We start from the raw sequence: 144,179 nt of genomic DNA on the forward strand, positions 1-144,179 counted from the left end.
TTATTTTAGAAAGAATTTCCATGCTTAGTTTAGTTAAGATTTACAACCATTGCTCTCTCCAACACATTAATGATGATCAGAAACAAGCATTTGTAGCACTAAAGATAACCATTTTACTTTTCATGTTGGTGTTGGATAAGTTTGTCATCTTGTCTCATGTTGCATCTGTACTCTTCACAGATTTGGGATTTCAAATGCACAGTCATTATTTCTTATTTATCGAGACTTTCTGCCTTTCAGGCATTGGAATTTCATATATTTGCCAGCTCTCAGAGATTTAATTTTCCCTCTAATCATTCTACAGTTGTCTTAAAATCCATGGCTCCTGGCCTCTGGGTATCAACATCTCCGAAGACATGGCCTGGGCCCAACATATTAATGCAATTACTGAGAAAGCACAACAACAGCTTTATTTCAGGAGTTTAAGGACACTTGTTATGTCATCAGAGTCTGGAATTTTTTGAAAAAACAGGTGTACTATGGAGAGCATTCAAACTGGTTGCATCACCATCTCATACGCAGGGACCACTCATGGGATCAGAAAACACTGCAGAAAGTTGGAAACACAGTCAGCTCCATCGCAGGCAATAGACTCCCCAACATCGAGGTTATCTTCAAAATTCGATGCCTCAAGAAGGTGGCATCCATCATTGAAGCCTCCCATCATGCAGGACATACCCTCTTCTCATTGCTACCATCAAGGTGGTGGTACAGGTCCTGAAGACACAAACTCAGATATTTCAGGAACAACTTCTTTCCCTCCACCATCAGATAGCTGAACGGACCATGAACCCATGAACACTACCTCACTTTTTTTGCTCTCTTTCTACACTTAATTTAATTTTATATATTTCATTGTAATGTGTTTTTTTATAATTATGTAATGCACTGTACCGCTACCACAAAACAACAAACTTCACAACATATGCTGGTGATAGTAAACTTGATTCTGATTCCAGGCACTTTTTACAAAGTACATATAAACTCAGTGTGGGCACGTGGCCAAGTGGTTAAGGCATTCGATCTGAAGGTCGTGAGTTCGAGCCCCAGTCAAGACCGCCTGTTGTGTCCTTGAGCAAGGCACTTAATCTGCGGCGACACTGGTGCCAAGCTGTATGGGTCCTAATGCCCTTCCCTTGGACAACATCGGTGTCATGGAGAGGGGAGACTTGCAGCATGGGCAACTGCTGGTCTTCCATACAACCTTGCCCAGGCCTGCACCCTGGAGAGTGAAGACTTTCCAGGCGCAGATCCATGGTCTTGCAAGACTAACAGATGCCTTAAATACACTCAGTGTATTTAAAATGTACACCTGCTCATTAATAAAAATATCTAATCAGCCAATCATGTGGCAGCAGCTCAATGCATAAAAGTATGCAGACATGGTCATCAGTTTCAGTTGTCAGACCAAACATCAGAATGGGGGAGAAATATGATCCAAGTGACTTTGACTGTAGAATAATTGTTGGTGCCAGACCTGGTGGTTTAAGCATCTCAGAAACTACTGATGTCCTGTGATTTTCACGCAAAAATCTCTAGTGTTTACAGAGAATGGTGTGAAAAATGATTCTAAAAACACAGCGAGCAGTTCTATGGGTGAAAATGTCTTATTAATTAGAGACCAGAGAATATCCAGACTGGTTCAAGGCAACAGTAACTCAAATAACCACACATTACAACAATGTGAGCCTGTTGGGGTCATCTACTGTACCCAGTGCTCCCAGTCTGGCCTCCTGTAAACCAGTGAGACCTGACATAGATTGGGAGACTGCTTCGCTAAGCACCAACTGGCTCCATCTGCCAGAAAAAGCAAGGTCTCCGGGTTACCACTCATTCCAATATGTCAGTCCATGGCCTTCTCTACTGCTATGAAGAGGCCACACTCAGACTGGAGGGGCAACACCTTATATTCCATCTGGGTAATCTCCAACCTGATGGCATGAACATCAATTTCTTGAACTTCCGGTAAACGTTCTCTTTTTTCCCCCCACCCTCCCCACCATTCCCATTTCCCTCTCACCTCATCTCTTTACCTGCCCATCATCTCCCTCTGGTGCTCCATCCCCTTCCTTTTCTTCCATGGTCTTCTACCCTCTCGTATCAGTATTCCCCCCTTCTCCAGCCCTTTATCTCCTTTGCCGATCAACTTCCCAGTTCTTTACTTCACCCCTCCTCCTCTTCTAGTTTCACCTATTACCTTGTACTTACTCCTCCTGTACCCCCCCAACCTTCTTGACCCAATCATCTTTTCTCCCCCAGTCCCGATGAAGGATCTCAGCCCAAAATGTCAACTGTTTACTCTTTTCCATAGATGCCGCTGCCTGGGCTTGCTGAGTTCCTCCAGCATTCTGTGTTGCTTTGGATTTCCAGCATCTGCAGATTTTCTCATTTCTATTATAGCAGCGGTGTACAGAAGAACATCTCTGACTGCGCAACACATCGAACCTTGAAGTGGAAGAGCTACAGCAGCAGAAATCCACAATCGGTTTCCACTCCTGTACCTAATAAGTGATCACTCAATGTCAAGTATGTACTTTGATCATTTTTACTTATGACTTTATTATTTTACACACCATTTCACTTTCCCTTCAGCCATCTCTTTACTGAAGAAAACAACTCCAGCTCTGGGAAGATTCTTGTATCTTTTCCGCACACTTTCAAACACAGTATGACAACCAGAACTGTACACAGTACTGGAGCTGTGGTCCTTTATGGAAATCAAACCTAGCTATGTTTATATGGACTACATCTCTGGTGATAAAGAGAAAAAAGATCTTTGCCTTGATCATCATCTCTGGTCCCAACTGTTTTCAGGGATTCATGGATATGCACACCATAGTCTCTCTCTTCTCCGATGCTTCTCAGATTTGAAAAGCCTGTACATGGGAAAAATTATAGGGAATACCTGTTTCATAGCATTAAATTCCAAGGAACATATACCTGCAAGAAATTTAAAATTAACTTATTCAGAAACTTGAACAAACTGTAGTTATCAAAATATTTATTATGCATATTGCTGCATCTCAGACAAGTTCTTTGATGAGTGTTTACTGTAGAGACTATTAGAGTAGTACATACTTCAAATTGCTTTGGTGATCTTTACAATTGTTCTAAAATATTAAAAATACTGTAGTCAATCTCTTCTTAAATAATCAAGAGATTTATCTAGAATGATAAATATATCAACTAGAATAACTACCAAATAGCTCAGGACTCACATGTGGGATCTCAGAAGTTTCAGTTTAGTAACCTTGAACAGGAAAGACCTCTACATTCTGACAACCATACTCTTTTTCTCCTCTTTTATGCTCAATTAATTTCTGGGTAGAGGCAAAGGCTTGATACAGAGCAAAGAATCCTTTGATTTAAGATTGAAAGTGTTCCCAGAACTAGCAACAATGCATATTATAGCTAATACAGTGACTATTCCATTTAAACCAAAGAGTAATAATGCTTTACAAATAAATACTTCTGCTTTGAAACAAAAGTATTTACTGTTTTTTTGAAAATCAGATAAACTTTCTTATTAACACACTTTGTGCACAAATGCTGTAAATTTAACACCCTTTTGTAGCATGTAGATTGAGCAATACAAATTTAGAAAGACCCAAACTTGAGAAAACCATCTAATTGTTTTAGAAATACCCTCCGGAGGCATAGAGTAGGAAAAAGGACAGTCTAGGCAGTACCTTTGTTTTATTCTTCACAGACAGGGTCTGATTACAACTTGAGTGTGCAAATACATCATGCTAAGATTTCCAAGCTATAAACATTTGCTTTGGATAATGCAGTTTGGCATCCACTGTAAGATACTGTGCTATATTCCTTTTTCCCTTATGCAGCTAATTTAAACGACAAACAACTTAATTGCTGGATGACCTCAATTTACAAAAGTACATTTTAACTGTTAAAACAGCTAAAACGAATTAAAATTTGACACAATTTTAAAAGCACACTGTTGATTTTTGTTCTCTTCAATCCCTATCACAGACACTGGACAAATCTGATTTCCTTCTACCCAGTGACACATCACCAATAACTCTGACTAATTCACCCTAACTTGCCACAGGGCAAATCATTTGTTAAACCTCATTACCACCTGTTGAATAAACTCAGCATTGAGTTGAATCAGAATTATATTCTCTTTTCCAACCGCTAAGTGACAAAAATTCAAATAATTAAGTCACTATTTTCATGTGAAAATATTTAAACTGATGTCTAATGCTCATTTAACTGAACCAGCACAAGCATCAGTGAAAGTGATTGCTAAACTAATCAATTCATGACAGGCTTATTCAAACATGGTTTGAATCTGCCAAGAGCTTTTTCTCCCCCTTTTATATTTATAAACTGATTGTTTTTCATAGTGTAAGCAATTTATAAACAGTTGAGAGAAGGATCTGGAAATCTACCAACAGGTGAGGCACTAGTTTTTAAACCAAGTGTGACAAAAGATCATTGGTGTAAACATCAACTACGTTTTTTTCTTTCCAGTAATCTCTACTGCCTTATATGCTGAACATTTCCAGAATTTTCTCTAAACATTTCAGATTTCCAGCATTCGCAGTACTTTTCTTTTTCTAAAAGCACCACTTAGAGCATTTAAAATAATTCCTTTTCACTATCAGAACAGATACAAACAGTACCAAAAGGCAAATCAGGATAATGTATAATTTTTAAAGAAAACTCTTGACAATTTACAAACATTCAGTGTTCTTATATCTGGCTATTTTTCTTCTGCATGGATTCTCTGCTGGACCGTTCAATTTCACCCAGTCCATTCCTGGGTGAACTCAAGTGTGCAAAGTTTCCATGGTGCAATGGAATTTCTTTATATTTTATCAGAGTACAATGAACATGTCAAAGGACCTTTAAAAGAATAAGCTATTGAACTGGATACCAACATGCCACGACAAAAAGGATCAGTCCCCTAACCTCCTGCCTCTCCCTACAATGATCTATTAAAACCCAGAAAAACCATGCTGATTACCATGATGTGCACTACTGACCAATGATTGTAAGACTTGCTCTGATGGGTCCAGTAATCACTACCTGCCTTTCAAATATTACTTCTTGGCCACCATAAGAAGGCACTTCAGAAACATGGTTCATATCATTCAATATGTGAGCATACAACAAATGAAATTTTAAAAAAACGGAATGCAGAATGACAGCCAAGATGACAAATATTTAAATGAACAGGGATAGTCTGAACTGTGGGAACACATCTGTTAAATTGGATGCAGGATAATACAACATTGTTCATCACACAACAGAACACCAACTCAGCTTCAATTCCGTAACAGTCAAGATGAAATAAGACACTTTAGGTCTAATCACAAAATGGTTGTTCCATATATAGCAGATGATGTTAATTATTTCACCGTTCCTCGACTCGAGACCTTCTACTGATGCAAGTGAATAATACCACATTCAAGTTTGCTGCACGCTGGTGGTGTTTCAAATCCAGTGACGAACCAGCAGTTAAATCTGTTCCCAGATCCAATAACCAGGAGTTTAGACCTACGTGATTCAGGCATCTTTACATTGCTGCAAAATCAATCTGTACGTAAAGCTGCCTTACGCCTGCCTGCCAACAAAAAAGAAAGTTTATTCATCCATTAAAGTAGGAATGCACTGTTTCCTCTCCAACACCAATTCAGTATCATAAAATTCTCAACTGTCCTTCAATTAAATGGGAAGAATGATATTTAATATATGAATGGCTTTCCACATTATTACTTCAAAAATTACTGCAACATCATTCTGCACACTTGAATTTGCTGATTGCTAAAAGTGGCAAAGACAAGTTGTACCTGTATATATATCAAACGAACAAAGTCACAAATTCAGCTTCTAATGCACAAAACTGGGTGGTCCAGTAGCATAGTAGTCAGCACAATGCTTTTAAGTACAGGTAACCAAGGTTCAATTCCCGCCTCTTCCTGTAAAGAGTTGTACATTCTCCCTGTGACTGCGTGGGTTACTCCAGGTGCTCCAATTTCCTCCCACAGTGTACGGTTGGTAGGTTAATTGGTCATTGTAAACTGTCCCATGATTAAGCTAGGATTAAAATTTGGGGATTGCTGGGCGATTCAAAGAACCAGAAGGGCCTATTCCGAACTATATCTCAATAAATAAGAACTTCTGTCTGACAAGCGAGGTCAGGAGGCTGGAACCACTTTCTCCATTAGAAAGTAACTTCAGAACCCAGGAAAGGGGGAATCAAATCACCCAGAACATATTCCATATTAGGGAAAAATACAACACACGAGAAACACAGGGGCACAGCTGTTTGTGGTTGCTGTCTCTTTTCTCCAGGGACTCAAGTTGAACAGTATACGATATGTTGGTGTGGAATTTGCAGGTCCTCTACATGTTCCAATTTCCTCCCACATCCCAAACCTGTGTGGTGGGTAAACTGACTACAATAAATTATCCCTTAGCCATAGGTAAATAGCAAAAAGGGAGCTGACAGACATACATGACAGTAAATCAAACAAAGAGTGGGGAGGATGGGACTAATGAGATTATGCCTTTGAGAACTGACACGTCTTTAGCCAGCCAAAGGTCTCCTGTGAAACAAAAACATTTAATTATGTTCCCATGCTTTTCTATTGGTGCTGATCAGGTTATTAAGATGTAGCTTGGAAAACTGAACTCATGCGTTGATAAGTTATATTTGTGCTCAAACATGCAAAACACCGAAGACTCTACATTGAGTGGAGAATGCTTAAAGGCAGGGCAAGGTAGGAATATTGGCAGTGCACTTGCTGCAGAGCAGGAGGTCCTATATAATGAAGTGCACTGAATTATTCTTTGAGGAAATTACAAGATCAGTCATTCTACAAGATAATTCATAAAAGGCTACCAAGTAATACAGCAACATGAAAAATTGGTGAGCAGAGTTTAGTTCAATAACAAGTTATATTTCCATTGCTGGGTATGTCCAAGCATCAGAATAAGATCCTGAGTTTGACGGGGCTTAAGTGGGGGTGGAGTGTAGTGGGGTAAAGTGTATGCTAAGTAGGTCATGACTAAACGCTTCTAAGTAATAAATCCATTAGGTTTTCTCATTAATTGAGGTGATAGACTGATCATGTGTAGCAGTATTATACTAGAATGGGATGTGGCGGGCTTCACACCACCTGTTATCTTTGAAATGCAAACAATGAGTGACAAAACTAAAAAAAATAAACAACCACTAACATTCTTGCAATGGACACAAAGCAGAATAATGAAAAACTGCAAGAGGAAGGCAGAAACAGACAACAGCATCAGACTGAAGAGAAGCAGGCAATTATTTCTATCCCCATTGTTATACATTGTGCCCATTTAGACAACCCTTAAACTCAACAGTTGCTAAGCACCATACCTCTATTAAAGACTGCAAAATAACAGAACAAGCAAGAGGATTTTGTTTTGTAGTAAACACTAAAGTAAAATAGATGGGTCCTAGGTAGTAAGATGCTAAGTCTGAAATAATAATGGTGTTACGTTGATTTACATAATGATACATTATTAGAGCATCAAATTCAAACAGGTTCATTCTCAGCTTCTAATTTTATTGGATACAGAATATCCCACTACAGGCAAAACTCTTTCATATTTATAACTTACAAGCTGACATGCATAAATAACAGACTCTTGCTTATAGATGCTTGCAAGAAGCATTTCCTAAATACGTAAAATTACCTTCATTTTTGTGCTTTCTAGGAAGCTGCTCTTAAAAGGTCAATGGCAACTTTGTATTTATATAAAAGGAATATTACCAACAAAAATAATAAATGTTCTCTTGATATACCTGAGTGAAAATGTTGTGTGTTTGGCTCAAAATCCATCGTGCATCTGCATCAGGAGCTACCAGAAGCTTCATTGTTCCAATGTAAACTTCACTACATAAAGTCCAGAAGTGGGGATCAATTATACTATATACACCTTGCAAGTGTTGAACCTAAAAAAAAATAGAACATTTTAGTGTTTCACTGAACTAGATGTACTGAGGATTTTTCTAAGACTTAATAATACAAAATTAATTGTACGCACCCGCTGGTAGCACTGAGGCAATATGTGATCCAAAGAAGGAGGTGTACGTTGCATTAAAATCCCAATGGATTGCCTTAAAAGTGGAACAACGCTGCCAGGGAAAGAGAACATAATTAGAAGCTTTTCCCTTCTGTACACTACCTTGATTCTAGAAATGCTGTTTTTAACTTACACAATACACTTTTTAATACAGATTGATACTGTCCACATCAGCACTATACTATCTTGCAGTAGGTACTGATTCATATCTATTGTTTTAGATGAAGCTGAATGAATACTTTTGATTCCAAGCAAAGCAATGCTTCTTCACCATAGGACGGTATCAGTTTGCTGGCTACAAGACATATGAAAGGACTACAAAGCTTTTGCTTAAATTATATATCAATACTAAGTAATGCAAGGTCACAAACGTCCTACAGAAAGTCATTATTTTCTGAACAATTAATACTCCCTCAGAAATACCTATAAAGTAGATATGAGTGAAAGTACTAAGATTTTATACGGGGTGTGACTTGCTAGATCACTCAAATGACGGTACATGTTAGAGCTGTATGTACAGTTTACCACACAGATAACAGATTTGCTTGTCTGAAATTCGCACCTTTTCTGCAAAATATAAGTGTTTTAAGTTGAGAAAAGCAACTTTGCACTTGTTTTCGACTGAAAAACTATTAAGGGATCCCAATTAGCTATAGTTTGGGCAACAGTAACTTCTGCCATATCTGGACAACAAAATTACTTTTGTATTCAAGATAATGAAACAATTTTTTTTAGAAGGAACATGTAATCCCTTAATGGTTAGAAAACAGTAAAATGAAGCAATATTTATACAAGAAAACAATTTAAAAGGTTCAGGTAACCAATAATAATCACTTTCGTTATTGGAAATAAACCACATTCCTCTACTGTGCAGAATGAATGTCCTTGCCACATTAAAAAAAATTAAATCCTTAAAACCTACTTAATGTTCACTTTGTGAAAATGAATTAAACTTTGCTGTGCCACAATTAAACCCTGCCTAATAATTTAATATTGAAAGTATTCCCTCATTTATTTCACTCTGGTAATTATAATTAAATTACCTTTCTTACACTTTTAGTTTGCTGTAGCCCACTTAACAAGTGAAACTAAGGAACTCAGCTCACTTTAAATTAAAATAACCCCATGTGTTTTGAATATATTTTTTCCTGGTTGTAGTCTTGGAGGCACCCCAGTGATTGGCATAGACTGTATTCTCTTAATACCTGCAACAGGCTAATTGCTACTATGGCTTTATTAAATACTCAATGAAAAATGTCCCCATTGATCACAGACAAACTTAAATTTTGCAGTATTACAGTGGTGAAAGTGTACTGAAGAGTTCATCCTGCCAACATTCATATGTAAATTACAATCCTGTGTTTTGGAATAGAATTTTATTTCTCACATCCATCTCACAATGAGGGAGTAAAAATTTTTTATGTTGCATCTCCATCGCTCCATTGCCCAAACACTAAGATTGTATAAATAATTGTTTTGTACACATGTATGTACAGTGAAATACAATGTACAATCAGATCAATGTGTATTGATCAATCTGATGGCCTGGTGAAAGCTGTCCTGTAGCCTGTTGGCCCTGTCTTTAATGCTGTGGTACCGTTTGCCAGACGGAAGCAGCTGAAACAGTTTGTGGTTGGGGTGGCTGGAGTTCCTGATTTTCCTCTGGGCCCTTTTTACACACCTGCTGTTGTAAATTTCAGAGATACGCCTGGCTTCATGAGTATGAATGATATATTGAAATGGAGCAAGTGTAAATACAATTGTCAATGGTGATGATGTCAGCCTGGCAGAAAATACCAAGATCAATTTCATTGTCCAGCAATGAGTTTTTAGGATTTTGGAGTAGTATTGGTGAAAACTCTCCAATATTTTGTAATGCTGGCTCAAGTAATCCATACCTCAAAACCATATGGCAAGGTGAGGATCACAGATCAGGAGACCGTGACCAACTATTATACTCTTAATCTTCAAAAAACCGTGCAAGTGCATTGGTGATTTCTGTTACTGAATTCTGTATTCACTAAGAGGTAGGCTCCCAAGATATTGAAAGTGATGTTTTCTGGACCCAGTTGATGAAATTTATTGTTGGGATGTGGTGTTATGTAAAGGGTATTTAGGCTGGCAGAGGACCTTTGCCTTATAGAAACTTAGTATGAAGCCTGTTCATTCAGCGGGTTTAATGAACGAGTTAATGATAACTTGGAGCGTAGCCTCAGGGTTCACTTACATCATTACCATCCGTCTCCTGTACCTAATAAAATGCCTACTGAGTGTACATACATTCAGTCAAAAATATAGGGAGAGAAAACAAACCACAGAATTATCATGAAGCCACACTATAATGTTCTTCAGGGAAGGAAATCTGTCATACTTATCTAGTTTGAATTAATTTTCAATCTAGAATGGATTAGTTAAAGCCGTAGAGCACAGAAAAGGGCCCTTCAGCTCACCCTGTCCATGTCAACTATTATGTGCATCTATACTAACCTCACTTGCTTGCATTAATTCTATATTCCATATGCCTTAAATTTTTTTATCTGGCCTCTGAAACGCAAGTCACTCAGTTCCACAACAAAAAGAGTTAAGAATAATTACTGTTTCAATTACCCAAAAGGCAAAATCATTGAATTTACTTCTTTTAAACTGCAATACCCATAGAAAGCGAGAAGAAACATTTTTTTTTCAAATCATGAATACTAGGCGTTGTCTAACCAATAAACCACAAAAGGGAAGTGCTGTGAAACATAACACTTAAAACTTCAACAAGCAGACTCAAGGCAATCAAGTCAAAATGCAAAATATACAACAGCTATTTTCTTATAATTTCAATTTAAGTCTTTTGGAATGTACCTTGCCTTTTTTTTTCCAAAACTTGCTCCTTCAAAACCTAGAGTACATCAGCTGAAATAAAACATCTTCACCCAGAAACTAGCAGTTAATTAAAATCATTTTTACAAAGTAATGTATAAACAATATCATTATGAAACTTGTAACCAAACTTCTTACAAATTACGTCAACTCATCGTAAAATAATCTGATACTCCCTTACACTACCCAATTATTTGATCACATCTAGGAAAATAGACATCGCTGGATGCTTCACAGCCTGATCGGCAAACAGAATAAAGACAACTGACAAGGATAGCTGTATAAAGGCTTGATCTGAGAGCTAGATATTATTAAGTGGTTCTGAGATAGAGATGACAAGGATTTAGAGATGCCAGCCTACAGCCTTATCCATTTACAAAGCACTTTGGTTTTATCATTGCCAAATTTTCAACAATTAACAGACTGATTGATGGTCACCATGGACCAGGCAAATAAATAATGGGATTACGAGAGTGCGGTTACTAACCACATTGCTCTCCAAAGTCTTTCCATCATTTGCAAGACACAGGGTGTTTACCTGGTGCAGCAATCAGCTGCACTTGAGAAATTAGACAGCATCCAGGCCAAAGCATCTGCCAACATTCAGTCCTTCCACTTCAGCTGCCCTGTGCTAATGGGCTTTTGACATCCACAAAATGCAATGCGGTAACTTGCCAGGGCTTTTTTTCACTGCATCCCACTCCCCCAAATATGGAACTCAGGAGAATCAAAGACAGCTGGTGCTTAATAAATCTAATTCTTGCAATTGTGCACCATGTTGTAAATACCTAGACTTAGAAATATGTTACTATTCCTTCACTGCTGTCGAGTCAAGATCCCTGAACTTCTTACAACAATATTAACACCAACAAAATCAAGACTACTAATCATAAAAGGACCATGAGAGTATTTTCTCTACAAGGATAGTTGGTAGCTCAAGACGGCAACTTATAATCACCTTTGAATATAAATTGGAACAGAAATTCTAGACTTAGCAGCTACATCCACATCCTGTGTATGAACAATATGAAAACCTCAAAAGACACAACCATAAAGTGACTATGGCTTATAAAAGCACATCAGTTAAATTGCGTAGAATGCCATCTTTTGTATCAGGATCATTAGATTATATAAATTGTAAAGTTGTAGGAATAATCATAATTTATACTTTTGGGTGAATTTTGCACATCAGAAATGATATATTTTTCAGAGATCAGAAATACTAATGAAAAATATACCATCCTTATACTTCATGTACTGCCAGAATGAATTACCCAAAGATGTTATATTTAAGCCACACTACCTTGACTAACGTACACCTCCTGGAGTCAAGATTATTGACCTGTAATAAATACAGCTAACTTGCTTTGTGTGCATTGGAGTGTTATTCCCTTAGATGCCCACCTTCTTCAGTTTTACTAGGCACCTTCCTGTCAAATTCAGTCAAATGGTGCCTGCTGTCAAGGCAGGCAATCTGGTCTCACCTGTAATTCAGTTCTTAAGTCAATGTTTAGACTACAACTTCAGTGTTATGTAGAAATGAGTGGCTTAGATGTAATCTGAAGATGACAGTAAAATACAGGTTATAAATAGGCACCGTTTGACTGCACCTGTACTGACATCTTCCAGGATTGAGCAAGTAAGTGGCTGCTTTGTGAGTAGCCACACTGATTTTTTTCCCTGTTTTGTGGATTATATATCTGGGCCATTTTCCACATGTGAGAAATGTACCAAAGCAGCTTATCTACATTCAGAGCTAATTCAAGTGAAAATTTTCAGTATTAGAGCAAGAATATGATTGGTAACATAGTCTTTATCAGGAAACTGCTCTCAGCAGTTTCTTGATAAACAAATCAAACTGACTGTTCTTGGGATTCTCCAACACAAGAAACAGGTGATGATCACTCAGCACTTCCCCTTTAAGGTGGCTTCATCCTTGCCTTAAGGTGGCTTCATCCTTGCCTTAAGCATTCACACTCAGGGCACTGATCAGTTGTGAATGGTCCTACATACATTCCCATCATTCTTTAATTTACAATTAATATGGCAGCACTGCAGTTTAAGATTGTGAAATTGCTTAGCTCTGTCCTTTTCCTGTTTTTGCTCTTTCACACATAAAATCACATGTATCTCCTTCCAATTAGGTGGACCACTAGGAGTGGGAATGGAACACGTCTTTACTTGCATCACAGCCCCCCCCCCCATTCTCCACAGGGATTGCTCTCTCTAGGTTTCCATTGTCTTGTCCATTGATCCTGCCCCACTACTCTCCTTCTTGGCACTTATCCCTGCAAGTGGAAGTGCTACACCTGCCCATTTAACTCCTCCCTCACCTCCATTCCGGGCCCCAAACAATCCTCCCAGGTGAGGTAATACTTCACCTGCGAGTCTGTTGGGGTTGCCTACTGTATCCAGTGCTCCTAATTGGACCCCCCTCTACATTGTTGAGACCCGACAAAAATTGGGGGACCACTCTGTTGAGTACCTTCACTCCATCCGCAACAAGCAGGATTTCCTGGTGGCCAACCTTTTTAATTCCAATCCCCATTCCCGTTCTGATATGTCGGTACTTGGCCTCCTATACTGCCACAATGAGGGCACTCTCAGGTTGGAGGATCAACACCTCATATTCCATCTGGCTAGCCTCTAACCTGATAGCACAAACATTGATTTCTCTAATTTATGATAATTTTCTGCCTTCTCCCTTTCCACCATTCCCCACTCTGGCATCCTTCTTACCTCTACTCTTCTCATTTGCCTATCACCTCCCCCAGTGCCCCCCTCCTTCCCTTTCTCCCATGATCCACTCCCTATCAGGTTCCTTCTTCTACTATCACCACCCAGCTTCTCATTTCATTCCCTCCTCCCCCCACCCACCTAGCTTCACCTATCACCTTCTAGCTTGTACTCCCTTCTCTCCCCACACCTCATTCTGGTTACTTGCCCCTTCCTGAAACCAGAAACGCTGACGTTCTTATGGATGCTGACTGAGCTGCTGAGTTCCTCCAGCATTTTATGGGTGTTCCAACCACATATTACAGTTTTGCCAGGCTGGCATCTCATGATTGGTTTGCATGCTACTGATTCTGTTGCTCCAAAATGTTCACATTATTAACCCATTTTATAAATTAATTGATCTAAACTCACTGGGTTTGAGATACAAGAGAGTGGAGATGCTGGAATCTGGAGGGAAAAAAAAGGAAAAGAAACTGCTGCTGAAATTCAGCAGGTCAAACAACATCTGTGGAGGTAACCTTATACTGAATGGTTCAGGTCAAGACCCTTCATCTAGGGGATGATAGTCACTATAAGGAGAGAGGAAGGGATGACAGGCAAGTTGGTAAATAATAGTTGGAACCGGGCTAGGTGGAAGATAACGAACTGGTTGTTCGGGAAGAGAAGAGTTTAGAGTTAGGCTGGTGGGTGATTGGTAGAAACACAAGGGGAAATAAATGGACAGATAAACCCAGCTGGGGGGAGGAGGGAAGGGGAAAGGAGAGGGTAAAGACAATGACTGGAAGGTGACAGGTGAAATCAGATGATGTGCAGATGGAACTAGATGGGGGATTGAATGCAAAAGGTAGACCAAGAAAGAAACCTAGGTGAATGGGTGTGTGAGTGAGAGGCAGATGGAACCAAGTAGTAGGGTGGGTTGGGAGGAAGGGGTGCAAAAGGCAGAATGAGAACATGGGTGGAGCAATAGGAGTGGAACTGGAACAAAGGCAAAGTGATTTATGAACTATAAATTTTCTAGTTTCATAGCACTGGGTTGTAGACTGCCATTAGGTTGCAGAAAAATCACATTACATTAATTGGCTAGCCAACAACCCAAAGGTATGAACATTGAACTTGCCAAGTTCAGGAAATCCACAATGTGTGTGCTTTGCCCACCCTTAGCAGTCATCCTAGGTTCTCTTTCTCTCTCCTTTTCAAGCTTTTACTCCTCTTCCCCCCCCCACCCAACCCCAGTTATCTAGATTCATTACCCTGTTCCACACAGTCTATCTGTCTATCATCCACACACACAACCAACTTCATTTTTTCTCAGCTTAGCTTTCTCATCAGGCTAAACCTGCTGACCACATCTCTCATATCCAGTTTCACTTAGGACCTGCCAGCTTCTGTCTCTATCTTTCACTGCCCTCTCCCACTTGGTTTCAACTACCCAGTTTATTCCTAACCTGATTCCACCCATCAATTTCTGAACATCCCCTCCCCTGCTCCACCTGCCTATGCCAACATAACCTATCAGCCCTCCTCTCACCCTTCCCTCTCATTCATTTACTCTGCCATTCTCAGGGTCGTGAACCAAAATGTCAACCATCTGTTTCCTTGGATATAGCCTGACCTGCTGATTTCCTCCTGCAGTTTGTATTTGACATCAGCTCTTTGATGAGGAATATTGGCATCCATTCTTTACATTGTCAAGGCACCAACTTCTATAAAGTGAACTTGAATTAAATATAGAAAAGAGCAAGTTTACCAACACCACCATTGCAATCCACTTCACATGATGATGAACATCAGGTCACCAGATGGACACATGTCCAACAGGTTTCTTCTCAAGCACCATGTGCCCTCTTGTAAACAACATGACAGAACATTGGTCAACTTCCCCAGACACGCATACAGCTTAAAATGCTACAGGGGAACTATAAGTTTCATTACAAATCAGGAACAAAGCAAGATGTGAAACTGCCTAACATTTAGAACAATTACAGATGTATAACAAAAGTAGAAACGGAAGTTTCCAAGTATTTTAATTCTGAATTAATATTTATTTTTCACTTTTGAATTATTTCATAAAACCAAGACTGCTCAAATATTATAAATTTTGAATACTGTACACACAAAGATTAGATATTGCATACAACAGAAAATCTGTAAATGCTGGAAATCCAAGCATCACACACTGAATGCTGAAGAAACTCAGCAGGTGAAGGGTCTCTGCCCGAAACGTCGACTGTACTTTTTCTCCCCATAGATGCTGCCTGGCCTGCTGAGTTCCTCCAGCATTCTGTGTGTGTTGATTAGATATTACATTACATTTCGTAATATTAAAAACAGGCAAGCCCAAAGAAACATTAAAGGGCAAGGGAAGACATATTTCAAGTTGAGAATGTGCCACATCAGTTCTTCACAGCTCAGCAAAATCATTCAAATTAATGAATTATAGTTATTTGATCCAATTAGTAAACAATGAGACAAGAGATATTCAAAAGCTTAGTAAATGAGGAGAGTTTTAAGGTGGATCTTTCAAGAAGGAACTGAAGAGACAGAGGAGGTGAGGAAGGAAACCGCACAGCACAGGGTGTACAGAACTGAAGATACTGCCGCAATTGTGGGATGAAGGGAAGATGGGAGTATGGCAGTATAAGAGTTCAGAGCAGAACAGCCTAAACACAAGTAACTATGAGATATTACAAAAAGAGCAAGAAATAAAATAAAAGCTGAATTTAAACAAACTCTACACATCCTAAAAGATACAACAAACAAGCCTGAAGCCACTTACTGTTCAGCCAGTTACCATTGCAATGTAAGGAAACATGGCAGCTGATAAAGTCCCACTAACAATAATGAAACACGTGATAAAAGGTGTGGGTACTAGGAGTTAATATAAGTCATTGAGAACAGGGCTGGTTAACAAGTTGGACCTGACGTATGATGGTAAACACAACTTATGAAAAGATGTTTATAGGTTAGTGGTTATTTTAAGTATCAGTGCATTGCAACCCAGAGATATCTGACACTTTGCAGATGCAATGCATCCCAGCTCCGACTGGAAGAAGAATTTATCTGAAAGTTGAATACAAGATGTTGAGTTTACATACCTAGTCGGCACACGCATGATTCAATGTGTATTTTATATACATCAAGAGAATAAAAGTAACAATTTTCACCTTAGAAACTGGAGGCTCTTGTCCTAACTGCAATAAATACAGGTACAAGGATTCATCAAATTTGAGCTTTCACAAGACTGAAATGGAGACTGTGAAAAGATATTCTCTATTTGATTATTATAACAAAAATAAAGTTTAGATGAAAATGTCTTGACAAACTATCAATTTTGTTCACATTACTAGGCACAAAACACTTAATATCTTTAATTAATTGGAAATGGCTGTGAAGAATTACAAGTAGTAATTAAACAAAATGCCAAAAATTGGCAAAATGTTAAATAAAATTAGCAAGTGCAAGACAATATTCCAACAATTTATAAAAATGCACAAATCTGAATAAAGCTCATCATAAAATCTAATGTTTGAAATACACAAAATATCTGACTGTAATTTAAAGCTTATTTGGTGGTAAGCTGATGATTTTGACTAACCCTCAAGAGAAGAGGATTAAAGTTCAATTTATCTTTGCAAGTTAAATATCTGTAACTAGTTTAAAAAAATCAGATATTTCAGTTATTAATCCTGATACAGTACAGCGTTTTTGTAGTGAAAAGTAAAGCATTTCAAAGAAAAATGACTACGACTATGCAGTAACAATGAAATAATAGTCACGGATACCAACAATGGTCATTTTGTCCCTATCTGATTTTTACATTAATCCAATCTCCCATTACTGTTTCTATCCCTGTTTTTCTCTTCAGTCAAAAGTTTCTATACTGCCTTGTTCTAAAATTGAAACTCTTTAAATCCAGCACAGCTTATGTAATTTACAGGAAAACTCCATACATTACATCGTAATAGCCTGAGCACAAAGAACAGGGAAGGACATGGAAGACAGCTGGAAGGATGTACAACTCTGCATGTGTTACAGCTGGAAGTCATTTATCTTTTCAACGCATCCTTCTGAACTCAAGGACTGGCTTGGGGCACACATGCCAAAAATTGCAGCTGTAAGTAGGGAAAGACAACAGATTTGGCCAGTCTTCTTCTGAACAGAATAATTACTAGGGGAAAATATTTTTGATTTTAAATAAGCAATCTTCTAAACTTGTATTTATAAATTTTGAGAAAAATTGTAGGGAATAAAAGTTGTCATTAAGCCTTGGTCATGAACTGAATAATCCTTTTGCTTGAGAGGTCCAGAGGGGAGGAGGCAACATCTGAATTATTACTTTCGTTGGTTTGACATTCACATCATAAATTTTACCTGAAGAAAAAGTATTCTTTGTGAGTGCGGGCAAGGGTGGAGAAGGGATAGAAGACTAAGAGCTTTACAATAAAACATTGATAATCCATTATTTCATTTTCTGGAAATTCATAGATTTGGCATCTGGCTCACTTGACTTGGTTACCTGTGTACCATCAAGCCCCATCAGGGCCCTGCCTCCTGTGCTGTCTCTAAACTCAGTGGGCCCCTTTTCCCACACTCCCACTAAACTGATCGAGTTCACTGGAACATTTTTCATATCATAATCATAGTACACTACAGCACAGAAACAGGTCCTTTGGCCCATTATCCATGCCAAACTATTAATCGGCCTAGCCCTGTCAACCTGTACCCAAGACCATAACCCTCCACACCACTACCATCCATGTACCTATCCAAATTTCTCCTTAAATGTTTAAATTGAAACCAAATCCACTACGTCCACTGGCAGCTTGTTCCACACTCTTCAATACCCTGAGTGAAGAAGATGCCCCTCATGTTCCCCTTAAATAGCTCACCTTTCACCTTAACCCACGACTTCCAGTTCTAGTCTTACCCAACCTGTGGAAAAAAACCACTTGCAGTAACTAGTGCTGTTCCTCAGGGGTATTTCACATTGTTTGTCAATGATTTAGATAACACAATTGATGGCTTTGTGGCAAAGTTTGCAGATGATACAAAGATACGTGGAGGGGTAGGTAGTGTTGAGGAAGCAATGCAATTGACTCGGACAAATTGGAAGAATAGGCAAAAAATGGCAGATGTAATACAGTGTTGAGGAATGTATGATAATGCATTTTGGTAAAAGGGAAAAAGTGCAGACCATTATCTAAATGGGGAGAAAATTCAAACATTAGAGGTGCAAAGGCTCTTGGGAGTCCTCATGCATGACTTCCAGAAGGCTAATTTACAGGTTGAGTCTGTGGTAAAGAAGGCAAATGCAATGTTGTCATTCATTTCAAGGGGAATAGAATATAAAAACAAGGAGGTAATGCTGAGGCTTTATAAGACACTAGTCAAGCCACACTGGGACACTGTCAACAGTTTTGGGCCCCACATCTCAGAAAGGGTGTGTTGTCATTGGAGAGTGTTCAGAGGGGTTTCATGAGGATGATTCCAGGAATGAAGGGGTTAACAAATGAGGAGCCTTTGGCAGTTTCGGGCCTGTACTCACCGGAATTTAGAAGAATGTGGGGGGGGGGGGGGATCTCATTGAAATCTACTGAATATTGAAATTGAGGGGCGACCCTTTAGAACAGTTTTTTTAGACAAGGAGTAGTGAATCTGTGGAATGCTCTGCCAGACAACAGTGGAGGCCAAAACTGTTCAAGCGAAAATTGATAGTTTCCTGTTTGGTCAGGGCATCAAAGGTTATGGCGAGAAGGCAGATGTATGGGGTTAAGTGGGATCCAGGATCAGCCACGATGGAAAGGCAGAGCAGACTCAATGGGCTGAATGGTCCGATTCTGCTGCTATGTCTTATTTACCCTATCGATACCCCTCATAATTTTATCTCTATCAAATCTCTCCTCATTCCTCTACGCTCTAGGGAATAAAGTCCTAAGCTATTCAACCTTTTCCTATAACTCAGGTCCTCAAGTCCTGGTAACATCCTTGTAAATTTTCTCTGAACTACTTCAATCTTATTGCTACCTTTTCTATAGCTAGGTGACCAGAACTAAAGACAATACTCCAAATTAGGCCTTACCAACATCTTATATAACTTCAACATAACAAATCAACTCCCGTACTCGATACTTTGATTTATGAAGGCCAATGTGCCAAAAGTTCTCTATTTACCTGTGACGCCAATTTCAAGGAATTATTAAGCTGGATTCGCAGATCCCTCTGTTCTACCACTCTCATCAGTGCTCCACTGCACACTGCAAGTCTTACCCTGGTTTGTCCTCCCAAAGTGTAACATCTCACACTTTTCTACATTAAATTCCATCTGCCATTTTTCAGTCCACTTTTCCAGCTGGTCCAGATCCCGCTGCAAGCTTTGATTACCTTCCTCACTGTCAACTACGCCCCCAATTTTGGTGTAATTCGCAAATTTCCTGATCCAGTTTACAACATTTCATCCAGATCATTGATATAGATGACAAGCAACAACAGACCCAATACCAATCCCTGAAGCACAACAGGCCTCCAGTCAGAAAGGCAACCATCTACTTCCACTCTGGGGCTTTTCCCGCGAAGCCAATGTCTAATCCAATTTATTACTTCATCCAGAATATCAAACGACTGAACCTTCTTGACCAAACTGCCAAGCGGGACCTTGTCAATGGTCTTGCTAAAGACTACATAAACAACATCTACTTTTCTCATCTTTATGAACTTTTCTGGTAACTTCCTCAAAAAACTCTGACTGGTTAGGCATGACCTACCACATACAAAGCCATGTTGACTATCCTTAATCAATCCCCATATATCCAAATCTGATCCCTTAGAGCGGCTTCCAATAACTTACCTACTACTGATGTCAGCCTTACTGTACAATAATTTCCTGGCTTTCTTTTAGAGCCTTTCTTAAACAACAGTACATTAACTATTCTCCAATCCTCCAGCATCTCATCTGTTGCTAAGGATGTTTTAAATCTCCCTCCTAGCACACCTGCAATTTCTGCACTAGCTTTCCACAAGGTCTGAGGGAAACATACCTTGTCAGGCCCTGGGGATTTATCCACCTTAATTTGCCTCCAGACAGCAAACATCTCCTCCTCAGTGATCTGTATACAGTCCATACCTCACTGCTATTTTGCTTCACTTCTCGGTCTGTCTGCAAGAAAATACAGTTGCAAAAAATTCATTTAAGACTCCCCCATCTCTTTTGGCTCCACGAGTAGATGATCATTCAGATCTTCAAGAGAACCAACTTTGTCCCTTGCAATCCGTTTGCTCTTAGTATATTTGTAGAAACCCCTGGGATTCTCTTTCACATTGTCGGCTAGAGCAACCACATGCTTTCTTTTAGCCCTCCTGATTTCCTTCTTAAGTGTTCTCTTACATTTCTTACACTCAAGTACCTCATTTGTTCCTTCCTGCCTTTGCCTGCTATGTACCCCCTTCTTCCTAACCAGGGCCTTAATATCGCTTGAAAACCAAGGTTCCCTAAACCTGTTATCCTTGCCTTTTATTTTGACAGCAACATACAAACTCTGTACTCTCAAAATTTCACCTTTGAAGGCTTTCCACACATCAAGCATACCTTTGCCTGAAAACACTCTGCCCTAATCTAAACTTGCCAGATCCCTTTTGATACCATTAAAATTTGCCTCTGTCCAACTTGGAATCTCAATTCGAGGACCAGACCTATTCTTCGCCATAGTTATATTGAAACTAATGGCATTATGGTCATTAGATGCAAAGTGTTCCCTTGCACAAACTTTGGTCACCTGCCCTGTCTCATTCTCGAACAGTAGATCGAGTACAGGTTTCCCCCGTCATCCGAAGGTAGAGCGTTCCTATGAAACGGTTCGTAAGCCGGAAAGTCGTAAAGCGAAGAAGCAATTAGCATTTATTTACATGGGAAAAATTTGTGAGCATTCGCAGACCCAAAAATAACCTGCCAAGTAACACATAAAACCAAAAATGACAGTAACATATAGTAAAAGCAGGAATGATATGATAAATACATAGCCTATATAAAGTAGAAATACTTCTCTACAATCATTGCCTGCACTGTTCTCCGTAGTGAAAAATCTCACGCAAGCGCTCTTGGCAAAAACACGGCGCAAGCGTTCTCCAGTAACCTTTAAGCTATGAAGCTGCCAAATCATATCAAATAACACATAAAAATACACAGCCTATATAAATTAGAAATAATGTATAGTGTAGTATCACTTACGGGAATCAGGAAGACATCGAGCACACTGATGATGGTGTGTTAGGCTGAGTCGGACTTTGGGGTGGCGCAGTGGCCCCCACCTTCTGGGCCGCCGACCGATACTGATCCGCGAAGAATGCAGTGGTAGCCAGGACGAACCCACCACATCTTTAAGAAAAAAGCCGAAATAAACAAGCTAATTAGGGGCCGCCCGGCATGTAAATGTCGGTCCAGATCAGAGGCGACGCAATCGGCAATCCCTTCTGATCTGGGCCGACACCTAATTAATTAGCTTGTTTACTTTGGTTTTTGTTCTTAAAGATGCACTGGGTGTGTCCCGGCTACCACTGCATTCTCCGCGAATCAGTTATCTGTCCGCAGCCCTGAGGTTGGGGTGGTGGGACACTGGGGTGTCATCTCATTGATCAGGGCAGGCAGGTCAGATTTTTCTATCTCTGCCTGCCTTGATGTCGAAGGTCGAGGTTTGTCGTCTGCTGAAGGCTTGCTTGACTGCTAGCCTCGCGCATTTTTCTCTCATACAGTTCTTTGTAAGCACTCAAACCAACTTGCAAATATGCCCTAAACCGACGTACCCTTTCAAAATTAAAATCGTACTTTTCTGCAATCATTGCAGCAAAAATCTCACGCAGTTGCTTCACGTTCTGCTCCTGGACGACTTCACTTTCGGTCTGTTCACTACTACATTCGGTTTTGATTGTTATCCTTTCCTCTTCCAATTGCATCAGCTCTTCATCTATCAGTTCTTGGTCATGGGATGCCAGAACCTCTTCAACATCACTGGGAACACCTAAAAAAAAGAATTCTAACTACTGGAGGAATTCAATGGTTCAGGCAACATTTGCGGAGAGGAAATTGGGCAGTCAACACTTTGGTTTGAGATAGGGTCAGTCCAGATGAAGGGTCTTAACCCGAAATGCCAAATGTCCATTTTCACTCCACAGATGTTGCCTGACCACCAACTTTGTTGAGCTTCTTGTTGCTGTTCCAGATTCCAACATTTGTAGTGTTTTGTGCCTCTATGTTGGAGTACAAACAGGAGTAACATCCAATAGTTCAGATGATAGCTTAGAGGTTAACTTACCGCTATCAAGCACCAGTGACCTGGGTTCAATTCCATTGTTATTTGTAAAGAGTTTGTACAGTCCCCCTGTGACTAGTTCCATTTCCTCCAGGTGTCCTGGTTCACACCCACATTCTAAAGATCTACAAGTCAGTAAGTTAAGACCATTAAGATACAGGAAGAGAATTAGGCCATTTGGCTCATTGAGTGACATGGGCATAATTGGGCAGCCACAGGCTCATTGGGTCAGAAGGGCCTGTTACTGTGTGGGTCTCTAAATAAATAAAACCGGCCTGTCCAACACCATTGAAGATGATACATTGTTGGGTTTTATTGCATTTGATCAGTCAAATTCACAGAGATATACAGCACGGAGACAGATCCTTTGGACCACTGAGATAACACTAATAACCACTTATACATTAATCCTATTCTATTAACTCGCTCCCGATTCTACCATTCACCTACACAAGAGCAATTTGCATGATCAATTAGTCTACCAAACCACTTCTTAAGGATATTGGAAGAAACTGATGCACCAAGACGCAAACTACACAATCACAGGGAGAACGTGTCAATTTCACACAGACAACACTCGAGGTCAGTCATTGGCTCTGTAGACTACTAGCTGCACCTCAGTGCCACTACAAGTTCATATTATAAACAGAAACACATTAAAACTTTCAATATTTTTCTAATTTTAAAAAAAAGACAGTAAAGCTAAATGAGACCCAAAAGCTGCAATGAAAAGATAAAGGGGAAAAAAATTTTCACCGAATTATCCAATATCCGAGAGACAAAGTATACAGTAACAAAATGTATTTCTCCAAAATACGAGAGTACATCAATTTCAATCCCAATGCTGCCCTACTGAAATTGTAGTGGAATACAACCTTCTGCATTAACTTATTTCTTAGATTTCTGCAAATCAGTCTTCCTGAATGAAAAAATCATGTTGTAGAATTTGGCTTTTCCAAATTAGAAGAAATCAATTTATACAGTTCTAACACAGAGGCAGGTCACGCTGATACCAATAACCCTTGTTATGCAATATACAGTACACTTAAATAATAAACAAAATTCAAAATTTATGTCAAGGGAAAATAAAACTGAAACATTTCTGAAATCCAGTTCAGTTTGTTCAAATCGTGCATACATGCCTGTCCTTTCACTTCCCCAGCATGGCCCAAGATTTTTTATGGCAATTAACTACTTTTAAGTGCAGTTACTAGTCGATCTCCTTCTGTACAAGGACCCTCAGATAACAAATGAAAAATTAATAATAAGTCTATTTGATGGATAACCTTTGGATGGGGCATTATGTATTACCGACCAAGTTTTATGTGATCTTATGCAGCCACTCCACATCACAGGTGAGTCCTGAATTTAATCTTAACCAAACACACTGGAGCTGCAGCACATTAGTGCTGTACTGCAGGATCAACACAATGCTTAAATCAGGAGGATGAGATTCAATCCCACAATCATCCAATTAAACGAATATTGCACCACCCTCACTCATCTTCATCATTATAATCATTATAGTTGGGAAACGAACAAAACTAAAAGTATTGCAGGAACAGAACCTATGCTAAATACAGCCCAGTGAAAGGATGCAGTGTTAATAGATCTGAAATTTGCAAAACAAAAAAGGCAACACAGATATAAAATTAAATTGAATAGAGCTGCTACGAGGTTTTTTGACTTTTTGATTCTTTATCCTTCAGCTATGATCAACCCACAGTAGTAATAATAATTTTTGCTGGTCATAGAACTACTCTGCTGGCCTTAATTCATTTTTCTTTCTTTTTCAATCTTTTTATTAATTTCAAAATATAGAAACAAAACATAGCAATAATACAAATAGTAGGAGATATATTGTTACACTTAAAAAAAGTAATTGTAAAATCAAATAGTGTAAATTAACAAAGCTCCCAATCATGTAGAACTGACAACGGATAATACAAGTCAAAAAAAACTGAAAAAAAATCATAAAAGAAAAAAAAACCCCATCCCCAAAGAAAAACAAAATTAATCAACTAAACTAAAAGACTTGGGCAAAACTAACAAGTTAAAAATGGAAAAGAAGAAAACCTTAGTGTTGACGACTCCATTCCCCTCCAACAACAGTACAGAGAGATAAAACAAGTTTGGAAATGATCAAATTACATCAAATGAAAATGCTGAATGAATGGCCTCCAAGTTTTTTCAAATCTAATGAAAGGGTCATAAACTGCGCTTCTAATTTTCTCCAAATTCAAACACACCATAGTTTGTGAAAACCAATGAAATACCTTAGGAGGGTTAATCTCTTTCCAATTCAACAAAATGGACCTTCTAGCCATTAAAGTAAGAAATGCAATCATCCTTCGTGATGAAGAGGTTAAATTATTTAAGTCTATCATTGGTAGTCCAAAGATAGCAGTAATTTCCTCATATATTTGGCAGAATAAAAATCCTAGGTTAGGTAACAGGTATCTACAGAAATCTAAAAAGGAGGGGGGGGCTCGCCCTCCCGAATTTTAGATTCTATTACTGGGCAATTAATATTCGATATTTAAAATTTTGGTTACAAGATTTGGACGCATCTTTAAACCCTCATTGGGTAAATCTTGAATCTAATTCATTACAAGGGTTTTCCTTGGGTTCGGTTTTAGGAACTTTACTTTCTTTTACTTCTTTTAAATCATATAAACAAATGAACAACTCAATAGTTAAGCATACTTTACGTATATGGTTTCAATTCCGAAGATTTTTTGGGTTTAATCAATTTATTCTAGCAAGTCCCATTATATCAAATTTTCTTTTTCAACCTTCCACGATGGATCAAGCTTACTTTGATTGGAAAACCAAAGGTATAACATCTTTTCGCGATTTATTTTTGGATAATTGTTTTATGTCTTTTGATCAACTCTCTAATAAATATAACTTACCCATATCTCACTTTTTTAGATATCTACAGATTAGAAACATTTTAATTACTGTCTCTCCTAATTTTCCACACCCATATCCAATGGACACTTTGGAAAAAATCTTAGATTTACATCTCTCTCAGAAAAGTGTAGTAGCAATTATATATAATATAATTATGAATTTATGTCCTGATGCTTCTAATAAAATTAAAGCTGACTGGGAAAGAGAACTTGAGATTAATATACTGACTGAAAAATGGGAAAAAATTCTTCAGTTGGTGAATTCATCCTCTGTATGTGCTAAGCATAGGTTGATACAGTTTAAAGTAGTGCACAGGGCTTGTATGTCCAAAGATAAACTATCGCGTTATTACTCTCATATTAATCCAATATGTGACAGATGCCATTCTGAGATTGCCTCTTTAACCCACATGTTTTGGTCATGTCCCTTGTTGGAGAAATATTGGAAAGCTATTTTTGATATTATTTCAACGGTCCTAAATATAGACTTACAACCTTAATTCATTTTTAATGTAAAATAAAATACAAAAATTTTGTGGAAGATTTTATAACAGTTATATGTACATAAATATGACAAAAATGAACTACAATATTCAAGGTAAATCAAGAAACTAAACTGGATAAAGTATTTAACTGGCTAGAGAAAGAGCACGTAAGAAAGTGCTATCAATGGTTAAAAACGTAAGCAGGTGACCTGAAAAATTATGTAGGAAGATTTGTTCATTCTGGCATTAATCTGGAAGGACTGGTGGTTATCCTTCAGCATCCACCAGTAATGGTAGCAGATTTCAGCCATTGGAATAATGCACCAAATGTTAGAGGAATAGGAAGAACTTGTTAAGGTACAAGAAATAAGTAATTCAGATATTTGGGAATGCTGGAAGGAGGAGCCCACCGTGACACCATCAGCAAATAGTTTAGAGGTTTGGTAGTAACATAAAATCTGCTGGAAGAACTCAGTGGGTCAAGCAGCAGTTGTGGGAGGAAAGAAATTGTCAGTGTTTTGGGCCAAAACCCTGCATCAGGATAGTGCAGGTTTGATAGTGGGGTGTCTTGAAACCCAGTGGCAAGTCTCTGAACTAATCTGGAAGCACTGAAATGCTAAAGCAACATGGTGCAGCAGAATTAGGGAGGTTCCTCACATTAAGAGTGGTTAAAGATGCCAATAAAGAGAAAGCAGTGCCTAGCAAATGGGTACTAGGCAAAGTCTGGAAAACAAAAATGAAGTGGAGCCAGAACTTGAAACTATCTCCCTTTTCTCTTAGTAGCCCAGGTGTATCATTACCTTTCCTTTACGCTGCAAACCAAATAGTAACTTGAAAAGTGTTGGTGTAGAGAGCTGACAGTGTAAATGTTTGTTACCATGTGAAGTAATGGGCCTTTGATAGCAGCTGGCAACACTAAGGGAAAAAGTAAATTACTATTTACTTTTAATGTGCTTTCCAAATATCCTTGTACAAAATGTATTTATCAACTTCATTGCCAAACTAAATAAAAATAACTAAGGTCAGTTGGGAGGTGGGGTGGAAGAGATAGTGAGCAACACAGCTAGAAAAGGCTGAGTGACTAAAGAGGAAGGGCTGCATAGCTAGTAGACATGAAATCACTTTAGGAAGCCTAATACCTACAAAAATGTTGAATGTTAGAAAGAACAATGAAACTGAGCAGCATTCACCCACTGTAGGAAACTGGCCCAATCGAAGTGGGGGAAGAGGGGTTTGGTGTGGCAAGTTTCCCAGTTAGGTTTTTAAAAATTGCAGGAGTTTAAGAAAAAGAGGAAGTTACTAATTCAATAGTAACAGCTCTTTAAGTGCTTCTTTAAAAATCTATTAAGTGAAGTAATTTAATAAACAAAACTACGACAAAGTGATTCAGACCCATGGAATTCACATCCTCTGTCACTTGGGAACTCCAGGATGTTTCTCACATCCTCGACAACTACAGGTGCAGGAAGTTATTATCAGCAGAAGAGCTCAATCACTATGGTTGCCACTCACTCTGCATCGCAAGAAAGTGAAGGCAAAAAAAGAATAGGTGATTGCCATTCAGACAAAAGTAAACAATCAGGTAGTGCACGGGAACTGACTTAATTAGTACAGAGTATTCAGGAAAGAAAAGGAAGAAAGGGAGAAGAGTGGCAGTAATGATTAGGGAAAATATTGTCTCTCCAGCACTACAATATTCTGAAACATTCAAGGTACAATTACACTAACCAAATTATTCTATAGGCTGCCAACTAACAGTAAGGATACTGAGGAGCAAATCCACATGGAAATTACAAATGTAGGGGGGAAAAAAACAAAGATCCTGGGGTTTTTAAACTACATAAATATAGACTGGAATAGCAAAGGAGCAAAGAGCTGGGAGGAATTTCTGAATTCCCCAGGACAGCTGATTTAATCAGCATGTTTTTGGCCCAACTAGAAAGTCATTGCTGGACTCGGTTCTGGGAAATGAACAAAGCCAAATGCGCAGGTTATCAATGGGGGACATACAGGAGACAACAAAAATACCAGGTTTAGCTCAGCAATGCAAAAAGGATATGGAACACTCCCAGGTAAGAATATTCAAAGGACCATTGAAACCAGATTGAATCAGATCTACCCTGGCTTAGTTGGATGGTTGTCAAAACTGTAATTGGGAGGGAAGCTTTTATGGCGGAGATGTTTCAGCTGCAGTCTAGGCTAATTCTCTTGCCTAGGGAAATTAGAGTCAGAACTCTCCAAATTACCAAGAGAGTAAGTAGAAGAGGTAAAAGAAATATTACGAATATCAGGCTATTAAAACAGCCAGTTTCAGGGGTTTTGATGTTTTAGAAGAATCAGGGAGAAGGGAAAAGATGAATATCAAGGCTGTACTCAGAAGGGACATAACAGAGAACTCATCCACTGAGGCTATATGGATAGAATTCAAAAATAAGAAGGGTACAATCACTCTTGTGATTATACTATAAATCCCCCAATAACCACCTGGACATTGAGGAATAAAATGAAGTCAGGTTAGGAAAAAGTGCAAAAACAAACAGCATTGTCGTGGTGGGTGATTTCAGCTTCCCTAATATAAGCCCGGACCTTCTTGGTACAAAAGGGTTAGACAAGGTAAAAGAGTCATACTGGACCTTATACTGGGAAATGAGACTGCCAGGTGTCTTTTCAATGGGAGAACGTTTAGGAAATTGTAATCACAAGGCCTGAAGTTTTAAGAGAACATTCAAAGTGGACCTGGGTGAGTATCTGAAAGAATTTGGTAGGTTATAGAATGAGGACAGGTAGTGGAACTGTAACCACACTGTTCTTCCATGGAAGCAGCACAGACCTACAGAGCAAATGAACTCTGTAACCATTCTGTGGGCGCAGGGATGAAAAAAAAAGATGTCAGGTGTTGTCCAAGTGCATCAACATGATGGCTTATTTTCTCATGTAGTAGTTTAAAACACAAATATTGTTAATACCATCTTAGTAAAAGTTCAGCAACAACAATGCTTTATAGGCAACATTTGCATCTTATATAGGCCAAAAACTTAACAACAAATTAGTAATATAGAAACCCCAAATAACTTACCTTATTCCTATAAGGAAAGAAATCAACATGGAGCAGATAGGATCTGCTATCATTAGGCCATAGTTCTGCATCAGAAGGGCAGATATTATAACACCTATACTGCCAAGAGTGTCTGCTACAATATGCAGAAAGACGCCTATAATGACAAGAGTGGAAGAAATTCTTATGTTTTCATGAAATATCAGTTTTGATTTATATATTAAAAAATTCACTGAGTTTCTTCTATATTTAGAGAAGGACCAACTGGTTTAAAAAAAACATTTTAGATTACTTACGATCTTTTTGGCTAAAGGTATAATGAAGAATCTGCGACAACTTTATACAAAATGAAGTGGCACCCTAGCATTTCACAGCACCAGTGACCTGGTTTCAATTGTGCCGCTGTCTGTAAGGAGTTTGTACGTTCTCCCTGTGACCGCGTGGGTTTCCTCCAGCGCTGTGGTTTCCTCCCACATTCCAAAGCAGTATGGGTTAGGAAGGTTTAGTAAGTTGTGGGCAGGCTTTTGGAACTGGAAGCACAGCAACATTTGAGGGCTGTCCCCAGCACATCCTCGACTGCGATGGTCACTGACACAAACGACAGATTCCATTGTATGTTTTCACGTACATGTGAAAAATAGAGCTCATCTTATAATTCACAAACCTTCTAAAATCTGCCTATTGGACCCTTTTGCTTGAAGTGTATCACACTGATGGTCTTCTGTACAGAAAAAAAAACACAGAACTTATAATTGTAAAATCTGTAACATACATTGAAAGAAAATTGCTAATGAGCTGCTGCAGTTACATAATTTAAGAGTTCTAGATGTCACCAAAACTGATAAATATCAGTAAACTTCACCTGGTCAATAGCTTCCTAAGATAATGGTTAACAGGAATGTCAGTAATTAGATAATTCAACAAACCAAGTGATTGTGAGTTTATGAGGGGGTGTGGGGGCAGGGGGAAAGATGAGTGCAAGAGACAGGCAATCAGCACTGCCCATAACTGATCACATAGCCAGCATAAGCAAATAATGAATTCAACAGTGAAAAGGGCAAAATATTAGGCTGAAGATGTACCTCAAAAGGTAATGATCCCAATTCACTCTGTTGATATTTCACCATGATACAGATACAAATTGAATTACTTTTCCACGTAGTATGAAACCTCTAACTTGACCAAAGCGCCACCAACAGGAAAGCTAAGCACTAGGTTGCTGCTGCAGCTTTTGTGTAATAAACTGGCAAGCAACTCATAGTTGCATCCAAGTTGAGACGCTTTATTCCTTGAGTTTAAAGAGCTGTACAGAATAGAACTGCATGTTTCATTTACGCATCTTTCTCTCAAATTAAAAATAAAGAATGAGAAGAATGATTGATCTAACTTTCAAACTTGCACAAAATTACTATTTAAAATATGCTTGAAATCACTGTCTACAAATCACATACTACTTGGCTCTTCCAACAAAATATTCCAAATATAGTACTTGAAATACAATTACTTCCATTTCTGCTTAAGGCACTAAGTTATGATTAGCTCACATCACCCACCTTACCAATACCTCAGTCAAACTGCATTGCTTACATATAACTAGGCTTTCAATGCTAATAGTTTGATATCGATTCACATTTCGTAAACTCATTCAGTGGCCTGCAAAAAATGAAAATCTAAGCCACTTTGACATTTGCACCTCATGGACTGCATTACCATTTCACTAAGCTCACGATCCTCTCAAACACACGGAAAGCTCAAATGTGCCAATGTCCTTCACTGGGCTTTTGCAAACAGTGTTTGATGACACCTTGTGGAGTACGGCATCAGAGCACAAAATGCAGCAGTTCCCCAACACTCATACAATGGATGCCAAACATTAGTTAATTTATCTAAATAATTATTTGTGTTTATTCAATTCTGTTTACAAAATTTTGCACAACATTGTTTAATTAATCATAAAATCTCAACCAAAATGCAGAGTTCAGGTACAATATCCTTCCTAACGCAGGAAAGAAACAGGTTTCAAGAAGAGTAAAATACAGATTTATTAGAATGTTGGCTTGTTTGGAGAAAAGTAAGTACAGATACACTGTATCATTATGCAGTAATTTACATAGCAGGATTATGCAGTAAAACTGAGCTCCAGGGACTCGAGCTTTAACTTGACCTTGAATACAGTCTCCCTGTGACAATGAGGTTTACTTCCAAGTACTCTGGTTTCCTCCTACTTCTAAAAGACATGCTGGTGGGTGAATACTAGCCCTCTAGCACAGGTGGGCAACAGGAAAATGATGGAGCTGATGGGCTGCAAAATAATAGATTTTAGGGAAATAACTGGAGGAATGGGGATGAAAGGAGTGGGCTGAGAACTGGCACAGGTTGATGGGCCAGGGAGCACATTCCAGATCAAATGAAAAATATGAAAACATAGCAAAATTATATTACATTATGGAAGGGTGGGAGAGAGCACAGGAAAATAATTAAGATAAACATTTATTGCAAGGTTGTAAGAATAAGCTTAAGGAAGGGACAATATAATTCTTCAGATGATAGATAGCACTTTCAGGCTTCCTAGCTGAGATAGCAATATGTCAGCATTCAATATTAGACCAGATAGGTGGATTAAAGAAAAAGAGCTGAAGAGGCATCAAAATAACATAGATTATGATTCAGCTATTCATTCTTGGAGAGTTGAATCAAATCTTCCTGAGATTTCTGTATGACCTGTGAACATGTTAGTCAGTCATTGTCCTGAGGATGATGAAACAAAAGGAATAATTTGTTGGAATGAATTTTAGACAGTAATCACCTGATACTGGACATCTAACAAAGCAAGAACCCATATCAAGACATTTAATAATTTTTTATGAAGAGTCTAGTACAATACATAACTGGAGAAAAACTCAAACACAAAAATTAAGGAAACATACTGGCTTTCTATATTTTAGCCAAGGTAACTTTAGCTCCATGGAGAATTGAAAGAGATAACTCACCATGGCAGTGTTCCTGAGCGTGGGAATGTCCATGCCCATGGGAATGCCCATGCTCATGGGAATGTATAGATCGATGCTCATAATTATGGCTGTGACTGTGTCCACCATGACTATGTCCATGATTCAGCCCATGAATTCCTCCATTGAAGAGTGAATGACTATGGCCGTGACCTAATGCAACAAAAATGATGTTTACAGAAAAAAATAATGCACATCTTTGAATCTGATAAACAAACTTACACACAAATGTACAATGCCATCATTAACTGTTTTAAAATATGAAATGGGAATAGCATGCCATACTGCAGTGTCATTCAATAAGATATGCCCTCTTGACATTGCTACCATCAAGGAAATACAGGAGCCTAAAGACAGTCGCAATGTTTCAGGAACAGCCTCTTCCCCTCTGCCATCAGATTTCTGAATGAACAATGAACCCAGAAACACTACCTCATTAACTTTTACCACTCTTTTTGCATTTCCTATTTTAAAACATGACTCTGATAGCCACTGTGCATTTGTAACTACTGCCAATCTCAGATAGTCCAAAAGTCTATCGAGTAACATTGAATACTTTTGATAACTGAGCACCTGCCAAAAAATTAGCAAGATTCAGAAATCTATCAGTGAAAAAATTCAGAGAGAGAAATTAAGCAATATTCTAGCTTTCGCCCTCTGCTTATCCAAAAATAGCGTGGACCCTAGTCAAGAATGTTGACTCAATGAGATAGCCTCTCTTTTTTCTGAATTCCAGGGAATTATATGCCCATCCTAATCAAATACCTCTCCTCCTCCCCAAAGTCAGTCTGGTGAAACTTGAATACAGTTTCTAAGGTTAAATTTAAATACAGAAACCAAAACTGTACAAGTGCTCCAGGTATGGTATCATCAAACCCTGCATAATAACAGCAACATCTAGTCTTTCACTCCAATCACTTATCATGAAAGCCAAAATATCCTTTTGCCTAAATGTACAGATTAAACTTTGTAGTTTGGGTATCCGAAAAATAACAGCTTCTTCCCATTTAATAGCGTTTCTATTCGAATAGAAAAAGTACTTAACATTTCCCAACAATTTATTCTTTAGATAATACTACAATTTTAAATAAGAAATAAGCACTTTTTCTTAAAAAAAGGTAAATTACTTTTTCTGATCTGAAGTTATTTTGGGAACTGCGACTGTAACTCAAAATGGCTCAATGCTTAAATCTGAAAATTACTGTTTAGAATCCAGGGCATTAACTTAACAAAAGAGTTGTCAGTGGATTGAAGTGGAATGTCATTCATTGGGTGAAGGAAGTAGAATGTTATTTTTCTCTTTCAAGGTGCAGGGTGGAGGGACCTTTAATTAATTGTTGGTATAGAACTTCTCCTGGTAGATACGTATTGCTTCTCCTGTATTGCTGAGGTTAACAGCATGTTAAGTGTCAGATAGGAAGTGAAATGACAATGATGTAAAAAGAGCTTTGTCACTAGCCTAATTCATTTGAAAAGAAGTCAAGCAAGAGCTGCAGACATTATCTCTAATTAGCTAATTCTGATCATTTTTTCCTCACTCAGTGTGATGAATTAAGAAAAAAAATCAAACGCCTTTGTGAATCAGGACATACATTAGTGGTTAGAAACATTGCATCTAACAATAAAAAGCAGCTGTGGATGGAAAGTAATTTCCCATATCAATGTTTCACTGTCTAGCCTTTCCATGATATTGGTATTATTCTGCCTAACAATTCCAATAGTTCCAGGTTTATAGAACTGTTTGTTCCCTTACCACCGTCATGCGAATGTCCATGGCCACCATGTTTAAATACAAAAATGCCAACCAAATTCACCAGAAACCCAAGCACAGATACAGACAGCAACCGTTCATGATGCACTTCAGGGGGTTCCAAAGCTCTCTGAAAAATAATTGGAGATGAAAGAGAACTAAAGTTTGAAGCATCTTACAAGTAGAAGCAACATGGGAAATTGCACATCCCACCAAATGGTAATAACAGCTCCTGATCTCTAACACACTGCTACACAGGACTTAGTTTGGTGAATATAAAAAGCAGTCAAATATAAATGACCTTTTATTCTCCCCAAAAGTGAAGTCATTTTATATACTAAGATTTAAACTTCTTCAGGGTAAGCGTCCCTGGAAGAGACTTCGCAGTGTAGTAATCCAACCACAGACAAGAGAAAATCTGCAGATGCTAGAAATCTGAGCAACACACACAAAATGCTGGAGGAAATCAGCAGGCCAGGCAGCATCTATGGAAAAGACGGCATCTGTTGGTTTTCTCTTGCTTATGACTTTATACCACGAAGTAGCTGTCTTTTCCAGAGTTATTATGTCTTATTCTCCTGCAATTTAAAAATAAACCATACATTTTGTAGAATAATTTCCTAGTCATAATTACTTCTTTATATGGCAAAGATCTTAAACTTTCTGCTGGAATCATTTTATAACCAGGTTTTTGCCAATTATACAACGGAAGCCCCCAGATCACATGGAAACAAGATTACAGGTTGAACATCACATATCCGAAATGCAAAATCTGAAAGACTCCCAAAATCCGAAATTTTTTGAGCACTGACATGATGCCACAAATGGAAAATTCCAGAAGGTACAAGGGAGGGTCCCAGGCAACATGTAGGTTTTTGCACAGCACATATAGTTCTGATGAGTGACCTCACATACCCTGTGGTGGCCCTGTTGGAGCCAGTTAGTTTTCAACAGACATCATAGCCAGATCTTCATGCATTACTCACAGTGATTACCATGTGTTTTGTGCTTATTCTCTGCTCTATGTTGTGAAGCTATTGTTGAAAATGCCAAGGCCTGCAGTTACCTCCATGGGTAATAGTGAAAATAAACAGAGGAAACAGTTATATTTATCTATAATACAGAAAGTCAAATCATTGGAAAAACTTGACAGCGGTTTAACTATGAAGCATCTGACAGAGTATGGTGTTGGAACAACCTGAAGAAACAGAAGGACAAACTATTAAAAGTTCTATGCTGAAAGAAAAGAACAGAAGCTAATGAAAAATAGAAAAACACTGCGAAAGGCAAAAGATGAAGATTTTGATTGTGTATTCAAAAAGTGGATTCATGAACAGAGTGAACATATGCCTTTTAATGGTATGCTGATCACAAAACAAGCGAAGCTCTATTATCATGACAAACTGAAAACTGAAGGCAATTGTGAATATTCAGCAAGCTGGTTGCAGAAATTTAAGAAAAGGCAAGGCATTACAGTTTTAAATATTTGTGTTGATAAAGCATCTGTTGATCCCACAGCAGCAGTGAAATTCATTGATTAGTTTGCCAATATCTCTACTGATGAAAAGCAAACACACTGAACGGCTGCATCAGTATATATGTGTGATGAACAAGTGTAAGGCAAAGACTGCTTACTGGTAGCACATAAATTCAGAGTCAGAAGTGATGGTGATGCCAAACAGCCACTGACTGTCTACCCTGGGCAGTGATAGCTTACCTTTTTGATGGTTCAATGTACGCATTGTTTCATGCACAAATTATTAGAAGTATTATATAAAATTACCTTCAGGATATATGTACAAGCCGTATATGTAATGCAAAAGGAATCTGTGTTTAAACTTGGGTTTCATCCCCAAGGTATTCTCATTATATAGATTCAAATATTCCAAAATCTGAAAAAATCCAAAATACTTCTGGCCTTAAGCATTTCGAATAAAGGGTGCTCAATCTGTACCAACATTCAAAAAGACAAGGTCTTAAGCTACAGAAGAGATAATCAACACTTCTTTTATTAGTCAATTATTAAGCTATCAACAAGGCTTCACACCCGTATTTAAAGTGATATCTATTAGGAACAAAGTTAGTATTTCCAAAATGATACAGGACAGATCCACCACCCATCATGCACTAAATGGGAATAACAACCAACAACTACATCGTTAAATAAAACAGATGGGTTTCTAGCCTTTATAGCACAACATGCTGAAAAAACACAAGAATAGGGACAAAATGGACCAAAATCTATAGCAACCAGTAGTCTTGTCACTGGTGCAACTGTAGACGTAGTAATTACAAATCTGGCACATAATTCTGGGCATTATTTATCAATCTATTTTTAAATAGATTAATAAAGAAAAATTTTCAGGCGCGTTTTCTTTTAACAGAGATTTTGAGGTAACCTGAATGACATCATCAAGATTTCAAATAGTAAATTAAAAAATGGACATGAACAAGGTGGAAGCAAAAACAGAGCACTGATCAACAAATTAAAAATTAAATACAGGTGCAAGCACGGTAGCAGTCTGTTTTGGCATTCTTTAATCATACCTGCTTTGCATCCTAACTCCATCTATCCATCTTGATTCAATCATCGTTGCCTAACAAAAAAATCTTACTTTGAAACATTCAGCTGATAGTATTAATAGATTTTGGTAGAAGAGAGCACCAGATTTCCACAATTCTTTATATATAGTCCAATTGAATGGCTAAACACGAAATTTTAAGCTTGCATTCCCTTGCTGCGGATTTTCTGAGTTTCACCTCTGGTTTGCCTATCAATTGTAAATACCAGAATCAGGTCATGATTTAATATCTTACCTTGAAAAAAAAAATTGCCAAGCTGGTTCTCAATTTAACCATTAAGCCCAAAAATCATTCTGGGAATCTGTGCTACTCTTTCCAAATAACAAATCAAGCCTAATGCATATTGCTAGAACTGAATGCAAAACTACAAATGGCACCCACTCCCTTGTATTCCAATCACTTTGGGATAAAAAGCCAACATTCCAATAGCCCTTAATTACATTTTGTATATGCTCACTAGTCTATAACAGCTTCTGAATCTGACCTTTAATTGCTCTTCTACAGATACAAATTCCTTATCATTTAAGAAATATACCAGCCTTTGAGGTCAACAGTGGGGACCTCTCATTTTTCCTGCAATAAGTTACAAGACCAAAGACCAGAAGGAATGATGACTCCAGATACATCTCTGTAAATGGATACCTGTTTGAAAGATGGGAGCAAAGTATTGACCAAGAATGTGGCTGTTAGATCTGATACATGCAGGTAATCCAAACACCTCTCTCCACGTTACAACAAACTGAACTTTATTCATTTTATTTTATTTTATTTAGTATTAGAGTGCAGAGTAGGTCCTTTGAGTCATGCCGCCCCAGCAATCCTGCAACAAACCCTGACCTCATCACAGGGCAATTTACAAAGACCAATTAACCTATCCAGTACACCTTGGTACTGTGGGAGGATGTACAGAGACTCCTTGCAAAATGGTGATCTGAACTCTGAATTCCAGGACACCCCAAGCTGTAACAGCATTGCACAAGGTGCTTCAATACTGTGGCACCCATATAAACTTTATATTTCTCCAATGAAAAACATTTAAGTGAAAAGGAAAAAATGCAGCCAAATTTAAAAATGGCCACTTCTTTTGCCACTGTGGCAACATTGCCAGTTATTGAATTGTCCTCTCTTACTGTAATTACAGTTTTGAATAGTTGTTACAAGGATTGATTCCATGCATGTTATCCTTTACCCTTAATAAAGGAGGTTAAAAAGGTTACCCTCATACAAAATGAAACCACGCAACATAGGTGACAACCAGATTTCACTCCGAGATGAGCTCAATGCCTTTTATGCGTGCTTTGACCGTCAAAATATGGAGGCACCTTCACAAGTCTTCACAGTCCTCAATGACCCTGTGATTTCAGTCTGAGACTGACGTGAGAGCATCCTTCAGGAGGGTGAACCCACAGAAAGCATCCAGCGCAAATGAAGTACCTGGCCCATTACCAAAGACCTGTACTGATAAACAGGCTGGTATCTTTAACCTCTCGCTCTGGCAGTCTGAGGTACCCAACTACTTCAAGCAGGTTTCAATTATACCGGTACCCAAAAAGAAAGTGGTAACCTGCCTGAATGACTATTGTCCAGTAGACAATACATCCACCGTGTGAAGTGCTTTGAGAGGCTGGCAACGAAAGACATCAATTCCTGCCTGAGAAGCCAATTGGATCTGCTCCAATATGCTTACTGTCACAACAAGTCAACAGCAGATAACATTTCATTGGCTATTCACCCAACCCTGGAACATCTGGACAGTGAAGATGCAAACATCAAATGCTCTTCATTGATTATAGCTCAGCATTCAGTAGTATATTCCCCTCAAAACTAATCAATAAGCTTCAAGACTTAGGCCTCAATACCTCCTTGTGCAATTGGATCCTCTATCTCCTTACTTGCAAACCCAAGTCAATTCAGATTGGCAATATCTCCTCCACAATATCCATCAGCACAGCTGCACCAAAACGCTATGTGCTTAGCCCCCTGTTCTACTTGCTTACACTGATGATTATGAGCCTAAACATAGCTCCAATGCAACATTTACGTTAATTACACCACTGTTATTTGCCGAATCAAAGGAGATGACAAATCAGCATATACATTTGCAAGAAAAAGTTTGTGAACCCTTTGCAATTATCTGGTTTTCTACTCAAACTGTGGTCTGATCTTCATCTAAGTCACAATAATAACAAACACAATCTGCCTAAACTGGTAACACACAATCATACTTTTCATGTTTTTATTTAACACACTGTTTAATAATTCAACGTCCAGGCTGGAAAAAGTATGTGAACCCTTGCATGTAATAACTGGTGGAACCTTCTTTAGGAGCAATAACCTCCAGCTGTAGCTGCTGATCAGACTTGCATAATGGCAAAGAGGAATTTTAGACCATTCCTCCCTACAAAACTGTTTCAGTTCATTAATATTTCTCCGATACCTTGCGTGAACAGCCTTTTTCAGGTCATGCCAAAGCATCTCAATTAGGTTAAAGTCTGGACTCTGACTTGGCTATTCCAGAACATGAATTTTCTTCTTTTTAAAGTCATTCTTTTGTCGTTTTATTGTTGTGTCTCAGATCATTGCTGCATCACCCAACTTCTATTAAGGTTTAGGTGACGGACTGCTACTCTGACATTCTCCTGTAAAATGTCTTGATAACATTTTGAATTCGAATTCAAATTTATTGTTCCCTCAACAAGCTGTCCAGGCCCTGAGGCAGCAAAATGGCCCCAAACTGTGATGTTCCTTCCACCATGCTTCATAGTTAGGATGAGATTTTGGTGTTGGTAAGCAGTGCCCTTTTTCCTCCAAACATAGTGGTGTACATATCTGCCAAAAAGTTTATGTTTTGTCTCATCAGTCCACAGAAACATTGTGGAACATCCAGATGGCCTTTTGCAAACTTGAGATGTGCAGCAATGTTTTTTTTTTTGGCGAGCACTGGTTTCCTCCATGGTGTTCTCAGTGATCTTTCAGGGCGTCCACTCCTAGGGAAAGTAGCAAAAGTACTGTACTTCCTCCATTTGTAAACAATTTCTCCTACTGTGGACTGATGAACGCTCAGGTCTTTAGAAATGCTTTTGTAGCCTTTTCCAGCTTCATGCATCTCTACAATTTTTCTAAAGGTCCACTGAAAGTTGTGTTGATCAAGGCATGGTGCATATAAACAGAACTTTGAGAAGAGCAGGCTCTGTCAGTAACCTGACTTTGTGTGCTTTTTTTAAAAATAGGGCAGGGCACCTCTACAACCCACACCTCCATTTTCATCTCATTGAATGGAACAGCTGACTCCAAATAGCTTTTGTAAAGGCATTACCCCAGAGGTTCACATACTTTTTTTGACTGTGATTGTTTAAATGGTTTACTCAGTATTGATGAGTAGTACAATAGTTTGTGTGTTATTAGTTTAGGCAGATTGTTTGTCTAGTACTTTGTCATAGTAAATTGTCTGTCACAAGTTGACACCAATCCCCATCTTCGGGATAAGGTAGAGCTAAACTTTGGTTTTTGCTTGATTATTATTCATACCAAGATCTGCTGGTAGCATGATTAGATTTGACAAAGGTAACTCCATCAATTAAGTAGCTCACCCACTGAAAATTAACTATCACAGGGAGGGCTTCCGGTTATGGCGCGGTACTGAGCAGACGTGTCAGAGCTCTTCCGAAAAGTTTTGAAATTACGCAATCAAACAACCTCGAATTACCTGAACAGCTCCGGTTTGTCTGATTGGAAATTGAGTGATAGCCTAAATGCCACTGAAATCAACAAAGCAGACGCAAAAGTCTTCAAAGTTGGACCCCACCTATAGGCATGCAGTGCAAGCTAACGACAATGCTGGTGAAGAAAAGGCAACAGATGCTAGCACGGCAGCGGGCCCAAACCAAATCCTAAACATCATTCAAATAATGCAAGATGATTTTGTGTCGAGATTTGATGGGCTACTAAACACCATACAAGGAGTACAAGCTGATCTGAAAGCTGTCACAGTGCGCATTACAGAAGCCGAAGATAGAATTAGCACTAATCAAGATGATATCACCCCTCTGCATAATCAGAACACAACCATGAAAGCAGCTATGGAGGTGTTAGTGTTTAAAGTGGACGACTTGGAAAACCGTAGCCGCTGTTCCAACCTTCGCCTGGTGGGACTTCCAGAGAAGACGGAAGGGGCTGATATGGTCTATTTTTGGAAAAATGGATCCCCAAGGTGCTTGGTGCGGAAAACTTCCCTGGGCCCCTGCTGATTAAGAGAGCGCACAGAATTGGCAAGGCTAACGAAGTTGAAGCATAGTCCGCTAAGCGACCCAGGGTAGTGATAATGAAGTTCTTAAACTATGTGGACAAGACCCGGGTTATGAAGGCTGCCAGGCTGAAAGAACTTGTACTTCTCAACAATCACAGAATCATGCTTTTCCCCCGACGTCTCTGCCGAACTCCTCAGGTGAAGGAAAATTTTTGATCCAATGAAGAAAGAGTTAGCCTCTCTCTCCATCCTAGACCTACAGTACGGGATAATTCACCCTGCTAAACTGCTGGTGACCTACAAAAGAAAACGCCACACCTTTGACAGTGCATCAGCAGCGGAGAAATTTGTGCAGGAGCTGAAGGACTACAACTTGGAGGCTGCGGGCAAGTAAGACAGTACAGCAGTTTTTTTTAAACTTTTGCTTGAATAGGTATGTTCATAGTGCCTAAGGGACATAAATGAACGCTAACAAACGTTAGCGGTGTGTTACCCACTGCACTGTTTATGCTAATGAATTTGCATCGGTTTTCGTTATCTTCAGTGGCACTGTAACTACGACCAGGTTAAATTTGATAAAGACTCTTGGTATAATTTGGCTGTAATATTCTCTACTACTGATAACATTGGGGCTGTGTTCTGGCTGTTGGCTATGCTGTTCCTCACCATGACGACGGCGTGGCAGGACCAGTTAAACTCCATAATTAGTCCCTCTTTCGGGGCTGTCAGGAGGTGTTCATCGTGGGGGGGGTGGGTGGGTGTATATCAGTTTGGGAAGTACACTTAGTTATGTTTACAATGATCTAGTTACTATTTACTGGGTTTTACTCATCTTTTTTGTTACGTTGTAATCTCAGATAGCAGTCATTCTAAATCAATTCATCTCAACATGATTGAAGTTATAACTAATAGCCCCTGCCCTGCGAACTTCAGTTTACCTCTTGGAATGTAAGAGGGTTAAATAAACTTGTCAAGTTAAAGCAAGTCATGAGTAGGATAACAGAGTTAAAAGCTAAAATCATTTTTTCTGCAGGAGACCCATTTAACCCACGAAGATATAGTTAGAGTAAGGAGGAGATGGCCGGGACTGGCTTTTTCCAGCTTCTTTTAGCTTACACTCACGGGGGGTAATTACCCTTATACATAAATTGGTGCCTTTTCACCTTGTTAATGTTACTGAAGACCAATCCAGCAGATACCTTATTATTCAATGCGAAATTTTCTCAATCAGGTTTAATTTGGTCAATGTGTTATGGGACAAATGACGACAATCCAGCTTTTTTCAGACATCTGTTTTTATCAGTAGCTGCTCTGCCAGGCCATCTTATTGTAGGTGGCAATTTTAATTGTGCACTCCAACCTGAACTAGACAGATCTAGTGGGATAGATACCTCTCACCATCAGACAAGAAAAGAGTTATTGCAATACACTAAAGACTTTAATTTAGTTGATGAGTGGAGAAGTAAGCACCCAGATAAACTAACTTTTTCCTGCTATTCTAGCACTTGCCAGACCTTTTCCAGAATTGATTATTACTTACTTTCAGCTGCTTTAAAATCCACAATTATAAGCTGCTGGTACGATAGCATAATAATTTCAGATCACGCCCCAGTTTCATTTATTTTGAACCTGCCTAATGCTTTACATTACTCCCCAAGGTGGCGGCTTCAGATGACTGGGCTGGGGGATTCCGAATTTATAGAGTTTATTGGAGAACAGATAGACTGCTACTTTGGAAATAATACCGAGCAGACATCTGCTGCTATAAGGTGGGAAGCCATTAAAGCCTTTCTAAGAGGTCAGATGATTAGCTTTACCAGCTTTAAACATAAATCTTTTAGATTTGAAATAGAACAGCTTGAAAGAATAATAAAAGAGACTGAATCTGAAATATTTCAAAATCCCTCTCAGCAGCTATTTGCAGAACTTAACCAACCGAGAGCCAAATATAATGTATTGTCCATTAATAAGGCAACAAAAAGTTTGATGAGACTGAAGCAATCCTATTTTGAGCAGGGTGAAAAGGCAAGTAAACTCTTGGCCTGGTGCATCAAACAGAAAGGGCAATAAACTCTATACAATCAGATGAGGGGGTGACAACTGCTGACCCAAAAGAAATAAACAATATCTTTTTGAGATTTTATCAAAATCTGTATAATTCAGAATATTCAGATTCAGCTCCACAAATACAAAAGGAATTTCTCGACTTGTTCGAATTACAGCCCTGGATGAAACGTACTTGACCTCGCTGGAGTTTAACTTAGAGGCTAAGAATTGTCTGAAGCTATAACATGAAGGGAGGAAAAACTCCTGGGCCCGATGGAATTCCAATTGAAATATATAAAATCTTTAAGACTAAATTAATACCACGTCTGCTTTATATGTATCAGGAGTCATTTGACACTGGATCCTCCACCCCCCCCGCCCCCCCCTTAATATGGCAGTAATTACACTACTGTTAAAACCTGGAAAACCACCGTCCATATGTGGATCTTATAGGCCAATCTCACTTCTGAACAATGATCTCAAAATTCTCTGTAAGGTATTAGCTAGGAGGCTGGAGCCACTCTTGCCAAAAATGGTCCACCCTGACGAAAATGAATTTGTTAAGGGAAGGCAAGGCTTCCACAACATTTGAAGAGTGTTTAATATACTTTATGAAAAGGCTGGAAGCTCTGATAGCGTTATTCTGTCACTGGATGCCAAGAAAGCCTTTGACAGAGTGGAATGGCAATACCTATTTAAAGTTTTAGAAAGCTTTGGTATAGGGGAAAATTTCTAAGGTGGATACGACTTCTTTATTCTAACCCACAGGCTGAAATTTTAACTAATGGGCTCTTTTCGGCACCTTTAAAACTCCAACGGAGAACAAGACAGGGCTGTCCCCCATCTCCCCTCCTGTTTATCCCGGCCATTGAGCCACTTGCTATGGCAATTCGAAAACAGGCTAACATAGCAGGAATAACTATAGGAGATATAGAACATCGCATAGCCCTGTACGCAGATGACGTAATTTTGTTTTGCTCCAACTTGAAACAAACATTACTTGCCTTAATTGACCTGATAAGTACTTTTGGTACTTTTGCAGGCTATAAAATAAACAACAAATCTGCAATATTATTCGTGGATAAAGATGAGAGACTCAATCCCCCACTTCAAACTCCATTTACAGTGTCAGAACAGAGTTTTACTTATTTGGGTGTTAAAATTACTCCTCCTGTTGATAAAATTATCCCAACTAATTACAACCCTCTCACAGATTCAGTTATTCAACTTATAAACAGATGGAATAAATTGCCCATATCTTTGATTGGACGCATAAACATTCTAAAAATGTCAATTTTACCAAAGTTCCTGTACCTTTTCCAATCTATCCCACTTTCTCATCCATCATCTTTCTTTTATTTATTAAAGAAAATTTTTTTCTAATTTTATCTGGAATAATAGAGGTCCAAGACTCAGGCTTTCCCTGTTATATCTGCTGTATGATAGAGGCGGCTAACAGCTACCAAATCTTATATGGTATTTCTGGGTGGCCCAGACTAGAACAGGAATGTTTTATTTTGTTAAGGATCACTCCCCTACTTGGGTCTCAATGGAATCCCAGTCGATCAATATCCCTCTAGAACTATATATGTACTTAGCAGATAAGGGAAAAAAAACTGGTCAAACAAACTAAAGATCCTTTCTTAAAAAATACAGGTAACACACATCAAAGTTGCTGGTGAATGCAGCAGGCCAGGCAGCATCTCTAGGAAGAGGTACAGTCAACGTTTCAGGCCGAGACCCTTCGTCAGGACTAACTGAACCAAGAGTTAGTAAGAGATTTGAAAGTGGGAGGTGGAGGGGGAGATCCAAAATGATAGAAGGCGGCAGGAGGGGGAGGGATGGAGCCAACAGCTGGACAGGTGATTGGCAAAGGGGATATGAGAGGATCATGGGACAGGAGGTCTGGGGAGAAAGACGGGGGGGGGGGGAACCCAGAGGATGGGCAAGGGGTATAGTGAGAGGGACAGAGGGGCAAGGGGTATAAAAATACCGTAATGGTTTGGTATGATGCTCTTGCATATTTGGGAGACATCACAGTTATCCCAGATTACTCCTATCTTTGGTAATGATAGCTTCCGGCCCGGCAGAGCAGACCCCAGTTTTAAAACTTGGTCGACCCAAAGCATAGCTAAGTTGCCTGATCTTTATAATGGCAATACATTTATGCCTGAAGAACTCAAGGCCACATATGGAATTCCAACAAAACTCTTTTTTTTAAAATACCTTCAGTTGCGAAGTTTTATTATGTCCAGGCAAGGTTACAGATTGAAGCTCCCTCCTTTATCTACTCTAGAAGACATCACTCTGCAATTATCTGAAGCTAGGGGACATGTGTCTGTATTACACAATTTGTTTGCAAATAAATGCAAAGAGTCATCAAACAACATACAAGCATGGAGAAATGATTTGCATGAGAATCTGTCAGAAAAAAAAGTTGTCAGAAGCTTGTTCCTTAGTTCAAACTCAATCAGTGAACACTCACTTGGAAAAGAGGTGCCCCTTGATCCTAAATTATGTATTCTGAATATTTATCCAAAGGATTTTGTAACCTCCAAAAATGTAAGGTCTCTGCTTAATATTTGTTTTTGGAAGCCAAACACTGCATAGCCTATTCATGGAAGAAACCAACAACCGGTGGACTCTCACAATGGCTGAAAGGAATGACTTCTTATCTTGCTCTAGAAAAGATAAGCTACATCACAAAAAACAAACTTGGCAAATTTCAGGAAATTTGGGACATTTTCTACAAGTTTCTGGAGAACAATATTCAGGATGATGAAAGTAACGAACTGAATTGACTGCCTTTTTTTTAAAAATGGCAGAGTGTTTGCTTTTTTGTGTGTTTTTTTATTTCTTATGTATTTTATTTTTTTCCTTTTTAACTTTGTTGTACTTTCAAACTTATGGATGATCTAATGTGTTTTCTTTTCATTCTGTAACAGCAATAAAGAGATGTGTTTTAAAAAAACTATCACAGGGAGTAGATAGTTCATTAGAAATACAAAGTTCTCAGGATAGGGCAAGAAGAAGTGAAAATGGGAGACACTACTGGAGATAACGCAAGGCATAAATTTGCCAACAACAACAATTGGATTAGTGGTTTGTAAAGGCTCTTGATATTTTACTGCACACTATTCTCACAGCACTGAACACAGTATAATTAACCAATTCTCTATGATTGCCTACCATCAAAGTCTGGTCTTGAAAAGAAAGATTTGCTGAGGTGGTAATGGTGCAGAAAACACTAGCAATAGAAAGTTACTGGAGGAGAGTTGGTAGAAGAACTGGAACAAACAGAAATAATTGCAAATTCAGAGGCATCTACCAAGAAGGTGGACATCTCAAACTCTTTACAAAGTGGCAGAGGTATGTGCTGTTAATATCTGCCTCATATTCCAGGTTTCTAATGTACAGTATAATTTTGTGCAAAACTGCCATCATTGAATATATCCAACCGCTTGCATAAGCTATTGAGTCACTTGAACAGAAATGTTGACAACAATTTCAGCTTGTAGTCTTCTGCTGAAGTCTGAAAATAACCCTTTTAAGTCCAAAAGTCTAGACATAATCCATATAATCAAACTTATATCTTTATGTCATGTACACCCCTAAAAATCCATCCTCTCTTTAGAGCAGGGTTTCCCAACCTGTGTCCATAGACCCCTTGCTTTAGAGGTAATAGCAAATGACAATGCAACATTGTTTCATAAATCTAGGCAAAAAGAACAGTCAACATGCAAAGAATTGCAGATTGCAAATAAAACCAAAAAAATTTTAGAAATATCCTCTGATTACAGTTAAAATTTGACTGCCAATTATCCCTTGCAAGGCCCAAAAGGAATCAACTGAGAGCAAAATTCTGCAGCTCTAACATAACCATATTTTCGCTAACCAACCTCTATTCCTTCTGAAAAAATGAAGAAGGCTGTGAAGATCAGAAACAATCCATTCACAAATCCAGCCAAAACTTCTGCACGGACATATCTGCCAAAGGAAACAAAATACACACAGTGTAACACCTTGTACCTCTTGACCAGGAGTGTGAAATGTTTCATTTTTTCAAAAGTTGGTTAAGAAGGTTGGTACAAATAATAGCATAATCAAGACAAACCAAATGCTGGTCTGGGAATTCCCTATTTGGTAACTTTCCCTGCCCCATGTCGTCTAGACATTTGCATTGTCATGTTCAATACAGTAAAGACTTAAAGTTGCATTTTAATCTCTTTATAATTCATTTTGTCTTCAAAATTTAAGCATTTCTTGATCCAAGATCTGAATACGTTACATCAGCAAAAGAAATAAATAATGGCATTACTATGAAACCCAAGTTAAGATGTAAGAAAATTCAAAGAATTTAAGGGTCTCTCTCATGGTTCATCTTATGATGCCCATAAGCTATCAGTATTCAGCTGACTTGGTTTCACATAAAGGAACTTTTGTCAGTAACGTTAAGGTATTTGCAATTCTGGACAAGTATCCATTAACTGGGTGACTGACAGGAGAGGGAAGGGGAATAGACAGAATGAGCAGAGCACCCCTGTGACTGTTCCCATCAATAATAAGTATACCGTTTGGATACTGTTGGTGGGGACAACCTATCAGGGACAATTTGCAGTGGTTGCGTCTCTGGCAGCAAGACTGGAACCTCAGCTCAGAAGGGAAGGCAGGAAAAGAGGAGAACAGTAGTGATAGGGGATTTGATAGTTAGGGGGACAGATATGAGGTTCTGTGGAAGAGATCGAGAATCCCAGATGGTCTGTTGCCTCCCTGGAGTCAGGGTCCGCGATATCTCGGATCGAGTTCTCAGTAGTCTCAAGAGGGAGGGCAAGCAGCCAGGTGTTGTTGTCCACGTAGGGACCAATGATATGGATAGGAAGGAGGAGGTCCTGAAAAGAGAATTTAGGGAGTTAGGTGCAAAGCTGAAGGACAGGACCTCCAGGGTTGCAATCTCAGGATTGCTACCTGTGCCACGTGCTAGTGAGGCTAGAAATAGGAAGATAATGCAGCTAAATATGGTGGCTAAGGAGTTGGTGCAGGAGGGAGGGCTTCATGTTTCTGGACAATTGGGCCTTGTTCTAGGGAAGATGGGACCTGTTCCAACGGGATGGGTTGCACCTGAACTGGAGGGGGACTAATATCCTTGTGAGAAGGTTTGCTAGTGCTGCTCCGGGGGGAATTTAAACTAGATTTGCAGGGGGAGGGGAACCAGAGTGTTAGAGCAGATAGTGAGGTGGAGGAGGATAAAGGTCATGTGAGAACTGCAAGTATAGTGCATGGAGTAAAGCCAGATCTAACATATAAAGAGGCTTTGAAGAAAGAGAAACAGAATAAAGGGTGTAAAGGTAGTAAGGTACAAGGGCTAACGTGCGTGTAGTTCAATGCAAGAAGCATCAGGAACAAAGGTGATGAACCAAGAGCTTGGATACATACATGGAATTATGATGTAGTGGCCGTACAGAGACCTGGCTGGCACCAGGGCAGGAATGTATTCTCAGTATTCCTGGATTTCAGTGCTTTAAAAGGGATGGGGGGGGAGGGGAGGAGGGGTGGCATTACTGGTCAGGGATACTATTACAGCTACAGAAAGGGTGGGTAATGTAGCAGGATCCTCTTTTGAGTCAGTAAGGGTAGAAGTCAGAAATAGGGAGGGAGCAGTTGTTACTCTATTGGGAGTATTCTATAGGCCCCCTGGTAGCAGAAGAGATACCAAGGAGCAGATTGGGAGGCAGCTTAGGGAACAGTGCAAAAATAACAGGGTTGTTATCATGGGTGACTTTAACTTCCCTAATATTGATTGGCACCTGATTCGTTCCAATGGTTTAGACGGGGCAGAGTTTGTTAAGCGTGTCCAGGACGGATTCTTGTCACAGTATGTTGACGGGCTGACTAGGTGGAATGCCATACTAGATCTAGTATTAGGTAACGAACCGGGTCAGGTCACAGATCTCTCAGTGGGTGTGCATCTGGGGGACAGTGACTACTGCTCCCTGGCCTTTAACATTATCATGGAAAAGGATAGAACCAGAGAGGGCAGGAAATTTTTTAATTGGGGAAGGGCAAATCATGAGGCTATAAGGCAAGAACTTACGGGTGTGAATTGGGATGATAGTTTTGCAGGGAAATGTACTATGGACATGTGGTCGATGCTTAGAGATCTCTTGCAGGATGTTAGGGATAAATTTGTCCCGGTGAGGAAGATAAAGAATGGTAGGGTGAAGGAACCATGGGTGACAAGTGAGGTGGAGAATCTAGTCAGGTGGAAGAAGGCAGCATACATGAGGTTTAGGAAGCAAGGATCAGATGGGTCTATTGAGGAATATAGGGTAGCAAGAAAGGAGCTTAAGAAGGGGCTGAGGAGAGCAAGAAGGGGGCATGAGAAGGCCTTGGCAAGTAGGGTAAAGGAAAACCCCAAGGCATTCTTTAATTATGTGAAGATCAAAAGGATGACAGGAGTGAAGATAGGACCAATTAGAGATAAAGATGGGAAGATGTGCCTGGAGGCTGTGGAAGTGAGCGAGGTCCTCAATGAATATTTCTCTTCGGTATTCACCAATGAGAGGGAACTTGATGATGGTGAGGACAATATGAGTGAGGTTGATGTTCTGGAGCATGTTGATAGTAAGGGAGAGGTGGTGTTGGAGTTGTTGAAATACATTAGGACGGATAAGTCCCCGGGGCCTGACAGAATATTCCCCAGGCTGCTCCACGAGGCGAGGGAAGAGATTGCTGAGCCTCTGGCTAGGATCTTTATGTCCTCGTTGTCCACGGGAATGGTACCGCAGATTGGAGGGAGGCAAATGTTGTCCCCTTGTTCAAAAAAGGTAGTAGGGATAGTCCGGGTAATTATAGACCAGTAAGCCTTACGCCTGTGGTGGGAAAGCTGTTGGAAAAGATTCTTAGAGATAGGATCTATTGGCACTTAGAGAATCATGGTCTGATCAGGGACAGTCAGCATGGCTTTGTGAAGAGCAGATCGTGTCTAACAAGCCTGATAGAGTTCTTTGAGGAGGTGACCAGGCATATAGATGAGGGTAGTGCAGTGGATGTGATCTACATGGATTTTAGTAAGGCATTTGACAAGGTTCCACACAGTAGGCTTATTCAGAAAGTCAGAAGGCATGAGATCCAGGGAAGTTTGGCCAGGTGGATTCAGAATTGGCTTGCCTGCAGAAGGCAGAGGGTGGTGGTGGAGGGAGTACATTCAGATTGGAGGATTGTGACTAGTGGTGTCCCACAAGGATCTGTTCTGGGACCTCTACTTTTCGTGATTTTTATTAACGACCTGGATATGGGGGTAGAAGGGTGGGTTGGCAAGTTTGCAGACGACACAAAGTTTGGTGGTGTTGTAGATAGTGTAGAGGATTGTCAAAGATTGCAAAGATTGATAGGATGCAGAAGTGGGCTGAGAAGTGGCAGACGGAGTTCAACCTGGAGAAGTGTGAGGTGGTACACTTTGGAAGGACAAACTCCAAGGCAGAGTACAAAGTAAATGGCAGGATACCTGGAAGTGTGGAGGAGCAAACAGATCTGGGGGTACATGTCCACAGATCCCTGAAAGTTGCCTCATAGGTAGATGGGGTAGTTAAGAAAGCTTATGGAGTGTTAGCTTTCATAAGTCGAGGGCTAGAGTCGTGGAGTAATGATGCAGCTCTATAAAACTCTGGTTAGGCCACACTTGGAGCACTGTGTCCAGTTCTGGTCGCCTCACTATAGGAAGGATGTGGAAGCACTGGAAAGGGTACAGAGGAGATTTACCAGGATGCTGCATGGTTTAAAGAGTATGCATTATGATCAGAGATTAAGGGAGTTAGGGCTTTACTCTTTGGAGAGAAGGCGGATGAGAGAAGACATGATAGAGGTATACAAGATATAAGAGGAATGGATAGAGTGGATAGCCAGCGTCTCTTCCCCAGGGCACCACTGCTCAATACAAGAGGACATGGCTTTAAGGTAAGGGGTGGGAAGTTCAAGGGGGATATTAGAGGAAGGATTTTTTACTCAGAGAGTGGTTGGTGCATGGAATGCACTGCCTGAGTCAGTGGTGGAGGCAGATACACTAGTGAAATTTAAGAGACTACTAGACAGGTATATAGAGGAATTTAAGGTGGGGGGTTATATGAGAGGCAGGGTTTAAAGGTCGGCACAACACTGTGGGCCAAAGGGCCTGTACTATGCTGTACTGTTCTATGTTCTATGTAACTTAAGAATATTACAGCAGAGGGTAACTTGTCCCTTTGAACTTGCTAAAAAATTGTTATTTTGTTAATCCACTTTAAATACATCTTTCCAGCAATATCCTTAGATTCTCTTAGTATACAAAGATAACTAACATTGATGTGGAATATATTCAATTGTTCATCATCCCAAACCCTAAGAGGCAAAGAATTCCAGTACCTTACTTAAAATAATTTCTCCATAGCTCAGTTCTAAATGACACCCCTTTTACTCAGGAACCAGCGATAACCTTAGAAAAGTCATGCAAGAGAAACATCTAACAAGCTTCTAACTAACAGACCAGATCATCCTTCAAACTTGAGGAATTTAGATAGAGTCTAGTGACTTTAAGTGTAACCCTCTTGGACAAGATATAATAGCCATTATATTTTTTTTCCCAAAATAAACACAAATTTGGCTGTAGTTCTCTTGCTCTAAAATTCCAGATCACCATTACTGAAGGAAGGAGACTGTCAGCTCCTCTAATAATTGGTTGCTGTACACCATCCCCCCCACCCCGCCCCCCCCCCCACATCATCTTTCTGAAATTCACATAAGAAGATACCTGGGTCTTCCTGGAGTTCTGATTTTCTATTTATTTCCCTGCCTAATTGGGTATCTTTACAGATTTCACACCATATCCCATATGCTTTTTACTTTGCCACTAAGTTAACAATCTAAAACCCTTATGAGGCCTTTTTAACACTGGCCACACATTTTATTACTCACCTAGCTACATAATCAGATTTTAGATAATTCACACCAACTCCTTGGTCATCAATATAGATGTAAGCAATACAAGATGTGTTCCTTGTGGTAAACACTATCTTTAGTTTGTCAATCAGAAAATAACCCATTTGTTCTATTTTCTGTCTATTAACCAGTTCTCTAACTATGCAAATATATTACCCTCAGCCATAAACACAATAATAACTGAGTTCTCTTAAGTTCTATGAAAATTGAAATCAGTATTACATCATTTTAGGCTGGAGGGAACTTATCAAGATTAAATGAACAATGTTCTAGCACTGAGTTATGAAAGAGTTCCGACAGTTGATGTTGAAATGGAGCTGTGATACCTACAACAGAAATAAAGAAAAAAGTTTACCCTTGAGCTTGTGGTGATTAAGGGGGAAGAACTTAGACCCTTCCAAGGGAATCAGACCAAACTCTTGTTTAGATGGTTTATTCCACTAGTGCAAGAAATGCCCTAAAAACTAATTATTTCAAATGAAGCTTTAAAAAAACCCCACAAGTGTTAATATTTGTGTACAGCTACATAATTAAATATCAAAGCACTCCTGTTCTTACCCGTAGGAAAAGGTATCATTTGACCTCCATCTGGAAATCACGGATGCTGCCAGTCCAGCCAGAAGAGCAGTGCAGTCGAAGAACATATGGAATGAGTCAGAAATGAGACCTAAACTAAAATACAACACACAAGCGTCACATTTGCAACAGAACTCCAGAAAATTTAATCTTTTGTCTTTTTTTTGTAACTGCCACTTTTACAGAATTGTAATTTCTCTCCATCAGCCAAGTCTGGAGTCTGAATTGCATGAGAGGTGCTACTGAATGCACTATTGATGTTTTTAATGCTGACACATATGACCCAAGAGACAGCATTAAGCACTTTGAGTCCATACTGGCTCCAAATTGAACAATCCCATAGAGTATAAGATGTACCAGCAGAATTAGACCACTTGGCCCATTATGACAGCTTTGCCATTCCATCAAGGCCAACTTACAATCTCAACCCCATTCTCCTCGTAACCTTTGACACCTTTACTAATCAAGAACCTATCAACCTCCACTTTAAATATACTCAATGAATTGCTCTCCAGAGCTGTCTGTGGCAATAAATTCCACACATTCACTAGCCTCCAGCCAAAGAGATTCATCCTCATAACTGTTCCATTCTGCCTCTCCTGATATCCTTGTTATTCTGCAGTTTATTCTTTCTCACAAACCAATCAAATCCCTAATGTGCTGCTTCATCAACAGTAAAACATTTGTTTTGTTTAAAATCAGACAATGGTTTAAAGTAGGTCTGGAAAACAATAACATACCATGCCAAATTTGCATTGTACATCTCTCTGACTGAAGTAGGGAGCTAAAGTGAAAGATAATAAACTGCAACAAGGGACAAGGAGGAATTATTGCACAGATGCTCAGAACAGTCACACTGCAGTGGAAAGCACAGAGTCTGAAGATCTGTTTGTAGGATTTTCCTTGTGAGTGTGTGACTTTTCTCTGGGTGCTCCAGTTTCCTCCAACAGTCCAAGGACATAGCAGTTAGTAGGTTAATGAGTCATTTTAAATTGTCCTGTGATTAGGCTATCCTGTTAAATAGGAGGGTTGCTGGATGGTGCAGCTCTTTGGGATGGAAGGTATATCTCTAATAAATAAACAAATGAATGACTGAATTTGGCAAATATCACTGTTGAAGAACCATATACCAGGGATTTATGAAAGACTGAGAGGAATGTCCCACAAACTGGCCCTGTTCAAGTGTACAATCTAATCGCGACTCAATGTCACTGCAGGATAAATATAATTTTTTAAAAATTACTTAAAAGATAGAGCGCAGAATAGACCTTACCAGACCTTCAAGTCACACCATCCAACAACACCCTATAACCCTGATTTAACCATAACCCCATCACAGGACAATTTACAATGACCAGTTAACCTACCTGGTAAGTCTTTGGACTGTGGGAGCAAACTGCAGCACCCAAGGACAACCCACTCTGAGTTACTGGGTATTGGAAGCGAGGTAAAATAAAGATCTGGCATTGAGGAAGAACTCAGTAATTACAGAATACACTTAATTTCTCAAATGACATGCAAACTGGTATAGGGGTTGGTGGACAATGAACATGCAGCTGAAGAGCAGGTGTAGCAAACAGGAATCTGAGGAAACATCTGTACTGATGGGATGGAATGAACATCCTACAGTAAAGGTAAACAGAGGCACAAAGAAGTTTAATGTTTTCAAGATCTGAACAGCCTAAGCATAAACAAGTAGGAGGCAATCATTGTTGAAGCATAAAAGTAGAATAATGATGGTACCATAACAGATGGGTTATGGAAGAGATTGTCAGAAAATGACTGACTTATATAGAGGAGGTGCAATTAAAAATTAGTTTAACTGTTCATGTTTAAATAGTGTTAATAGTAAAATAAGAGTTACTGGCAATCATGCATGGGGAGGAACCAGACTTAGCAATAACCAGTAAGGAATGGTTACTGAAACTGGTTGCAAGACATAACGTTTAGAAAACGTAGAGGGAAAAAAAAGGGGAGATGGAGTAATAACATGGATAAGAATAACGGCAATAAATCAAAAGTGGGTTTGAGCTTGGGAGGTGATGTGAGTCATTTAGGCGAAGAACTGAGGTGCACTTAGTAGACAGTCTGCACTGAAGCCACTGTGGTGGAAGGAATAATTGAAAAGGATGATGAATACTAACCAAGCAGGTTGCTGCATCTAAAATGGTGACTAGCTTGTTAAGTGTTGTTGGAACTGTACTCATCCAGCCAAGTGGTGTGCATTTCAAATGACTACTGACTTTTTAAAACTTGTACACAGAAGGCAGGCTTTATCAGAATCAGGTTTAATATCACTGGCATGTTGTGTTGTTTTGCAGCAGCAGTACATTGTAATACATAATAAAAACAATAAATTACAATTAAGTATATATATTTCTAAAAACATTAAATAAGTAGTGCAAAAAGAGGGAAAACTACTCAGGTAGTGTTCATGGTTCGTTGCCCATTCAGAAATCTTTAATGTGAGAGGAGATAAGTCAATCTCTGCAAGATGCCCTGACTGATCTGCTCTTGTATACATAATGTTTATGTGGCTGACCCAATGCTGTTTCTGATCAATAGTGATCAAAGATCATACACTGTAATGCCATTGATTGTCAAGGTGTAAGACCTTCTCTTGGAGGAATGGGGGAGGCAGAAGGGTGGTAGTAATTGTCTGGTACTACTGTGGCAAAAAAATGTTACTTCCACTTACGATCCATGCCAAAGTGTTGTCTAATACTTGCTGTATATCACAGACTGTGCAATCATCAGTGAGCATACACAATTCTGATGGAAGGAAAATCTATGATAAAGAAGTGAAAGAATGATGCCACAAGGAGCTGCTCCAATCAGGCAATGGGTCAAGATGACTGACCACCAACAACTATAACCATTTTCCTCATGCAGAAAGTGAACAGTTGCCCACAAGAGAACTTTAAGCAGCAAATTTTTCTGTTGATGGATAATGCACCTCCTCCACAATAATCTTTCACATCCAGAGATTAGTAAACGTTATCAAACGTATCATCCAATTTCACTCACACAAATAAATCCAGCGATTACATGCATGTAAACGGATTATTAATGTGAACTGCTTTTAAGAAAAGCATTTAACTGAGCAGAATTATTTGAAATTTTTTTTTGAAGAACAACATTAATCTTGAATGTCCAGAGTATTTAGTACAGCAAAACTAATAACTCAGATCAAGCCTTGGATCAAAATATTTTTGAAATGGTCTTAGTGGTAGAATGGAACCAAATTTCAGCAACAAGCTTAACAGAAATTGTGCAGCAACTAAATAGAGGTGAGAATGGTGGTGCATAAAATACTAAGGAGCAGGAAATTAAGTTGCTTTCTAATAATATCATATAATTTGTAAATGAAAAGACCAGAGAATTGAGCAAAAGTAAAAGAAAGGTCAATTCTATAACATCCTCTTCCTTCCATAGCTACCCATGTTAAGAAACAGCTGTATCATTTAATTCTAAACTATTTCAGTATAAGATTTATACATATAAAAAAATGGAAAAGGTTATATGTATGAAAAAAGTACATGATATTTGTGAATTCCTTATCCAAATAAAAATAAAATTAAAAAAAAAGATTTAATATCACTGGCATATGTTGTGAGATTTGTTAACTTTACAGCAGCAGCACAATCAAATACATGTTAAATAAATAGTTAAAAAACTTACTATACATACTTAAGTACATATATGTCTATTAGTTAAAAATAAGTAGTGATTTTGTCTTATTCATGGAAGCATTCCCCTCCATTATCCTCCATAACTAGGAATCAACGGTAATTCTCCTAACTTCCCATAGCCACCAAGCATTTTGTGGACAAGTGAAATAACAGGAAAGGAATAAGCTCCCACAGGCTTTCTGAGAGACCATCTTAACTGGTAATTTGATTATCAGAAGGTTTGTTTATCACACAATATTAATATTAAATGAATGAGAACAGAATTCTCGAGTAATGAATGTCAAATCCAAAAGAGTTCAGGTGGAAGCAGTCAACAAGGGCTAATTGGGTTGCAACAGCAACTACGGTTTAGAAGTTCCTTACTGATACAAGATATTTTAGTTGTCCAAAGGCCTTGAAAATCACTCCTTTTAAAGCAGAAAGGTCTTCGTTGATTTTGGTTATCACTTCTACTCAGCTTTTCATATTTTTACTCAGATGATTTTAGGCTCAAGCCCAATCCAGTCTAATACTAAAGAATCACCTCAAACTTGGACATTAAAACAATACCACAACCACTTTTAAGAGGATATAAACAGCTAAAGACAGTATTTAAAAGAATAATGCTAATATTTTTCTTTAATTATCAAAGAACCTTAATGCCTCATATGTTCTTTGAGAGCCCTTATTGAAAGCAAATAGCCTTCAACAATTACAACATTACGTATCAAAAGTATTTTTGGAAGTAAAATACTTAAAGTTCTTAGAGGTCATGAAAAGAGTCACAGAATTGCATATTTTTAATTTTCAAGAAGTACCAGGTTTATCAAAATTGATTTTACAAAGCTTTCAAGAGATTTGTTTTTGTTTTACTTTATTTAAACTAGGCATGGGTGTCAAGATTTATATTTGCTGCCGTTCAATAATTAAACGAGGATCTGTTGTGTGCTGACTCACTGAGATGTGCCTTACACACACTTCATTTGATACTATCATTCAACCCAAGGGCTTCTCAATTCCCCAGATAGACTGTATCCTTAGGCAAAAAAGGAGGTGGAGAGGACTTCTTAATCAACTCCTCATGATACACAGACATGAAGGTTCTGGCAAGCTCTTGCTCACCCAACTTGGAATATTCAAGGGCCCAAATACCCTGAACCAATCATATACAACCATGAAAGATGCTTACTGAACCATCCCTCATCCCCACATTAGTGAAGCAGACCACCAGACTGTGTTCCTACTCTCTGCTGAAATGGGAGAATTCAGAATATAAAGTCACACAGTGCTAGCCTGAGGAAACAGATCAGATTCTAAATGAATACTTTGTGCCAATAAACTGGCCCGTGTTCAAAGACTCAGCTATCAGCCTAAATGAGCATGTCACTACTATCATCGACAAGTATTTTGACAACTGTGTACCAATTTGGGCAATCTGGGTGCTTCCAAACTGGAAACCATGGATGAACCTGTAGATCAAGACTTGACTTCTGAAGTCTAGGTCCACAGTATTCAAATCAGGTGACTCTAACCTTCATAAGAAATCAAGGTCTGACCCCCATAAAACTAGCAAAGATGCCAAGAGACAATACCAATGCAAAATCAAGTCTCAGTCTAACCATACCATTACAAACTATAACAAGGTTACAAAGTCAGACAGAATCACTCATCCCTTTCTGATAAACTTACTACATGCTACGCATGATTTGAACAGAACTGAATGAGTATGTCACCACCCACCCTGACAGTCTTCAGTGTACCTGAATCGACAGTCACCATCACAGACACAAGATCAGTCTTTCACAGAGTGAACATGCGGAAAACACTGAGCCTAGATGGCGCCCCTGGCTGTATCTTTACATCCTGTGCTGATCAGCAGACATGGGTATTTGCAGACATATCCCTGCTGCAGGCTGTGGTTCTATTTTGCTTTAAGACGACCACTATCATCCCGGGATCCAGGAAAAACACGATAACGTGCCTTAATTTTGACCTGATTTAATTTTGATTCAACTTTACTGTCATTGTGCCGAGTACAGATACAAAGCCAATTAAATGCAATTAGCATCTGACCAGAAGTGCAAAAGAATAGTATTATTTACAAAATAACTGCGAATAAAAAGTACTACAGAATACAAATATAAAAGTACTGAGACAGTCCAATATGGGTGCAATACTGCTTAACGCTGTGATGTGAGGTTCAGCAGAAGGGACCAAGAGAGATCCTCGGAAATGTGGACACCAAGGAATTTGAAGCTTGATACACGCTCCACTACAGCTTCGTTGATGCAGATGGGGACATGAATGTGGCTCCTAGCGTACCTGAAGTCCACAATAATCTCCTTGGTCTTCTGGGTGTTAAGGATCAGGTTGTTATCGGCACAACACGTGGCCAGGTGCTGAACCTCGTCCCTTTAGGGCGTCTTGTCATCCCCTCTGATCAGGCCAACCACCGTGGTGTCGTCTGCAAACTTGATTATGGAGTTAGAACTGTGTACAGGAATGCAGTCATAGGTGAAAAGGGAGTACAGAAGAGGGCTCAGCACACAGCCTTGAGGCACGCTGGTATTCAGGGTGAGAATGGAGGAGAAGAGGTCGTCTAACTTAACAGATTGGGGTCTGTTAGTCAGAAAGCCCAAGGTCCAATTGCGGAGGGATAAGCTGATACCAGTATTGAATGCTGAACTAAAGTCAATGAACAGCATTCTGACGTAACAGTTGTTGTATATTTAATACTTCAGTAATAAATATGAGTAATATAGCAAATACATTGTTTAATTAAACATTTTGTTGTTTACATATAACATGTAAGGAATTATGTAAAAGTATGTGAATGGCATAAGTCATTACACCACGTCATACTTAATGCCTCACTGAAGAGAAAATGAACTTATCCCAGTTTCCCATGTTTTACTTTCGATTAATTTCTGAAGTTACAAAACATCACAGTGGCAACAAGCAAGTTTTAAAAGGAACCCAAGATGACTGCCTACCTGTTGAAGCGCAGCAAAATATACAAATTTTTTAAAAAGCGCAGCATGTTTTTGTCCTTCAGAAGGGGGAACAGAAAGAAAATCCAGTTTAAAAAAATAGCAGAAAATGGATGAAATTCATGGTTCATAAACAGTGAGTACCAAGTAATAATAATCATATATTAAAGAAGCAGAAATGGCTGGCTGCATTGGAAGGATAGACACATTCAATTGTACAAAAGATAACTGGGTGATATATTAATGAATTGAGCAGTATTTTGAAGTCATGGAGATTTTGACATGCAGGTAGATTGGGAAAATCAAGTAGGTAATGAATCCCAAGAGAGTGAATTTGTTGAATGCCTACAAGACGGCTTTTTAAGAGAGGTTTGTCATTAAGTCTACCAGAGGATCAGCTATACTGGATTGGGTATTATGTAATGAACCAGAGGCAATTAGGGAGCTTGAGGTAAAGAAACTCTTAGGAGACAATGATCACAATATGATTTGAGTTCAACTTGAAATTTGATAGGGAGAAAGTAAAGTCTGAAGTAGCAGTATTTCAGTGGAGTAAAGGAAATAAGAGTTGGCCACAGTAAATTGGAAGGAGATGCTGGCAGGGACGACAGCACAGCAGGAATGGCATGAGTTTCTGGGAAAAATGGGGAAGGTCCAGGATAGATGCATTACAAAAACGAAGAAATACTCAAATGGCAAAACAGTACAACTGTGGTTGACAAGGGAAGTAAAGCTAATAAGTAAAGCAAAGGGGAGGGTATACAACAAAGCCAAAATCAGCAGGAAGAGAGGATTGGGAAACTTTTAAAAACCTATAGGGAACAAATAAAAGAATCATTAGGAGGGAAAATATGAAATATGAAAAGAAGCTAACAAACAATATCAAAATCAATAGGAAAAGCTTTTTCAAGTATATATAAGAAAAATTAAAAGAGATTAAAGTGGATATAGGAACTCTGAAAAAGGAGGCCAGAGAAATAATAACAGGGGTCAAGAAGATGGGAGATGAACTAAATGAGTATTTTGCAACAGCCTCACTGTGGAAGACACAAGCAATGTGCCAGGCATTGAAAGGTGTAAGGGAAGAGAAGTGAGTGCAGTTACTATTATAAGGGTTAAGGTGCTCAAAAAGCTGGAAGACCTAAAAGGCACACAAATCACCCAGAGCAGATGAATAGCACCATAGGGTTCTGAAAGAAGCAGCAGTAGATTTTGTGGAGGCATTAGTAATGATCTTTGGACTCTGGTATGGCTCCAGAGGACTGGAAAATTGTAAATGTCACTCCACTCTTTAAGAAAGGAGGAAGGCAGCAGAAAGGAATTTATAGACCAGTTAGCCTGACCTCAGTGGTTGGGAAAATGTAAAGAGTCAATTGTTAAGGATGATGGAGAACTTGGTGATACAGGTCAAGATAGGACAAAGTCAGCATGGCTTCCTTAAGGGAAAAACATGCATGACGAACATGTTGGAATTCTTTGAGGAGATTACAAGTACGATAGATAAAGGGGATGCAGTGGGTGTTATAAATTTGGACTTTCAGAAGGCCTTTGACAAGGTGCCACACCTGTGGCTGCTTACAAGTTAAGAACCCATGGTATTACAACAAAGTTACTAGCATGGTTAGAGCATCAGCTGATTGGTAGGAGGCAGTGAATAGGAATAGAAGGATCTTTCTCAGGTTGGCTACCACTGACTAGTGATGTTCCGCAGAGGTCAGTGTTGGGACTGCTTTTTATGCAGTACAGGTGGCCCCTGTTTTCCGAACGTTCGCTTTACGACACCTCGCTGTTACGAAAGAACTACATTAGTTACCTGTTTTCGCTAACAAGTGTTTTCACTGTTACGGAAAAAGGCAGCGCGCGCCCGAACAGCCAAGCTCCTCCCCCGGAACTGCATTCTAGCCGCCATTGCTTAAACACGTGCTTTATGTCAATTTATTTTGTGCATCCATTAGCAAGATGAGTTCTAAGGTATCAGAAAAGTCTAAAACAGCTCGTAAGGGTGTTACACTTAGCGTAAAACTAGACATAATTAAGCGTTTTGATCATGGTGAACGAAGTAAGGACATTGTCCGCACGTTGAACTTGCCTGCGTCCACCATTCGCACTATTTATACACAGAGAGAAATGGCGTTTGGTTATTTGTGTAAGTGTTTAACTGTGATGAAACTGCAATTTATTGGAAAAAATTGCCGAGTGAGACGTTTATTTCGATAGAAGAAAAGCAGGCTAAGGGACACAAGGCTTCGAAGGACAGGTTTACCCTAATGCCTATTATTAACGCCACTGGTGATGCTGTCCTTAAGCCTCTACTAGTGTACCATTCAGAAAATCCCAGGGCACTTAAAGGCATTGATAAGAAAACACTTCCTGTTGTGTTCCATTCACATCCAAGCAGTTGGAATACCCAAGTGCTTTTTTCAGAGTACATGAGCAGATACGTTAGTCCTTTCGTTGAAAAATACTGTAGAGAAAATAACCTCGATAATAGGTGTCTTGTGATTGCCGATAATTGTGCTGCTCATCCACCTGGCGTTACCGAGTATGGCTGTAACATTTGTGTTGCGTTCTTACCGCCAAATACGACATCATTGCTGCAGCCGTGCGACCAAGGCCTAATAGCCACAATTAAGGCTTACTATATGCAAAATGTGATGCGTTTTATTGTAAATACCATTGACAGAGAGGGCAATTCCAAAGCGGCTTTGCGAGAGATCTGGAAAGGATACAATATAAAATTGGCAATCACCAACATTGGAGATGTTCTCAACAGGGTAACAGTCTCAATGAGAAATGGTATTTGGAGGAAACTGTGTCCCAAAGCAGTGAACGATTTTAAAGGCTTCAAACCATCAACAATAAATACGGCAATAGTGCGTTTGGCTACTGTACATACATTATTTCTACTTTATATAGGCTGTGTATTTTATGCATTATTTGGTATGATTTGGCAGCTTCAGAGCTTGAAGGTTACTGGAGAGTGTTTCTGCTGAGAGCGCTTGCGCCATGTTTCTGCCGAGAGCACTTCCACCAAGAGTGCTGCTGTGAGATTTTCGCTGCGCTGCACTACTTTATACAGGCCATGTACTTATCATATGATTCCTGCTTTTACTATATGTTACTGTTATTTTAGGTTTTATGTGTTATTTGGCATGATTTTGTAAGGTATTTTTTGGGTCTGGGAACGCTCAAAAATTTTTCCCATATTAATAAATGGTAATTCCTTATTCACTTTACGACATTCCAGCTTACGAACAGTTTCACAGGAACGCTCTACCTTCGGATAGCTGAGGAAATCTGTACAACGATTTAGATGATGGATAGATGGCTTTGTTGCCAAGTTTGCAGATGATATGAAGATTGGTGGAGGGCCAGGTAGTGTTGAGTGAAAAGGAAGGCTGCAGAAGGACTTAGATTAGGAGAATATGCAAGGAAGTGGCAAATAAAATACAATGTTAGAAAATGCATGGTCATGCACTTTACTAGTAGAAATAAAGGTACAGACTATTTTCTAAATGGGGAGAAAATCCAAAAAATTGAGATGAAAAGGGACTCCTTGTGCAGAACATACTAAAGGTAGGGTCGGTGGTGAGGAAAGCAAATGCAATGTTAGCATTTATTTCAAGAGGTCCAGAATCTAAGAGCAGGGGTTTGATGCTAAGGCTTTATAAGGCACCGGTGAAGCTCACCTTGAATAATGTGAACAGTTTTAGGCTCCTTATCTCTTTCAAGAAAGAGATGAATAGAGCTCTTAAAGATAACAGAATCAAAGGTTATGGGGATAAGGCAGGAACTGGAATACTGATAGTGGATGATCAGCCATGATCACAGTGAATGGTGGTGCTGGCTCGAAGGATCGAATGGCCTACTCCTGCACCTATTGTCTATAAAAGATGTGCTGGCATTGGAGACAGTTCAGAGGAGGTTCACAAGGATGATTCTGGGAATGAAAGGGCTATCATATGAGGAACATTTGATGACTCTGGGCCTGTACTTGCTAGAATTTAGAATGAAGTGGGATCTCATTGAAACCTTTGAATGTTGAAAGGCCTAGACAGAGTAGACACAGAAAGGATGTTTCCCATAATAGGGGAGTCTAGGACAAGGAGGCACAGCCTCAGGATAGAGGGGCGTCCATTTAAAACAGAAATGCGGAGAAATTTCTTTAGCCAGAGTGTGGTAAATTTATGGAATTTGTTACCAAAGGCAGCAGTGGAGGCCGCATCAAAGGTTACGGGGAGGAGGCCAGGGAGTGGGGCTGAGGAGGAAAAAAAAAGGGAACAGCCATGATTGAATGCCAGAGCAGACCTGATGGGCCAAATGGCCTAATTCTGCTATGTCTTATGGTCTTATAAATGAAATAGCCAATGAAAAGCGAGTGCCAGTGTTACTGAGTGCAGTTGGTGGGAATGCATACAGTTTGCTTAGAAGTTTAACTGCTTCAACCAAAACAAGCTTTGCTGGTATTGTGCAAGTAATGCAGGAATACTTAGAACTGTAACTATTGTTGATTGTAGAACACTTCAGATTTCTTAAGCAGAATCAGAAGGGAGTCCATTACAGCTTAAGTGGCTGAATTGAAGAAGTTGTCTGAACATTCAGTGATGGGATTAATGATGCACTAAGAAATCGTTCAGTTTGTGGAATCTTATATAAAAAAAATTCAGAAATAGCTCTAAACGAAAGTACAGCCCACATTTAAAAGAGCAGTTGAAATAGCTATATCAATGGTAAAGCAGCCAGAAATGCAATACAGTTGCAGTCAGGAATGAAAGTGAGTGTGAACAAAATTGTCTGAACAAAAACCTGCCTGACCGAACAAATTCTGTTACTGTTGAGGCACGGGATCACATACACCAGACCAACCAATGCAGATTTAAAGATGAAATGCAACAATGCAGGACACATACAAACAGCATGTAGGGCAGACAGAAATAACTGCACTGCACAGTGAACAGAAAAGATAAAAAGTCAAAATGCACTTTCAAAGAGAGCATAAATCTGCATGCTGCTGATCAAAAAACCTGATAATGATGAGTGATGGGACTGTGCACCTGAGATTTGCAATGTGAAAACTATCAAGACAAGCAAATTGGTTTACACCAGAAGTGAACAGCAAATAAATTAAAATGGAATTGGACACAGGTTTGGCTGTTTCAGTCATTCCACAAAATGAGTTTAAACTGCATTTCAAAGTTTCTCATCTGAAGCCTGTGGATATCTAAGGACTTATACTGGAGAAAAGATCATTCCTGTGGGAATGGCATTCATAACAAGCCACATTGGGCTAGTATGTGGAACAGGAGGGCCAGCATTGTGGGGCTGTGATTGGTTGAGACAACTACAACTTGATTGGAGATCCATCCACTATTTGCATGCCACAACCCCTGCAATAGAGTTAACTGGAAGTGAATTAATAAAGGTCCTGAATGATGCAACAGCCAAGGATGGGATTGGCCATTGATCTAGATTGCATGGAGGCTGAGTGAAGGCCCATAGACAATGCCAGTGGTCCCAGCAGCCAAGAAGAATGGATCTGTTAGGACCTGTGGTGATTTTAAGATCACCATCAACCCAGTACTGAAAGTAGATCAATACCTTCTGCCAGGATTGAGGACATCTTCACAAACATTTCTGGAGGGAAACACCTCAGCAAAGTGGCCTACCCACAGGTGGAGATGGAACAAGAGCCCTAAGTGTTTCCCAAAGGGTTTTATCACTATAGTAGACTAATTTTTGGAGTAGCATTTGCACCTACACTCTGGCAGAAAGCTACAGACAAGGTGCTGTACAGCTGTCCAGGTATTCGTTATTGGATGTTACCAGTAAGGGCAACAAGGAACCGCTCTGAAATCTCAGACAGTGTTTAAAAGATTAGAAGATTATGGGCTCGGAGCACAACACAACAGGTGTGACTTCTTTAAACTATACATCATATCACTGGCACAAAAGGATTACACGAGTGTGCTGAGAAAATTCAAGCAGTGGTGGATGCCCCAAGGCCAAAGGATGTGTCACAGTTACTGTCCTTTTTAGGATTTGTCAAATACTGTAACAGGTTCCTGCCAAACCTGGCTACTGTTCTCCACCACTGAACTCATTACTGAATATCGGGAAGAAATGGCAATGGATAAAGCAGTGTGAGATGGCTTTCAAAAATGTAAAGAAATGGTGAAGTCAGACACTGAACTCACACATTATGATCCATATCGGCCAGCAAAGCTTGCCTGAAATGCCTTTCTTATGGTATATTGCATGTACAGTCATGTCACGTTAAGAGTGACGGAAGTGAATGCACCATAGCCTTTACATCATGTTCCCTTACTGCAGCAGAGAAAAATTACACACAGATTGACCGAGAGCCCTTGAGTCTAGTTTGGGGCATAAAATGATTCAACCAGAACTTGCAATGGGAGAGTTCACACTCATTAATAATCATCAACCACTAGTGTCCATTTTCAATCCACAGAAGGATGCTCCCCATGAACAGCAGCAGCACAAATGCAGAGATGGGCTCTGTTTCTTGGAGGACAATTACAAGATCGAATTCAAGAGGATGGCTATTCATGGAAATGCTGATGGATTGTCCTATTTACCCATGGGAAAAAAAATACCTGAAAATTTTACAACACTCCTCAACATATACTCCCTGATGGAATTCAAAATTCTCCTTATTATGGCTGAGATGATCCAGAGGGAAACCAGAAAAGACCCCACACTGTCTGAGGTCTATATGGCCACCCAAAATGGCTGGAATGTGCAGCACAACATCCAGTTCCACCACTTATACCAGTGCCAGGATGAACTTGCCCTTGACAGGGGTTGCCTTATCGGGGGATTGAGAGTTGTTGTACCATCCAAGCTGAGAGCTAAAGTGTTGGAGGAGTTACATCTAGGCGTGGCCAAAATGAAAGTGTTGGCTCGAAGCTGTCTGGTGGCCCGGGGTAGATCAGCAGATCAAGCAGCTTGCCATGCACCATTTGGATTGACAACATGTCATAAAGATGCCAAAAGCAGTGCTTCTCCACCCCTGGGAATGGCCTGCATTGTCCTAGCAGAGGAGTCATGTGGATATTGCCATGAACATAAATTTCTTGATAGTAGTGGATGCAGCTACAAAGTGGCCAGCCTCACACTTGTGGATGTGTTGAGAAGCCTCTTCTCAAGGGCCGGTGTTCCAGAACACTTAGTCAGTGACAACAGACTGTTTCAGCTATGCAGGTATTGATGAGTTCTGCTTGACAACACTATTGATGACAACTCCTATTTGCCTGTGACTGAGAACAGACCAGCTAAACAGTGATCAGAAAGTTTGGATTTATCCTGCTTTTTGTGGACTAACAAATGCAGGCATCTTTTATTGGTTTATTGGTACAGCGATGACATGGAAATAGCTTGGCTGGAAATATGGTTAGTTCTGGAACAAAGACACTAGTGCTACATTTAACATAAAATGCTGGAGGAACTCAGTGGCTCATTGATTGTCTATCTCCCTCCATACAGTTGCAAGATTTGTGAACCCTTTGCAATTACCTGGTTTTCTGCATTAAATTACTCATAAAATGTGGTCTGATCTTCATCTGAGTCACAATAATAGACAAACAAAATCTGCCTAAACTGATAACACAAAAACAGTTGTGCTTCTTCTCATCAATACAGAGTACACCATTTAAACAATCACAGGATAGGTTCAAATAAAATGTGAACCTCTGTGGTAATGCCTTCTACAAAAGCCATTTGGAGTCAGGTGTTCCAATCATTGAGATGAGATTGGATATGTGGGTTGTAGAGGTGCCCTGCCCTATAAAAAAGACACACAAAGTAAGGTTACTGACAGAGCATGCTCTTCAAGAAAGATCTGCTTATGTGCACTATGCCTCGATCAAAACAACTTCCAGTGGACCTTAGAAGAATTGTAGAGATACATGAAGCTGGCAAAGGCTACAAAAGCATTTCTAAAAACCTGAATGTTCATCGGTCCACAGTCAGAGAAATTGTCTACAAATGGAGGAAATTCAGTACTGTTGCTACTCTCCCTAGGAGTGGTTGCCTTGCAAAGATCACATCAACAGCACAACGTGCAATGCTGAAGGAGGTGAAAAAGAACCCAATGGTAACAGCAAAAGACCTGCAGAAATCTTTAGAACTTGCTAAAGTCTCTGTTCACGAGTCCACTCGAAGAAACTGAACAAGAATGGTGTTCGTGGAAGGACACCACAGAGGAAACCACTGCTGTCCAAAAAAAAAATCACAGCCACATGTCACACACACAAAATGCTGGAGGAAGTCAGCAGGCCAGGCAGCATCTATGGAAAAGAATACAACTGACATTTTGGGCCAAGTCCCTTCATAGGACTGGACGAAAAAAAAGTCTGCAAAAGACCATCTGGATGTTCCACAACACTTCTGGGACAATGTTCTATGGACAGCTGAGACAAAAGTTGAACTTTTTGACCGAAGTGTACACGGCTATGTTTGGAGGAAAAGGGCACTGCACAGCAACACTAAAACCTCATTCCAACTGTCAAGCAAGTTGGAAAGAGCATCATGGTTTGGGGCTGTTTTGTACAATGAATTCAAAATTGCATCAAGACATTTTACAGGAGAATGTCAGGGCAGCTGTCTGTTAACTGAAGCTTAATAGAAGTTGGATGATGCAACAAGGCAATGATCCGAAACATAAGAGCAAATCAACAACAGAATGGTTTAAAAAGTAAATTTGTGTTTTGGAATAGCCAAGTAAGAGTCCAGACCTTTAACCTATTTGAGATGCAGTGGCATGACCTGAAGAGAACTGTTCCTACAAGGTATCCCAGAAATATTGATGAACTAAAATAGCTTTGTATAGAGGAATGGTCTAAAATTCCTCCTCAACATTGTGCAAGTCTGCTCAGCAGCTACAGGAAACATTTGGTGGAGGTTATTAAGTACAAGGGTTCACATACTTTTTCCAGCCTGGATTGTGAAAGATTAAACAATGTGTTCAATAAAGATATGAAAAAGTACAATTGTTTGTGTGTTATTAGTTTAGGCAGGTTGTGTTGTCTATCATTGTGATACAGATCAGACCACATTTTATAATTAATGCAGAAAACCAGGTAATTGCAAAGGGTTCACAAACTTTTTCTTACAGCTGTAGATGCTACCCGACCTACCAAATTTCTCCAGCATTGTATGTACTGTTCCAGACTCCAGCATCCGCTGGCTTTTGTGTCTCCAGTACTCCAGTAAGATGTTATCTGGCCCAAAAGCCTGTCTTGTATCCAGTGGCTAAGGATATTAAAAAATGTTTAAGCTTTATTTTAGCACCAATATTCAGGAGAAAGTACAAAAGGAGTTTGTACTTTCTACCTGTGGCCACATGGATTTCCTCTGGGTTATCTGACCTCCTCCCACATCCCAAAGGCTTAGCAGGTTAACTGATAACATGGGTATAATTTGGAGGCGTGAGCTTGTTGGACCAGAAGGGCCTGTTACCACACTGTATCGCTAAATTTAAAAAGAAAACTATTATATATAGATGATTTGCAGGTTATGCAATAGTTCTGTTCCTGAGAACTCTCTATAATCTGAATTTTCTAAGAGTCAGAAATGTCTCTTTACTCATCTATATCATATTGCCGTGCAGTCATATCTTATAATTCTTCCATTGGGACTTCATCCTAACATTATTCATAATTAAACTAATGGAATATATATTCAGTTCTTAATGAATACAGAAAAACATTTTATTACTATTATGAAAAATTATTTAAAAACTTGTGAGAAAGCTTACATTAAATCATATTTGCATAAATCAGGTCCTCCATAACCCACTGTACTAGGCTCAACCTAGGACTGGATGCTCTTGAACAGTCCACCTGTATTGCCATCCATGAATGGACGTGGTATAACCGCTGTTTTGGTTATTCTTATTGATTGTGATTTAAACCAGGAATACATCTATCACATATGGAAGTAACAGATCCCATTAAAGAGTCTAGATTTATCTTGACATACTAACCAACACACAATTTAGATTAGATGTATCTAATTTTTTGTTCTCACATCCTTTCCTCTCCTGGTTAGCTGCCATAATTACATAGGTGGTGACCACTTCAAGTTGGCAAATCCACAACAAAAACAGACTATATAAAAATATCACACCACAAATAAACTGACATACCAGTTTTATTATATTTTCCAATTAACAGTAGGCCAACAGATTATTTGGGCATTAAGTTGCACATACCATGAACTATCAGGGAAAACTTTCCATTAGATATAGAGTACAATGCAGAAAAAAAGGTTCAGGAGAACAGCTTTGAGACCAGAATATACCCTGACTTCACCCATCACTTTCTTTCTCAGGTATACATCAAACTCCCATTTAAACATCAGTAGAATTATGTACAGAAGAAATACATATTTAATGTCTTGGTGCTTGCTAAGTCTAATAACCAGACTGTCTCATATAAATCTGCAGCTATTTGGTCCATCATGCCCATCCCTGTCAAAATCAAATTATTAACTTAACATTGACAGGGATTTCTGTCTCAATCACTCAGGAAATGAATTCTTAACTACTAACTTTGAGTGAGAAAAATTAAAAACAACAGAGGTTATCAACTGTTTCCTAGTTAATAACGTCTCTATAAGGGGAACTTGGACTTCATTGACAAATTTGACACATTTCTCCTACAGCTTCCACTTCCAAAGACTGGCCAATCTTTCCTCATAACCGAACTTCTCCATAAATGGCAACAACCTTACTGATTTCCAGTACTTGCATTTTGTTCTCATCACTTCTGCATCCTCTCATATCCTCTCTTTGGTGTGGTGACCAGCACTACTCAGCATTCTGTCTGTGGGCTAACCAATGCTTTACACAGCTGTCACATTTCCTCTATAACCCAGCCAAAAATGAATGCTACATTACCTCTGCTTAACATCTACTTGCCACACTACCTTCAGATCTCAGATCACAGTATCCCTAGGGACCCCTCATCCTCTGCACTCTTAGAATCCTACTGTTTACATACACTCACTCCTTAATGTTTCCCCCAATTCTCTGACCAGTCCATCAATACATTCCAAATCAAATACCTTCTGCTTCATTATCAACGACACCGCTAGCTGTATCACCTATAAACTTATTTATGAAGGGCAGTACGTTTATTAAAATAATTGAGACAGGAAAATACGAAGAACCTGGCTCAGTCCAGGGTTCCTGTAATTCCTGGCTGCGAGTAACGTACATGGCCTTTCCCCTACTTCCTCTTAGAGACAGCAACGTGGCATTGCAGCGGAGGTTGTCCTTCTCGCTCTCCCTCCACTCACCTGTTGCTCCAGATCCCATACAGCAGCTCTACGAAGGCAAAGGAGAGGTTGAGCATAAGGAAGAAGAAGAGGTTTCGAGATGTGGAATCCGACAAAATGGACCTGAGAATAGAAAAAACACGCGAGTTGGCGAAGGATTTGGCGGGCAGTCCGATCGTTACACCCGTCCCCATGTTCCAGCTGTAAGACTACGGTATCGGTCCCCGTCCCGAACCCAGGGCCCATTGCTGGAGCCCAATACACACCCAGCCCCCTTCAGTCCATCCCATTCCCTCCCACCTACCTGAACCAGCCCGACACCTTGCGGAGCAGATTGAACCGTGGCGACTTGTATTCATCGTCCTTTATGGAGAGGGGTAACATGCTGCTCGCAGGCCACAGTCGCCGCTCCACGGCAACTGCACCTACTCGGGACTCGCCGCAACTTCCGGTCGCCGAGTGGAACGGCCCGGAGCCGACGGCATCCAAGGCGCAGGCGCAAACGCGCCGTGCTATGCGCCGGCCTCCTCCCGCCGTATCTGAGCAGGCGATGCGATTCTGACCATTAGTCATAGAAAAGCACGGCCCAGAACAGTCTATTTGAACGATTTAAACTGAGTAGTCTCGTCGGCCTACACTCGGACTATAGGCATCCATACCCCTATTATCCAAACTTTTCTTACGCATTGACCACTTGCGCTGGCAGCTCACCCTCTGAGTGAAGAAGTTTCTTAAACTTTTCACCTTTCACCCTTAACTCATAACCTCTAGTTGTCTCACCCAAGCTCAGTGGAAAAAGCCTGCTTGTAATTACCCTATCTATACCCCTCACCATTTTCATTGACATTTCCAGGGTATGAAATGGGAGAATCATTCTCCTGACATAAACTGAGCTGCAGATGAAATTCCACCCATTGCTGTTCTGCCATCATCCCTATTAGTGTCCCCTATTAATTAACTTTGGCCAGCTCCCCTCTCATGCTTCGGTAATTTAAGGTCCTCTACTTAAGCAGTCCCTCGAGATAGAGAGAGATAGAGATAGAGACAGAGACAGAGAGAGAGAGAGAGAGAGAGAGATCTTCCACCTTGCATGAGCATGGTCCAAGGATTGCCATGATAACTAAAATGTTACTTTTTCAGGAAGATTTAGACAACATCCTTGAATTGTTTCCTCTGTTCATCTGATAATCTCTTGGTGTTTTTTAAATAGGTAGAGTACATAACGGGGATCCAGTTATTTTTGTGTTTTTAGGAGTACACTAAAGTGGCACCCGAGTTGTTTTGCATAAACAAACCTCTTGGAATAGTGTTTAATACTGAGTGTAGGGATCAAGGATCAATGAATAGAACACAGACAATAAGAATAAATGGATGTTTTTTTCAGATCAGCAAGTTGATGCTGAGATTCATCCTCCGATGCATCATTGGGTGTTTCGGGTCTTTGAACATCAGACACTCTCGCCCAGGCGACCCAGCCAGGGTTGAACAGGCTTTGGCTTATGTCCCAGCAGCATTGGTCCATAGGTTACACCTCCTGATCCGTGGCCATCTGGAGGCTCACTCAGCAGCCTCTGTGGTGGTCCTGATGGCAGCACCATAATGCCAAGGAGAGAGCAGGTTCTGCACAGCGAGCAGTCCAACTAAAGCGTACTATAAAAATCATTATTTGGGTCTCAGCTATTTACAATTTATATAATTGGTTAGGAAAAAAAAGACAAAGAGTAATCTTTTCAAACTTATAATAATAAAAGCCTGCTGGATAAGTAAGCTCCTGCAGGCTGTTCTCAGGTAATGAATGGGTATTATTTATCCTGTTGTACTTAAGATGATTTTGTCTGTAAACAGAAAATATACAAAAACCACTCAATATGGTAATGGTACCCCCACAGTATTATAATCACTTACATCAAAAGTATATAAGACTGATAAGAAAGAATAATTACTAAAAGTAAGAAAAGGAAGGAAAGTAGCTCTTCCATTTGTCAGAATAAGTTCAAAGTAAAATTTATTTTCAGAGTACATTCATGTCACCATATACCACCCTGAAATTTGTTTACTCTGGGCATACTTAGCAAATCTGTAGAACGGGATAACAAGATAAAAGAGTCCTTAAATGAGTGTAGTTATCCCCTTTTGTTCAAGAGCTTGATAGTTGAGGGGTTGTAGCTGTTTGTGAACCTGGTGGTGCAAATCCTGAGGCTCTTGTACCTTCTACCTGATGGCAGCAGTGAGAAAAGAGCATGGGTGGTGAGGATCTTTGATGATGGATGCCTCTTTTCTATGATGTACTGGGCCAAATCCACTATCTTTGGTAGGATTTTCCGATCAAAGGCATTGGTGTACCCATACCGGGCCATAATGCAGCCAGTCAGCACACTTTTCACCATACATCTAAAGATGTTTGCGAAGATCTTTGATGACATACCAAATCTCCACAGACTCCTGAGGAAGTAGAGGTGCTGTCGTCCTTTCTTTGCAATAACATTTGTATGATGGGTCCAGGACAGGTTGTCTGAGATAATGACACCAAGGAATTTAAAGTTACTGACACTCTCCACCTCTGATCCTCAGATGATTAAGGCTCATGGATCTCTGGTTTCCCTTGCCTGAAGTCTACAATGAGTTCCTTGGTCTTATTGACATTGTGTGAGAGGTTGCTGTTATTGCACTACTCAGCCAAGTTTTCAATCTCCTGCCTAAATGCTGATTCATCACCCGCTTTTATACAGCACACAACTGTGGTGTTGAGCGCAAACCTGTATATGGTGTTGGAGCTACACTTAGCCACATGGTCATAGATGTAAAGCAAGTAGAACAGGGGGCTAAGTACACATCCCTGCGGTGCTCCTGTGCTGATGGAGATTGTGGAGGAAGTGTTTTTGCCAATCCAAACTGACTGGGGTCTACAAGTGACGAAATCCAGGATCCAATTGCACTGGGGGGTATTGAGGCCAGGACTTGGAGTTTACTAATTAGTTTAGGTACTGTTAAATGCTGAGCTGTAATCGATAAAAAGCATCCTGATGTATGCACCTTTGCTGTCCAGATGTTACAGGGTTGCGTGAAGAGCCATAGAGAGAGCATCTGCTGTAGACCTGTTGCTTTGGTAGGTGAATTGGAGCAGATCCAAGTTGCCACTCAGAATGGAGCTCATATGCTTCAACACCAGCTCTCAAAACACTTCATCACTATGGATGTAAGTGCCACTGGCCAATAGTCATTTATACAGGTTACCATGCTCTTCTTGGACACCAGTACGATTGAAGCCTACTTGATGCAGGTGGGTACCACTCACTGCTGAAGTGAGAGCTTGAAGATATCCGTGAATACACCAGCCGGTTGATTGGCACAGGTCTTTAGTACTTGACCAGGTAATCTGTCTGGACTGGATGCTTTCCTTGGATTCACTCTCTTGAAGGTAGCACACAATGTCATCTTCAGATACTGAGATCAAAGAATCATTGGGGTGCGTGATGGTTCCTCCCTTTTCTGGTGTTCAAAGTGAGTATAGAAGCCATTGAACTCATCGAGAAGCAAAGCTCTGCTGTCACAAGATTTAACTTTGCAGAAGTTATGGCATTCAAACCCTGCCACAACAGTCACGTATCCCTCGTTGATTCCAGTCTGGTTTGGAATCTCCACTTCACCCAAGAGGAGGCTTTTCAGAGATCATACCTGCCCCACTTGTAGCATTTTTGATCTCCAGACTTGAATGCCTCTGATCTGGCTCTCAGCAGACTCTAGATTCAAAGATTCAAAGTTTCAAAATATATATATTATCAAAGAATGTATAAAAATATTTTCTACACTTCTATCGAATCTCTCCTCAATCTCCTGTGCTCGGAGAGAAAAATGTCTTTACCTATTCAACCTTTCCCTTTAACTCAGGACCTCAAATTCCAGACACATCCTTGTGTATTTTCTCTGTATCTTTCAATCTTATTAATATCTTTCCTGTAGGTCTGTGACCAGAACAGCACACAGTAATCCAAATCATACCAAGTGAAACTAAACAACATTGGTGACAACAAGGCTTCACTCCCAAGTGGGCTCTATGTCTTCTATGTTCACTTTGACCATCAAAACATGGAGAAAACCCCCAGATCCCTCAATGACCCTGTGATTTCAGTCTCTGAGGCTGACGTGAGAACATCCTTCAGGAGGGTGAGCACACAGAAAGTACCTGGCCCTGATGGGGTACCTGGCCAAGTACTAAAGACCTGTGCTGATGAACTGGCTGGAGTGTTCACCAATATCTTTAACCTCGCACTTTGGCACTCTGAGGTACCCACCTGCTTCAAGCAAGCTTCAATTATACAGGTGTCTAAGAAGAACATGGTAGCCTGCCTCAATGACTATTGTCATGTAGCACTTAAATCCACTGTGATGAAATGCTTTGAGAAGTTGGTGATGAAACCTATCATGTCCTACCTAAGAAGCAATTTGGATCCTCTCTAATTTGCCTACTGTAACAACAGGTCCACAGCAGATTCCATTTCATTGGCTCTTCACTCAACCCTGGAACATCTGGACAGCAAAGATGCATACAACTTCTTTGATTACAGCTCGGCATTCACTACTTTCATCCCCTGAAAACTAATCAATAATCTTTAAGATCTTGACCACAATACCTTTTGGTGCAATTGGATCCTTGATATCCTCATTTCTAGACCCCAGTCAGTTCAGATTGACAATAACATCTCCATAATCTTCATCAACACCCGTGCACCATAAGGCTGTGTGCTTCGCCTCCTACTCTACTCTATAAGACCTTAAGATCTAGGAGCAGAATTAGGACATTTGGCCCATCGAGTATGCTCTACCATTTTGTCAAGCTTAATCCAATTTTCCTCTCAGTCCCAATCTCCTGCCTTCTCCCCACATCCCTTCATGCCCTGATCAATCAAGAATCTATCAACCTCTGCCTTAAATATACATAACGACTTGGCTTCCACAGCTGCCTGTGGCAAAGAATTCCACAGATTCACCACACTCTGGCTAAAGAAATTCCTCCTCATTTTCATTTTAAAAGGACACCCCTCTATTCTCAGGCTGTGTCCTCTTGTCTTAGACTCTCCCACCATAGGAAACATCCTCTCCACATCCACTCTATCAAGGCCTTCCAGCATTCAATAGGCTTCAATGAGGTCACCCCTTATTCTTCTGAATTCCAGTGAATACAGGCCCTGAGCCATTAAATACCCTTCATATGACAACCCATTCAATACTGGAATCATTTTTATGAACCTCCTTTGGACCCTCCCCAGTTTCAGCACATCCTTTCTTATATAAGAAAGGGGCCAAAACTGCTCACAATACTCCAAGTGAGGCCTCTCCAGTGCTTTATAAAGTCTAAGCATTATATCCTTGTTTTTATATTCTAGTCCTCTTGAAGTGAATGGTAGCATTGCATTTGTCTTCCTCACCTCAGACTCAACTTGCAAGTTATTTTTAGGGAATCCTGCACAAGGACTCCCAAGTCCCTTTTCACATCAGTTTTTTGTATTTTCTCTCCATCTAGAAAATACTCAACCCTTTCATTTCATCTACCGAAGTGCATGACCATACACCTTCTGACACTGTATTCCATCTGCCATCTGTTTGCCCGTCTCTCAAATCTGTCGAAGTCCTTCTGTAGCCTCACTACTTCCTCAAAACTACTTGCCCCTCTGCTATCTTCATATGGTCTGCAAACTTTACAACAAAACCATCAATTCCGTCATCCAAATCATTGTCATATGACGTAAAAAGAATTGGTTTCAACACTACTAGTCCCTGGCAGCCAGCCCGAAAAGGCTTCCTTTATTCCCAATTTTTGCCTCCTGCCACTGCTTTATCCATGCTAGAATCTATCCTGTAATACCATGGGCATGTAACTTTTTAAGCAGCCTCACGTGTGGCACCTTGTCAAAGGCCTTCTGAAAATCCAAGTACACAACATCAACCAATTCTCCATTGTCCATCCTGCTTGTTATTTTTCCAAAGAATTCCAACAGATTTGTCAGGCAAGATTTTCCTTCCCTTGAGGAAATCATACTGACTGCGGCCTATTTTATCATGTTTCTCCAAGTACCCTGAGACCTCATCCTTAATAATCAACCAACATCTTCCCAACCACTGAGCTCAGATTAACTGGCCTATAGTTTCTTTTCTTCTGCCTCTCTCCCTTCTTGAAGAGTGGAGTGACGTTTGCAATTTCCAGTCTTCTGGAACCATTCTAGAATCTAGTGGTTCTTGAAAGATCATTACTAATGCCTCTATGATCTCTTCAGCCATCTCTTTCAGAACCCTGGGGTGTACACTATCTGGTCCAGATGACTTATCTACCTTCAGACCTTTCAGTTTCCCAAGAATCTTTTCTCTAGTTATGGTAACCTCACTCAATTCATGACCCTTGCCACCTTGAACTTCGATCATACTTCCAGTGTCTTCCACTGTGAAGATGATGCAAAGTACTTATTCTGTTCGTCCGCCATTTCAGTGTCCCACATTACTACAAATGTTTGTACTTCCCCAGCATTGTTTTCCAGCTGTCTGATATCCACTCTCATGTTTCTGTTACACTCTTTATATCTGAAGAAACTTTTGGTATTCTCTTTAATATTATTGACTAGCTTACTTTTATATCCCATCTTTTCCTTCTTAATGACTTTTTTAGTTGCTTTCTGTTGGTTTATAAAAGCTTCCAAATCCTCTAACTTCCCACTAATTTTTGCTCTATTATATGCCCTCTCTTTGGCTTTTATGTTGACTTTGACTTCTCTTGTTGCCACCGTTGTATCATCTTTCCTTTAGAACACTTCTTCCTGTCTGGGATGTATATATCCTGTGCCTTCCAAATTGCTTCCAGAAATTCCAACCATTGCTGCTCTGCCATCATCCCTGTCGGTATTCTCTTCCAATCAATTCTGGCCAACTCCTCTCTCATGCCACTGTAATTCCCTTTATACTTATGACTGTGAGGCTAAGCACAGTTCCAATGCCATATTTAAGTATGCGGAGGACACCTCTGTTGTTGGCCAAATCAAAGGTGATGGTGGATCAGCATATAGGAGGGAGATTGAAAATCTGGTTGAGTGGTGCCACGATAACACTCAACTCAGTGTCAGCAAGACCAAGGAAATGATAGTTGATTTTATGAGGAGGAGATTGGAGGTCTATGAGCCAGTCTTCATCAGAGGAACAGAGATGGAGAGAGTCAGCAGCTTTAAATTCCTTGGTGATGTCATTTCAGAGGGTCTGTTCTGGGTGCAGCAAGTGTAATTATGAAGAAAGCACATCAGTGCCTTAAACCATGTCTGCTTCATTTGAAATGTGTGAAGATTCGGCATGACATCTAAAACTTTGACAAATCACTATATATGTGTGGTGGAGAGCATACTACATAGAACATAGAAATTTACAGCACATTACAGGCCCTTCAGCCCACAATGTTGTGCCGACCATATAACCTAACTGCCTAGAATTTCCCTAGTGCATAGCCCTCTATTTTTCTAAGTTCCGTGTACCTATCCAAAAGGCTCTTAAAAGACCCTATTGTATCCGGTTCCACCACTGCTGCCAGCAGTGTATTCCACGCACCCATCACTCTCTATGTGAAAAACTTATGCCTGACATCCCCTCAGAACCTATTTCCAAGCACCTTAAAACTATGCCTCCTCGTGTTAGCCATTTCATCCCTGGGAAAAATGCTCTGGCTATCCACATGATCAATGCCCCACATCATCTTATACACCTTGATCAGGTCACCTTCATCCTCCGTTGCTCCAAGGTCAAGTACATTCAACCTGTTCCCATAAGGTACTCCCTCCAATCCAGGAAACAAACTTGTAAATTTCCTCTGCACTCTCTCTATAGTATCCACATCCTTCCTGTACTGAGGTGACCAGAACTGAGCACAGTACTCCAAGTGGGTTCTGACCAAGGTCTTATACAGCTGTAACATTACTTCACGGCTCTTGAACTCAATCCCATGGTTGATGAATGCCAACACAGCATACTGTAGCGCTGTTGGAGAAAAGCAACATCAAGGACCCACACCACCAAAATCATGCTCTCTTCTCGTTACCACCATCTGGAAGGAGGTACAGGAGCCTCAGGACTCACACTGCTTGGTTCAGAAACAGTTATTACCCCTCAACCATCAGTCTCCTGAACCTGTGGGGATAACTTCACTCGCCCCACCACTGAACTCTTCCCAGAACCTCTGGACCCACTTTCAAGGGCTCTTCATCTCATGTTCTTGATAGATATTTATTATTATTGTTATATTTTTCTTTTGTATTTACATACTTTGTTGTCTTTTGTACATTGGTTGTTGGTCCATCCTATTGGGTGTGGTCTCTCATTGATTCTATTGTGTTTCATTGGATTTGCTGTATATGCCACAGGAAAACAAATCTCAGGGTTGTATGTGGTGACATAAAGGTACTTTCATAATAAATGTAGTTTGAACTTTGCTCTTACCAACATCTTATACAACTTCCATTTTTGATTCATTCACAAGAGAATTAATCAGACAGATATGAAATAGATAAACACAAGGGCAAGCTTTTGCACCTGCTGGAAATCTAAAATCATGACAAACAGTGCTGGGAAAACTCAACAGGCCAAGCAACATCAGTGCAAAGTTAAACAGTTGCACATACAAAATGCTGGAGGAACTCAGCAGCTCAGGCAGCATCTGTAGAGGGAAATAAATAGTTAACACTTTGGCAACACCCATCAAAGTTGCCGGTGGACGTTTCAGGCCAAGGACGAAGGGTCTCGGCCTGAAACGTCGACTGTACCTCTTCCTAGGGATGCTGCCTGGCCTGCTGCGTTCACCAGCAACTTTGATGTGTGTTGCTTGAATTTCCAGCATCTGCAGAATTCCTGTTAGTTAACACTTTGGGTCAGGCCATCCATCAGTGGGATATTTTAAAGCAACCCCAGAGAAATTCCTCCTTTCTTATGTGGGGTCTGTGAACCAGCAATAGTGAGGTGCTGGTTCCCCGAAGCAATCCATCAAAACTAAGAGTGACGCACAAACGTGCCCATAAAATTTTTAAAAAGTTATACCTTAAAATAGTATTGTTACCAGTGGTGACCTCATACTGCAAGGTATGTCGTCTTTAATTGGGTGCAAGTGTGAAATGAATTTTTTTTCTATTCTATTCTCTTCCGGTGAGAAAACTGTAAATAGGATTAAAAGTGATTGACAGAGGCAATGAGCCGCGAGCGGGCGTTTGAGCGCGCATGCGTTCTGCGGGCTCAGGTGTGAGTTACGATAGTGGTTGTAGATGTGGGGCCGCTGTGTCATGAGGTGGGTTCTAGCGACCGCGAGGAGTGGATCTGCGCTGATTATAAATTATCCTGGTTGTTCAGTCTGAAGGAGGTGGGCTTGAACGGTTGTAGGTGGCGAGCTGTTGCCTTTCCCTTCCTTTCCCACGCTCCTCGCCCCCCGCCCCCGTTTTGGGACTGCACTGTCCGTTTCCTCGGATTGGGAGATCAGGGACGCGGGCTCCGATGTTGAGGCCTAAATATATGGGCTGGCAGGAAAAGCCAAAATCTGGGTTGTTTATTGCAGCTCCGCAGCAGTGCTTTGGGATCCCCAGTTACTACCACGCACTCTTCTGGTCAACGAGACGCTTTATTTTCTATGTATAGCATTCTCTTCCCACTTGATTCATTCATTGCAATGAGTACGCTATTATTTTCAATCCATATGTCATCCTTATGTACTTTCGTCGCTTTCGCAAATAGAACAGTGTCTTGTGATGTAAATGCATTCCAATGCAGACAAGCTACCCCTTGATTTCCAAGCAGCGTTTCTATGGAAACTTGTACTGAAAGCTCTTCTGCAGTTCCTAAAGTGCTAGGGCATTTTGAAAACGAGGTCATAGCATATTCCGTCCTTAAGCTAACTGAACAACAGGAATTCTGCAGATGCTGGAAATTCAAGCAACACACATAAAAGTTGCTGGTGAACGCAGCAGGCCAGGCAGCATCTCTAGGAAGAGGTGCAGTCGATGTTTCAGGCTGAGACCCTTTGTCAGGGTCCAAGTTAAGCTAACTGAACTTGGTTTGAATACTGTACTTGGCCCCGGCCCTCTTTCCTTAGCTAGGTGAAAAAATCTGATGGAAATCTGAAATTAAAAAAAAAACAAAGTGCATTTGAAATGCAGAAAGACATGGTCAATGTTTCAGGGCTGGGACTCTTTGGAAGTGGGATGAGTAAAAATTGCTGACAGGTATGATTGCTATAACATTAAATTATCTAGACATTTTATGGGAAAGTGACAGGTGGATACAATCAACACACATCAAAGTTGCTGGTGAACGCAGCAGGCCAGGCAGCATCTGTAGGAAGAGGTGCAGTGGACATTTCAGGCCGAGACCCTTCGTCAGGTGGATACAATTCTGGAATTACATGTTAGCAATCTTGATACTTGGCAGTTTTTAAAAAAAATAAGCAGCTTTGTTAAAAGAAAATGACAAGCAAATTAAGTGCTTTGTGTCTTTTTTATGGAAAAAAAACTCTCAGAAATAACATGGAACGTATATAAAAAAACTAGTTGTCCATTCCAAGTCAGGAAAGTGAGAATAATAATGGGTTTGATCTGCCTCTCATATCCTCATGTCATCCAGTTTGGACAACTTTGGCCATACTATCTGGGTTGACATAGGAAATAAGACTCACTTTAATGCAATATGTGCCTAAATCAGATGGATATAATTATAGGCCTTGCGAGACAATGAAAATTTCTTCTTATTTCAGAGGTTACCAAAAAAAAAATTATTTAGAGATACAGCACTGTAACAGGCCCGGAGCACGGGGAGGAATCCCACGCGGTCACCTGGAGAACGTACTAACTGCTGACAGACAGTGGCAGGAATTGAGCCCAGGTGGCTGTTGCTGTACTAACTGCTGCAACACTGTGCTGGTCAAATACTTCAAAGCTTTTTTTATGTTTAGTTTATTCATTAGTCCTTCTATTAGAATTGGAGGAGATCTGTCTCAGCTAAGTAGGTTTGGAATCTGGAAGAGGGGTTTTGTGAATGAGAATTGTTTACAATATTTTACTCAGCTGTTTTACATTCACAGATTCACAAGACGGTTGTTTGGTGGTGGGACTCTTCCCTCGTATTTAGTGATGGCTGTTCTAATTGTTCTTATTGTGGGAGCTGTCTTGACCACGTTATTGCCCAAAGTTGTGGAAAGCGGAGCTACTGTGGTCCGTAGAGAGCAGGACGTGCACAGAATTGACACTCGTAATTCATTCACCATCGTGATGCAGACCTACAACAGGACGGACCTGCTTCTTAAACTGCTGAATCATTATCAGGCCATTCCAAACCTGCATAAAATCATTGTCATTTGGAACAGTGTTGGAATAAAACCGCCAAAAGATTTATGGGATTCACTGGGGCCACATCCCATCCCAGTTATTTTTAAGGAGCAGACGGTGAATAGAATGCGAAATCGACTGGAGCCATTTCCTGAACTGGAAACCAAAGGTAAATAATTATTGTAATGTTAATCTTATTCCTATCTGACTTATCTTTATATCACCTTTTATTTAATGTTTTATCTCTGAAATTGTTTGAAATACAATTTTTACAGCAATTGTCTGTGTAATTAAATCATCCCTCAGTGGGGAAAGAACAGCCTTGAAAAACATTCAGCTCCAAGTGTCCAGCTTATATTTTGCATGGATTGGTCCTTCCCTTTTATTCAAAGGTGCTGTGTTTCTTGTCCACAGTCACAGTTTAGATCTGCTTTGAGTGGTTTAGTTTCTGGAGTGGTGCTGTTTTTCATCTGGAGATAGGAAGAATGGCAAGTTGTGATGAAGACAATTTAACAATATCTGCCTCAGTAGTGAGTAAGCAGAATTTGGCAGATGAAGTTTAATCTGGGAAATGTACTTAGTAGTAGGAACCAAAAGGGAGATTTTCATCTAAATAGAAAAAGGTTACAAATTAGTGAAGTACAGAGGGATCTACATATGGTTTGTGAATCACAAAATGTTAGCAGGCGCTACAAGTTGTTAAGGATGCAAATGGCATACTGGTCTTTACTGTACGAAGTTGGAGTTTAAAAATATTGATGTTTTGTTGCAATTGTGCAGGGTGTTGGTGAGTCCACACTATTTTGACCCCTTGCATAAGAAAGGATGAGCTGGCCGGTGGTATAGCACCGGACTTGGAGGCAAGTGGTCCCGGGTTCGAATCCGGCCGGCTCCTTGCACACTTTCCATCCGTACTGGGTTGAGCGTCGAGCTAGCAACTCGGCCTTGTGGAAAAAAAAAACAAGCAGAAGTGCTAAAGAAATGGCAAGATTGTCACCCAATGTGCCACAAGGCAGGGAAAGGAACAACATAAGAAAGGATGTGGTATCATTTGAGGCCGTTCAAAATCAGTTTCATCGAGCTAATTCCTGGTATGAGAGCAATGTCCTAACAAAAAACACTAAATAGGTCATGTACTCTTAGGAGTTTAGAAGAAAGAGGGGTAAATCCTATTGCAGCATCAGATCCTCAGGGCATGAGTTGAATGTTGACATATTAACATGAGTCTCAAATGATGGGATATAGATTCAGTATAAGGAGATAGTTATTTAAAAACAAACTAGGTATAAATTTCTTCTCATAGAAGGTAGTGAACCCCCCCCACCCCCGCCAAAGAGTTGTGGATTCTAGCTCAATAGAATTATTTAAAGTGAAGGTAGATACCTTTCCAAAAAATTGAGAGCTACAGTGACAGAGGAGGAGTTGAAACCTATAATATGTTAGATCAGCCAAAATCATACTGAATGATGTTGCAGACCTGAGAGATCTGGTGGCCTACTTTTGCTCCTATTTTCTTGTTTTCTTTTCAGAAATGTTTCAAAGTCTCCGAATTTATTGTTCAAGATTATGATTAGAATTATTTCATTCAAAAATTTCATTGTGATGGAATGTTAAAATCTGAGTTGATACTTAAGTAGGCAGTTAGCAGTATGCTGAAAAGAAAACCTTCACCCAAAACCTTTGGAGTCTGAGCATAACCTGCCATAATGTGAAACCATTAAAGTGGCTGTGAAAATAAATTCAACGCAGCAATAGAAAAATAATGCAGATGGGCAAGGGGTAGTCAGTGGATAGGGATGAAACTCTACAAAATGAACAAACTTGGAAAGGGAGGTAATCCAGAGCTTTTTGGATTTCCAACATCTGCAGATTTTCTCTTGTTTGCTTTTTTTAATTCTTGATTTCTGTTTAATCTCTGAGGCATGTTGAGAACTCTGTGATGCCCATGTTATTAAAGTACTGACTTTTTTTTTTCTTCCTGACAGCTGTTTTGATGGTTGATGACGATATTTTAATTAGTGCCTACGACCTTGATTTTGCCTTTTCTGTGTGGCAGGTATGTTTTTAAATATTTCCTGATTTACAGGATAACTTGCTTAATGTGCAGAATGTGTTAAGATATCAAATAAGTATCTTTTATTTTTTTTCTGAATTAGCTTGTGAACATATTGTACTGAACCTGTCTCCAATTTGCGCTTCTGTTCAAGAAAAAATTGAAACCTGAAAACATTGGTAGGAAATGCAATCACACAGGAAATGATGTCTTCATAATAAATTGGGATAAGCTAACAAAAGTCTTTAATATTTGCACTCCCTAAGTAGTGTGATAAGTGCATTAGTGTGATAACTAGAGATAATTTACATTCTCACGGTAACTCTGTTAACTCTTACATTTTTATGGAGTTAATTTTAAATATCAGATTATTAAACATACAGTTGAAAAATTTAATGATCCAAGGACCTTTAGTTTATTACTAAAAGGATTTTGTACTGAGATTTAAAAAAAAATTCCCACAATCAATTTCAGTTTATAAAGTAGAGATTTTCAGGTAAATATTACTCTTTGACATCCCATAAGAATCTTCTAAAATCCCGGAAATCAAAGTGGTAGGGTTGTGTGACACTGAATCTCGAGTGACAAAGTGAAGAAGCACAAGAGGGATGATTCTCCCATTGCCTGCATTAATGAATTTCATGTCAAATGCCGATGATAATAAATCTGACTCTGAGATGAAGTTTTAGCAGTGCAGTAGATTGTTATATGGCCCCTTGAAGATGTTCACAACTATGACCTTTGGGCTAACTACCCTGAAGTTATCTACTTTTTGTCTTCATCCTTTTCAAATAAAGGTATTTAGCTAGCCGTTTTCCAGTCCTATGATACTTTTGTAAAATCAGAAGATCTTTGTAAGATCATAACCTCTGCATCTACCATCTGCCAGGGTGTAACATTCAGATTCTGAGTATTTCAGTTCTTAACCTCATCAATTTATTTCTCAAAAGGTGGTGAAGATATTTAATTACTCTCTATATTGTTACCATCATAACTCTTTCACTTTTATTTCCATAGCTATTTCCTCATTCTCTACATGGCTAGGTGCAGACAAAAATGCGAAAACAGCTGTAGAGGAGGGGTTTGTTAGATTAGATCACACTGAATTGTTAACTTTGGGGAGCTGGTGGTTAAGAAGAAACCTCATCAGTATATATAAAATATTAAGAAGTATTTGACCTGGGTGGTTGAAATTTAAACCAGATTAGCTGTGATGGCGGCTAATTTTTGTGTGAGTAATTTTTAAAAACATGTTCTTGGAGTATTTTTTTTTAAACTGAGCATTATTTTTTGTTTTTCAGCAATTCCCAGATCAAATAGTGGGCTTTGTCCCTCGAAAGCACGTCACAACTTCTTCAGGAGTTTATAGTTATGGGAGTTTTGAGCTCCAGAATGCAGCAGGTAGAATTGGTGACTACTATTCCATGGTGCTGATTGGAGCTGCATTTTTCCATGCTGGTTATCTTGAGAAATTTAAAGTCCAGCTCCCATCTGTCCACACTTTAATAGACAAAACACAAAATTGTGATGATATTGCCATGAACTTCATAGTTGCAAAGTACACTGGGAAGCCATCAGGAGTGTTTGTGAAGCCAGTGGACATGAGGAATCTGGAGAAAGATTCCAATAGTGGTTTCAATGGGATGTGGCATCGTGCAGAGCATCTGCTTCAGAGATCATGGTGTTTGAATCAGTTGGCTGCTATCTATGGCAGCATGCCTTTGAAATACTCCAATATCATGATCTCACAGTTTGGGTTTCCTAACTATGCAAATCACAAAGCAAAAAGCTGAAGCGTAGTTTTGAACAACTGCTAGTGCATTAGTTGTGATTACAAATATTATGCAGCGCGGTGGAGAAAGGACACAAACATTGGCCTCTGATTTTTGAAAGCAATGATGCTTTTCCTCTGCTTGTTCAGCAGAGAGAGATGCACTAGGAGTGAATATTTTGTTTCCACATTTAATGTGAGGTGACGTTATTGGGGCAGATGCTGTATTGTGTTTCTCTGTAGATTTTACAACTGCTATAAGCCTTCCTGTAACTGTCCTGCAGATGCTTTAATTGTGAGCATTTTGCTATTTTAATAACTACCATTATCCTTTCTGTCTGAGGCAGTCATGGTCTTATGGAGTTTAAAACAGCTATTGCAGTTAGCGTGTGGAGCGGCCAATTTTGTACTGTTACAGTAATAGCATCTTTACCAATCATTGGACTGTTGTACCCATTGTAAAGATACTTCGAATGGTTATATGTATAATAACTCTGCTTCTTTGGATCTGCTTTATTTCACTCATGTCTTGTAATTTTTTAAAAAATGTAATATGTTGACTTGAACATTATATATTCTCAGGACACTATTATGAGTATACATTTAGTGAATTAATAAATCTTGCATAATGCAGGAATATATCTTCTCTCTTTCTATTTTTCACTTTTACTTCCTCCTCAAATTCACCCTATCCCATGCTCCATTTCTCATATCTGTTGCCTCCATATTGTTTAGAAGATGGAATTCTGTTTTGAAATTATTTTCAATGATTTCTTTATCAGTCCTGAAGTTTTCTATAACTGTTTTCCTTAGTCATCGGCTCTCAGTGCTGTTGTGGTGCAACTTTGAACAAGCTAGGAACAATCTCACTTTGTTCGTAAAATCTAACAATCTTCATGTAGTCCTTCTGTTAGTGTGTATTTCTTTTCCTTGATAAATCTACCAAGGGATACCAGAAAAGAACTGTAGATGGAAGTACAGGTCAACCTTCATTAATCCAGCACCATTGGGACCTGAGCAGTGCCGGATTAGTGAAAATGCCGAATTACAGAAGGATCACATTAAGAATAATCGGTGCAGAATTGTTGAAGGAGCCGGATTACAGGTAGTCGGATTAGTGAAGGTCGACCTGTACTTCCGTGCAATTAAAGCCCTTATCTTGGATAGCAGTGGTCACAGTTCTGGGAGGTGCTCTTGCAGAAAAACTGTGTGAGTATCTGTAGTGAATACTTCAGATGGCATGTAGGACACCCATAGTATGCAAGTTCAAAGTAAGTTTATTATCAAAGACCATGTAGTTCACCATACTCAACCTTGAGATTCGTTTTCTTCCGGGCATACTCAGTAAATCCAAGAAACGTAATAGAATCAATGAAAAACCACACTCACCAGAGTGGACAAACAGGCAATGTGCAATAGATAACTAAGTGTACAAATACAGAAGAAAGAAAAGAAATAATAAATAAATATCAAGCAGTAGTAAATCAAGGCAATTGGACTTGCTGTGTTGTCTAGAAGACGTTTCGGCATTCGTCCGAGAGGCAATCACATGAGAGTTGTAGAGGTAATGAGAGGTCCTTTGATAACAATGTGCACATTTTGGACAGGGACGACAGGTGGTTTGAAAGAGAGGTTAAAGAAGCCATCTTTGTCAAACTGGAAAACCCATCCCTGAACAGAGGGAAACACGAAAAAATCTGCAGATGTTGGAAGTCCGAGCAACGCACACAAAGTGCTGGAGGAACTCAGCAGACCAGGCAGCACCTATAGAAAAAAGTACAGTCAATGTTTCGGGCTGAAACCCTTCGGTTGGACTGAAGGGTTTCGGGCTGAAACGTCAACTGTACTTTTTTTTCATCGATGCTGCCTGGCCTGCTGAGTTCCTCCAGCATTTTGTGTGTATTGTCTGAACGGGGGGGGAGGGGGGTAATGACACCACCTATCAGCTACTTACAATGCAGTCCTAACATCTCTCCCTGGTGTCTCCACAACAGGTCACACCTCCATTCATGCAAAGATAAGACTAATGAGCCTCTCATTACCACTATGACTCTTAACAACCCTCATGTGATGGTTATACCTTTAAACAACTCAGAGTTTATAAGCTGGAAAACTACCCACCATGGATCAGATCTGAAGAAGTCTCTTGAATGAGTGGTGAAACATCTAGACAAAACAGCAAGTCCATTTGCCTTGATTTACTACTGCTTGATATACAATTACCTTAATAGACATAAATAAATAAGCAATAAATATCAGGATGGTGAGATGAAAAGACCTTGAAAGAGAGTGTGGGAACTGTTCAGTGATGGGGGGAGTGCAGTTGAGTGAAGTTATCCCCACTGGTTTTACAGTCTGATGGTTGAGGGGTAATAACTGTTCCTGAAGCTGGTGGTGGTGTGAGTCCTGAAGCTCTTGTAATTTCCTCCTGATGGCAGCAGCAAGAAGACAGCATGACCTGGGAGGTAGGGTCTTCCATGCTGCCTTCCTGTGATAACGCTCTGTGAAGATGTGCTCAGTGGTGGGAAGGGCTCTACCTTTGACACAATGGGCTATATCCACTACTTTTTTTTTAGGATTTCTATTCAAGGGCATTGGTGCTTCCATATTGGGCTATAGTGCAACCAGTCAATACACACTCCACCAGATATCTATCAAAGTTTGTCAAAGTTTTAGATGTCATGCCAAGCCTTGGCAAACTTCTAAGGCAGTAGAGGCACTGCTATGCTTTCTTTATAATTGCACCTGCATGCTGGGCCCAGGACAGACCCTCTGAAATAATAACACCAAGGAATTTAAAGTTGCTGAACCCTCTTCACCTCTGTTCCCCTGATGTGGACTGGCTCATAGTCCTCTGGTTTCCTCCTCCTGAAGACAACAATCAACTCCTTGGCATTGCTGACATTGAGTAAGAGGTTGTTGTGGTGGCACAACTCAGCCAGATTTTCCATCTCCCTCCTATATGATGATTCAACACCATCCTTGATTCAGCCAATGACAGTGGTGTCATCATTAAACTTTAAATATGGCATTGGAGCAATGAGCCTCACAGTCATAAGTATAAAGTGAATAGACCAGGGAGTTAAGCTCACAGCCTTGTACACCTATGCTGATGAAGGTTATGGAGGAGATGTTGCCAATCCAAACTTTTGCAAGTGAGGAAATCAAAGATCCAATTGCACAAGGAGATATTGAGGCCAAGGTCTTGAAGTTTATTGATTAGTTTTGAGGGGATGATAGTATTGAATGTTGAGCTGTAATCAATAAAGAGCATTCTGATGTATGCATCGTTGCTGTCCAGGTGCTTCAAGGTTGAGTGAAGAGCCAATGAAATGGCATTTGCTGTGGACCTGTTGTGCTGCTAGGCAAATTGAAGTGCTGCCAGCCGCTTCCCAGGCAGGAGTTGATATGTTTTCTCACCAACCTCTCAAAGCACTTCATCACAGTGGATGGTAGTCATTGAGGCAGGTTACCATGTTTCTTCTTGGGCAACAGTATAGTTGATTGTCTTTGAGGCAGGTTACCACGTCCTTCTCAGGCAGCTGAATTGTTGAATCCTGCTTGAAGCAGGTGTGTACCTCAGATTGCTGAAGCCAGAAGTTAAAGATATCGGTGGACACTGCAGCCAGTTGATCAGCACAGGTCTTTAGTACTCGGCCAAGTACCCCACTTAGGCCAGATGCTTTCTGTGGGCTTACCCTCCTGACAGATGCTCTCACATCAGCCTCAGAGACTAAAATCACAGGGTCATCGGGGTCTGTGACTCCCCCACGTTTTGACTGTCAAAGCAAGGGTAGAAGTCTTGTTTCACCTATGTCACTTGTTTTCACTTTGTAAGAAGTAATAGCATTCACTTTGTCAAGCATCCTTCAGTGATTCAAGTTTAGTCCACAATTGCCACTTTGCTCATGAGATGACTTTCCAGAGATTGTACCTGGACCTGTATTAGTTTAAATGGGAGGGTTTAAACTAATTTGCAGGGGGATGGGAACTGGAGTGATGGTGCTTGGAAGCACATGTTAAAATAGGCTGTAGTCAGCATGGTTTCCTCAAGGGAAAGTCTTGCCTGACAAATCTGTTGGAATTCTTTAAAGAATTAACAAGCAGGATAGAAAAGGAGAATCAGTGGATGTTGTGTGCTTGGACTTTCAGAAAGCCTTTGACATGAGGCTGCTTAACAATATAAGAGCCCATGGTACTACAGGAAAGATACTAGTATAAATAAAGCAGTGGCTGATGCAGGAGGCAAAGAGTGGAAACAAAGGGAGCATTTTCTGGTTGGCTGCTGGTGACTAACTAGTGGTGTTCCATAGGGATCTGTGTTAGGACCGGTTCTTTTTATGTTAAATGTCAATGACTTGGATAATAGAAATTATGGCTTTGTTGTACGGTTTATGGATGATATGAAGATATGTGGAAGGGCAGGTTATTTTGAGGAAGTAGGGAGGCTACAGAAGGACTTCAACAGATTAGGAGAATGGTCAAAGAAGTGGAAGATGGATTACAATGTCAGGAAGTGTATGGTAGAAGAAATGAAAGGGTTGACTTTTCTACATGGAGAGAAAATTTAAAAATCGGAGGTACAAAAGAACTTGGGAGTCCTTGTGCAGGATTCCCTAAAGGTTAATTTGCAGGTTGAGTCTGTGGTGAGGAAGACAAATGTGATGTTAGCATTGTTACCTGTCCACAGTTTCATTTTCCTGGGAGTCCATAGTTTTGTTTCTGTGAGTGTTACCTTATGATGTATGCCGACGGTATAAAAGAAATGTGGGCATAGTGCTGAGAAGGAGTCGAAGGAAAGAGTGAAGGCTGCACTTTGAGCTATCCGGGAACAGCTCACGATCGAGAAGGGTAAAGTCTAATGCTTACCCATACCCAAAGGATTGGGTTAATCAGCAGCACACTGTGCATTGTGGAGCCATACCTGTCCTTCGTATTGATCCATGGGTGTGGATTTCATGACAGTCACTTTGTGAAATTGCTCTTCGTGGACTTCGGAACAGTATTCCTCAGCTGGGATCACCGGTAACCGTTCCATCGTTCGCTAGCCGTGGAATCTTTGGAATTTGTCATGATCGCTTTGTCGTTGCATTGTGAATCCACAAGTTTCTCCTCTCACCTATTTCGTGAATTACTGGGACTTTGAACTGCCACTTTAAGACTGTGCTTGAGTAAGATTTGTTAAGAACGAGTTCTAAGTTTGACTGCAAGGGAGCTATAGACACAATGCTATTAACTTACGTTTAAGAAAGTCATTTATTTAATTTTCTATATTTTTGAGTAAATGTAAATAAAGATAGTGGTTTTAATATTAAAACTCGACTCAATTTGTCATCTCTTGCTGCTGGTACATCACGAAATCGTAACAAAATTGGGCGCTCGTCCACGAAATGAACAAAATTGGAGCTTATTGATTGATTATCGAACTCATTGCCTACTATGCTTTTGATTGACTTGTGTGGAGAAACTAGCAGCAATGGATGCTGGAGAATTTCTGACATTGCCAACCCCTGAGACAGAGAAAGCCAAAAAGGATGAATTGTTGGCCATTGCTAATGAGCTTAACCTTACGGAGGTAAAGCGGGGTATGAAAAAGTCAGAGGTTCAGAGGAAAATAGTTGAGCACTATATATCTATGAAGCAGTTTGATGAGGAGGTGTTAGAGGTTTCCTATAAGTAAAGAGGAGATCGAGTTATGACTGGAACAAATGAAGTTTGAAGGATTTAAATTAGAGGCTGAGGCTAAAGAAAGAGAAAGGCAATTTGATGCTAGAGAAGCAGACAAACAAAGGGAGGAAGCAGAAAGACAGAGGCGATTTGAAATGGATAAGCTAAGGCTCAAGAGAGAAGTTGCTGGCTCTAAGGAGCTGGTTGTACCGTTTATTGCCAGCCAGGAAGTTAAATTGGTCCCTCCGTTTGATGAAACTGAGGTTGATAAATACTTTCAACATTTTGAGAAGGTTGCTCAGAGCCTAAAGTGGCTGAAAGAAAGCTGACCTCTCTTGTTACAGAGTGTAATTAAGGGTAAGGCTCAACAGGCTTAGTCTGCCTTATCAAATGGAGATGCAGCTAATTATGAGATCGTGAAACGGGCTGTACTTAAAGCCTATGAATTAGTTCCAGAAGCCTATGGGCAAAGGTTTAGAAATTTGAGGAAATCTGTGAACCAGACTTATGTGGAATTTGCTTATGAGAAATCTGTGTGTTTTGAAAGATGGTGCACACCTAAAAATGTGGATGGTAATTTTGAGAAACTGAAAGAGTTAATTTTAATTGAAGAATTTAAAAGGTGTGTCCATAATAATATAAAGGCATACTTAGATGTAAAGGATGCCACCACTTTGCAAGAGTTTGCTAAATTAGCAGATAAGTTTGCCTTAACCCACAAGATTAAGTTTACCCCGAGTAAGACCTTCCAAAAGAGTAGCATGGATAGTCCGGGTAAACCAGAAATCAAATCTGGGTTTAGTGACAAAGGTAAGGATGAAGGGAAACAACTAAAGGAGAGGCCCTTGGTCCTACTTGTCACTATTGTAGGAAACCTTGTCATGTTATGGCTAACTGTTTCCTTCTGAAAAATGAGGAAAATGAGGCAGTTCCAGATGCCTGTGTTCAAAATGTTGAAACACCTGTGAATCCACAGGGTTCTGAATGTTCTGACGAAGCTCTGTCAAGGGCTAAAACGTCTGGTCAGGTTAGAAAAGAATTTCTTCATTCTACGTCAAATGGGTTTGTTTCAGTAAAGGAAGGGTCATCCCTGGTACTGGTGAAAATTCTTCGAGATACTGGGGCTTCCCAGTCACTTATGTTAGACAGTGTTCTAAAGTTTGATGATGAAACTTCCACTGGTGAGGTAAATCTTATTCAAGTTATTGGGTGCGATGTTGTTTCTGTACCTCTGCACAAGGTAATTTTGAAGTCAGAGTTAGTTTCAGGACTCGTTAAAATAGAACTACGACCCAGTTTACCGGTGGAAGGTGTTTCTTTATTGTTAGGGAATGACCTAGCAGGTGGTAAAGTTGTTCCTGCAGTGCAGCTGACAACTAAGCCTATCAATGATGATTCAAAGATAGACCCTATCATTTATCCCTCGTGTGCAGTAACTCGAGCTAGTGCCAAGAAACTTGCCAATGCAAATGGTCCTGTGCAGCATGATTCGGCTACTCATGATAGCCCAAATAGGGATCAGATTTTGATGACTTGTCAGGGACTTTTCTGCCTTCATTGTTTCACCAGGATCCAGGTATTAAATCTGATTTATCTCTGTCTAGGAAGGAGTTTATAGCAGAACAGAGCAGGGACCCTGAGATTGAAGCTTTAAGAGAAAAAGCTCTCTCTGGTGAGGAGATTGATAAAGTGCCAGTAGGGTATTATTTCAAAGATGGAGTGTTAATGAGGAAATGGAGACCACCTGATGTTCCTGCAAATGAGGAATGGGCAATTGTTCACCAGGTTGTAGTTCCTAAAGCCTATAGGAAAGAGATTTTAACTTTGGCCCATAGTAAACCCTTGAATGGCCATCTAGGTGTGAATAAAAACGTGAACAAAGTTTTAAAACAATTCTTCTGGCCTAGTTTGAGGAAAGATGTTGCAACATTTTGCAGGACTTGTCACACTTGTCAGGTTGTGGGTAAACCTAATCAGGACACCCCAGTGGCCCCACTGCAGCCTATTCCTGCATTTGGTGAACCCTTTTCTAAAGTTATTGTGGATTGTGTTGGCCCATTGCCAAAGACTGAAGCTGGTCATCAATATTTGCTAACTGTCATGTGTACAGCATCTAGATTTCCAGAGGCAATACCTCTCAGAAAGATAAAAGCCAAAATTGTGTCGCAGGCTGTCATAAAGTTTTTTGTTTATTTGGTTTGCCTAAAGAAATTCAGTCTGATCAAGGGAGTAATTTTATGTCAGGATTATTCCAGCAGGTAGTTTACAAACTGGGAGCCAAACAGATTACATCATCTGCGTATCAACCGGAATTCCAAGAGCCTTAGAGAGATTCCACTCTACCCTCAAAACCATGATTAGGACATTCTGTATTGAAAATGAGAAGGATTGGGATAAGGGAGTTCATTTGCTTTTATTTGCAGTAAGGAAGTCAGTACAAGAGTCCCTAGGCTTTAGTCCCTTTGAACTTGTGTTTGGTCACCAGGTCCGAGGACCTTTGGCATTGTTAGAGGAACAATAGGTTAACAATGACTTGCATGTTAATTTTCTAGATTATGTCTTGAAGTTCAAAGACAAATTGCAAAGGGCTTGCAACCTTGCAAAGGAGAAGCTAAAATCAGCCCAGGAAAGGATGAAAACTAAGTATGATAAACAAGCCAGAATGAAGTCATTCAAGCTGAGAAATAAAGTGCTTGTTTTGTTTCCTGTACAAACAAACCCTCCACAAGCCAAGTTTCTTACAAAGATCGATCTGTTAAAAGGATATTGGTGTGTTCCATTAACCGATAGAGGTAGAGAAATTTCTGCCTTTGTGACGCCTTCTGGGTTGTATGAAAACAATGTTCTGCCATTTGGAATGAAAAATGCTCTGGGAACATTCTGGAGAATTATTAATTCTGTAATTCAAGGGTTAGAACACACAGATGCCTATATTGATGATTTAGTCACAGGGAATGACACCTGGGAAGCCCATATCTCTGCAGTGGAAAAGCTGTTCGAAAGGCTCTCTAAAGCCAACCTTACAATTAACCTAGCTAAGAGTGAATTTGGCCATGCCACTGTGACCTATCTTAGTTATACTGTAGGTCAAGGCAGGTTGGCTCCTGTTCAGGCAAAAGTTCAGGCAATTTCTGAGGTTCCCATTCCAACCAGGAAAAGGGCTCTTAGAAGGTTTCTGGGAATGGCCAGATATTATCACAAGTTCTATAAGAACTTTGCTGATATTGTTCTCCCATTGACTAACCTCCTGAAGAAGGGTCAAAAGTTTGTTTGGACAGAACCTTGTCAGGAGGCATTTGATAAATTGAAAGCCATCTTATGTCACCAACCTGTGCTCAGGTCACCCGATTTTGCCAAGCCATTCTCCATAGCTGTGGATGCCAGTGATGAAGCTGCAGAGCAGTGTTACTACAAAGGGATGATTACGATGATGTTGACCATCCTGTGGCATACTTTTCAAAGAAATTCAATGAGCATCAAAGAAATTGTTCCACCATAGAGAAGGAATTATTATCACTTATTTTGGCTTTGTAGCTTTTAGATGTGTATGTTTGCACAGCTCAGAAACCACTTGTGGTTTATACAGATTATAATCCATTGGTGTTCTTGAGTAAGCTGAAAAACAAAAATACAAGGTTGCTGGATTGGAGTTTGATTTTGCAAGAGTATGATCTCATGATAACTCACATTAAAGGCAAAGATAATGTAATTGCTGATTGTCTTTCCAGATGTTAAACTTGCAATGTAATTTTAATAATGGAGTGGAATTTAATATTTGTATATGCTCCTGCAATATGTTGTATTAGTTTGTATTGTGCTGTATGATAACCATATATGTATTGTTCCACATATTGTAGATTGTAGTTAAAATTTTGCTCTTACAGATCAAAATTTTCTCTTGGGGAGAAGTGTTAAGTGTCCACAGTTTCGTTTTCCTGGGAGTCCATAGTTTTGTTTCTGTGAGCGTTATCTTATGATGTATGTCGACGGTATAAAAGAAATGTGGGCATAGTGCTGAGAAGGAGTCAAAAGAAAGAGAGAGAGAGAGTGTGAAGACTGCACTTCAAGCTCTCCGGGAACAGCTCATGATTGAGAAGGGTAAAGTCTAATACTTACCCATACCCAAAGGATTGGGTTAATCAGTGGCACACTGTGCATTGTGGAGACGTGCCTGTCCTTCGTATTGATCCATGGGTGTGGATTTCATGACAATCACTTTGTGAAATTGCTCTTCGTGGACTTCGGAACAGTATTCCTTGGTTGGTATCTTTGGTAACCATTTCTTTGTTGGCTAGCTGTGGAATCTTTGGAATTCATCGTGATCGCCTTGTCGCTGCATTGTGAAACCACAAGTCTCTCCTCTCACCTAATTCGTGAATTACTGGGACTCTCTGAACTGCCACTTTAAGGCTGTGCTTGAGTAAGATTTGTTAAGAGCGAGTTCTAAGTTTGACTGTAAGGGAGCTATATAGACACATACACTGTTAACTTCTGTTTAAGAAAGTCGTTTATTTAATTTTTTATAGTTTTGAATAGATGTAAATAAATATAGTGGTTTTAATATTAAAACCCGACTCAATTTGTCATATCTTGCTGCTGGTATGTTACAGCTTTAATTTCAAGAGGACTGCAATATAAAAGCAGGGATGTAATGTTGAGGCTTTATAATGCACTGGTGAGGCTTCACTCAGTGTATTGTGAGCAGTTTTTGGCCCCTAATGTAAGAAAGGATGTGTTAACATTGGAGCGGGTTCAAAGGTAGTTCATGAAAATGATTTCAGAATTGAAAAGCTTGTTATATGAAGAGAGTTTGATGGCTGTGGGCCTGTGTTCACTAGAATTTAGAAGACAGAGGGGTTATCTAATTGAAACCTATCGAATGTTGAAAGGCTTCGATAGAGGTCATGGAAAAGATGTTTCCTATGGTGATCGAGTCTAAGACAAGGAAACACAGCCTTAGAATAGACTGGTGTCCTTTTAAAACAGAGATGAGTGGTGAATCTGTGGAATTCATTGCCACGTGCAGCTGTGGAGGCCAAGCCTCTAGTTATATTTAAGGCAAAGGTTAATAGATTCTTGATTAGTCAGGGCATGAGGGGATGCGGAGTGAAGGCAGGAGGTTGGGACTGAGAGGGAAAATGGATCAGTCATGATGAAATGGTGGAACATACTTGATGGGTCAAATGGCCTAATTATACTACTATATCTTATGGTCCTGTATCTTACTTGGTTTCCAGACCTGAGTGCTACTTATTTTGTGGGGAGACATTTGTCTACATAACTGCTTTTATAATGTCTGTGGTGTATTCACTCAGATCCTCTGATGAGTCCTCGAACATGGCCCAGTCCACTGACTCAAAACAATCCTGTATTGGCTCCTCTGCCTCCTGCAACCAGCTCTTTGTTGTCCTTATCTCTGGAGCCTTGCTCTTTAGCCTCTGCCTGTACGCTGGTAAGGGAAGAACAGCCAAGTGATCAGATTTCCCAAAATATAGTTTGGGCATGGAATAGTGGGCATTCCTTATCATAGTATAGCAGTGATCTCATGTGTTGGGGCCCTTGGTGCTACAGGTTATATGCTGATGATAATTGAGTGGAGATTTCTTCAAACAACCTGATAGAAGCCCTGACTATGATTTGAAATGTGTCGGGTGGGCTGTTTGTTTGGTGATGACAGCATTCAATGTCTTGAATGCCTGATTAATGTTGGCTTTTGGCAGTAGGTGAACTGCAGTCAGGGTCACAGAGGAGAACTCTCTTGGTAAATAGAACGGTCAGTGCTTAATTGTTAGATGTTCTAGATTGGGGGACCAAGAGTGTGACAAGACTGGTCCACAAAGAGTTTATCATGTCACACAACCCCCACCTTTTGCCTTCTCCAAATCAGCAAATCAGCAGTCCGGTCCATTTTGTGTATCGCTGAATCCCCAGTGTGTTCAGAGTGAGCCATGTTTCCATAAAACACAGAATACAGCAATTCCTCATTTCCTTCAGATACAGCAAGCTTGCCCATAGGTCTTCAGTCTTGTTCTCCTGTGACTGTACATTTGCTAACAAGATGAATGAGAGGGGTGTCTCATTCCTCAGCACTTCAATTTGGCTTGGAGTCTACCCCCCCTTTCCTCTCTTCTGGCCATGGGCAGAGTACTTTTTTCTGCTTAAAGGTGCCGTTCCTGAGGGTTAACTGATGGAAGAAGTAAAGATTTATGATGCTGGATGTAGGTGACAATAAAGTGCTCTTGCCCTTAGATTGCACATCTTGCTGAGCTAAGCTTATCCAGTCAAGTGCAAATGATCTACAGTATTTATGATTTCTATCCTGCTGAAGGTGCAAGAGCTTTGGGGGAATCAAGAAATGAATCATTTTGGAATATCCAGTCCCTGACTTTATGACAGGGATACCATATTTATGTGTCTAGTTCAGTTAAATTTCTGGTTATCAGCGACTCTTACAGAATACTGTTGGTGAGGGTGGAATGGTTTGGGCTTGTTTAGTAAAATAGAGAGGTTAATAAACGGATGTGTATTTTGTTAACCGTGGGTAGTGACTGAAAATGGATTGCAATCACTTCATAGTATATCCTAGGCATTTTTTTGGCTCTCAGGGTGGTGGGTTCATCCTTCAGGTGTCACTGTGGCCAGCTTACTTGTCCCTGTCACCAGTTGCTCAAGGCATACTGGGTGGCCCTGCCGTGTTGATACACAATGGCATTGGATGGGTAGCTGGAGATTCTAACATGTCCTAATTGGGTGGGCATCAGGCCTTGGGCAGTATACTTCCTGTGGGATCTGTAGGGGCAGGGTAAGCTACAGTGGGGTATTACCAGCGGGATTGCCGACATCTGGGGTCTGAGAAGATCACTGTTAGGGTCGTGGCTAGAGAGAGCACATGAGGGAAAGAAGCACTAACTTGTGGAGGGGGAGAGGGAGATACAATGCAATGGAGATTATCAGGGAAAGGGTTTACTGTGAGAGACAGCAGCTAAGGGAAAAGAAACTAATTCTTAGGGCAAGGTCAGAGAAATAAGGTTTACTGAGAAGCAAAGATTTGGGGAAATGAGAATGGCAAAACACACATATTTTAAAGAGTACACTTTCAGTGGGCTATGGTTTGATGGGGGGTCCTAGAATTAAGTGCACCTGAGGTGGGGAAGTCAGGGAAGGGTGCAGAAAATCCAGGAAAGAGTAGAAGAGTAACTGAGAAGAAAGATCAGGAAATTATGTGTGTATGTGCATGTATCAGTGTGCAAGACTCCAAATACTGTGATCCAGATACCAAAGATTCTTCAGTCCTAACATTCGCTTTTTTAAAATTTTCATAGTCTAGTGTTTTCTCATCTTTCCAGCAACAGAATTGCCAAACCTTATATAGTTTCGCATTGGCTGGGTCGTGAGAAGATGCTGAGCCATTGTTTTTGGGTCCTGGCATAGGAAAATTAAAGAATTTCTTTTGGTAGTTACAGGAGATAGATTGAAACTGTTGCTGCTTTATTCCAGTCTTTGGACACTTGTGTTTCACTTTCATCCATGGGTTAATGTATTTAATCTTGGTTGACTATTATTGTACATTCGTCTGCTTGCTTGTGTTGGCTCACCACGGGGATGTGCAGTGATTTCAAGTGGCTTTTAGAGCTCTATTTTTTTTACTACTCCTCTGTCTCTAATGTCCTCCTCCCCCATAATCCTTTCTGATATGAGTGCTCTTCCAGACCTGGCCTTGTGATTGTTCCTCAGTGTAATCACTCCATTATCACTGCCCATATATTCATCTGCTGTGTTCCTAAATTATGTAATTCTGCTCCTGTGACTACTCACCTTTCTAATTTTCCTCAGTCGACTGAACTTTGTTCATCTGCCATAATTCCTGCTAATCAAAGTTTCTAGTGCTACTACATTGACAGGGGAGGCGGGTGGTTCTGAGCTGGAGAAAGTCAGGGATAAAACAGCAGTGAGTGAGAACAAGCCAGGGCCATAACTGAGGGAGGGAATAGAATACTTAGTTAAACTGCATTTGATTTAATGTGGAAGGTGGACGAACTCAGAGCATGGATTGTCTCTGAGGACTAGGATGTTACAGCCGTAACAGAAGCATGGCTGAGAGAAGAGCAGGACTGACAGCTTAGTGTTTTCCAGGATACAGATACTGTGGACTTGACAAAGGCACCAGGTAAGCGAGGAGAGGGTATAGCCTTTGTGAAAATGCAGAACATAACAGCAGACCTTAGAGGTGACATTATTTGGGGATTGTCATTTAGCTAGAGCTTAGAATCAAGAAGGGGAGGGTCACTCTCTAGTGGGGCTGTGTTATATAATAGAGGAAACTTGAGGAACAGGTTTGCAGTGAATTTGCTCCTAGTTGTAAGAATAATAAGGTTGTTTTAATTGGAGATTTTAATCTCCCCAGAGTGGTAAGAGCATGGATGAAATGGAATTTGTGAAATGTGTCGAGGAAAAGATTCCTGAGCCAGTATATAGAGGGCCCTGTTCAGGAGGGTGCAATACTGAACCTCCTCTTGGGGAACAGAGCAATGGCAGTCAGAGAGCACTTTGGCTCGAGTGACCATTCATTTAGCTAATTATAGATACAGTGCAGCGACAGGTCTTTCTGGCCCAGCGAACCCAATTACACCCGCGTGATTAACCTGTACGTTTGTGGAATGTGAGAGGAAACTCAATCGTCTGGAGGAAAGCCACGTGGTCAAAAGGAGAATGTGCAAACTCCTTACAGATGGCTGTGGGACTGAATCCGGGTTGCTGGTGCTGTAATTGTGTTACACTAACCGTTAATGTTACTGTGCCATCCGTAACTTTTACATCATTCTAGTAGTTTTAAGATGTGATGGAAAAAGATGGGACAAGGATAAGTAGACTGGAGCAGGGCTGATTTTGGGAGAATTAGGGAAGATCAAACAAGGGTTGACTGTGTGAGCCTATTTGAAGGGAAAGGAAGGAATGGCAATTAGGAAGCTTTTTAAGAGTCTGATATCGAGAGCAGCATAGTTTTCTTGGGGTGAGAGGTAAACCTGGCAAGTTTAGGGAAACTTGGCTGGCAAGAGATATTGAGGCTCTGCTTAAGAAAAAGAAGAAAGCATTTATTGGGTTTAGGAAGTCTAGGATGACTGAATTTTTCTGTGACTATACAAAGATTAAGACTTCTTAAGAGGGTAATCAGGAAGGTAAAGGGAAGGTATGAGATGATCTAGCAGGTAAGATTAGGGGAACATCCCAGGTGGTTCTACTAATATACAGTTGCAAGAAAAAGTTTGTGAACCGTTTACAATTACCTGGTTTTCTTCTTTAATTCCTTTTGAAATGTGGTCTGATCTTCATCACAGTAATAGACAAACACAATCTGCCTAAACTAATAACATACAAACTCCTCATCAGTACTGAGTACACCATTTAAATAACCACAGTCTAGGTTCAAAAAAGTATGTGAACCTCTGGGGTAATGCCTTCTACAAAAGCTATTTGGAGTCAGGTGTTCCTATCAATGAGATGAGATTGGAAGTGTGGGTTGTAGAGATGCCCTGCCCTATTTAAAAAAAAAGACACACATAGTCAGGTAATTGTTAGAGCCCTCTCTTCTCAAGAAAGATCTATTTATGTGCACCACACCTTGATCAAAACAACTTTCAGTGGACTTTAGAAGAAAAATTGTAGAGATGCATGAAGCTGGAAAAGGCTACAAAAGCATTTCTAAAGACCTGAGTGTTCATTGGTCTACAGTAAGAGAAATTGTCTACAAATGGAGGAGTGGGCATTCTGCAAAGATCAGTAATTCAATAGTTCCATTTAATATCAGAGAAATGAATGCAATATACATCCTGAAATTCTTGTTCTTCACAGGCATCACGAAAACAGAAGAGTCCCCCAAAGGATATGTGACAAGTAAGAATGATAGAACCCCCAAAGCCCTCTACTCACCCACTGCCATGCACAACCAGCAGCAAAGCAACAATCCTCCACCACCCCACCCACCTGCGCAAAAAAAAGCATCAGCACTCTCCACCCCCAAGTACACAATAGCAAAACCTCCAATAAAGACCATAATCTGCACTACAACAAAAACTAACCGTTCACCTGAAAATTCAATATAGCACAGGCTCCCTCTCTTCCTAATAAAGGGAAAAAGAGGTTTCCACTTTCACAGTGAGGAGGGAGACATAACAAAACAACTCGCTGATTTGCAATGATAAAATCTGTTGCATCGCTTTTTTATTCTGAGAATCGGCAATAAACTCTCCTCCTCCGAGAGAGAGATATTCACAAATATAGAGCCTCCAACAGCTAATCCGCTATTCCTGATGTTCTGTTTTCTCCCGCAACACTTCAGTTGGCGGCACTGGTATAGAATCAGCCCATCCACAGGGACATGAAACCTCGGAACCCCAAAACTGTGTTCGTCTTCTGGGCTGCATCCTTGGGATTTCAAAAAGTGGCCAGTTGTGAGTCCCCAGCCCCGGGTCCCACCACAGCAAAGAACTGAAGTTTGAGTGTGAACTGAACTCCAGGTCAGGGTCTTCAACAGAACCCCGCCCACCCTGAAAAAGAAATAGAATCGAAGGTAGAAGTTAAGCTGTTTGCGCAGGTGAGTTCGAAGAAGCTGCTGCTGAGTGTCATCGTAGCTCACAGCAAGAGCACAACGTGCAATGCTGAAGGAGGTGAAAAGTAACCCAAGGGTAACAGCAAAAGACCTGCAGAAATCTCTAGAACTTGCTGAAGTCTCTGTTCATGTGTCCACTGTAAGAAAAGCACTGAACAAGAATGGTGTTCGTGGAAGGATACGACGGAGGAAACAACTGCTCTCCAAAAAATCGTTGTTTCACGTTTCAGGTTTGCAAAAGACCGCCTGGATTTTCCACAATGCTTCTGGGACGGTGTTCTGTGGACAGAAAAGGCAAAAGCTGAACTTTTTAGAAGAAACTTTTGGAGGAAAAGGGCACTACACACCAACACCAAAACCTCATTCCAATTGTGAAGCATGGTGGAAGGAGGATCATGCTTTGGGGCTGCTTTGCTGCCTCAGGGCCTGGACAGCTTGCAATCATTGAGGGAACAATGATTTTCTGAGTAATTAATACAGAAAACTAGATAGTTGCAAATAGTTCACTAACCTTTTCTTGCAACTGTATCTAAGAGTAAAGGGGTGGTTAGGGAGAAACTAGGTCCCCTTAGAGATCAACGGTGCTCAGTTTTTTAAAGAGAAATTCATGCTTGCTAAAGGGATAAGGGAAAGAAATTGGAATGTTTTGGAGAAAATTAGGTTGGAAAAATAACTGGGCCTGACTCAATGCATCCTTGGAGTTTGTTGGAGGGTAGAGAAGAACTTGCAGAAGCCCTTGTAGAAATAATTGATTCACCATTATCCACTTGTATGTACAGGAATGTAAGAAGCTGTAGAGAATAATGGGCTTTGCCCAGTACATCATGGGCACATCCCACCCTACCACTAGTATCTAAAGGAGGCACTGCCTCAATAAGGCAACATCTGGCATCAAAGATCCCAATATCTGGGCCATAATCGGGCAGGAGGTACAGAAGCCTGAAGTCCCACACCTTCAGGATGAAGAACAGCTATCTCTCTTCAACCATTCAGTTGTTGAACCATGATGGACTTGGCTGTGTCTGTTGGCATCTGCAACCTCTTGCAGTCATCTGTTTTGGAATTGTTGTTCCAGGCCATGATGCAACCAGTTTGTACTTTGTAATGGTGCATCTGTAAAAGTTCATTAGAGCATTTGGTGACGTCAAATTTTAAGCTTCAATGAAAGTAGAGGCGCTGAAACATCTTTAATGCATCTACACTTTATTAGGACCTTCTGTGCTGGATGAAGTGGATGAAGTGTTCATAGTCTTCTGCTGTAGCCCATCTTTTTCAAGGTTTGACATGTTATGCATTCAGAGATGCTCTACTCTACACCACTGTTGTAACACATGATTATTTGAGTTACTTTTGCCTTCCTGTCATCTTGAACCAGTCTGGCCATTCTACTGACCTCTCTGATTAACAAGTCATTTTCGCCCACAGAACTACTGCTCACTTAATAATTTTTGTTTTTCACACCATTCTCTGTAAACTCTAGAGACTGTTGTGCATGAAAATCTCAGGACATTAACTGTTTCTGAGTACTCAAGCCATCCAGTCTGACACTAACGATCATTCCACAGTCAAAGTCACTTAGATCACATTTCTTCCACGTGTTTGGTCTGAACCACTGTTCGCTCTAGGATGCATGGCCACACAGTAACTGATAATGCTCTCATGCTCATACCTCTTGTTGCTGTGCCGATGGAATTTTATATAATGTTAAAGTAATTTTAAAATTATACTAATAGAATGTTGAAATTTGTTTCATTCATTCTATAACTAATTATGTATTAATGAATATATGCATAAATTTTCTAATTAGAAATGTACCATATCCTTTACTTTGAAACATTTTAGAGCTTCAATGTATTTACATGTCAGTGTTTCAAGTCACAACACTGTTACAAATTCTAACAATAAACAGAACGGAAGTTGGTAGCTCATTGTTAATGAACTGCTGGCCCACTGAACACAAACGCCATCTAGTCAAAGCATTTACCTTTGCCATTGTGCCTGTCAGTTGTTTTGACTGCCTATCATCGTTCACGTGTGTTGCTAGTTGTGGTTTGTGTTTGTCTGATGCGAATATTATAGAGAAACATGCTTGTGTAGGAGTGTTGTTATTCTCCATTTGTACATGTATTGAGCTCGTCTAGAAGTGATGTGTCATTGACACTAATGCCATTCATTTTCATTTGTAAGAAGTGATGGCGCCCAAGCCAGAAGTATTGAGTGTCTATCTGCGTCTCCAGTTTAGTCTGGGTTGTCTTTTCACGCTCACAATGGCTTTCCAGAGATTGTACCAGGACATTGTATAATCCTGAATTGGATGTCCTAAACATTAGATTGCCTGTCCTAAACAGCACATAACTGCCTTTGAACAAATTATGAGTCTCCTGGTTCACCCATGGGTTCTGATTGGGTTAAGACTCGATGTCTTTGAGGGTACACACTTGTTCGCCCAGCTGCTTATGTAATCAGTGACAAATGTGGCATATTCATTTACGTCTATTTTGAACAAGGCCCTGTCCACTAATTCAAAGCAGTCCTATATTCACACTTCTGCCTCCCTTGACCAGCCTTTCACTGTACACTCCATTGGAGCTGTGCTCTTTTCTCTCTGCCTGTACACAGGAAGAAGCAAAGCTGGGTGATTGAATGTACCAAAGTGCAGAAGAGGGATAGAGCAGAAAATATTCCTGATGGTGGTCTAGCAGTGACTGAGTGTGATTGGTCCTCTCGTGTTGAAGATGACACATTGCTTCTTATTAGGCAGAGGTTTCTTAAAGCCCGTCCATTTTAAGTCCCTAGTGATGATGATGAAGGCATTGGGCTATGCCGATTTCATGGTTGTTGATCATGGTGCTCATTTCCTTATTGACATCTGCCTGAGACAGAACGTAGAATTCAGTCAGGATGTTGGCAGAAAACTAACTCAGTAGATAGAACATTTGGCACTTCACTGACAGATTTTCTAGGTAGGGGATCAGAAATGAGACAAGTCCATTACATTCAAGTAGTATGATGAGTTTATTCTGAAACAAACATCATCACTTCTTCCTTTTCTGGATGCTGCCATCCGGTCCGTACAGCGAACTGAAAAACCCTAGGATCAGTCTGCAAAGCCGGGCCATATCTTGTGGTGATATCTCTGGGGAGCTCAGTGATATGTCTAAAGTATTTGAGTACAGGTTGACCACCACAAACCTGGAACAATTGGGACCTGTGCAGTGCCAGATTAGTGATTTTGTTGAATCACGGATGGTTAATATAAGGCAATTTCATCCACACTGTTGACCTGCTCGGAAGTTAAATTTTCATCAGAAACTAACTTGTCGAACACATCAACAAACCCAGCAGCTGCTTTCTTGTCTACTGCCAGTTTTTCACCACACAATGTAGGAAATTTTATGCCATGTCACTGCTTGAAATGCTGAAGCCACCCTTCACTGTAATCACACTCGTAATCCGGTCCTAATTCTTCATGAAATAATTTCGCTTGTTCCTTCACCATCTCTCCCGACAGCTCAACACCTTTGCTGATGCGTACTTAAACCACTTTATGAGAACCTTATCTCGTCGTGAACATCTCCTGCCTTTCATTGTTTTCCTTATGCATGCCTGGTGTTTTTGATTCGCTGTCGGTAAACTAAAAGAGCAACTTTTCTTATTGTTTTTTTTATGTCATGAACTGTGGAAGAGCCAATGTTATACAAGTTGCATATACTTCTCACAGATACACCGTAGTTGAGATTTTTCAGAATTTCCACCTTGTCTTGGTAGATAATGTACAGTATAGGGCTTGCACTTTACACCATGAGAAGCACTTCCTTTATTCAATGAAAACATGACTTGGGCTAGATGAGGTCAGATTATAAAAATAAATGTTAAATAACACAGTGGAACAATTTGCTGCTTTTGAAGACCGTGCCAACAGCTAATAGCATGGCCAAAACAGTGATGACGGGTTGGCGTGGCAACACAGAAAAATGGAAATTAGGCTGGCGAAAATTATGACCAAACTGTTAGTGGAACGGAATGACTGATTGCCAAGTTCAGGGTGGGTGACCTGCACTGGGGAAGTAGGGGCTAACAATTACTGTACTGAAAACAGATTCAGCTGGATGCTTATGGTACAAGTCAGTGTCGTGACATGATGATTTATCAAACTCTGAGAATTTTTTAAAAAGCTGCAGATATTGGGAATCTGAAATAAAAACTGCTAGAAAGATTCAGCATTAATTACTTCTCTATAGTTGATGCCTGACAGGCTGAGTATTTCCAGCATTTTCAGTTTTCATATTGGGGAGCACAATGAAGTAGCCGAGGATGGAGTTACAATGCTCATGAGGTTGGTAATTCAGTAGGATAAGAAATATCACCGCAGGTATTCTCAGTGTAGGCAGATGATGTATAAGAAAATCTGGTCTCAGATCTGAATGTACATCGAAAAATACTTATCATTCAGTTGCCTGAGTCTGGAAGGAGTAAGTGTTGGAAATATTGGAGTGGATAAATGCCCTACTCTAACTAAATCCCAGGATACTAACGGAAATAAGGGAGAAGATAACGAGGCTCTTGCAGGTTCTTGGTAGCTGTGGGTGGGAAACCAAAAGACTGGAGGATTGCTATTGTTCCCTTACTCAGAAAGGGTTGCAGGGACACTATAGAGTGGTGGGCCTTGCATCAGTAGTAGGTATGCTTTAGTGTGGGAGAGATCATATCTAAAATTTGATCATCTTTTTAGGAAATGACTAGAATAATTAATAAAAGTGGTGCAGTAGACACTGTTTCCCTGAATTTTTGTAAAGCTTTTGGGACAGACAAAAATTGTAGGTTGGTTCAGAAAATGATGACATAATGCAGCCGTAGTTTTCAGGCTTTTCCACGTGGACCTTTCTGAATTTGGTTAATAACATTAGCTATCTTCCAGTTTTCTAGTTCCTCTGCTGTGGCTGATAAAGATACTGAAGTCTCAGCCAATGAAAGCAAGCATTGGATCCAAAATTGGCTTGCTTGGTGATGGAAGGCAAAGGGCAATGATGAATGGGTTCTTTTTCTGACTGGAAATCTGTATCAAATGGTGTGTACTGTGGGACATTTTTATTGTTATAAATTACTTTTTCATCTTTCAACATCAACGTGCGACCAATGCCCAATCAGCACACTGTGGTCTGATTAGTAAGTTTTCAGGCAACACAGAGCATTGTAGGTAGCAAAAAAGGTGGTTTCAATGTTACACCAAGACATAAATTAAAATTGGATTTAATCAAAATAAGTGTGAGGAAATGCAAATTAGGAAGTGAAATTCCCATTAGACGTAGAGTAAATGGAAGGCACCTCTTGAGCATTGACATACAAAGGTATCTTGAGTGTACGTCAGTAGCTGATTGAAAGTAGTGACACAGGTAGGGTGGTGAAAAGGGTATTTGGTATGTTTGCCTTCATAGTCTGACGTACTGAATACAGGAGCTGCAATGCTATGTTGCAGCTGTAGAAAGCATTGGTTAGACTGCATTGGGAGTATTGTGTACATTTATGGTTACAACATGACAGTAATTAAAAGTAGCTTTAAAGTGCAGAAGTGCTTCACTAGGATGTTGTCTAGAATGAAGACCTGTGATTACAAGGAGAGATAGGATAGGCTGGATTTATTCCTGTTGAAGCCTAGGAGGCTGAGAGTGACCTTAGGAGCTTGAGGAGATTTGGTTTGTCAAATAAGACACTTAAGCTTCTACAAATGTACCGTGGAGAGCATTCTGACTGGTTGCATCACCGCCTGGTATGGGGGCCGGGGCAATTGCACGAGATAGAAATAAGTTGCAGAAGCTTGTTAAATTAGTCAGATTTATTGTGGGTACCAGCCTAAGTAGTATCCAATACATCTTCTTAGCAAGGCGGTATTCATCATTAAGGAGCCCCACCACCCAGAACATGCCCACTTCATGTTGCTACCATTGGGCAGGAAGTACAGAAGCTTGAAGGCAAACACTCAGCAATTCCCCTCTGACATCCGATTCCTAAATGGACAATGAAGTCATGACACTACTTCATCCTTCACTACTTATGTTTTAACTTAACAATTTAATAGACATGTATATACTTAATGTAACTCAGTTTTTTCTCTTTTTTTTTAGATTATGAAGACAGGCAGTCCTCTTTTATTGTCATTTAGTAATGCATGCATTAAGAAATGATACAATATTTCCTCCAGTGTGATATCACAAAACACAGGACAGACCAAGACTGAAAAAACTGACAAAACCACATAATTATAACATATAGTTACAACAGTGCAACAATACCATAACTTGATGAAGTTCATGAGCACAGTAAAAAGTTCAAAGTCTCTCAAATGTCCCATATCTCATGCAGACGGGAGAAGGAAGAAAAACTCTCCCTGCCATGCCCGACCACAATCCGTCTGAGTCATCCTAAAACTTCGAGCCTCCGAATCAGCTCTCCAACACCGAGTACTGAGCGCCATCTCTGTCCGAACGATTCGACCTCAATCTCGGTCACCAACAGCAGGCAAAGCTAGGGATTTTGAGGCCTTCCCTCCGGAAGATTCCCGACCGCGCAGTAACGACAGCAGCAAACGAGCGTTTCAGAAATTTCTCCAGATGTTCCTCTGTGCTTTCACGTCCGTCTCCATCAAAATAAGAATTGTCCATGGCCCCTATTTAACGGATACAATATCATTTTTCACCAGAGGGCTGCGCACGTGCGGCGCGCTGCTCTCTCTCCTCCTGCCGAATTTATCATGTATTTCATTGTTCTGCTGCAGTAAACAAATTTCATGACATATGCAGGTGATATTAAATCTGATTCTGATTTAGAACATTATGAGAGGCATAGACAGAGTAGATAGTCCTTATCCCAGGCAAGAGAGTGGAGATCTAGAGGGCAGAATTTTAAGGTGAGAGGGGAGAAGTTTAAAGGGGATCTGAGGGTAAGTTTTTCCACACAGAACAGGCTGCTGCACTATTACAATGTTAAAAAAAGGCATTTGAACAGGTGTTTGGAAGAAAAAAGGTAAAGGGATATAAAGCTAATGCAGACAAATGGGATTAGTGTAGACATCATGGCCAACATGGGTGGGGTGAGTTGAAAGGGCCTGTATCTCTGCTGTATGATTCTAAAAATTGAGGTCAGTGATTAGAGCACAATGAGTAGAGACACAACATCCTTCACTTCACTACATATACATTTATTATTTGCTTAAATTCAGTGAGTGAAGTAGAAAATTGCATGACTTTGAATCGCGAGCTGGACATCGGTTGTTGTTGAGCAGGGGTTTGTCGAAGAATTAAGATCATTAATAAATTTGCTCATCTTGCAACATCAACACAAGAAACCAGTGCCTGATTAGGACACCAAGGTCAGTGGTATTAGAGAATGAGTGTGAACTACACAGTGGAGATCAGAAATCTACCTAGACAAGTAGATACTATGAGGTGGAGTTGTAGCAGGTGAGCAAGCAGTACAAGGGAGGTCAGATTTACCTGTACAGGTATTTACAGTAAGGCAGCAGCAGTGATTCAGCAAACCTTTGAGAAATATATATGGTTACGATCAGAGGCAGCAACCTGGACTGATCATAAACCAAGATAAATATTAATTCCCCTTGTTATACTGAGGTTCTAAGGGAGCCATCTCCGCCAACTCCCATTCCATCTCTCCTAAAGACTGTAATGCTGATTTGTATCCTCTGCACGCACTCCAGCAATCACATCCTTTCTATATCAGGACTATATAATTCAAATATAGCCTAACCCGGTTGTAATATGATGTCCCAGTTCTCAAAATCAGGTTTAATATCACCGGCATATGTCGTGAAATTTGTTGTCTTTGCGACAGCAGTATAATGCAATACATGATAGATAAAAAAAACTCAATTGCAGTAAGTATATTACATCGATAATTTAGTGCAAAAATAGAAATAAAAAAGTAGTGAAGTAGTGTTCATGGGTTCAATGTCCATTCAGAAATCAGATGGCAGAGGGGAAGAAGCTGTTCCTGAATCGCTGTTTGTGTGCCTTCAGGCTTCTGTACCTCCTTCCTGATGAGAACAAGACATGCCCTGGGTGATGTGGGTCCTTAATGATGGACACCGCCTTTTTGAGGGATCGCTCCTTGAAGATGTCTTGGATACAATGGAGGCTAATGCCCATGATGGAGCTGACTAACTTTACAACTCTCTGCAGCTTAGGGACTGGTGTATGTTCCCTCATCTTACCCTTTCTGAAGGCCACAATCAGTTCTTGTTTTCTTTGTCAAGGCCAATGAAGGCAGGCAGCCCACATGCCTTACTCAACGGTTTACCCAACTGTGCTACCATTTTAAGGGACTTACTGACTTGCTCCCCAGTATTATTGTTATCAAAAGCCTCTTGGGTCCTGTCGCTCTGAGCTTGTCCTAACCTTGTTTGCCTTTCTAAAATGTATCACCTCATGTCTATCAGGATTATATTCTATTTGGCATTGCTCTGCCAGCTTTCCAACTGATCTATGGAGGAACTCATCAGGACATGCAACACCCATTGAAAAAAAATAAACATTTGACATTTCAGGCTGAGACCCCTCCCCCACCAAACTGTTGACTGTTTATTACTTTCCGTAAATGCTGCCTGACCCATTGAGTTCCTCCAGCATTTTTTACTCTGGATATCCAGTATTTGCAAATTCTCTTGGGTACAAATTGGAGAAGTCCACTAGAGGGAAGCATTGTACCGCAGGGTTATAATGAAGAAGCGGCAAGTTCCAAGGAGCAGCACAAACTTCCATAGAAGGCTCTGAAACTTGAACTTTTGGACCTTCTTATGAGTTTGAACTGGCCACCTATGAAGAAAGAACAGAAACTGGATTGAATTATGGCAGATCCATTTAACAAATAGACCTAACCAAACATAAAATAGACATGCAGTCATCCTGCTGTCCACAAACTTACCCTGAACATTTGAAGTGACATACTCTGAGAAGTACTAGTAAGGAAAACTTTTACTGTGAATAGCATGCCTGGGTCCTGGTGTAAAGACACAGGGGATCTCCAGTGAAAACATTTCATGAAGCAGAACCCTGGAATTGCTGACATCAAAGTCTGCAAGACCTCTTTTACCTAACACCCTGCAAATTCCTAGTCTTAAGCACATCTGTCTTAAATATCTGAAGGTTTAGAACTTGTATAGAAAGTATGAATATTTCAATACTAGAAATAAAAGCAGCAGTGCTTTTGAGAAACCTGGGACAAAATTTAAACAAAATGTTCCATCTCATCAACTCACTAGTTACTAGTGTAAATTAGATTTGACTCATTGCAAAGTGTAAAACTTAGCAGGGACAATGAGTTGTCAGAGAGGTGCCATACAGTCACCAACTTGGATTTGCCAGGGATCTTCAGAGGTCTCGGCAACACAGAGGGTTAGATGTTGATCTGCCTGAGTTATGAGCCATGAGGGCAACTCTTACCTCCTGAATAGTTTCAGGTCTCTCTTCCTCTGGTGAAAGTGGCAGATTCTGCAGTAGTAGCTGCTTCAACCTCGCTGAGTGAATGAGTGAGAATGAATTGACTCAAAGAGACTAGAAGAATCCAACTGTGCTAACAGAAATCAACAACAGATTTTAAACCTCTATTGTATTTTCTCACATCCATGGAATCACCAGTAAGATGCAAGAAAAAAAATCCCAATTCTTTACAGTGGAATGCCGCTTCACTGAAATTCTGAAACATGCAGATCTCCCACGGCCAAAAACAGACAGCTAGAATAATTTATAACCACCATTAAGTTATGTAATATCACAGAGTCCTTCCCAAGATTCACAAACTAGACTGATTACTCCCATCTGCCCTTGCCTCGCCTTTCCTTTATTCCATGCCCCCATCTTCATCTCCAATCAGATTCCATTATCTTCAGCCCTTTGTCTCTTTCACTTAGCACCTTCCCATATCTGGTACGATTCCCACTTTCTCCTCCTCCTTCTCCAACCCTTCTCTCTATGTTTGTATACTGGTCACCTCCCCCAATCTTTCAGTCCAGATGACAGGTCCCAACCTGAAGTGTTTCCATACCAGGCCGTGATGCAACCAATTAATATACTCTCCACCACACATCTATAGAAAGTTTTTCAGAGTTTTAGGTGATATGATAAATCTTCGCAGGTCAGTGAGGTCAGCTGAGAAGATCATTGGGGTCTCTCTTCCCACCATTACAGACATTTACACCACACGCTGCATCTGTAAATCAAACAGCATTATGAAGGATCCCACACACCCCTCATACAAACTCTTGTCCCTCCTGCCATCTGACAAAAGGCACCGAAGTATTCAGGCTCTCACGACCAGACTATGTAACAGTTTCTTCCCCCAAGCCATCAGACTCCTCAATACCCAGAGCCTGGACTGACACCAACCTACTGCCCCCTACTGTGCCTATTGTCTTATTTATTATTTATTGTAATGCCTGTACTGTTTTGTGCACTTTATGCAGTCCTGGGCGGGTCTGTAGTCTAGTGTAGTTTTGTGTTGTTTTACGTAGTTCAGTGTAGTTTTTGTATTGTTCATGTAGCACCATGGTCCTGAAAAACGTTGCCTCATTTTTACTGTGTACTGTACCAGCAGTTATGGTCGAAATGACAATAAAAAGTGACTTGACTTGACTTCAAAGGAAGTAAACATGCTTCTAAGGTGCTAATGTGCTTTCTTCATAATTGCACTTACCTGCTGGGCCCAGGACAGATCTTCTGAGATGATAACACCGAGGAATTTAAAGTTGCTGACCCTTTCCACTTCTGATTCCCCGATAAGGACTGTCTCATAGAACTTCCAGTTTCCTTCTCCTGAAGACAATAATCATCACTTTGTTATTGCTGACATTGAGTGAGAGGTTGTTGCTGTGGTACCACTCAGCCAGATTTTCATTCTCCCTCCTACATGCTATTTTGTCACCACCTTAGACTCGGCCAACGACAGAGGTGGTGTGAGCAAATTTAAATGCGGCATTGGAGCTGTGTTTAGCCTCACAGTCGTAAGTATAAAGTGAATAGAGCAGAGGGATGAGCATGGAGTCTTGTGGTGCACATGTACTGATGGAGATTTTGGAGGAGATGTTATTTCCCAATCTGAACTGATTGAGGTCTGCAAGTGAGGAAATTGAGAATCTGTTGCACAAGGAGAGATTGAAGCCAAGGTGTTGAAGTCATTAATTAGCTTTTAGGGGATGATAGCATTGAATGCCGAGCTATGATCCATGAAGAACATGCTGCTACATGGATGTTTGCTATCCAGATGTTCCAGGGTTGAGTGCTGTTGCCCTGTTGTGATGGTAAGCAAATTGGAGCAGATCCAAATCACTTCACAGGCAGGAGAGTTGATATGCTTTGTCACCAACCTCTCAAAGCACCTCATCACATTGGATGCAAGTGCTTCGGGTTGATATTCATTGGGGCAGGCTCCAACATTTTTCTTAGGCACTGGTAAATATTGAAGTCTGCTTGAAGCAGGTGAGTACCTTAGACTGCCAAAGCGAGAGGTTAAAGATATCAGTGAAGCCTGTAATCCGTCAGCTGTCGTCTTTGTTACCATGCACTCCTTCCACCACTCTCTTTATTTTTATTGCTTCCACTACCCCCGGGGGAATGATATTGCCCACTTTAGGTACCACTGATTTAGAGTCATATAGTGAAAGAAGTGGAACTAGGCCTTACTGGCCAATTGCTCCACACTGATCAAAACGCCCCAACCAAGAAGGTCCATCTTCCCAGTACGTGGCCATAATCTTCTAAGCATTTCCAATCCATATACTTGTCCAGCTGTCTTTTAAATTTGTTATTGTACTCCTCAACGACTTCCTTTGGCAGTTCACTGCACAATGATACCACCCTGTTTATATATAAAAAAAAGTTGTCCCTGAAATTCTTATTAAATCCCTTCCCTCTCATCTTAAACCAATGCTCCCTTGTTCTTGATTCACAAACTCTGAGAAAGTGATCGAGTGCATTCACCTTCTCTTTTCCCCACATGATTTTATACTCTTCCATAAGGTCACCTCTCATTCTCCTAGTTCAACAAATAAAGTCATAGCCTCTCCAGACACTTCCTATAACTCAGTCCCCTAAGTCCTGTAGCAGACTGATTAAAACGGAATGTGATATTCCAAGTGCAGCCTCACCAGCATCCTGTACATCCACACTATGACTTCCCAACTTTTATACTCAGTGCCTTGTCTTATGAAGGCCAGCATGCCAAAAGTCTTCTTCACCACCCTGTTACCAGTGACTACTGTCAGTGAACTATGTGCTCGTACTTCAAGATCCCTCTGTACTACAGCGCCTTGTCTTTTACCATGAAAATCCTACCTGGATTTGATTTTTCAAAATACAACATTCCTTAGTAGCTTTATACTTAAAACTTTTCCCATGTGCATGTCTGCTCTGACTACTGGGTTGACCTAGTTTTTATTCTATGTTTGACTCTTCCCCCATCACCCCTCACCATGCATCCACTCTGTATCCCACTCCTCTGTCAAATCAAACACTCCTCATACAATAGGCCTTTCATTCCTGGAATCATTTGTGTGAATCTCCTTTGAGCCCTCTCCAATGTCAGCACATCCTTTCTTAGAAATAAGGTTCAAAACTGCTCACAATACTCCAAGTGAGGACCCATCCTGTGAATTAACCCTTAGGGAGTCTGGTACAAGGACTTCCAACTTCCTTTGCACTTCAGGTTTTTGAATTTTCTCTGCTTAGAAAATAGTCTTCCTTTATTCTTTCTACCAAAATGCATGACCTACACTTCCCGACAATGTATTACATCAGCCACTTCTTCGCTCATTCGCCGAATCTGACTAATTCCCTCCTTTGCTTCTTCAACACTACCTGACCCATCCACCTTTCTTTGTATCATCCTCTAGTTTAGCCAAAAGAAGATCAATTCCATCATCCAAATCATTGACGTATAGCATAAAAAGTGATCCCAACATTGACCACTGGTCACTGGCAGCCAATCAGAAAAAACTCCCTATGTTTCTACTCTTTGACTCCTGCCAATCAGCTAAAGCTCTATCCATGCTATCTTTTCTGTAATAGCATAGGCTCATAGCTTGTTAAGCAGCCTCATGTGTGGCAACTTGTCAAAGGCTTTCTGAAAATCCAAGTACACAACATCCTTTTTCTAGCCTTGTTATTTTTTCAAAGAATTCCAACAGATTTGTTGGGCAAGATTTCCCCTTAAGAAAACCATACTGACTTTGGCCTATTTTAATCATGTGCTTCCGAGTATCCTGAAACTTCATCCTTAACGATCGACTTTAACATCTTCCCAACCACTGAGGACAGGCTAACTGGCCTATAGTTTCCTTTCTTTTGCCTCCCTTTTTGAAGAGTGGAGTGACCTTTGCAATTTTCCAGTTCTAGAATCTAGTGATTCTTGAAAGATCATTACTAATGCCTTCACAATCTCCTCAGTTACCATTTTCAGAACTTTGGGTTGTACTCCATCTGGTCCAGGTGATTTATTTACCTTCAGACCTTTCAGCTTCCTAAGCACCTTCTCTCAGTAATATTAATTGCACAAACTTCTCCCCACTGATGCCTTCAAACTTCCAGCATATTGCTAGCATCTTCCACAGGGAAGACTGATACAAAATACTTATTCAGTTTGTCTGACATTTCCTTGTCCCCTATAACTACTACTCCAGCGTCATTTCCAGTGGTCCAATATCTACTCTCAGCTCTTTTGTACTCTTTATATATCTGGGGAAAAATGTTGGTATCCTCTTTGATATTATTGGCTAGCCTACGTTAGTCTTTCATCTTTCTCTCCTTACGGCTTTTTAGTTGCCCACTGTTGGTCTTTAGAATGCTTCCCAATCGTCTAACTTCCAACTATTTTTTGCTCTATTATATGCCTTCTCTTTTGCTTTTATGTTGGCTTTGACTTCCCTTGTCAGCAATGGTTGTGTCATCCTGCCTTTAGAATACTTCTTTAGGATGTATCTGTCCTGTGCCTTCCAAGAAACTTAGACCAGATCCTCTCTCTTGCCTCCGTAATTCCCTTTACTCCACTGTAATACTGATATATTTGACTTTAGCTTCTCCCTCTTAAATTGCAGGGTGTATTCTATCATATTATAATCACTCCCTCCTATGGGTTCCTGTACCTTAAGTTCACTAAACAAATCCGACTCATTACACAGCACCCAATTCAGAACAGCTGTTCCCTTAGTGGGCTCAACCATGAGCTGCTCTAAAAGCCATCTCATAGGCATTGTACGAATTCTCCCTCTTGGGATCCAAAATCAGCACCAATCTGATTTTCCTCAATCTACCTGCATACTGAAGTCCCTCATGACTGTCATAACATTTTCTATCTCCCATTGTAATTTGTAGCCCATATCCTGGCTCTTGTTCAGAGGCCTGTATATAACCTCCATCCTTTTACTCTGGCAGCTTTCTAACTTTATCCACTGTAAGTCTACATCTTTCGATCATATGTTACATCTTTCTAAGGTTTTGATTTCATTTATTACCAGCAGAGCCATGTCATCCGCTCTGCCTGTCCCTTCAATAAAATATGTGCAATAATCTCTGCTACTCCTTTAAAACATAGAAGTGGAAAACACCTAGATTTGGGAATTTGATATTTTGTGCCAACATTTTGTTCATCATTGTTAATTTATATTGATTATATGGTCAGTCCCCATCCTTGAGTCAAAATTAGCATCAATGAAGTGAGAAACAAGAGTCAGTGGCTCAAGTTGATCACTTTTATTTGGAATTGAGAGAGTTAGAAATACTGACCCTAACCAAATCCATCACAACAGTAGATATTTAGCTGTTTCCGGTTTCTTCCTTTCACACGCAGCATCAAACTCAATCATATCATGGCCACTATTAGACGTAATAATAAATCTTAAGCAATGAACCAACTCTGGCACATTCATCATTCTTAAAACTGATGTGGCCTATCCCTCAGTTGATTCCCAAAGACATTTTTGAGGGAAGACTATCCAAAACACATGCAAAAAATTTGGCGTGTTTTATCAGCAGACTGATATGCTTTTACTAACCTATATGAAAGTTAAAATCGGCCATTAAAACCATTCTCTGTTGCTCCATTGATCATCCAGCATCTCCATCATGATAGGAGAAACCATCAGGCAAACAGCTGAGTGCGAGAGTGACAATGCCCACATGCAGATGTTCGCTTTGTATCACACCCCCCACACTTACCCTCTTCCTTACGACAAGTTTTTATGTAGGTGTTCTATGGCCTTCGTGGAGAAAGTTATTTTAAGGTTTGCCTCTCTTCGGTGATCAATCCAGAAAAAATAAAGTATAGCAGTCAGTAACATTTATTACAGCTGTCACTGGGAATTGTATCTATCCTGGCTTATATTGTTCAGGATAAGAGCAGCCATAACACTATTTTAAATAGCATTTGACCAAATTTATAATTATTGTGAGGACCCACCAAACCTGGATGAAATGCAATTTCCTACTTTTACTGGCTCCTCCTAGGAAGTGTCACGAGATCAAAGCACATCCTTTGAATCCATCATTGAAGTGTTGTCTCTGTACCAGCCGCACCTCCTCCACGATATACAGGTAGACCTTTTAAATGCTGGAGATAGGTTCCAGAAATATGGCTACACAGTAACACCAAATCTGGAAGTCAAAAATAAACAAAATAGCCATATTGAACTTTCACAATCAATCAACTGAAATCACTTAAAAGTTTTTGTAAGGCTGAGACCTTCTTAGAATACTACATAGTTAACATTAGGACCACAATCTGTTGTAAAAATCTATACTGGGTACTTCCTCAAACATTGAGGACAGCTGAAAATTTATTAAATTAAATTAAACTTAGTGTCTATTGTCTACAATTATCTTTTAATGACAGAAAATGATTGCTGTAAAGCTAACATAGTTTTCTGGAACAGAATTCTGTTCCTGTTTTGATATTGAAATGCAGTTGATTGATTTCAGTGGAGAAAGTTTCAGGTTGGCAATAAGTCTGCTTTCCCTGATTTACAGAACAAAATATTTTCTGAAAGAACAGGATGTCTGCCTCGCTGTTTTTGTTGATTAAGCAACTTCCAGTTAGAATTTGGTTCCCTGTTGCCATAACGGTCCTTTTGCTATTTGATTCATTGAACCATAGTATGATCATAAACTAACTCTTTGATTATGAATGTTCTTCTTTGATGGGAGTATCAGAAAGAAATATCTTCCAATGATCATATTGCTGAAAAGATGTGAAAAGGGATAAGGCACTTCAGAGCAACTAGAAAGCAGCGATTTTTTTTTAAGTGGGCAGGAAAAGGAAATTGCAATCAAAATGGAACAAATTAGTTCTAATATATTCCCATGAGTGTCTCTTCTTATCTAGTGATAATGTTAAGAAATTTGCTAAGAACTGCTTTCTTACCATTATGTTCAGCTTTCATCTGGTAGTCCATCCAATTGACAAAGATAACAATTTGCACATAGTAACTGCCTTGTAGTTTCACTGATTCTGCATTGTATGCACATCACTCAACACACGTAACAAATCCAGCTTCTGTTCCTGCGGGATATTGAGGGGTGATTATTCATTGCAGCAGGTACAACACTCATCGACCATAAGCCATTGCTTTACTTCATTATTTTCATTGTAGAACTCAGAGAAGGCAGAAGTTCTAACAATAATATATCTTGCATCTTCCAGTAAGTTGTTCAACAACAGAAGAACCTTACATGTCATCCCTCACACAATATGGACGTTTCAGGAATGGCGATTTTGTGTAATGGACACTGAGAATATTAACTACAATTCAGTATGTGTTACTATCCACTTAAAGTTTAAACATTCAAAACCAAATTTATTATCAAAGTACACACATCACCATATACAACCATGAGAATAAATGTTCTTGTGGGTATTCACAATAAATACAAAGAAACACAATATAATTAATGAAAGAGCTACACAATATTGAAAAAACAACCAATGTGCACAAGACAATAGCACAATGTGCAAATACAAATTTTAAAAAAAATCATGTACTGAACCCCAAAAGTGGAAGTGCAATGAATTCAACATCTGTAAAACAAAGATCATCTGCAAACAACACTCCCCTCTAACAATAAAAGTCCAGATAGGAACCATAGAAAGCATGGATAAAGCACAAATCTCAGGAGCCAGCTCTCAGTGAAGGCAGAAATCCTGTGATGAAGTGCTTCATTGCTTTCCAGGAACAAACACAGCCTCTGCTCATCTGAAGAAAAGTGTTTGAAGCCCAATGTCGGCACAAGGATCTTAGTCATCTTGATCCCACTCAATAGTCTACCTCTGTAAGATGCTGGAGTAGGATCAAAGGTTCACTTACTATCAAAGCATACAACTCTGAAATTCTTCTTCTCCAGATAGCCATGAAACCAAGAAAGAAAAGAACAGCAGCATGACCATCAACCTCTAAATCCCCCCTCCACGCACAAGAAAAGAGCAGAAATAGAACTTGCACATCAAACACCAAATTCCCCTCCCCACACAAAGAAATGAAAAAGATCGGGCAAAAAGCACAAAATATAATAACTATAAGACCGAAGAAAGTCCATAGTCCAAATCCATATTCAAAATGTAAAAAATCTGGGTAACATTCACCAGGTGCAGTGGTAGCTTCTCTCTCTGGCAGCCATGCAAACCCACCAGCGAGCAAAAGGCAGTTTCTCCTCTCCGGCAGCAGAGCGATCCCACCAGCAATCAAAAGGCAGGCAGCCGGCGCTCACCTTCCACATTCGTCTTGATGTTTCAATCTCCCTTGTTGTTTTAAATCAGCAAACAATAGAAGCTTTAATCAGCAAAATGGAGTTGAACATCAGCTTGTGCCTACTTCATAGCCTTCTCATCACAAGGTTCACACGTGCTTCTTCTGCCTCCTGGAGTCCTCTCGGAGACTGCAGAGTGGTGAAACACTCTAACTATCTCTAAACAGCAAATCACAGGCTTCAACAGTTCCAGAATCACATTCAAGATGAAAAACAAATGTAAAAGACAGAAAGAAGTAAAATATGTGGTTTCATGGTTTATCCAGAAGATGTTGACTTCAGGAACATTGTATGCAGGTGCCAGCATGAGGTGGCATCTGTAAAAGGTTATGGAATACTGGATTTTATGGCAAGTTATATAGAATACAATATCTTTGGGGATTAAAATTTCTAGTTATTTACCTGTTGGTTGCAAAATTTGCCTTTCTAACTGCCTCAAATTTTACAGTAAATAATACTCCAAAGTTTCTGGTTTCTATGCAAACTTATAAATCTTCAAAATGCAACATACTCAAATTTCCTGTGTGGGCTGAATATCACATGCAATATTAAACGATCTGAAGATAGTACTCTAGTGGTGTGACTTTACAAAAGGCAAATAGAGTCCAGAAATTCTCTCACAGGTGTGTCTTTTACTTGTTCTGAGCAAAGATCTATTACATCTACAATGCTGGACTTGGTGTGGTTCATAACAAAAAGTGATCAGTTTGAAATTACCAGGACAACTGCTTTAACAAACATGCTGTCTTTGAATGATTACTAAACAATTATACAGTTCCTTCTGGCATCCCAAACAATACCCACCATGCTATGAAGTATCCTCAACATCCATGCTGAGGAAATACAGATCCCCAACCTCAATGGCGGGAGCCTGCTAAATGTCCTGATGTCTTAAACACAACTGATGTCCTTCCAGTACCAATCTACTTAGCAGCAGGCTAGTAACTGGTCTCTTTACATACAAATAAACACATGATTACATTTACATCCACCTTTCCAGACTTCCATTCTATTCTTCAAGGTTTCGCGTTAACGGCAGACCAGTCAATTCGCAGTGAGAGAGCGAGCTTCGCACAGGTCAGGGAGAAGAGTTTAAAAAAGGAGCATTTCGCGGGGCTCAGTGCATTAGCAGCAGACCAATTGATTCACAGAGAGAGAGAGAGAGAGAGAGAGAGAGAGAGCTTTGCACAGGTCACAGGTCAGGGAGAAGAATTTAAAAAAGGAGCATGTCGTTGGGCTCTGCATGTTAGCTGCAGACCATTCGATTTGCAGTTCATTAGCAGGAGCAAGTAGAAGTAAAGCAGGCTCAAAGTGGAGCGGCTGTTGTGTGAGCGGACCAGTGTAGGAGTGGGAGCTTGAGGCTTTGGCGAGGAGGCACAGGTGAGAAGCAGGCAAGGCTTTTGTAGTAGTTGAATAAAAAGTACTAAATTATAGCTTATCAAACCCCATTGTGGTTCCTGGTGACCACATCTGCAGCAAGTGTTTGCTGCTTGAGGGACTCAGGCTCAAAGTTGATAACCTGCAATTTGAGCTTCAGACACTGCGACACATCAGGGAGAGGGAGAGTTACCTGGATTCTCTGTTTCAGGAGGCAGTCAAATCCGGTCTGTGATCAGGCGACTGAGGTGGGTAGTGGGATCCAAGAGACAGTACGGGAGGAGCCTCTGGCCTTGAGTTTGTCCAACAGGTGTGAGAATCTTGCTCCCTATGTGGATCAGAGTGGGGGCTGTAGGAAGGATGAGCAACTTAACTGTGGCACCATAGTTCAGGGAGCCATTCAAGAGGGGGGAAAGAAGAGAAATGTAGTGGTAATTGGGATAATATAGTCAGGAGTATAGACAGAGTTCTCTGTCACGAGTCTAGAGTGTCCCGAAGGCTGTGTTGCCTGTCTGGTGCCCGGGTTCGGGACACCTTATCTGACCTGCAGAGGAATTTGCAGTGGGAGGGGCAAGATCCAGTTGTCATGGTCCATGTGGTTACCATCAACATAGGTAGAATGAGGAAAGAGGTTCTGCTGAGGGAATTTGAGCAGCTAGGGACTAAATTAAAAAGCAAAACCAAAAAGGAAGTAATGTCTGGATTACTAACTGAGCCACGTGCAAATTGGCATAGGGTCAAGAAGATTAGAGAGTTAAATGCGTGGCTCAAGGTTTGGTGTGGGAGAAGAGGGTTTGAATTCATGGGAAATTGGCACCAGTATTGGGAAAGGAGGGAGCTGTACCAATGGGGCATGCTGTACCTGAACTGTGATGGGACTTGGATCCTAGCGAATCGCATAACTCGGGCTGTGGATAGGGCTTCGAACTAAATAATAGGGACTGAGTTCAACAGATTGGAGAAATAGGGATAAAGTAAAAAAGAGAAGTGCGGATAAAGATAAAGTAAAAGCAAAAGATGAAAAGAAGAAAAGTAAGAGTGGAGTGAAGAAAAGTCAAGTGCAAAAGAGTAAAATATTACAAGATTTTAAAAGCACAATGAGTGTAAGGGCAATGAGTTTTCGAAACAAGGTCAGTGACTCGTGGCACAAATCAGTACAAAGGGGTATAATTTAGTGGTCATTACAGAGACGTGGTTGCAGGGTGGAGAGCATTGGAAATTAAATATCCAAGGATATCAGGTAATACGGATGGATAGGCAGGGAGGTAAGGGAGGTGAGATAGCGCCTTTAATTAAAGATGAGATCAGGGTGATAGTGAGAGACGATATAAAAACCAAGGAGAAGAATGTTGAATCCATCTGGGTAGAGATTAGGAATAGTAAGGGGGAAAAATAAATCACTGGTGGAAGTTGTCTCTTGCCCACTGAATAATAATATTACAGTGGCACAGGCAATAAACTGAGAAATATCTGAGGCATGTAAGAATGGAACAGCAGTTATTATGGGGGACTTTAACTTGCACATAGATCGGGTGAATGAAGTCGGTCGAGGCAGTCTTGAGGAGGACTTCGTAGAATGCTTACTTGAACAGGATGTTACCGAACCTACAAGGAAACATGCTATTTTAGATCTGGTCCTGTGCAAGGAGATAGGTAAAATTAGTGATCTTGAAGTTTGGGATCCTCTTGGAAAGAGTGATCACTGTATGATCGAGTTTCTCATACAAATGGAGGGTACAATAGTTCGATCTAAAACTAGTGTATTATGCCTAAACAATGGAGACGACAATGGGATGAGGGAGGTTTGGTTGGTGTAGACTGGAACGCAGGCTATATGGTGAGATGGCTGAGGAACAGTAGAAGACTTTCAAAGAGATTTTTCAACGAAATTATATTCCAGTTAAAAGCAAGGACAGAAAGGGTGGGGTGGGCTGGCCTTGGATAACTAAGGAAATAAAAGAAAGCATCAAACTAAAAGCTCATGCATACAAAGTCGCCATGAGTAGTGGGAAACTGGAAGATTTGGAAAACTTTAAAAAGCAACAAATGAAGATAGATTATGAAACTAAACTAGTACAAAATATAAAAATGGATAGTAAAAGTTTTTATAATTATATAAAGTGGAAAAAGGTGGCTAAAGTGAAAATAGGTCCCTTGGAAGACAAGAAGGGTGAATTGATATTGGGTAATGACGAAATGGCAGAGACGTTGAATGACAATTTTGTGTTAGTCCTTGTGGTGGAGGATACACCTAACATGCCAAAGAAAGATGTGATGGATGCAATGGGAGGTGAGGTCCTGGATACAATAGCTATTACTGAAGAGGTAGTGCTGAGCAAACTTGTGGACCTGAAGATAGACAAGTCCCCTGGTCCTGATGGAATGCATCCCAGGGTACTGAAAGAAATGGCAGAAGTTATAGTAGAGGCTTTGGTGATGATTTACCAAAATTCTCCGGACTTTGGACAGTCCTGGCAGATTGGAAGATGGCAAGTGTCATGCCACTATTCAAAAAAGTTATAGGCAAATGGCAGGTAACTATAGGCCAGTTAATTTAACATCTGTAGTTGGAAAAATGCTTGAAGCTATCATTAAAGAAGAAATAGCAAGGTATCTGGAAAGAAATAGATCCATCACAGCACAAATTCAGCCAGTGCAGGACCGGTTTGACAAACTTACTGGAGTTCTTTAAGGATATAACGAGCGCAGTGGATAGAGGGGAACAGATAGATGTTAATTACTTGGATTTTCAGAAGGCATTCAGTAAGGTGCCACATAAAAGACTTATTCATGAGATAAGGATGCATAGAGTCGAGGTGATATATTAGCATGGACAGAGGATTGGTGAACTAATAGAAAGCAGAAAGTTGGGATACATAGGTGTTACTCTGGTTGGCAATCAGTGGTGAGCGGTGTGCCACAGGGATCAGTGCTGGGCCCGCAACTGTTCACGATATACATTAACGATCTGGAAGAGGGGACCAAGTATAGTGTATCCAAGTTTGCGGATGATACTAAATTGAGTGGAAAAACAAATTGTGCAGAAGATAAGGAGAGTCTGCAGAGAGATATAGACAGGTTAAGTGAGTGGGCAAGGGTCTGGCAGATGGAAGACAATGTTGATAAATATGAGGTCATCAACTTGGAAGAAAAAAATGGAATAGCAGAATATTATTTAAATGCATGCTTCTGTGCAGAGGGACTTGGGAGTGCTTGTGCATGAATCACAAAAGGTTGGTTTGAAGGTGCAGCAGGCTATCAAGAAGGCAAATGGGATGTTGGCCTTCATTATTAGATAGATTGAATTTAAGAGCAGGGAGATTATGCTGCAACTGTACAGGGTACTAGTGAGGCCACATCTGGAGTGCTGCATGCAGCTCTGGAAGGATATACTGGCTTTGGAGGCAGTGCAGAGGAGGTTCACCAGGTTGATTCCGGAGATGAGGGGTTAGGCTATGAGAAGAGATTGAGTTGCCTGGGACTGTACTCGCTGGAATTCAGAAGAATGAGAGGAGATCTTATAGAAACATATAAAATTATGAAAGGGATAGCTAAGATAAGAGCAGGAAAGTTGTTTCCACTGGTAGGTGAGACTAGAACTAGGCAACATAGCATCAAGATTTGGGGAGTAGATTTAGGACGGAGATGAGGAGAAACTGCTTTTCTCATAGAGTGGTGAATCTGTGGAATTTTCTGTCCAATAAAGCAGTAGAGGCTACCTCAGTAACATATTTAAGACAAGATTGGATCGATTTTTGCATAGTATGGAAATTAAGGGGTATGGGGAAAAGGCAAGAGGGTGGAGATGAGTCCATGGCCAGATCAGCCATGATCTTATTGAATGGTGGAGCAGGCTTGACAGGCCGGATGGCCTCCTCCTGCTCCTATTTCTTATGTTGTTATGTGATGTTGCAAAGTACATTTAATATCTGAGCGTATGTATCCAGTACACAACCTGAAATTCATCCTCTTCACAGACAGCCACAAAAACAAAGAAACCCCATAGAGCAATAGAAATATTGAAACCCTAAAGATCCTCCTCCCCTCACATAAGAAGCAGCAAAAAAAGCATCCCTCCCCACCCCCACCAGCGGAAGCACCGACGCTCCCCACCTCCATGCAAACAACAGCAGAAGGACCAAGAGTCCATCAAACCACAATCCACAAACCAGCAGTCTGGTATCTCAGACTGACGCTCTCTCCAGCATGGGTCACTCTTGCAACAACCAGAGCAGAGACCAGCAACTCACTGTTCCACTGTTACAATCTTCTGCGTCAACTTGCCTCTCCAAGCTCCCTCTCGAGAACTGACAGGTCTTATCAATATATCACATATCTGTAGTCATTCCATTGAACCAAAGTAACGATAGGATGTCACATTCCACTCACAGTAGAAGAGGCAGAACTTCCTCTATAATGGAGATGGACACACATTGATTCAATGTATTGCAGTCTTTGTCTCACTTAAAAACTACCAAATCACAACCTTTTTCTTTTATTTCAGAATGTAAGAAATACAAGTTGACCCCATGCCTCTTGGCTCCATTATCAATCAGATTTAATGGTGGCCTGAAATGCAGTTTACTGACCTTCCCCCATTAACTGTGCACTCTTGTATAGTACAAAATGTACCTAACTCAACTTTGAATATATTTAAAGAATCAAACTCCACAAAATAATCTAAAGTAGAAGTTACAAAAACTGAGAATGCTTAAGTTGTAAACAGCTAAAAGTTCCTCCTGATCTGTAGCCTAAGCCCTGACCCCTAATTTTACGTTATTCAGGCTGGTGGTCTTGAGAAGAATCTTCAGTACTGAAATTGAAACTACGTAACAAGCCTAAGTAAACATGTCATGCTTGAAACTATCCTTAAATGTTTCTGTTCCATTATATTTCAAGAGCTTTTAAAGAACAAATTACATTCTGTAATCACTACGTATATTATTTTGTTCTTGTTACTCTTTATTATTAGTAGTTCCCCATCTTCGGTGGCCTTTGACTTAAATGTGATAGTAGCTTGTTTTAAGTGATGACAGTTTTAAAGCCAGTTATTTCTGTCTATTTGTTAATGACCAATTTCTTCAAGGTGTCAGTTTCCACAGAAATTGTGGAGCCAGTATAGTTTATTTTTAGCTGTAGCTCCAAAATGCCTGTTATTTGCTCTACGAATATTGAATTTAATAATTGTAGAAAACACAAATCTCAACTCAAAACAAGAAGTCTCATCACTTTCAAGGTAAGTGCTTTGACTGAAACAATAACACTGCTATGATTTTAGGTCAATCGTAGACCATCAACATGCAAAGAATGTCGTGAGAAAGAGCTCTTAAGGAGGTTATACAGTTTATTAAAACAAGCAAAATCAGATAGTCAGTAGTACGTGCATACTCACAGGTTTTCAGCTACTCACTTTTAAAAACAAGCAACCAGAATTCCAGAACAATCCTCTTTGGATTGAAAACATTATAAATAAAATATACTGGAACTGCACTATGCAGAGTCAGAATCAGTTTTAATACCACTGGTATATGCCGTGAAATTTGAAATCTGTTGACTTAATGGCAACAGTACAATGCAATACATGATAATATAGGAAAAATAAGTGTGTGTGTATTTACGTATATATTAGTTAAATTAAAAATAGTGCAAAAATAAATAATATAACAAAGTGAGGTAGTGTTAATGGGTTCAATGTCCATTTAGGAATTGCTCAGTGTGTGCCTTCAGGCTTCTGTATCTCCTTCCTGACGGTAACAGTAAGAGGGCATGTCCTGGGTGGTTAGTGTCCTTAATAATGGACTCTGCCTTTCTGAGGCGCCACTCCTTAGAAGATGTCTTTGATATTACAAAGGCTAGCACCCAGGATGGTGCTGACTGATTGTACAACTTTCTGTAGCTTCTTTCAATCCTGTGCAGTAGCACCACCCCTGCACCTCCCCCCCCCCACCCCAGTACCAGACAGTGATGCAGCCTGTCAGAATGCTTTCCAGGGCACATCTGTAGAAGTTTGAATGTTCTAGATGGCAAACCAAATCTCAAACTCCTAATGATATATAGCCACTGTCTTGCCTTTTTTATAGCTGTATTGATATGTTGGGACCAGGCTAGATCCTCAGATCTTGACACTTCAGGAACTTGAAATTACTCACTCTCTCCACTTCTGACCTCTACCACTGTTCATGTTCACTCATCCCCCCCCCCCGCCCTTCCTGAAGTCCATTATCACATCTGGCGTTTACTGTGCTCAGTTCTCCTGTATATCGGTGAGACTTGACGTAGAATGGGAAACCACTGCGCCAAGCATCTATGCTCTGTCCATGAACAAGCAGGATCTCCCAGTGGCCACCCATTTTAATTCCACTTCCCATTCCAATAGGTCCATCCACGGCCTCTTCCACTGGCATGATAAGGCCACACCTAGGTTGAAGGAACAACACCTTATATTCCGTTTGGGTAGTCTTGAACCTGATGGCATGAACGTCAATTTCTCAAACTTCAGTAATGCCCCCCACTTCACCATTTCCCATCCCTTTTCCCTCTCTCATGTTATCTCCTTGCCTGCCCATCACCTCCCTCTGGTGCTCCTCCCCCACCCCCTACTTTTTTCTTTCTTCCAGGGCCTTCTGTCTCTTTCACTAATCAACTTCCTAGCTCTTTGCTTCATCCCTCCCCCTCCAAGTTTCACCTGTAGCATCGTGTTTCTCTCTCCCCTCCCGCCACCTTTCAAATCTGCTCCTCAGGTTTTTTTTCTCCAGTCCTGCAAAAGGGTTTCAGCCTGAAATGTTGACTGTGCTTTTTTTATATAGATGCTGCCTGGCCTGCTAAGTTCCTCCAGCATTTTGTGTGTGTTGCTTGCTTGCTCACGGTTGTTTGGGAGGCATTGTCAGGTACTATGGAAGGGGAATGGTGCCACCCAGCTGTTTGAGTTGCCTTGATAGAATCTGTTCTCCATTATCCTCAGGAAAATAAGGTCATCCATTGAAGGAGCTGGTTTGTTGTCATCGTTTGTATGGACAAAGACAGATTCACCCATGCTTGCTGTGTTGCTTGTCAAACCTTCGTTGTGAGGTCAAGGCAGGAGAGACAGGATGCTGGCAGAAACTCTCCTTGATGTGGATGCAGCTAAGACAAGAAATTATGAGACTGAGATGCCTGTTTTCTAGAATGCTGGTTCTGAAGATGCTGACAGGTTTGTGTGCACTGTCTAGACAGACATCTCCATGACCCACCCCAGTGCTGACTTCTGTACAACAGTGGCGTTTGGAGGCCCCTTATGTTGCTTGAGTACTTTGTGTACCTGTATGTTGTTTCTTCTTAGCAGAGGCAGGATCTCAGGCTTTGGGTCAATTGACGGTATCTTGCTGGCTACGGATTAGAGGTGAGCCTCTGCTTCTGGAGTGGGGACTTCCTGTTGTCTGGAAGTTCGTCACACTCAATGAGTGTGGGGAGAGCTAAACAAGTCTTTTCATCAACAGATTGGACAATAAAGTTTCTTGCTCTTTGTCCAACCATCTGTGACACACTTGCACATGCCTTAAGTGTATAAGGTGAGGTTCCATCAGTTATGTCGAAGACTTGAAGAAAGATGAGATAGCTAGAGACTTCTGCTCTGATTATGGAAGATGACATACATCCTCTTCTCACGGTGGCCTTCCACATAAACACTGACAAGTAGACCTTTAAACATGACGTACTGGCAGAGTTTTCCCCACAGACCTCGGTACAGGAAGAGGTGGCAACTGAAGATGAAGGTGATTCATCTCCCTCACTGCCATGCTGCAGGGAGGTACTTGTGTTGCTCTTCACAGACCAGGGTAATGGGCCACCATGAAGAGCTGCAATGTTTGTTGCTGTTGTATTCTCATCACTGGATGGCAGTATTACAACCCCTCGCCTGATGATTAGTTGAAGAGCAGTAGCGGAAACACATGGAGTGTTTTTTAAGGAAGGCCCTTCCTCCTCTAGGAGTTTCTCCTGGAAGCCTCTGCACTTCCAGAGAGGGTGTAGTTTCTGATGTACAGAGTACTGTTTGTTAGGATCATCCTTTTGGGCAGCACTGGCAGCCTTAGTTTTGTGCACCATGACAGGGTCTCTGATTTAAACTGTACTGAGCTAGAGGTGATCATGATAAAGCTGAAGTTGTTCCTCATTTTGGCTTCATCCTGGAAGAAACTGGAAAAGCAGGGTGGGAACACACATAAAAATTGCTAGTGAACGTAGCAGGCCAGGCAGCATCTCTAGGAAGAGGTACAGTCGACATTTCAGGCCGAGACCCTGCGTCAGGACTAACTGAAAGAAGAGTGAGTAAGAGATTTGAAAGTGGGAGGGGGAGGGGGAGATCCAAAATGATAGGAGAAGACAGGAGGGGGAGGGATGGAGCCAAGAGCTGGACAGGTGATTGGCAAAAGGGATATGAGAGGATCATGGGACAGGAGGCCTAGGGAGAAAGAAAGGAGGAGGGGGGAAGTCCAGAGGATGGGCAAGAAGTATGGTGAGAGGGTCAGAGGGAGAAAAAGGAGAGAGAGAAAGAGGATACACATATATATAAATAAATAACGGATGGGGTACGAAGGAGAGGTAGAGCATTAGCGGAAGTTAGAGAAGTCAATGTTCATGCCATCAGGTTGGAGGCTACCCAGACAGAATCCTACCCAGACTCCAACCTGAGTGTGGCTTCATCTTTACAGTAGAGGAGGCTGTGGATAGACATGTCAGAATGGGAATGGGATGTGGAATTAAAATGTGTGGCCACTGGGAGATCCTGCTTTCTCTGGCAGACAAAGCGTAGGTGTTCAGCGAAACGGTCTCCCACCCTGCGTCAGGTCTCACCAATATATAGAAGGCCTCATCAGGAGCACCGGACGCAGTATATCACCCTAGCTGACTCACTTCTTTTCATTTCAGTCAGAAATCTGTCTATAACTGGATAGAAAGAGTGCTTGCGTAGGTCATCAAAGGACGTGACAGGTGTGCGTTCAGTTTGGGCCTCAACGACAAAATCATGTAGACGGCGGGGTGGCTGGGCCTGTCTCCTTTCATGTGGTCTGCTGTGTATACAGGCCTTGATGCACAGGTCCCTAGCTCTTGTCTGAATTTCTCTCCATGATTCCTCTCCCCGTTTTGCTGAGAGTGCATCGATAACAGACTGAGCCAAGTCCACAGCGGATGAAAGCTCCAAACTGGGAGATTGTAGCTGGTCTGACTTGAACTTGGTGACTCGGAATAAATCCTCAGAGTGAGAAGTAAAGCAAACTGCTCGTCAATCAGTCCATTTACAGCTCTGGCCTCCGTTTTCCTCGGTGCATTTGGTTGACACATAATATCCTGTAGTGTAGCTAGAATGGCAGGGAGTGATTTCCTTATAGCCCACAAAGCTGTATACTGCCATGCCCAGCGTGCATCTGACAATTTCTTCAACTCCATGGGCTGTGCAGTTGATTCCAGTTCTCTCTGTTTCTTCATGAAAAGATCGTGGGCAACAGAGTATGAAAAGAAGTTGTAAAGCAGCTGCACAGTTTCAAAAAACTCATCCGCTTGTTGTACATTGCTCACAACATCCACTAAAACAAGGTTAAGTCTGTGAGCTTGGCAGTGTATATATAATGCCCGCGGGACTTCTTTCCTGAACCTCTCTTGTACCCCCTTATTGCACCCGGGCATCACTGACGCCCCGTCATAACACTGACCTATACACACGTTCTTATCAAAACACACTGGGCGAGTGTCTGTTCAATGCTCTTAAGAAGCGACTCTGCGTCCAACCATTCTGCTGGAGTGAAGTGCAAGAATTCTTCAAGCACTGTTTCGTTATTGAAATACCGCACCACCACTGATATTTGCTCCTTTTTACTCAAGTCTTTACTGTCATCCACCATGATGGCAAAATGTCCAGCCTCCTTGATTTCTGCACTTATCTGACGTCTGACCATATCTGACATAATACCCATAATTTCATTTTGGATATCGTGATGGGTGTTTTTTGCATTTCCAGGATTGTCCTCTTTTATTTAGCTAGAGTCTTATCACACTGTCCAATTACAATGAGCAACTCAACAAAGTTTCCCCTATTGCCAGATCCATCATTCTCCCGGTGTCCTCGCTGAGCAATGCCTTGGCACGCAGTATAGCGTAGAGACTCAACCACTGCTCTCATATACTCACAATTTTCTTGGACAATCTTTGCATGTCCTTTGTCAAGCATATTTCCCAATCTTGAATCATCTTGTTTTCTCAATCTGAATTCAGCCCATGCTTCCATAGCAAACTTATGAGCTGCACTTACATGGTGGGTTATGAAAGCTGTTGTAGCTTTCCGCCAGTTGCGGTAACCGGTGACAGTGAAGGTAGACTCAGAATGGAACCCATGTCCTCCACACAGGAAATGCCTGCATGCGAAGCAGAACGTAGTATCTTTCGTCATCGAATATTCCAGCAGGTCAAACCAGCCACGAATAAAACTCCTTTGCTGATTGCCAAACCGTTGCGAGCAGCAAAGGGTATTTTTTCAATGCTAGTCAACAGGGTCCTTCCTCAGGCTGTTGGCTAACATCACTAACAGAATTCCCACTAGCACTAAGAGCAGCTTCATCCACGTTCTCTTCCGAATCCCGCTCCATTTCTTGTTCCTCTACTTCGCCTTCGCACTCCTTCGATGAACTGCTATCATTCTCATCCCCACTTACTTCTTTCTGCATGTCACTTTCAATTAATTCCTCTGGATGAGGTCATTTTCTCACTAAAAATCGATCAACTTTTCACGCCGGCCAAAATAATGCACGTGCCAGGCCCACGCTAGCTCGTAAAAGCACTGTGTGTGTGTGTGTGTGTGTGGCATCCGTTAGTCTCGCGAGGTCATGGATCTGCGCCTGGATGTATACTATCAATCTCTCACGTGAGGGAGAGTGAGTGACATCACCACCTTAAGTAATCTTAGATCAGCTTAACTGATCTGAGGACAGCAACGGCAAGACATTGTCAACGAACGAATAAGCAGAAGTGTAGAAAGGACAAATTTCAGTTAATTTCTTGGTGGTGCTATTGTAATTTCTGGTGGTACTATAGCACCAGCTAGGACCACCTTAGCACCGCCCCTGGGCAGCGTGTGATAAAAGCAGAGCGCTCCCCTGGATTCAGAACTGCATTATTGCCGGCATTGCTTAAACACATGCCTGTGAGCATCCGTTAGCAAGATGAGTTCTAAGGCATCGGAAAAGCCTGAAAGAGCTCGTAAGGGTGTTACACTTAGCATAAAACTAGACATAATTAAGCGTTTCAATCATGGTGAACAAAGTAAGGACAAAGTGAGTTTGACTTGTGGAAGTTGACGAAAATGATGTTGAAGAGGTTCTGGCATCCCATGACCAAGAACTGATAAATGAAGAGCTGATGCAGTTGCAAGAGGAAAGGATAACAATCGAAACTGAACACAGTAGCAAATGGACCAAAGCTAAAGTTGTCCAGGAACTGAACATGAAGCAACTGCGTGAGATTTTCGCCGCAATTGACAACAATGATTGCAGAAAAGTACGACTTTGAAAGGGTACGTCAGTTTAGGGCATGTTTGCAGGATGGTTTGAGAGCTTACAAAGAACTGTATGATATAAAAATGCAAGAGGCAGCAGTTAAGCAAGCCTTCCACATCAGCCGCAGCAGACGACCAACCTCGACCTTCGACATCGAGGTGGGCAGCCATAGGAGAAGATGAGCTGCCTGCCCTGATGGACGATGAGATGACACCTCCTGTGTCCTACCACCCCAACCCCCAGGCCCCGGACAGATACCAATTCGCAGAGAATGCAGCGGTAGCCGGTAGGCACACAGCACCTCTTTAAGAAAAAAGCCAAAATAAACATGCTAATTAATTAGGTGCCACCCGGCATGTAAGTGTTGGCCCAGATCAGAGGCAATGCAGCCTCTGATCTGGGCCGACAATTACGTGCTGGGCGGCACCCAATTAATTAGCATGTTTATTTCAATTTTTTTCTTAAAGATGTGCTGTGTGCCTCCTGGCTACCGCTGGACCCCTGCATTCTTCACGGATTGGTATCGGGTTGCTGCCCGGAGGGTGGGGGCCACTGCACCACCCCAACCTGCGACGACTCAGTCTAACACACCATCATCAGTGTGCTCGGCGCTGTCCCAATTCCAGTAAGTGATATTACACTGTACATACATTATTTCTACTTTATATTGGCTGTGTATTTTTACGTGTTATTTGGTATGATTTGGCAGCTTCATAGCCTAAAGGTTACTGGAGAGAGTGTTTTGCCAACAGCGCTTGCGTGAGATTTTCTGCCGAGAGTGCTTGCGCCGTGTTTCTGCCAAGAGCGCTTGTGTGAGATTTTCGCTACGGAAAACAGTGCAGGCAATCGTTGTAGAGAAGTATTTCTAATTTATATAGGTTATGTATTTATCATATCATTCCTGCTTTTACTATATGTTACTGTTATTTTAGGTTTTATGTGTTATTTGGCATGATTTGGTAGGTTATTTTTGGGTCTGTGAACGCTCACAAAATTTTCCCATGTAAATAAATGGAAATTACTTCTTCGCTTTACGACATTCCGGCTTACGAACCGTTTCATAGGAACACTCTATCTTCGGATGGCAGGGGAAACCTATATTCTGTCTGGGTAGCCTCCAACCTGATGGCAGGAATATTGACTTCTCAAACTTCCCTAATGCCCCACCTCCCCCTCATATCCCATCTGTTATTTATTTATATACACACATTCTTTTTCTCTCTCTCCTTTTTCTCCCTCTGTCCCCCTCACTATACCCCTTGCCCATCCTCTGGTGCCTCTCCCCCCTTTCTTTCTCCCTAGGCCTCCTGTTCCATGATCCTCTCATATCCCTTTTGCCAACCAACCGTCCAGCTCTTGGCTCCATCCCTCCTCCTCCTGTCTTCTCCTATCATTTTGGATCTCCCCCTCCCCCTCCCACTTCCAAATCTCTTCTTTCAGTTAGTCCTGACGAAGGGTCTCGGCCCAAAACGTCGACTGTACCTCGTCCTAGAGATGCTGCCTGGCCTGCTGCGTTCACCAGCAACTTTTATGTGTGTTGCTTGTTTTACATGCTCAAGGAGATCTGTTTTTTCTTGTGAGAATGATGTAATGGTCTTTTGGAGGTCACCTGATGTGATTTTCCCACCGATGTGAGGTCACGTGATGACATGTGCCCCCCCCCACCCCCGTGACTATATAAGGGTTAACCCAGGTGACGCAGTTAGTTTTTGAGTTTGTAGATTTCCAGGTAGAATGTGCTGTATCTCCATTTCTGTTGCGTGTTTGTTTTTGTGACACAGTTTCATTTTTAAAACAGAAGGTGCGTTCTCTTACAAGATTTGTATTATTGGACTGGGAATTTGTGGCTGGAAGTGCCAATTTACTCAATTCCGATAGTTTTGAAGGGAGAGTGAAGAATTCATCGAAGTGAAGGATGGAGAGAAGTTGGCATCGTTTGGCAGTTTAATAAAGAATTGACCTTATTGAGTCTTCATTGGAGAGAACCTGAATTGAGATAACTTGCAAAAGGGCAATGAGTTCATGCAAAAAGGTGCTCTCTCTCTAAAGGAATTTAAGGTCAGTTGATTTAAACTGTTTATTTTTGGCATCGGGAATCCTATGGACAGAACCAGCAGTAAAGGTGCGTCTGTAAAGAAATCCTTCTCCAGAGAAGTCTCTCCCAATTGAATGTGTAAAACTATCGGACTTTCGAAGTTATAGCTTTAAGAACTATATCTGACTGTATTGCTTTAAGAACTGTTTTCGCATTTAACACTTTAAGAACCAGAGCCGAGTGGCGAGTTGGTGAATGGCTGCGTACCTGTTAACCTCTGGTTAAAGTTCCTTTGTTTTTTTTTTCTTACCGTTTCTACATGTTTAATAAATGTTTAGTAGTTTTTTTAAAACTTGTCTCGATTAATATTCATTGTTGCCGGTTATGTAACACTTGAAATTTCAGCATCTGCAGATTTCCTCGTGTTTGTGTTGTACCATGGTATGTAGGAGTGTTGGAGTCTTCTCTTACTACATGACATCTCTCCATCATCTCAGTGGGCAAGTGAGTGGCCGGTCATTAAGTGTTTTGAGATATCTGCCTGTCTCATACAAGTACAAGCATGTGAGGGATGCGGTCTTCGTTCTGTCCCGTTTGCATAAAAGGTGTCGAGTTGCGGGGTGTTATCCTGTGAAAGGGGAACAATCCCTTCCAGTCCTGATTGGCTGGCCTAAGTCTTCAGTGTTTGCTGGTGGGGGGGGGGTATGAGCATAAGCCGACTGGTCTTGAACATACCTGGTATTCCTCTCAGCGGAATGACAAGGTGAGTTTGACCTAACATCATCATTGTCAGCTAGATGCTCTATGCCCACCACAAAGACTGGCTTCGGCTAAAGCCGCCTCCGCCTCCATTTTATGTTGCAGTGTCTCTAATGTGGCTTCCAGCCTGTCTCACTTCAATGTCAAGTTCTCTTAGTGCAAACCACGCCTTAGCTAGCGATGCTTCGGCCCTAACCAGGGCTTCTAGCACCGCCATGCTTGCCGCTGATCCGCTAGCCTCTCTCAATAACCTAGTTGAACTTACAGAACAGACTGACCTAGTTTCAAGGTTTCTCTTCTCTGCTGCCGACATTGACCTGTTTAAGGCTTTTCTTCTTTGCTGACAAGCAGTCCTGCGGGAGCTCACAGAATCAATATCTATCCACCGCAGATTCAATCGCCGTTAAGTGTCTTTTTACAATTCTGCCCTCGCTTAAGAGTCTTCCCCTGGAGACTGATAGATAACTCCATTCCCGGCATAGTTGTAGTTGAAGGCGGTTTTATTATTCACCAACGCATTACAGTACAAACTCCCTCAACTTGCAACATAATTGCTTCAACAACAGTGGAGAACTTACACATAGTGAGATCTAGTAACTGGAGATAAACAAACCACATCAGGGAAGACTTAACACGGGCATTTTGTTTCAACTCATTGGAACCATCAATGAAAACCCTGGCTTCCTCCTTGAAACATTTTCAAATTTTGACAGCAATGAAGGTGAACATAACGCATTCTAATTGTGGAAAAAAGTTACTTAATTTGAATTATGTATTAATTCAAAACAGTTTGGATTTTATTTTTATTAGGTTGCTTAGTTTACATTATTGCCTGCTTTAACATCTTGCGAAAAAATGATCGAATCAACCTGTGTTGAGTGCAACGTAAATTGAGTTTGATTTGGAGACACAAGACTGCTGGACGAACTCAATGAGCCAAGCAGCATCTATGTGGTGGGGGGAACGGAATTGTCAACATTTCTGGTCAAAATCCTGCATCAGGACTCGGTCTGCATCTCACTTGTTGGCTTAGTTTAAAAGTACATTTTCACTTGGTGGTTAACACCTCCAGTTCCGGCTTCAGAAAACTCTGGCAAGCAGCCAATGGTGCCTCGCACCCTGTACCTAACCCAGTACACAGTTCCCAGATCTCATCCATAACAGACAGTGTCCCTGGTTCAATGTGTTAGGAATAATAGCAGAAGTTCACAGGTATTGAGGGGAAGCAGTAGCAGTTTAAAAAAAATACAGATAATCACAAACTCTTCATGAGTTCAAATAACTTAAACTGTAGAATAGTCAGTGTAAAGTGTTTTGCTCCCAAATCACCCAAGGCAGATGGTGGAAATCTTATGCAACACACAACATGCTGGAGGAACTCAGCTGGTGAGATAGCATCCATGGAAGGAAAAAAAAAGACCCAATGAAGGATCTCAGCCCGAAACAGCGCTCTTCATTTCCCTCCATAGATGATGTTTGGCTGGCTGAGTGCCTCCAACATTTTGTGTGTTGCATCTGAAAACTAGGGTTGTTTCACAGGTGAGTGCTAACAGTTTGAAATATGCCTGGGAGCCATGGGTGAGCAATACCAAAGACAATTTCATTTGAGCAGATGTTTCTGCTACGTTTCCTCCAACATGAATACCCCAGCTAATACTCCCTTCAAGACAGTCAGTAAATTCTGAGGATTATTTACAATAAAGTGCCTAAAGTTCAAATGTGCTCTTCTTTCTCTTCCTTGGATACCAGCTGTTGGTGATGCCTTTAAGAAAGGTTTATGATGCAACAAATATCACCTTCTGGTGTCCAAACATACTGGCCCTGACAGCACAGCAACAGAGATTAGATTGTTCTAGAAGTGGAAGTTCTCTTCTTTCAGTCTTTTATTGTAATGTCACAATATGTCATTTGACATTTGGTATGAATTCTTTAAATTGATTCTGCGATAGACGTAATATAGACCAGAAAGCACCAGTCCAACTGATCCCACTGCCGCCCCTATGAAAGCTGGTGCTATGATTCCCACGGGACTCTTAGCTTCGGCTACCACATCTCGTTCTGCAAAGAAACAGGAGGCCGTGTTTAAAAAAAAAAGTCAGTAAAATGTAGTTTCCGAGGACCAATGCTCATTTAACACAATAGTCCCAGTCTTTGCTTAAGCTGACCAGTAACATTTATTTCCACAAATCCTGCTTGATACCCAGATTTACTGATTATTTCAACCTCATAAAAGCCAGCATCACTGGGGATTATTTTATGGATTGTAAAGGGCATGAAGGGCAGAATAGCTTTGCTGTTGTTTTCTACTTTCTTCCAGGTGAAGCTGTTGAAGGAGATGTTATGAACAGTGCAACCAATGGTGACTTCTCTTTCATTGGCCTATTTGGAAGGCTGAGCCCAAACACTCAGAAATGATGCTGGAGAAGATATATTTTAGCAATAATTGTTATCATTATAGATCACAATCTGTAATATTTATAGATTATGAGCTTATGAAAGGTTCAAAAAACTAAGTAATGATAGGAATCTAGAAGATTATAAGGGTAGCAGGAAGGAGCTTAAGAATGAAATTAGGAGAGCCAGAAGGGACCATGAGAAGGCATTGGTGGACAGGATTAAGGAAAACCCCACGGCATTCTACCAGTATGTGAAGAGCAAGAGGATAAGATACGAGAGAATAGGAGCAATCAAGTGTGACAGTGGAAAAGATGTATGGAACCGGAGGAAATAGTGGAGATACTTAATGAATACTTTGCTTCAGTATTCACTCCAGAAAAGTATCTTGGCGATTGTAGGGATGACTTGCAGTGGACTGAAAAGCTTGAGAATGTAGATCTTAAGGAAGAGGATGTGCTGGAGCTTTTGGAAAGCATCAAGTTGGATAAGTCACTGGGACCGGAAGGGATGTACCCCAGGCTACTGTGGGAAGCGAGGGAGGAGATTGCTGAGCCTCTGGCAATGATCCTTGCATCATCAGTGAGGATGGGACAGGTTCCGGAGGATTGGAGGGTTGCGGATGTTGTTCCCTTATTCAAGAAAGGGAGTAGGGATAGCCCAGGAAATTATAGGCCAGTGAGTCTTACTTCTGTGGTTGGTAAGTTGATGGAGAAGATCCTGAGAGGCAGGATTTATGAACATTTGGAGAAGCATAAAATGATTAGGAATAGTCAGCATGGCTTTGTCAAAGGTAGCTCGTGCCTTACGAGCCTGATTGAATTTTTTAAGGATGTGACTAAACACATTGATGAAGGTAGAGCCGTAGATGTAGTGTATATGGAATTTAGCAAGGCATTTGATAAGGTACCCCTTATTGAGAAAGTAAGGAGGCATGGGATCCAAGGGGACATTGCTTTGTGGATCCAGAACTGGCTTGCCTACAGAAGGCAAAGAGTGGTTGTAGATGGGTCATATTCTGCATGGAGGCTGGTGACCAGTGGTGTTCCTGAGGGATCTGTTCTGGGACTCCTCCTCTTAATGACCTGGATGAGGAAGTGGAGGGATGGCTTAGTAAATTTGCTGATGACACAAAGGTTGAGGGTGTTGTGGGTAGTGTGGAGGGCTGTGAGTGGTTACAACAGGACATTGATAGGATGCAAAACTGAGCTGAGAAGTGGCAGATGGAGTTCAACCCAGATAAGTGTGAAGTGGTTCATATTGGTAGGTCAAATATGATGGCAGAACATAGTATTAATGGTAAGACTTGGCAGTGTGGAGGATCAGAGGGATCTTGGGGTCCAAGTCCATAGGACACTCAAAGCTGCTATACAGGTTGACTCTATGGTTAAGAAGGCACACGGTGAATTGGCCTTCATCAATTTGTGAGATTGGGTTTAGGAGCTGAGAGGTAATGTTGCAGCTATATAGGACCCTGGTCAGACCTCACTTGAAGTACTGTGCTCAATTCTGGTCGCCTCACTACAGGAAGGACGCGGAAGCCATAGAAAGGGTGCAGAGGAGATTTACAAGGATGTTGCCTGGATTGGGGAGCATGCCTTATGAGAATAGGTTGAGTAAACTCAGCCTTTTCTCCTTGGAGCGATGGAGGATGAGAGGTGACCTGATAGAGGTGTACAAGATAATGAGAGGCATTGATCATGTGGATAGTCAGAGGCTTTTCCACAGGGCTGAAATGGCTAGCATGAGAGGGCACAGTTTTAAGGTGCTTGGAAGTAGGTACAGATGAGATGTCAGGAGTAAGTCTTTTTTATGCAGAGAGTGGTGAGTGCATGGAATGGGCTGCCGGCGGTGGTGGTGGAGACGGAAACGATAGGGTCTTTTAAGAGACTCCTGGATGGCTGCATGGAGTTTAGAAAAATAGAGGGCTATGGGTAAAGCTTAGGTAGTTCTAAGGTAGGGATATGTTCAGCACAGCTTTGTGAGCCGAAGGGCCTGTATTGTGCTGAATATTTTCTATGTTTCTAAGTTTCTATATTCATCATGACCTCATTCTGGGTTTATGTCTCAGTCCAAGGACATAGATTTAAATGTCTAGAAAGGCAATCAATTTCTTCTTAGAGGGAATGTTATAGTTGAAGTTGCATCTTGGTAAATTAAGGTCCATTCCAGTTAACATAAAAGATACTGTAATAACATACAGTAATAACACGTACTCAGTTTACAGCAGTACAATTCTCTCCTGAATGCTTTTAAGTTATGTGCTGTTACACTACCATGCATGACCCTTTTATATCTTAAAATCATTCTTTCCTTCCTAGAATACTTTGCATGATACTTTTTCACATTAATTTTCTGGAAGCTGCACATTAATTTTCATGCATACCTTGGACATTGAGTTCTGTGTGAATAATCTGCATTCCCAGATCATTGCTGGCCTCACATTGATACCAGCCTCCATCATCCAGCTGAACAGCACTAATTGAAAATATTCCATTCTCCGACTTCAGCTCCATCCATCCACTTGTCAAATTCCTCTTCAGCACAAGATAGGCAGGTGGGTTTGAGTGGGTTGTGCAGCTGATTGTGACATTGTCTCCCTCCCACACAGCAGAAGGTGTGACAGAGAGTCTGGTGTCGCTGGGGCGGCCTGACGAAAGAAACGGAGTGAAATTAATAAATTGAGAAAAGATCTCCTGTGTTCCAGGGACATTTTTCCCTGGAGTGTAGGGGTCTGAGGTGTATGTAATCATGAGGGGCGTGGATAAGATGGATGGCTGCATTCTTCTTTCCAAGGTACGGCAGTCTAAAATTAGAAGTTTATGGTGTGAGAGCAGAGATTTAAAAGGGAAACCCAAGATGCAACTTTATCCCACAGAAAAGATGGTTGGTTATGCAACCAGCTGCCAGAGGAAGTGGCAGAGGCGGGTACCATTACAATGCGTAAATGTCATTTAAGTAGGTACAGTGTTTAGAGAGATGTGAAGCAAATGCCAACGGCTGGGACTAGCTTGGATACACACCTTGGACAGTATACATGAGTTGGGACAAAGGCCCTGTTTCTGCTTTATGGTTCTGACTTTAATATTCTTTAATTAATCCATTCAAAATGAAACATTATATCAGTAAGATCCACGCACCCTCAACGTGAAATTCCACCTCCGTAGCTATTTTCCCCAGCTCATTTTTGGCTTCACAGCGGTAGATTCCTGAATTTTCGATCCGGGCCTGTGAAAGCTGAAGGGCAGCTTGATCCTCGGCTATCACTGACCAGCCCTCGGCTGATAACTTGCTCCACACGATGGTGACAGGAGAACTGCTGTCGGCAGTACAGGTTAGCGAGGCATTCTGACCTTCCCTCACAGTGAGTGAGGGTTTTGCGGAAATGCTTAGTGTTTTATGAAGATCTGCAGAATAAGAAGATACAGTAGTATCATTTAGAGAGTTAAAAGTGGGTTGTTTAAAATATTTAAATTAAGATCCACTCCAGTTTACATAAAAGCTACTATAATACCATATTGAGTATAAAGCATTACAGTTCTCCCCTGTATGTTCCAGACTCCCACCCAATACTTACTCCTCAAACAACATTAGAGTAACCTGACTGCCAGCTTATTATCACACAATTCGTTACTAGAATGATTATTTGTCTAAGGTACTTGGTTGGTGTGATAGTACTTTACAAAGGCTTGAATGCTAAGAATTTTAAAATGAGATTAGCTTTATTATTTGTCACACATGCATTGAAACATACAGTGCAATGTGTCGTACTGTGTCCAATCAAATCAGCAAAGATTGCGCTGGGCAGCCCGTAAACGTCACCACAATTCTGGCGCCAACATAGCATGCCCACAACTCACTAACCTAACTTGTATGTCTTTGGAATGTGGGAGGAAACTGGAAAACATGGAGGAAACCCACGTGGTCTCGGGGAGAATGTACAAACTCCTTGCAGACAGCAGTGGGAATCATGCCCTAATCTTATAACTGACTGTTATAAACGTTGTGCTAAATGCTAGACTACCATGTGTGGCTCTTTGATAAATTAAGATCATTCTTTTCCTTCCCATAACAATTTGAATGAATTTTCCACATTGACATTCTGTAAGCAGCTGATTAATTTTCATACATACATTGCACATTGAGTTCTGTGTGAATAATCTGCCTTCCCAGATCATTGCTGGCCTCACATAGATAACATCCTCCATCATCCGGCTGAACAGCACTAATAGAGAATATTCCATTCTCCGACTTCAGCTCCATCCATCCACTTGTCGAATTTCTCCTCAGCACAAGATGGGCAGGTGGGTTTGCGTGGGTTGTGCAGCTGATTGTGACATTGTCTCCCTCCCTCACCGCAGAAGGTGTGACAGAGAGTCTGGTGTCGCTAGGGCGGCCTGACGAAAGAAACAGGGTGAAATTAATAACTTTTTTAAAGAAAGTCCTGTGTTCCAGGGACGTTTTTCCCTGGAGTGTAGGAGCCTGAGGTGAATGTAATCACGAGGGTCGGGGCATAGATAGGGTGGATAGCCGTATTCTACGGCAGTCTTTTATATATTTATTGATCCTAGGAAATTACAGAATTACAGTAACACTACAAGTGCAGAGATATCCAAGTATAGAAATATTAGAAGAGAAGAAAAAATAAAAAAATAAGTTACCTCAAAAAGTCTAACGGAGGGGGTCATCACTTCTCAGCTATAGGTTGACCCATGATAGAGCGTAATGGCCGAGGGTAAGAGCTACCCTTTATAGCGCTCTTCCGAGCAGCGCAATTGTCTTACTGTAATACTAAAGGAGCTCCTCTCTTCAGCCAAGGTGGCATACAGAGGGTGAGAAACATTGTCCAGAATTGCCAAGATTTTCCATAGGGTCCTTTGTTATATCACAGTCTCTAGTGTGTTCAGTTTGACTCCTATAACAGGGCCAGCCTTTCTAAACAGATTATTGAGCCTGTTGGCATCACCCGTGTTGATGCCATTGCCCCAGCAAACCACCGCATAGAAGATTGTACTGGCGACAACAGGCTGGCAGGACATGTGAAGGAGAGACCTGCATACTCCAAGGGACCTCAGTCTCCTCAGAAAGTAGAGGCGACTCTGGCCCTTCTTGTACACAGGCTCTGTGTTGGTGCTGCATTGAAGACTGGAAGTTTATGGTGAGAGAGCGGAGATTTAAAAGGGAAACCGAAGGTGCCACTTTATCCCACACAAAAGGTGGTGGGGTATGGAACCAGCTGCCAGAGGAAGTGGCAGAGGTGGGTACAATTACAATGCGTAAAAGATATTTAAATAGGTACAGTGTTCAGAAAGATATGAGGCAAATGCAGGCAGCTGGGACTAGCTTGGATATACACCTTGGACAGTATACATGAGTTGGGACATAGGCCCTGTTTCTGCTTTATGATTCTGACTTTAATATTCATTAATCCATTCAAATTGAAACATTATATCAGTAAGATCCACGCACCCTGAACGCAAAATTCCACCTCCGTAGCTATTTTCCCCAGCTCATTTTTGGCTTCACAGCGGTAAGTTCCTGAATTCTCGATGCGGGTCGGTAAAAACTGGTATGCAGTTTGATTCTCGGCTATCACTGACCAGCCGTCAGCTGATGACTTGCTCCACACGATGCGGACAGGAGGATTGCCGTCGGCGGTACAGGTTAGCGAGGCATTCTGACCTCTCCTCACGGTGAGAGAGGGCTCTGCGGAAATGTTTATCTTTCTGGGAGGATCTGCAGAAGAAGATCGAATCATTTAGAGAGTTAAAGACAGGCGGTTTTGAATGTATAAAAGCTTAAAGTGAAATCTCTGCCTGGACACTTACAGTGAATATTCAGAGTGAGCGTTCCCTCGACCTGAAGCTCCTCATTTCGCAAACGGATTCGGCATACAAGATTTTGTCCGGAATGCCGCAATTCTGGGGTGAATTCATAGGTGACGGTCAGATTCTTTTTTTCCCTGGTGTATTCGTTGACTCTTTGAGTATTCATTACTCCCGTTTCATTCAGCCACTCTACTGTCAAATCAACGGGGTAGACATCGGGAACGACACATTTCACGGCGCCTTTCCTGCCGACTTGCAAACTCCCTACCGTCTCCAGGGTGACCGCCTCCGGCAGAGCTGCAGAGACACACAATCAGACGGGTTTGAGAAGAGAATGAGCCCGGTGGCGCAGACCTCAATTCCCAATCCCCGATTGCGAACGACTTGGAGTACCTCTGATAATCCGCGTCATTCACCTTTGCACTCAAAAATAGTGCGAAACTCTTAACGAAAACAAAACA

At 40.7% G+C, this 144,179-nt stretch overlaps 3 protein-coding genes across 8 annotated transcripts in view; 1 reads left to right on the forward strand and 2 right to left on the reverse strand.

Moving 5' to 3' along the window:
• Nucleotides 1–2,984: 2,984 nt before the first annotated feature.
• On the reverse strand, nucleotides 2,985–71,060 carry slc30a7 (solute carrier family 30 member 7). The gene is made up of 11 exons (XM_072274098.1): nucleotides 70,886–71,060; nucleotides 70,603–70,704; nucleotides 52,605–52,718; nucleotides 46,976–47,063; nucleotides 34,205–34,331; nucleotides 32,434–32,604; nucleotides 30,108–30,164; nucleotides 29,465–29,600; nucleotides 8,047–8,137; nucleotides 7,805–7,954; nucleotides 2,985–5,590 (listed from the first exon to the last, which is right to left on the reverse strand). The coding sequence occupies exons 1-11, from the start codon at nucleotides 70,963–70,965 to the stop codon at nucleotides 5,543–5,545; spliced, it is 1,164 nt and encodes a 387-aa protein (XP_072130199.1). The 5' UTR covers nucleotides 70,966–71,060; the 3' UTR covers nucleotides 2,985–5,542.
• On the forward strand, nucleotides 70,736–87,465 carry extl2 (exostosin-like glycosyltransferase 2). Of its 6 annotated transcripts, none has more exons than XM_072274100.1 (4): nucleotides 70,736–70,784; nucleotides 81,668–82,080; nucleotides 83,897–83,967; nucleotides 85,266–87,465. In XM_072274100.1, the coding sequence occupies exons 1-4, from the start codon at nucleotides 70,774–70,776 to the stop codon at nucleotides 85,755–85,757; spliced, it is 987 nt and encodes a 328-aa protein (XP_072130201.1). In that variant the 5' UTR covers nucleotides 70,736–70,773; the 3' UTR covers nucleotides 85,758–87,465. The 6 variants fall into 6 exon arrangements, with proteins under 6 accessions (XP_072130201.1, XP_072130200.1, XP_072130202.1 ...); XM_072274099.1 differs by lacking the exon at nucleotides 70,736–70,784 and adding an exon at nucleotides 79,758–79,885; XM_072274101.1 differs by lacking the exon at nucleotides 70,736–70,784 and adding an exon at nucleotides 79,880–79,957.
• A 48,533-nt stretch (nucleotides 87,466–135,998) lies between these two features.
• The window catches only part of LOC140206358 (vascular cell adhesion protein 1-like), a 9,030-nt gene continuing 849 nt past the window's right edge, over nucleotides 135,999–144,179 (reverse strand). The window contains exons 3-8 of the mRNA XM_072274723.1: nucleotides 143,719–144,015; nucleotides 143,360–143,626; nucleotides 142,024–142,287; nucleotides 141,031–141,297; nucleotides 140,277–140,540; nucleotides 135,999–137,554 (exon numbers count right to left, since the gene is read on the reverse strand). Of these exons, the coding sequence (XP_072130824.1) occupies nucleotides 137,391–137,554; nucleotides 140,277–140,540; nucleotides 141,031–141,297; nucleotides 142,024–142,287; nucleotides 143,360–143,626; nucleotides 143,719–144,015 (1,523 nt within the window). The 3' untranslated portion in view covers nucleotides 135,999–137,390. The remainder of the gene's footprint in view (nucleotides 137,555–140,276; nucleotides 140,541–141,030; nucleotides 141,298–142,023; nucleotides 142,288–143,359; nucleotides 143,627–143,718; nucleotides 144,016–144,179) is intronic.

Source organism: Mobula birostris, chromosome 12 (assembly GCF_030028105.1).
Source record: "Mobula birostris isolate sMobBir1 chromosome 12, sMobBir1.hap1, whole genome shotgun sequence".
NCBI classification, from domain to species: domain Eukaryota; kingdom Metazoa; phylum Chordata; class Chondrichthyes; order Myliobatiformes; family Myliobatidae; genus Mobula; species Mobula birostris.

Bases quoted from the DNA above. Each gene is read 5' to 3' on its own strand.
- extl2 (XM_072274099.1), top strand. From the start codon at position 79,863: ATGTGGGGCCGCTGTGTCATGAG. The intron at 82,081-83,896 runs GTAAATAATTAT...TCTTCCTGACAG, and splicing joins TCCTGAACTGGAAACCAAAG to CTGTTTTGATGGTTGATGAC. The intron at 83,968-85,265 runs GTATGTTTTTAA...TTTGTTTTTCAG, and splicing joins TTGCCTTTTCTGTGTGGCAG to CAATTCCCAGATCAAATAGT.
- slc30a7 (XM_072274098.1), bottom strand. From the start codon at position 70,965: ATGTTACCCCTCTCCATAAAGGACGATGAATACAAGTCGCCACGGTTC. The intron at 47,064-52,604 runs GTAAGAACAGGA...TTCCTTTGGCAG, and splicing joins AATGATACCTTTTCCTACGG to ATATGTCCGTGCAGAAGTTT. The intron at 7,955-8,046 runs GTGCGTACAATT...ATTTTTTTTTAG, and splicing joins TGCCTCAGTGCTACCAGCGG to GTTCAACACTTGCAAGGTGT.